Raw genomic sequence first — 122,606 nt, forward strand, 5'->3', positions numbered from 1 at the left:
GCCTGGGCAAGTCGCGCGCGCGTGTGTGTGTTCACGTGTGTGTGCGCATCCTGGGCGTGCATGTGATGTTGTGGGACAGCCTGGAAGTTTTCCTGTCCTGTGACTTTCAGGCCCAGAGGGGACCGCACAGGGTCCCTTGGCTAAGGGGCCGTGGGGGAGAAGACCCTCTGGAGGGCCGGGCTCAGGCTCAAGGACAGCCGCTGCATGGCTGGGCGTGACCTTTCCTAGCCTGGCTCCACGCCACCAGGACCCAAGGACAGCATCTGCTGGCCGGCTCTGTCCCTCCGCCCGTGGGGTCGGACCGCAGCTAGGGCCGCCCGCCCTTCCGGCTGTGGCCTAGGGATGCTCCACTAGGGGGCGCCCACACCCAGGGCAGTGCAGCGATGCCAGGCGGGAGCGGCCCACCTTCGGGCCCCTCTCCTCCTGCGTCGTCCTGGTTAAGCCGGGGAGGGGGTCGTTTAGTTGTTTAATCAACATGGATTGAAAACCTGCAGTGAGCAGAACAAGCACAGTCTGTCCCTGGAGGAGTCTGGGAGGGAGACGCCACACAACAAACAAGAAAAGACCAGTCTGGGGTGATGGAGCTTGGATGGGGAAGGGGTGGAGAGGGAGGGAGGGAGGGAGAAGGTCTGAGAAGGTGACAACTGTCCTGCAGCCTGTGTGGAAGAGAGGGCAGCCAGGAGCTTCACAGGCAAAGGGAGCAAGAGGAAGAGGTGAAGTCAGAGAAGTGGACAGAAGCCCCAGGGTTCTGTAGGCCAGGTAGGAGTTGGCTTATGAAGGCAAGAATGAGGAGGAGCTATGCAGGGTTTGAAGCTGTCTTCTGCCTAGACCTCAGGGCCCTGCCGCAAACCTCCTTTCCCGGCCTCGCTGCACCTGGAATGCGGGGACCCCACTCCTGAATCCCCCTCTAATATTTGGAGGCGGGGGGTACTGAGGTGTCAGGATCAGGCCAGGAGCCCAGACAAAACTTGTCTCCCAGGGGCGCCTGGGTGGCTCAGTGGATTAAGACTCTGCCCTTGGCTCAGGTCATGGTCTCGGGCTCCTGGGATCAGTCCCACATCTGGCTCTCTGCTCAATGGGGAGCCTGCTTCCTCCTCTCTCTCTGCCTGCCTCTCTGCCTCCTTGTGACCTGTCTGTCAAATAAATAAATAAAATCTTAAAAAAAAAAAAAAACCCTTGTCTCTCCCTGCCTCCATGCTGCTCATTGGCAAGCTCTCTACCTAGTCCCAGAGGGACTTTGTTTGCCTTAAAATTTATTGTGAAAATTTATAGGTGGCAGTTTCCTGGTGTTCCCAACCAAGAACTCAGTGGCCAACCAACCCTGTCATATTTGTTTCACACCATGGTGTGGCTAAGTTGTGTCTCCCTAGACTCACCTAGACTCATCCACTGACGTCCTAACCCACATACATCAAAATGTATCTATTCAGAAATAAGGTCTTTATTATTTTAAAAAATATTTTATTTGGGGGCGCCTGGGTGGCTCAGTGGGTTAAAGCCTCTGCCTTCGGATCAGGTCATGATCTCAGGGTCCTGGGATCGAGCCCTGCATCGGGCTCTCTGCTCATCGGAGAGCCTGCTTCCTCCTCTCTCTCTGCCTGCCTCTCTGCCTACTTATGATCTGTGTGTCAAATAAATAAATAAAATCTTAAAAAAATAAAGATTTTATTTATTTGATAGAGATCACATGTAGGCAGAGAAGCAGGCAGAGAGCAAGAGGGGGAAGCAGGCTCTCCGATGAGCAGAGAGTCCTTCCTGTGGCTCAGTCAGGTGGACACATAAATGCAGAGCTCGATCCCAGGACCCTGAGATCATGACCTGAGCTGAAGGCAGAGGCTTAACCCACTGAGCCACCCAGGCGCCCCTAGAAATAAGATCTTTAAAGGGGTAGTTAAGCTAAACTCAATCATATGTCTATGTCCAATCCAATATGCCTGGTGTCCTCATAAGAAGAGGAAATTTGGAAAATGGACAGGTACAGGGAAGACCATGTGAAGACACAGGGAGAAGACAAGCTGTGGAGGCAGGCCTCAGAAGAAACCAATCCTCCAACACCTTGCTCTTGGATTTCTAGTCTCAAATATAAGAAAATAAATTTCTGTTGGTTGAGCCACCCAGCCTGTGGGACCTCGTTAGGGCAGCCCCAGCAAACGAACACAAGAAGTATATTAGTTATCTATGTTGTGTCACAAAGAACCACAATTACCATGGCTTGAAATCATGTACTCTGATTTTCTCATAGTTCCCATGGGTCAGGGAGTCCAGGCGTCACAGCTTATCAGGTCCTCTGGTCAGGGCTTCATGATGCTGTGTTCAAGGTGTAGGCTGGGGCTGCAGTCCCGTCCAAGGTTGGGATCCTCTTCCGGGCTCACGTGGAAGAACTCATTTCCTTTTATCTGTAGAACCCATGGAAGCAGGTGGCTTCAAGGGCAGAATCAACTGACATTTCACATCTCTCACCTCTAGCCCCAGTTTCAAAGACCTCGCCTGATAATATCAGGCCCACCCAGGACAACCTTTCTATATTAGCATTCTTCAGGGAAACAGAACCAATAGGATCTATATCGGTGTCTATTCTATCTCTATATCAAGAGACAGACAGAGATGTTATGTATCTTACACTTATTTTAAAGAGATCTACTATATGGTGTTGGCTCATGCAATTATGGGGGAGGTCCCATGATCTGCTATCTGCATGTTGGAGGCCAGGAAAGCCAGTGTGTATTTCCAAGGCCCAAGAACCAGAGAGCCGATGGTGTGGATTCCGGGTTGGGTCTGAAGGCCTGAGAACAGGAGCACTGAGGGCAGGCAAAGATCAGCTTTCCTGCTCAGTCAGGTAGAGAGAGAATCGAGCCTTCCTGCACCTTTTTGTTCTAGCCAGCCCGGGGATTGGGTGATGGCCACCCACGGTGGGGAGGGCCATTGGCTTTACTCATTCTACTGATGCAAATGCTTCTCTCTTCCAGAAACGCCTTCACAGAAACACACAGAAATCAAGTTTAACCAGATACCTGGGCTTCCTGTGGCTCAGTCAGGTGGACACATAAAATTAACTGTTATATTTCCTTTTGATTAACATCAAATGACAGGGAGCCTTGACTGCACCTTCCCAGATCCCTTCACCTTCACCATATCACATAACCTATCATGGGAGTGATGTCTGTCATGTCCACTGGCCACCTGAAGAAAGGGCACTTGGTGTACTAGGGCGTGGGTCACTGGGGATTGCCATGGAAAGTGGTGGTCACTCCTGGGAGGCCATTTGGTGCATATCTGTCCCTGTCCACGTTTTTTTACTGAAAACAGAGGGATGTGTTTTCCCTGTACAGAAGGGACTGTGTGACCCAGGGTGACTGCCAGGGAGTCTTCTCTGGCCCCCACACTGGGATGTGACCATGCACATGGGGACCTGCTAGATGGGCCTTGGATGGGGGTGGACTCCGGGGCTGGAGACACTCCTGGTTACATCACTTCCGGGTTACAGGAATCACTTCCTGGTTCAGGATGTCACATCACTTCCTGGTTCTGTGCCTGGCCAAGAGACTTCAGAGGACCTCTACTTACCCCCCAGTCAAGTGGGGATCACACTCCTTCCCTAAGACAGGCCCATTCAGGCAGGGCTGGCTGGGCACCCATGGGAGCCCTAAGAGATGTCAGAAAGGAGCATCTTAAGTCTGTGGGAGGCATAGGCCACCCCCTGGGCTCCTGCCCACCACCCACCTTGCTTAATGTGCATCTCTGCTCTCTTTCCTGCACTCAGATGAAAAAAGTTATTTTATTTTTAGCCTCTGGCCCTGGGAGTCCTTCTTTGGTCCCTATGCCTCCTGCTATGTGTGTAGGGGGAGCAGGTGCTCCAGGGACATCTGTCACCCCAGCCCCTAATCCTCTCCTCTCTAGGGAGCACAGGTGGTCATCACGAAGATGGAGTGATGGGCAGAGTGGCCCAAACCAGAATCTAATTCCACATAGCCCGACATCACAAGCCCCCTCCTTCCAGAGGGAAGGGATGTGGATTGGAGGGCTTGAGCATGTGGAGGCACCACCCTGTGACCAAAGAGGGTAGGCCCAGGCTCTAATCCTGCCTGGGCCACCTTGGAGCTGGACTGTTTCAGAAACCCAGGACACATTTCCCAGGACCCACAGTGTGGCTGTCAGGGAAGGGAGGGGGGAGTGTGAGGAAGAGGGAAAGGTCCAGGCTCCCCAGTTCCTCTCAGGGTCTCTCTTCTCCTTTGACCACCTGTGAGGGTGGGGCTGCCTTTCTCTGGAATCGGGGGTGGGTGGAGTGCAGATCCTTGCCAACCCTTTCTTGGCTGGCAGCTTTGGGATGCTGGTGGACAGAGAGGGACACAGGGGCCTTTGGGGCAAGAGTAACAGCCGAGGTCCCTGGGAAGGGTCAGGTAGGTCTCAGGTACCTTCAAAGCCTGCAGTCCCCATTCCCAGCTCTGTCCTCCAGGATGAATGGTTCATCTGGCTGGTAAGGCGGGGGGCAGGGGCTCAGAGGGCCTGGGCTGGATTAGATGCCTAATCTAGTCAAGGGGGTTAGTCTCCCCCAAAAGCACCGGGGGCAGGGTGTGGCTGGCCAGAAACAAGAACGCCAGGGGTCTACAGTGGTGTTTGCTAAGTTCCCCGTTTAAACTCCTAGAGGTCTTCACTCATCCATACCCACCTCTCCTGCTTTATTTTTCTGAGCAGCATGTAGAATGGGACATACATTATCACTTGTTTAGATTTTATATAAACTCACCAGGACAAGTCTTTTGTGGCCCTCACACCCTATTGCTTTGTCCCCAGCTCTAAAGACAAGACCCAGGAGGGGCCTGGATCAGGACAGAGGGTCTGGACACCACAAGGCCTAACCTGGGCCCCTCTGATGATTTCCTGTGATCTTATCTGTGTCTCAGACGCCTGGACTCCCAGTTTGCTTGTCCGTATGAGGTCCCATGAGGCCCCTCACAGAGGGTTCTACATGTTGTCTAGCTACTACTGTTTGAAAAAAGAAGTTAAATCTGCACAGCCAGTTGCTTGAGGCCATTGGGTTCAAAACCTTTGCTTACTTTCTGGCTCCAGAGTAGGGGATGGCAGAGGAGGGCAGGTGCTGGGACTCTGCCCTCTCACCTCTCTTATTGTACCTGCTGACTGGCAGGTAGAGGGAGGCTGGCTGGGGCTCTGTTGGCACGGAGAACTCCTTTCACTATTACGGACCCCAATGGCCTGAGATGAAGCAGGTGGGCTTGGGTTCTCCCCACAGCCAGCTGGGCCATACATTCCACATCCACACCTTGACCCCGTGTGGAGTCCTCCATCTGGAAGCAACCTTAGGGAGTTGGGGAGCTCCATAAGCAGGTGGTGACCACCCCCCACCTTCGCCCCCCAGCCTGGGCCTCCTAACTCTATGCTGGTGCCTGCAACTCTCGCCTTCCCCTCTGTATTCTTCTGTAGCTCAGAGCTCTGCTCCTGTGTCCCTGCCAGTCCCTGGGCAGCTTCCTTTCTGGCAGAGGAGGTAAAAGCTGAAGTGCAAGGAATGTTCAGGCTAAGCTGGAGTCCTAGGATTTCCATGTACGAGTTCACTGGAGACTGCAAAAACCATCCTGTAGGGCCGGGAGAGGTCCACATCCGCTCTGGTCACAGCGGAGTTTGGGCCTGCCTGGGGGCCTTGGGAAACCGCCTGGGAGGCTCATTCAGTGAAGAGTAGCACTTGCTTCCCATCAGAACCTTGCTGGTTGCTGCAGATGTTCGGGTGAATCATGGCTGAGTGCGGCTGGGCCTGTAAGGGGACCCCACCTAGCATGGCAGGTTTTTCTCTAAGGGGACCCCACCTAGCATGGCGGGTTTTCCTGCAGGAGTTGAGGAGGTGTGGGGTAGGAGTAGAGGGGCCTTTTGGTCCAACAAACAGTTGAGGCTGAGGGGGATTGTCCTGGAGCAGTGGTTCTCAACCAGGGGCCATGTGGGGGAGAGAAGGTGGAGGCCCGGCACAGGGAGGCTACTGACCCCCTACGAGGCTCAGGATGGCCCTCACAACAAGGAACGGTCTGGCACAGATGTTACGAGTCCCATGGTTGAGAAGCTGAGCTGGATGACCTGCAAGAGCCGGTATGGCTCAAAAGGCTGAGGCCGTCCTGGGCTGTCATGGAAAGGAGGGATGGGGATCCGGGACAGCTCAGTGGTTCCCTAAGGTCCCAGGCCACGAAGGAGAGAAAGCATAGCTGGTTCGTGCGCAACCACACACACGAGCACGCAGCAGACGCCCAGGAACCGCGAGCGCTGGGACCTCTTCGGGGCAGGAAGCTTCGTGGGCCTCAGTTTTCCCCAACAGGGCAATTAGAGACCAGGGCTTGGGGGCCGGGCCAGGAAACATCACAGCCCTGGCCGGCGAGGCCGTTCGCAAACCAAGGTACCGCAGAGGGATTCTAGACAGAGAGGGCGAATCAATAGTCAAAAAAGGGAACAGGCTACCCCACCTCCAGGCCCGGCCTCCCTGGGCCTTGTGCGGACTTCCAAAACGACCGGGCAGTTGGGGGCCGGGCAAGAACTACAACTCCCACAATGCCGCGCGCCGCTTACGCCACGGAAGGAGCGACCGCCGCCGGCCAACGGGAGGGGCGAGGCGGGGCCTCGGCGCACGTGGCGTCGTGACGCGCCAACGGCGACGTAGGGGTTTGTGTGCGCGAGAGGCCGCCGATAAAGGTTGGGTGCCTCGCGCCGGGGGCTGTTGGGAGGGAGCGCGCCCCCGCCCCCCTCTCAGGCCCCGACTCCCGTCCCGCCGCTGCCGGGGCCCCGTCTTCCCGTCGGCCCCCGCGGGAAGGCCCTAGGTCTCCCCCGCTCATTCCCCCGGTCGGGGCCGCAGGTGAGAGACCGGAGGGGTGGGGGTGGGGGGAGGGACCGGAGGGCGGAGACGTTGGGGAAACGGAGAGCGTGAAACCGGAAGGGACGCCTTAAAGGGAAGGGCGCTACTTCACCTCCGACTTCCGTCCGCTAGGCGGGCTCCGCCCTCTTAAAGGGCAAGGGCTGCTTTTAGAGGGGCGGGTCAGGTTGTGCGGTTCCCCGCCGTCCCCGGTTTTTCTCCGCTAAGGACGGGCCCTCTTGTGGAAAGGTTGCGGACAGTGTCCCATACATCGACGGGGTAGCTTATGAGCCCTGGTGGCTTCGACGCCCCCTCTAGCTTAGCTGAGCAAAAGGAGTTAGGTGGGCAGCGGGAGCAGCCTCTTAAAGGGAAAGTCGGGCCTGATGGAAGGGTGTGGTCCGGCTTTGGGCAGGATGGGTCCGGCTCGGGCCCAGGGCGGACCGCTCTCGTTTAAGGCCTACTCAGCCTTCCGAGAGGCACGTGTAGCTTCTCGTAAAAGGACTTGCTTCCATTTTAAAGAGCACGCTCATCGTATTAAAGGGAATCTTGATAGCCCGTCTAAAGGGGAAGCCCGGCCTTTTTCATTCAGGACACGTCTTCGCAGGGCTCGCTCTGCCAGACGTTGTTTCAGGCGCTGGAGTGCGACAGTGACTAAGATGCTACTCGATTTAGCGGGCAGAGAGCTAGGGATGCTGCCGAGCGCCCCACAGCCCTCGGGACAGGTCCCCGGCACTGGCCAGCCCCACATCTCAACAGGGCTGAGGGTTGGAAACCCTGATGAGAAGCAGGTTGGGAGGTGATAAGTGCTGTAGAGAACGGGGAGTGTTGGAAGGGGTTGCAAGTCTACGTCTGGGGCAGAGAATGCCTCCACGCGGTGACATGTCAGCAAGCACCCTGGCAGGAAGGGGGTGGTCCCTGGTGGGGGTCCTGGGTGGTGTGAGAGGCTAGCGGGAGGTCAGGGAGGGAGGTGGCCGAGGGCATGGGAAGTCTGCAGGCTCCTGCAAGACATCTGTCTTCTCTGAAGTGGGAGATGTAGAGGCCTTTGGCAAGTTCCCCACAGCCTCTGTGTTGGGCGTACACTGGGGTAGGGCTGGAAGCATGGAGATCTGTTTTAGGAGGCTGTTGCTGCTGCCCAGGAGGAAGGCCCTGGACAAAGGTGGCAATGGGGGACTCAGAGAAGTGGCCACATTCCAGATATGTTCGTGCTGGGACAGGAGAGCCCGCCAATGGGTTGGGCATAGGTGGTGAGAGAAAGAGGCGATGCCTGGGGAAGGGCTGAGTGGTTTTCAGGGAGGGAGATGGTGGGTGAAGAATGAAGCAAGCAGGAGTAAACCCCCGCCCCCCCCCAAGTTAGATTTGGGGCATGTTAAGTTTGAGTTGTCTGTGGGGCGTCCGTATGGCACACTGTAGCAGAGGGATTAGAGTTCAGAGGAGACCGGGTCAAATAGAGATACAGACTGAGATCTGAGAATGAGTGGGGGCTCCTTGGGAGACAGTGTGGATGAGGAAGAGGACAAGGATGTGCAGAGTCCGGGACTGAGTTCACAAGTCAGGGAGGTGAAAAGGCACCAGTGCCCCAAGGTGAGGAGAGTAGGTAAGGAGCAGAGACCATGCAGTTCAGCACCAAGGAAGCCAGGAGTAGAGTCAGGGGAGGAGCATCTGAGTGATGGGGTTTGAGAGGGGAAAACCGCATGCTTTTTGTTTTCATTTGAGAGAAAGAGACAACACAGAGGGAGAATGAAAGGGAGAAGCTGACTCCCTGCTAAGCCGAGAGCCCAGTGTGGGGTTTGATCCCAAGACCCTGAGATCAGGACCACAGCTGAAGGCAGACGCCTGACTGAGCCACCTGGGCGCACTTTGACAGCACTTGGAGTTGCTTTGTTGCAAAAGGGGTGGGGAGAAATAAGGCCATAGCTGGAGGGCGTGGTAAGGTGAAGGGTTTGTTGTTTAAAGAGGAGAGATGCAGCTCGTGGATACACTGAAACAGTCTAGGAGATAAGGAAAAGTTGTAGGTGGGAAGTCAAGAGTCCACGGGCCAGCAGCAGGCAGGGGACGGGATAGTTCCGGAATTCTCAGCTCAGTGCTAGTGGTGTTTGGTGCTGTGGAGGCCTGTTCTGTGCACTGGAAGGTGTCCAGCAGCATCCCTGGTTTCCCCTCACCGGATGCTGGGAGCACCAGCCCCTACAGGTGACAGCTCGAGTCTCCAGGCATCGTCCCCTGGGATGGGAGAGTCATCATTTGTTCTCGTTGAGAATCACTGCTTTTGCAGTTGGAACATGGGAACGTTCTCTTCTGCTTGCTTTTATGTTCTCAGTGGCAAGGTCACCTGCTAAGAGGAGGGGGCGGAAGGAGAGAGGTTTGAGGGGAGCAGAGGCATGTCCAGTACCACCTGTTGGGTGGGAGTGTGTGTGGTGAATGGACAGAGGAGGGCAGTGTGAGCGGTGCTGGGAACTTTGAGATGCTCGGGCGAGAGTGCAAAGGAAGACTGAAGCCAAGGCCGCCCGCGGGCTTGGTCGGGTAGAGTGCTCGACTCTTGATCATGGAGCTGTGAGTTTAAGCCGCACATTGGGCATGGGGATTACCTTAAAAATAAAATTTTGGGGCACCTGGGTGGCACAGCCGGTTGAGCAGCTGATTCCTGGTTTCGGCTAAGGAAATGATCTCAGCGTCATGAGATCAAGGCCCACATCAGGCTCCATGCTCAGCGGGGAATCTGCTTGAGATTCTCTCTCTCTCCCTCTGCCCCTCCTGCTTGTGCAGGCTGTCTCTCTCTCTCTCTCTCAAATAAATATATATTTAAGAAAAATAAAATCTTAAAATAAAGAATTTTTTAAAAAGGGAGACTGCAGCCAGACAGGAAGTGAAGATGTGGATGGGGTGCTGGGCACAGAGGCATTATGGGTCTGGGGGAGGTTAGGGATCTTTGATTAATACCCAAAGGGAGAAGGTGAGCAGGATGGGGCGTGGTGGAGGGTGGAATGCTCGCAGGGCTTTAGTTACAGTGGCATTCGGAACTGGTGGGAACTGGTATTGAGGCGGGGTGGAAGATGAGGTTTTAGAGGGAGAAGGGTCAAGTGTCAGATGCCAGTGTGCTAGAGAGACCCCAGGCTTCTTCAAGGACAGTGTCTATCTGTAGAGGGAAGGAGCTTAGTCCTAGGGAAAGTGCTGGGCCTCCTAAAGACCACGCACAGCTTTCTCAGACTTGTCTGGCGTGGAGGGGATGGCCAGCACCCTATGGCTGGTGAGCACTCCTCCCAATTTTCCAGAACTTTCTGTTTCAGCACCTAAAGCCTTGCACTGGGGCAGACCTGGACCACCAGGGGCCCTCATCTTAAGGGAGTCTCCCTATCCCTGGCTGGGGGGCTGGGGTGGTCCTCTCTGCCTCTTCCGGGGGCAAAGGTGTATGTCCAGGTTGAGAAGATGGGGTGTTTGGGTGGAGGTGGGGTGAGCTCCCGCCTTCCCTTGACCCAGAATCCCCCGCCAGGTGTGATGGTCGGCTCCCACGCAGACATGGCACCCGCCTCTACCGCTGAGGGGCCTGGGGAGAAGCCCGGCCCCACAGCCCCCACCCCGGCGGCCCAGTATGAGTGTGGGGAGTGTGGCAAGTCGTTCCGGTGGTCATCTCGGCTCCTCCACCACCAGCGTACGCACACGGGCGAGCGGCCCTACAAGTGCCCCGACTGCCCCAAGGCCTTCAAGGGCTCGTCTGCCCTGCTCTACCACCAGCGGGGCCACACGGGCGAGCGGCCCTACCAGTGCCCCGACTGCCCCAAGGCCTTCAAGCGCTCCTCGCTACTGCAGATACACCGCAGTGTGCACACCGGCCTGCGGGCCTTCACATGCGGCCAGTGCGGCCTGGCCTTCAAGTGGTCTTCCCACTATCAGTACCACCTGCGGCAGCACACGGGCGAGCGGCCCTACCCGTGTCCCGACTGCCCCAAGGCGTTCAAGAACTCGTCCAGCCTGCGGCGCCACCGGCACGTGCACACGGGCGAGCGGCCCTACACCTGCGGCGTGTGCGGCAAGAGCTTTACCCAGAGCACCAACCTGCGGCAGCACCAGCGCGTGCACACGGGCGAGCGGCCCTTCCGCTGCCCGCTCTGCCCCAAGACCTTCACGCACTCGTCCAACCTGCTGCTGCACCAGCGCACGCACGGCTCCGCGGCTGCCGCCGCCCCCGCCCCCTCTGCCGCCGCTGCTCCTGCCCCGCCACAGCACGAGCCTGGCGCCAAGGTCTTGGTGTCGGACGCCTACCTGCACGCGCCCGCGCCGCCGCCGCCGCCCGCGCCTCCGCCCGTGGTGCCGGAGCTCTTTCTGGCTGCTGCGGAGACCACGGTGGAGCTGGTGTACCGCTGCGAGGGCTGCGAGCTGGGCTTCGGCAGCGAGGAGCTGCTCCTGGAGCACCAGCCCTGTCCCGGGCCCGAAGCCGCCACCCCGCCCCAGGACGGGCACGGCACCACAGCGCCCAAGGCAGACCCCGCCCCACCGCCCTCCCAGTCCCCGCCGGCCCCCGCGCCGCAGCCCCCTCCTGCCTCCGCAGCCCCCGGCTTCGCCTGCCTCCCATGTGGGAAGTCCTTCCGGACGGTGGCCGGCCTCTCCCGCCACCAGCACAGCCATGGCGCGGCCGGTGGCCAGGCGTTCCGCTGTGGCAGCTGCGACGGCGCCTTCCCACAGCTGGCCAGCCTCCTGGCGCACCAGCAGTGCCACGTGGAAGAGGCGGCTGCCGGGCGCCCGCCCCCCCAGGCGGAGGCCGCCGAGGTCACCTGTCCCCAGGAGCCCCTGGCCCCAGCCGTCCCCACCCCGCCCACCGCCGTCCCCGCGCCGGCGCCCGCCCCCGCGGGCACCGAGCGGCCCTACAAATGCGCAGAGTGTGGCAAGGCTTTCAAGGGCTCCTCGGGGCTGCGCTACCACCTGCGGGACCACACGGGCGAGCGGCCCTATCAGTGCGGCGAGTGCGGCAAGGCCTTCAAGCGCTCCTCGTTGCTGGCCATCCACCAGCGCGTGCACACGGGCCTGCGGGCCTTCACGTGTGGCCAGTGCGGCCTCACGTTCAAGTGGTCCTCGCACTACCAGTACCACCTGCGGCTGCACTCGGGTGAGCGGCCCTACGCCTGCGGGGAGTGTGGCAAGGCCTTCCGGAACACGTCGTGCCTGCGGCGCCACCGGCACGTGCACACGGGAGAGCGGCCCCACGCCTGCGGCGTGTGCGGCAAGAGCTTCGCGCAGACCTCCAACCTGCGGCAGCACCAGCGCGTGCACACGGGCGAGCGGCCCTTCCGCTGCCCGCTCTGCCCCAAGACCTTCACGCACTCGTCCAACCTGCTGCTGCACCAGCGCACGCACTCCGCCGAGCGCCCCTTTGCCTGCCCTGTGTGCGGCCGCAGCTTTGTCATGGCGGCCTACCTGCAGCGGCACCTGAGGACGCACGCCCCCGCGCCCACGGCGGCCGCCGGCCCCGCAGCCCCCGCCGCCAGCTCCCAGCCCCCCGCCCCGCTGGCTGCCGCCCCAGCCGCGTCTGCCACCCAAGACGTCCACGTTCTCCCACACCTCCAGGCCACGCTCTCCCTCGAGGTGGCAGGGGGCCAGGCTCCGGCCCCGCTCCCAGGCCAGGCAGCCCCCAACTCCCAGACTTTTCTCCTGGTGCAGACCGCCCAGGGCCTGCAACTCATCCCCAGCAGCGTCCAGCCCCCCACGCCACCGCCCCCACCGGCTCCCCCCAAGCTCATCCTGCTGCCCTCGTCCAGTCCTGGTGCCGGGAGCAGCCGCGGTAGGCACGGCCCACGGGCAGCAGGAAAATCCGGTCAGGCGCCTGGAGTAGTATGGCTGCCAGGTCCCGGGGGACTGGGGGTTCAGGGCGGGGGCAACGCAGGGGCCAGCGGGGGAGGGCAGAGCCTCATCGTTCTACAGAATGTAGGGGGTGGGGAGGCAGGGGCCCAGGAAGTGAGTGGGGTCCAGCTCCAGCCCCTTCGGCCAGGCCCGGAAGTGACCACGGTCCAGCTCCAGCCAGCCCAGGAGGTGACCACGGTCCAGCTCCAGCCGGCTCAGGAGGTGACCACGGTCCAGCTCCAGCCTGTGGCAGGCCAGCTCTCCAATCCCAGTGGGGGAGCAGTGACCACTGAGGCCCCCAACCTGCTGGTGGTTCAGAGTGGTACAGCGGAGGAGCTGCTGGCGGACCCTGGCCCCGGGGAGCCCGGTGATGGTGACACCAGTACTGGCGTCGTCCAGGATGTGCTCTTCGAGACGCTGCAGACAGACGAGGGGTTGCAGAGCGTCCTGGTGCTGAGCGGGGCAGATGGCGAGCAGACCCAGCTATGTGTGCAGGAGGTAGAGACCCTCCCCACTGGGCTGGCAGAGCCTCCTGCCCCAGGCCCACCGGGACAGAAACTGCTCATCATCCGCAGCACACCGGCCACGGAGCTGCTGGAGAACAGCCCTGGTGGGGGAGGCGCTCCCACACTGCAGCTGCTGACCCCTCCACCTCCCGGCCAAGCCTCTGGTCCAGTGGGCATCTCCACGGCACCCACCTCCCAGATGGTCCAAGTGGTACCCACTGGCGCTGCCCCCGGAGGCATGCCCCCACAGGGCCTGCCTTCTATCCAGATTGTCCAGACTCTGCCCGCAGTCCAGTTGGTGCACACATTTTGAAAAGAACCACTGGGTTCTTGAGGGCCCCACACAGAGACCTGGACTACCTGCTTGGGCTGGACTGGGCTGGGCTGCGCAGCGGGGCAGGGAAGCTGCGGGCTGCGCTTGCTAATAAAGACCGGAATCTCCTCTCCGCGGTTTTGTTCTCTTGGGGGCGGCTGCGGTGGGGGCAATGTCACTGCGGTAGCCACTGCTTGGGAGCTCGGAGTCTTGTTCTCTATTGCTTCCTGTCTCCCAGGGGACTGACTTTGCGATTGGGAGCCAGACACTTCTAAGTGAGGTTCTGTTTGTTCTCCAAGAAAAGGAGGCGCGGTGGTCATTAGAGTGGGGAAGAGTGGGGATCTAAAATCCGGGTTGTGCCACTTGTTCGCTGTCAGTCACCCGACTGGTCTCCTCATCTGGAAAATGGGTGGGTGGGAATCCCTGTCCCGAAGTTCCCTGAGATAGAGCCCAGGTGGCTTGGGTGGAGGTTCCTGGGGTCGGATCTGAGTTTGGGAGCGCGGGACGCGGCCCCTCCCGCGAAGGCCGCAGAGCCAATGAGAACTGGGGCGCTCGCGTCGCCGGCCCCCACCCGCCTCGCAGCTTGCTTAGCAACCGCCCTCGTGCGCGTCTCCTCTGCGGGCCGCGTAAGTACCGTCCTGCCCGGCCCCCTCGCCCTCGTCCCCTCCGGCCCGGCTCCGCGACTGCTCCTCCCTCTGTTCCATCCCCGCCGGGGTCGCTGCTCCTCGCTCCCGTCCCTCCTCGGCCACCCGGCCGCCCTCCCGCCCCGGCCAGGATGCTTGGCAACCGTTGCTAAGGCAGGGTGCGGGCCCCGCCCCCTTCGAGCGCGGTCGTGACGTCATTTCCGCAGTCGACCCCTTCCCGACCCTGCTGTCCCCTCACCTAGTGGAAGGATTGAGGCGACCTGCAGAGGTTCTTGCGGTGCCTGCTCCCGCGACGCGGGTCGGGGACGCCTGTGGGGCAGGGAGCGTGGTCCGGACCCTGGCTGTTTGGGGGCGGGGGGAGTTCTGCGGACTCCCCAGGGCAGCCCCAGAGCCTGGGAGGGAGCGCGGGCTGCGGGGTGTTGGCGTTTGGGGGGAATTTGCTGAGCACCGCGGCAGGCGGAGCGGGGCGGTGGTCCGGGGGACTTGAGAAAGGTCGCGGGGTGGAGGGTGAATCCCGTCCTGCCTGGAACCTCGCTCGAGGGCCCCGAGCGTCCCCAGTGTCCCCATCTGGACCCTGCTGCTGCTGGTCCCCATGCCTGGGGCGCTGTGGGGACGAGGGGGGCCCTTCACTGACGCTGGCCTGCTTGTTTCACCAGGTGCACGCCTGCTCCCCTCGGGGGTGCGGGAGCCTGGGGGCTGCCATGGCCCCCGGCCACTTGTCAGTGCGGGAGATGAGGGAAGATGAGAGACCCCTGGTGCTGGAGATGCTGAAGGTGAGAGCCGGCGGGGACGCCTCTTGAGCGGCTCCGGACACCTGCCTGAGCCAGCCCGCACTCCCGGAGCAGGATGCATTCCTCCTGAGAGGCTTCCTGGCTCGGTCCCTTCCTTTCCTAGTGCCTTCTTCCTACCCCTGGGGTCAAAAAGGTTTTAGGGGCACCTGGCTGGTTCATTGGGGACCGCGGGGTCGTGAGTTCAAGCCCTACTTTGGATGTAGAGATTACTTAAAAGTTTTCATAGCTGGAGAGCTGTGAGATGCGTGTGGCATCAGCTCTGTACTCCCTTTGCAGACTTCAGCCTGCCCTGCGCCCACCCACCGCCTGAACATCCCCCCACTCACCAGCCCACAGGAGCCAGCCTCCCCAGCACTCTCCAAGCATAGCCCTTGGGTCTCAGCCTGGCGCTGAGTAACACCCCCCACCCGCCACCCCCCAGTGCCACCTCCTGCTGCCCAGAGAATGGTCCTCCTCGGAACTGGGCCAGTCCTCTGTACTGTTCTGGGCTCAGCCTCACACCTGCAGCTCCCCTGCATCGTATGTCCCCCCACAGCTCCCACATCACTCACTCGCTCAGGACCCAGTGTGCCGGACTCTGTTTACCGGAGCCACAGCAGATGTGGGCTGTTCCCTGCCTGTTCCCTGGCTGCAGGCCCCAACACAGCGCCTTCCCTTCTCCTCCACCCCTTTGCCCCTGCCTGGGCACAGCTCACCCCCTCTCCTCTCCCTGGAGGTCCCCTACCATGGGGGCCCTGGTGGGAGGGAAGGCCCAGGACCCCGGCTCTGACGGTGCCTTTCGCCTGCAGGCAGGTGTGAAGGACACGGAGAACCGAGTGGCCCTCCACGCCCTGACGCGGCCACCAGCCCTGCTCCTCCTGGCAGCGGCCAGCAGTGGCCTGCGCTTCGTCCTGGCCTCCTTTGCCCTGGCCCTTCTCCTGCCCGTGTTCCTGGCTGTGGCAGCCATGAAGCTGGGCCTGCGGGCCCAATGGGGCTCGCTGCCTCCGCCAGGTGGCCTGGGGGGCCCCTGGGTGGCCGTGCGTAGCTCAGGCGATGTGTGTGGGGTTCTGGCCTTGGCCCCAGGCTCCAGCGCTGGGGACGGGGCCCGGGTCACCCGCCTCTCTGTCTCTCGCTGGCACCGCCGCCGAGGTGTGGGCCGGCGGTTGCTGGCCTTTGCCGAATCCCGGGCACGGGCCTGGGCAGGCGGCATGGGGGAGCCCCGGGCCCGGCTCGTGGTCCCTGTGGCGGTGGCAGCGTGGGGTGTGGCGGGGATGCTGGAGGGGTGTGGCTACCAGGCTGAGGGGAGCTGGGGCTGCATGGGGTACACGCTGGTGAGGGAGTTCAGCAAGGACCTGTGACTCCGGACCGCGTGCGAGGGAGAGCACTGTGTGAGTGCTGATGGTGTACAGGTTCTCCCTCGGTGGATGCCCAGCCTGCTCAGGGCCCAGAAGCAGGTCTGCAGAGGGCGAGACACCCCACTGCAGGCCAATATCTGCCTGTAGTGTCTGAACTTTTCATAGAGGTCAACTGTCCAGCCCCCAACCCAGATTTTGTCTGCACTAAGACCTCCTCAGTCTGGTGCCAGGGTTGCACCATTTGTGTTCCAGGCCTGAGCCCGGGAGAGAGAAATGGGGAGGAGGAGAGCGGACCCGCCATATGGGTAGGACTTGTGGCAGGGGCATCCCAAGTAGGGACGAGGCCCTCCTGGGAGTGGGGAGGGGTTTACTGACTGCTCGGAGCGGGTCAGCAGAGCCTTTGCAAAGGAGGGTAGCCTACCCAGAAGAAGGCCCTGGCCAGGACAGGGTGGGCACCAGGCTGCCCATGCCAGGCCCCTCCCCGGAAGGTGAGCTGAGAGGGGCCGCCAGACCCATCTGGTTTTTTGCACCCGATTGTTAATAAAGCCTGAAACTGCTTTGTGCAGAGCTCTCTCTCTGATGCCTTTTCCAGTCCGCATCTGGGCGCCCCCCCCTTCTGTCTGGCTTCTCCTTTCCCCGACTTGACATTAATTGTTGCTGGGGGTGCTGGACCGGGAGAGGGGGAGGCAGTGAGCTCACAGCAGCCCTGCTCCCTGCCAGCCCTCTGACTCACGCTCCCCATTACCGAATTTTTTCCGACTCACAGCTGCCTGGTGCAGAGTGGGGGGTGGGGGGAGTGAGTGAGTGTGGGTTTGTGTGTGTGTGAGTGTATGTGAGTGTGCGTGTGGAGTCCCCCTCCTTCACCTTACACTCAGCACTTAGTCCGCCTGCCCCCCTGTCTCTGGCTTCCCTGGGGTTCACCCAGTGCCCCCTCGGATGGGGGCCCAAAGGGTTTGCATCCAGCCCCGCGAGGGCCAGCCGGGAGGGCTTCCTCAGTCCCCTTTCCCAATCCAGGAAGTCCTTCCTGGTGTCTAGCTGTAAGCCCTCTTGCTGCCGGTCAGGATCCATGGTCCCCCGCTCCACCCTGGTCTCACTGCGTCCCCTGGCTGTACAGAGGAGGCAGACGGTAGCGGCCTGTGCGTGCCTCTGCCGGGTCCCTTTCCCGGGGCCCGCCCTCCCCGCAGCATCTCTAAGCACAGCAGGGCGCCGGGCCTGGCGGCTCCGGCTCCCTGTGGGGGTTTGCAGCTGGACACCCTCCCTCCCCACCCCCCAGCCACCCCCTCCTCCTCAGGCCTCCGCTGCGGCCAGCCCCCTCCCTGCCCCCGCTCCTGTCCCCTGCTGCCTCCTCGGCAGGCAGTCTCTCTTCCTTCTGGCAGAGCGTCCAGCCACTGCCTGCTCCTCCCCGGTCCAGGGCGCCTCTGGCAGGCGCTTCCCTCCCTCTCTCCCTCTTTCCTTCCCTCCCTCCGGTGGCCGCAGCCTCCTCCCCTCTCCTGCTCAAGTCCCCTTTCACCCCGTCCCTGCCCTGGAGTCTGCAAACATGAGGGTCTTGGCCTGCCTTATCGGTGAGTGACCCCTTCTCCATGGGGACTCAGGGACCTCTGACCCCTGAGCTCATACACTTAAGCGACTCAGACTTCCGGGGCCCTGTCTCGAGTGCTTGGGATGAATGACATCTGGTCGTCCTTGCCTGATCCCCCCAAGGGACCCAGCCTCTGGACACGCATCCCACCCTCTGAAGACCCCAGGGACTACTCTCCTTGCAACTGGCCCTGACTTTGGGGGGGGTCACTCCCATTTGACATTAACCAGGCCCCTGGGGGAGCACAAAGGGCCTGGCTCCTAGTCCTGACCCAAGGCAATGTGGGGCCCCGCCCGTCTCAGGGACCTGAGTCTTGCCCAGCCTTCTGTCCAGAGTCCTGCCTCCCAGCAGGGGTTTCTGGTTCAGAGGAGTGCGGATTTTGTGTGTGTGTGTGTGTGTGTGTGTGTGTGCACGCGCGCGCGTGCTCGAGCACTTGCTTGGGTATTTAAAACCAGGAGAAAGCACCCCCATGGGGCCTGTCCTCACTCTACCTCACCCCTCCAACCTCCCTTCCAGCGGCTCTGATGGGGATCCAGGCTGTTGGTAAGTGGCCCTGAGCACCTCTGTCTGGCCTTGCCCAACTCCAACCCACCCGGTCCAGTCTCCCCCTCCAGGGGAACCCCAGCAGCCCTGCGGGCAACTATGACCTTGGACATTGCTTCCTCCAGAACCGCTGGTGACCAACCCCCCATTTGTCATGGGGGCCACCTCTCTCCTGAGAACCCAGGAGTTGGGACCCCCACCAGTGGCCAGGGTGGCTGGCCTCACCCACACCCTGCAGGCAAGCCCCTGGCCCTGCCATTCCCGGGGACCAGGCCTCCCAGGTGTCCCAGCCTTTCCTCTGTCCCCTCAGAGCGGCTGCGTCTGGCTGACGGCCCCCACGGGTGTGCCGGCCGCCTGGAGGTGTGGCACGGCGGCCGCTGGGGGACCGTGTGCGACGATGGATGGGACCTGCGGGACGCCGCTGTGGCCTGCCGGGAGCTGGGCTGCGGGGGTGCACTGGCCGCCCCTGGAGGTGCCTTTTTCGGGGAGGGCTCGGGGCCTGTGTGGCTGAGTGAGCTGGCCTGCCGGGGCAGCGAGGGACAGCTGGGGCTCTGTCCCCACCGCGGCTGGAAGGCCCACATTTGCTCCCATGAGGAGGACGCGGGCGTCGTCTGTGCAGGTGAGAGGTCTTGGAGCCTCCGTCGGGGGGCACTCCTACAGACATGACCCCAGGGACTCAGAGGGTCTGGACTTCCAGGTGTCCCCACCCCTCCGAAAACTGGGTGTCTCCCTGCGGTACTCCCAGCTGACCATTGCCTGAGGTGTCCCCATGCCGGCCTTGGTCAGGGCCGCCCAGCCAAGCTCCTGTGCTCTCCCTCCCTCAGGTCAGCGAGTGGCCAACTCCAGGGACGGGGAGGATCCGCCTTCCATCCTGGAGGGGGACCTCTGGCCAGGGCTGTCTGGGGAGCTGAGCCCTGGCTCTCAGGAGCCTCCCGTGACCCACGGTGAGCCCACTCTGGCCGCGCATCCAGCTGGGAGGGAGAGGGTGGGGCCTTCCGCACTGATATGTCCCCGGGACAGACAAGGCAGGGGCTTCACCCCCTCAAGGGGCCCCCTGCCGCACCCTCAGGGACTCCCAGGCAGCACGGTATGGCCTGGCGGGAGGATCCGCAGCGACCAACCACAGTCTCTCGCAGCCCCCCGCCAAGCTGGGGCCCCACAGAACAACTCCAGGAAGAAGAGCCTGAAGCCAGTCAAGCAGCCCAAATCCACCAGGGCCCCCATGCTAACAGCTGGAGCCCCCCGACAGGGTATGTTCTCTGCATACCTCCCTGTCACAGTTCTGGCCTGGCCTGGACTGACCTGGGGACCCCTGGGTGGCCTCCTCCTAGCCGGTACCTGGGAGGGCTCCAGCATGCACCATATCCCTCAGGGACTCAGTCGGGCCAGACTCCCATGCCCCGCCCCTCCGGGCAGGGGCCCCAGGCAGCTCCTGCCCCAGACACCTTGCTCCTTCTGGGACCCCAGCACTCTTAAAGGCCCAGCAGGCAGGTGGATCTCGGACCACTGCTCCCTCTGGGGCTCAGTTTTCCCAGTTGGAAAATGAAGGGTGTTTGAATCTGCTTTTCCCAAACTGCCTGGCATGAGACTCACCACCCCCTCCCTCCCTGCCCATCCCCCCACAGAGCGGCTGCGCCTCGTCTCAGGCCCCCACGGGTGCTCCGGGCGCCTGGAGGTGTGGCACGGCGGCCGCTGGGGGACTGTGTGCGACGACGGATGGGACCTGCGGGACGCTGCTGTCGCCTGCCGGGAGCTGGGCTGCGGGAGCGCACTGGCCGCCCCCGGAGGCGCCAGATTTGGCCCAGGCTCGGGGCCTGTGTGGATGGATGACGTGGGGTGTGGAGGCGGGGAGCAGGCTCTGCGGGACTGTCCCCGGAGCCCCTGGGGTCGGAGCAACTGTGACCACAGCGAGGACGCAGGGCTGGTCTGCACTGGTATGCTCCCGCCCGCACCACCCACCCCCTGCACCCCATCTGCTGCACTTGCTCTCTCTAGGGCTCTCCTCTGTCCTCCCTCTATCCTCATTCTCCCTCTTCCCTCCCTCCCCCTGCATCCTCTCCCCATTCCTTTCCTCCCTTCCTCATCCCTCCCTCCTCAGTTCTCCCCCCTTCCTTCCCTTCCTTCCTCCTCCCTCCTTCCTTTCCTCCCTCCTCTTCCCCCCCAGCCTCTCCCATCCCTCCCTCCTACCTCTCTACTTCCCTCTCTCCCACTCTCCCTTCTTCCTCAGTCTCCCCTTCTCCATTCCCTCCCTCCTGCTTTCCTCCTTTCCTCCCCCCTCCCTTTCCTCTCTCCTCCCAGTTCTCTCCCCTCTTCCTTCCTTCTCTCCTTCCCCCCTTCTCTCCCCCTCCCCCAATACCATTTGAACCCCATCCACTCCAGGCAGGGACAGCTTGAGACCCAGTCCTCACTCTCATGGACTCACAGCGGGTCTGCTGCAGGACCCGACAGGCACAGGGTGACGGCCGCCCAGAGTGGTGGGGTGGGAAAGCACAGGGGCTGCAGGTGGACAGTGGGTGCCCACCAGAGCAGGGGGGCAGGGGGTGGGCAGTGCTTCCGTGGGCTGATGTGAACGGGAAGAGGAAGAGGACATTATCCTGAGTCCTGCTCTGTGCTAAGCAGTGTGCTGGGTACCTCCCGGCTGTGTCTGAGCCTCACCACCACGTGGACACCCTCTGGGGTGGGTGCTCTCATCCCTGTCTTCCCAGATGTGGAAATGAGGTTTGGAGAAGGAACCCAAATGACCCAGGTTATGAACTCAGCCCCAGACTCAGAACTTGACCAGCCATGTCTATCCCGCTGCAGACAGAGCTGCTGTGCGGGCGGGCGTCTAAAGCCTGGAGTGGTGGGGACGGAGGCCACCCATGGGGGTTGGGGACCTGAGCAGTGGGCTGGGACTGTGCTGTGCAGGATGGACAGCCCGGAGAGGCAGAAGCAGGTTCTCCAGAGACCAGACTGGGAGGTAAGTGGAGGCCCCAGGGAAGGCTAAGTGGCTGGGGAAAAGAAGTGAAGGCTACTGAGGTGTCTGGGGAAGCTTGGAGCCTTACTGACACCTTAATCCCCAGAGCAGTTCTGTAAGGCAGCTCCTCATGTCTGACCCCTCCCCGCTCAGTTCTTTTCTCCAGAGCACTGACGGGGGCGGGGGTGATGTACCCCCCAAACTAGGGGGTAGAAAGATGGACTCTGTGCTATCCAGTGGTGACCCCAGTCTTACCCAGAGAGACCCAACAGAAATGTACCCTAAAGCCAGCAAGAGGTTAGTTCGCAGACTAGGGGTTCTTTGCAGAGGGTGGGGTGTGATCTCCCCCCACCCCCAACTCCTCCCAGGGGACACTGGGCAAAGTCAGTCACACTGTGGATGTCCCTCACATGTGGGGATGGAGCCCAGGGGCACTGTGGACATCCGACAGTCACAGCTTGGCCCCACACAATCCCCCGATGGTGATGCTGAGGTCGAGAAGCCTGCCGTACAGGACTGGGGTAGGCAGCCGGCATGTGGGGTGAGGGCCAGTGTCCCCAGGGCTTGCTTCTGCACAAACGGGGCACTGGGAGGTGGACAGACAATTGCTGGACTCCCGGTGAGTGACTTCCCATCCTGGAGCCTTTTCCCCATCGGCAAACGGAAGGTGGGGCGTCTCCTGTCCCCCTGAGTACTGCTGCATGGGCAGGAAGCCTAGCCCTGGAGAGCTCAGCTTCTGCGCACGCACGTGGCTGCCTGCCTCCGAGCTCACACCACTCACCCACTGCAGTCTCCCGTCTGTCTGTTCCCCTCCCTTTCCCCACGTCCAGGCCCAGCTCCCCGGCTGCGTCTAGCTGATGGACCCCATGGGTGTGCGGGCCGCCTGGAGGTGTGGCACAGCGGCCGCTGGGGGACGGTGTGCGATGACGCCTGGGACTTGCGGGACGCCACTGTGGCCTGCCGGGAGCTGGGCTGCGGGGGCGCGCTGGCCGCCCCTGGGGGTGCCTTCTTCGGGGAAGGGGCTGGACCCATCCTCCTGGATGACCTTCGGTGCCGGGGTAACGAGACAGCCCTGCGATTCTGCCCCACACGGCCCTGGGGCCAGCATGACTGTCACCACCGGGAGGACGCTGGGGCTGTGTGTGATGGTGAGGAGGACACAGGGAGAGGCTGGGGGTGTGGGAGCCTCAAGTGGAGGCACAGGAAGTGGGGGGCTCGTGGGGCATTGGCACGCTCACCCGACACACCCCGCTCTCCTGTCCTGATGCATGGATCCTCACTCCGAATCTGTGGTCCTGGGATCAGCCATGGTGGTGATTGGCTCTTCCCTGCCCCAGGTATGCCTCTGGGGTATGTCCCCACCACGGCCCCAGCAGCAGACAGCAACCGCTCTTCGTCCCAGGAGGCAGTGTCCAGGCCCCCGGCCCCCACAAGGAGCCTGTCCCTAGGCACAGCAGACATCCCACCTCCTCCTGCCTCCCCCACTGTCCCTTGGGAGACTGGACCGGAAGCTGGTGAGTCCGTTCTGCTCCCTGAGAAAACAGGGTCTTACTGACTGCCTTTTCCCCCAGAGTCAGTGCTCCCCCCCGCCCCAACCCCTGCCCTTTCTCCCTGCTCATAAGTTCTCATCGGGGGAAAGACAAGGATGGTGAATGGAACAGAGCCCTGTGCCCTCAAGTTTCTGTGCTTGGTTGAATGCCCTGCCGTATTACTCAGGTGTGGTGAAGCCAGCAGATCAGGACGGGACTGCCCTTGGAAAGATATTGGGTTTCTAGAAACAGGGGCCAGGCATGGAAGGAGCAGCATGGGCCAGGAGGCAGGGGCAGTGAGGGGAACACACAGCTAGAGCCTTCACCGTGGCTGCCGCTGCTGCTGCTGCTTCTTCTTCTTCTTTTTTTAAAAAATATTTGACAGAGAGAGGGTGCACAAACAGGGGGAGTGGGACAGGGAGAAGCGGGCTCCCTATTGAGCAGGGAGCCTGATGTGGGGTTTGATTCCAGGACCCAGGGATCATGACCTAAGCCAAAGGCAGATGCTTAACCAACTGAGCCACCCAGGCGCCCCTTGACCATGGCTTCTGTGGGAAGGAGTGGGCAAGGCCGAGTAAGCAAGCTCAGGGTCAGCTTGCTTGGATGGTTTCCAAGAGCTGTGGGGCACCAGGGCTTCCCCTGGTTGTGGGGCACCAGGCCACATGGACAGTGGCCCAGAGTGTGAAAGCCCCCTACCCCGGAGCGGGGGTGGGGGTGGGCTCTGGATTGGCTGGTGTGCAGACAGGAGGCTGCTCTGCTGGCTTCCTGTCTCTCGATTTAGGTAGCCCTCCAGGGGTGGTCCCTCCAGGGTCAGCAAGGCCCTGAGAGGCCAAAGCGTCAGAACAGACTGTAGGGCACCCGGGTGGCTTAGTTGGTTGGGTGACTGCCTTTGGCTTGGGTTGTGATCCTGGGATCCCAGAATTGAGTCCTGCATCAGACTGCCTGCTCAGCGGGGGGTCTGCTTCTCCCTCTGACCCTCTCCCTTTTATGCTCCCCCCACCATAAATAAATCAAATGAAAGAAAGAGAGAAAGAAAGACAGACAGACAGACACACAGACAATAAAAAGGCCTGGTTAGCACAACTGACTCCTCCAGGATGGGAAACGCATTCTTGGTGGAGGCCACTTCCCCCTTTTCCTGAATCACTCAGCGCTCACAGGCTTGTGTGTGATCAGCGCTGTTGCAGGCATGCTCCTTGTCTCCATCAGGGGACACTCCTGGCCACGGGTCCCTGGGTGCTACATGCTGTCCATCTTACAGAGGAGGCCACATGGCTAAGACATGGGTGAAGGCAGAGCGTCCCAGAGCCCATGTCCTCTGTTTGGTTCGTTGTGGTCAACTATACGCAATATAACATTGACCACTTCGTCTGTTTTTAAGCATGAGTTCAGTGGCATGAAACCCATTCATGATGTCGGGCAGCCACCACCATCCAGCTGTGGGACTTTGTCACCATCCCAGACACCCCAGACGGATTACACGTGGGCTCCCCATCCCCCTGGCCCAGTCCAGGCGCCCACCCTTCTACTGTCTCTATAAACTGGACTCCTCCAGGGGCCGGGTGCAGATGGAACCCTGCAGTACTTGTGCTGATGTCCTCTGGCTTCACCCACGGGGCAGGTCACGGAATTCCCTCCCTAAGAAAGGCTGAATCCTATTCCATTTCGTGCGCAGGCCTCACTCCGCTATCCCTCCATGCAGGGATGCACAGTCAGGCTGTGTCCATCCTTGGACTGCTGTGAACAGCGCCAGGACCCTGTGCGCAAGCACGTGTCTGAGTAGCCATCCTCCGTTTACCGGCAGTAAAGCCCAAGCAGTGGGATTTCTGGATCATACGGGAATTCCGTGTCCCGTTTATCGAGGAACCCAGACCATGCCAGACTCTATCCCTGTGCCTGCCACCAGGATGGACGGATATGGGGAAGCCCAGATGAACAGAAGGCTGGATGAATGCAAGGCAGGCAGAGGGACGGATAGCTGGACAGTTTCCTGTCTAAGTCTTTGGGTCTCTTCCACCCTAGGGTCCCCCCAGCTGCGCCTGGTGGCAGGACCCAGCAGGTGTTCGGGCCGGCTGGAGGTGTGGCACAATGGACTCTGGGGGACGGTGTGTGATGACAGTTGGGACCTGCAGGACTCAGCCGTGGTCTGCCGGGAGCTGGGCTGTGGCAGAGCTCGGCAGCAGGACCCTGCGGCTGGCCGCTTTGGCTGGGGGGCTGGCCCCATCTGGCTGGATGATGTGGGGTGCTTGGGGACCGAGGCCTCACTCTCAGAATGCCCTGCTTCGCCCTGGGGGAAGCACAACTGTGCTCACAATGAAGATGTTGGAATCTCCTGCACTGGTAAGGAGGTCCTGACCACCTGCTGGCTCCTGGAGGGCTTCCTGGAAGAAGGAATGGGAACTAACATCTGCACTAACATCTTCTGAGTGCATGTCTTCCTAAGCCCCCTGCCCAGGCTGGCTGTTCCCACACATGTGACCGCACTCATGCCTCACAATAAGTACAAGCTGGTGGGTGTTATGCTCATTTTACTGAGGAAGCTGAGGCACAGAGAGGTTCAGTAACTTGTCCAAGGTCACACAGCAACTAAGTGGCACAGTTGGGATTCTTTCTCCTCCTCCTGTTTATGCTCCCCAAGATAAAGGAAGTGAGGACAGGGATGTCGGGAGCTGGAGAGAGGCCAAGGTGAGGGCCAGCTGCAGTATACACAAGCCTTGTTGTGTCTGTCGTTTGCTAACGTTTACGAGTGCCAGACACTGAGCTGGGTGCTGGGGTGTCAGATAGATGGAGCCCAGTCCTGGCCTTTGGGATGCTCACAGCTCACTGACACAAAGGTGCACCCACACATCTCTGCAAACCTGTGTGACACGGTATCATTCAGAAGGCCCTAAGACAACCCTCAGGTTCTATAATCTTCTAGAAGGACTCCCAAAAATTCAGAAAAGCCGTCATAAAAACCAGTTGAGGGCAGAGGCGCAGGGGCTGATGCAGGAGAGGTCTGCAGGGAGCCCCCAGCCTTCCTCCCTGGGGAGCCATGCAGAGAGCACTTAGCTCTCCCAGCAGGGGCAAGTGACCACACACGTGCAGTACTGCCCAGCAGAGACGTCCCCCCAGCCTCGGGTGCAGAGTTTTTACAGGAGCTTGGCTACGACCTCTGGCTGCCTGCCCATTGGCTGCCCGTGAGTCACAGTATTGGTACTGACTCTCTGGGTAGCCCCATGAGCCAGGGGCCAGACATTTCCTTGGGCACAGGTGACACTTTACTGCACACACGTGCTAATCTAATCAGAGAAATGTGACGAGGGCTGTGGCCCACACAATGGCGTCATAGAAGCTAAGGCCCTTTCCCTCTCCTCCCGAGGTCACAAGAGTCACAGAAGGGTTTTCAGCTGGGGAATGACCCGCCAGACCTGGTACCACTCTGGTAACTGGTGAGAGCTGGACAGGGAGAAAGGGAGACTGTCAGAAGTTATGGGAAGTGACACCGTGGGTGGCCAGTGGACAGGTTGATGTGGGAAGGGCAGAGAGGGCCAGGCATGTCCCAACTGGAAAAGCCAAGGAGCAGGGGATGGTGTGTCTGACCAGCAGGTTTGTATCCCCAGAGTCTGGCACAGTGCCTGGGGGATAGAATATGCTGGATAAATGTTGGAGACATGCAGGAGTGAATGAATAAAGAACAAAGAGATGAGGGAGAAGGGGGGATCCAAAAGACTACCTTGTCATTATGGTGTCTGCCACCTTCCATGTCCTCTCCTCCCAACTTCCAGACACTCTTGGCCTGGATTCCATCTCAGACCCCTTCAGCTGGAGCTGGATCCCTGGCCTGGGTAGAGATCCGGATGCCTGGCTCCCTGGGGAGCTGACCACCAAGCCCCCAGCAAAGCTGACCCCCAGTGTTCCCGAGAAAACCACCACCAAAGCCCCAGGGAGAAACCCCAAGGGTACTAAGAAGTGGGTGACCAAAAATGCAAGGAGACTGACCACTCAGCCCCCCGTGATTCCAACCACTAAACACTCCAGGGTCTTGGGCACCCAGAGGCCCCCTGAACTGACCTCACAGACCACCACGACCCTGACCACTGAGGCCTCCCGAAGAACAGTTTCTGAGTCTACTGCCAGGTTGAGCACTGAAGCCCCCCACAGGATGACCTCACATACTACAGCAACACGGACTCCCCGGGCCCCCCGAGAACGGACTGCCAAGACCGTGGCAACACCGACCACTCAAAGCCCCCGAGAAATGACCTCTGAGGCCACAGTGGAGCAAATCCCTCTGGCCTCCACGGAGCCATCCGCTGAGACCCCAACACAAGGTTCTCCAGACTCTTCCAAAGACCCAGCCCCCTCCCCCACTGGGAGCACCGCTGGGGGATCAGGTGAGTGGGGGGAACATGAAGAGGTGAGGCTGACCCCTGTTGACCCCTCCTGACTTGGGGTCTTCTACCAGCAGGCCCGTTCCGGGTGCGTCTGGCCGATGGGCCCAACCGGTGTGCTGGCCGGCTGGAAGTGTGGCATGCTGGGCGCTGGGGGACAGTGTGCGATGACAGCTGGGACCTGCGGGACAGTACCGTGGCCTGCTGGGAGCTGGGCTGTGGAAGGGTCCGGTCCCGAGTGGGCAAAACCCACTACGGCCCCGGGACCGGTCCCATCTGGCTGGATGACGTGGGCTGCAAGGGAATCGAGGCCTCCCTGAGTGACTGCCCTGCTGGGGCGTGGGGCCAGCACAACTGTGACCACGAGGAAGACGTGGGGCTCACCTGCACTGGTACTGGGAATGGGGTGGGGCACCCAGAGTCACTCCAGAAGGTTCTGGAAAGGTATCTGGTGCAGCAGCAAGGACCTGAGGCAGGGAGGGACTCAACCCATGTCCCACTTTCTCCCAAGGCCACGCCGATGAGGATGATTATCCCCCCTGGACGTGGGATCCCACCTTTGGAGAGGACCTGGCCAAGCTGACCACCACCGCTGGGGTACCTGGACACATGCTCTCCTGGGGCACCACCAAGAGCCCAGGCGCCCCCTCTCCGGCGACAAGGCGTCTTCCGGACACAGGTGAGGTGCAAGGCCAGGGTGCAGATGGGGCCACATCGACCTGTGTGCTCCTCCCAGCCGAGCTTCCGAGAGACCCTGGAGCTGGCCTGGGTGTCGGAGATCCCGGACAGGTTCTCCACGGCTCCAGAGGCCCAAAACGTTCCTTCCCTGGGCTCCTCTCGAGAGCCTTTAAGAGGAGACCCCCGTGTGTCTCTGAGAATCAGACCAGGCTCAGCAGGGCCCAAGCCCACGGTCCTCCAGCAAACCAGCCACGACACCTGAGGCTGGGCCCCTCCATCCAGAGCCCGGAGACCTCCCAGAGGGCCGAAGTCACCACGTCATCCCCCAGCCCCCTAGAGCTTGGTCCCTGCGGCTCGAGGGTCCTTCCACCCCTGCGACCACACCCGGAGCTTGTGCACCCCAGCCCCCGTGCTTTCCCAGCGCAGGCTGCTCAGGTGGTTTCCCCGCAGCATCTCCCAGGCCCTGTGGCCCTGCGCATGTGCATTGCTTCCCCGTGGGGGTCCCCGTGTCCACGCACGTGCGCAGTGTCCTTCCAAGCTTCCCTGTGGCGTCCGTCTAGCCCCGCATCCCTGCGCGTGAGCGCATGCTCTACGGGCTTCGCAGGCTCTACGGGCCTTGTGTCCCTGCGCATGTGCGTGTGCATTTGTGCACACGTCCGCGGCCCTCGGTCCTCTCCCGCGCAGCCCGCTGGCTCTCTTCCACTGGCCCACTCCGCGTCTCTGTCGCACTGCTGTTCTCGTGGTCCACTTGTCTGTCACCGTCACTCTCATATGCTCGCATCCAGTGCACACGTTCCTGTTCTCCCCCTGCCGACGCCTCTACCCTCCGTGTTCTTGCTCTCTCTGCCACCGACCATCCACCGCCTGCCCTGCTGCTGTCTGCCTGCCCCCCGCCCGGCCACTCGCGCCTCCGGCCGCCCCTCTGTGCCCACGCGCGGACTCCACCTTCTGCTCACCAATGGCTCCTCCTGCCCCGGCCCTGCCTGTTTCACTCCACCCAGCCTTGTGCCCCCGCTTCACCCTCCCGCTGCCCTCTCCCTTCTCCGGGTGGTCTCCCACCCTCCGAAGGTTCCCCCTTCTGCCTGTCGCCCTGCGTCCCTCTGCTAGTCTTTCACTGAGCGACTCGTCGCCTCAGGAACCGGGCGCCCCGCCCCGCGGGCATTTTCCCGCCTTTTTCTGGCGCTCCGCACGCACGCGCGGCCCTCGGGGAATGGGCCCAATCCGCCTCACGGCTTGTGACGTCACAGGGGCGCTGCGCCTCCTGATTGGCCGGCTGACCCACGCCCGCGGCAATAAAAGCCGGGGGGGGGCGGCGCTTACTGCGCTTTCAGAGCGGTGACTTGTCTGCGAGTTTGGGCTGGTGGTGAGGGGGAAACGGAGAGGAAGGGCGGGTCGAGGGGCAGCCGCGCGTTAGGGCGAGGGATCGGAGTTGTGAGGTCGGGCTTGTCCTGCCCGGCGGTCCGAGGTGCTGCTCCTGGGTGCCGGGCGGCCGGGGTCCTAGAGCCTTTGTTCTAGAACTGCAGCGGGGCGCAGACCCCTGGCTATCCTCTGGCGCCCCCTCGTGGCAGAGACGGTCAGATGCGGGGCCCGGAGGGCCTACTGGGGTGCGGGGCGAGGGGAGTAGTCGGTGACATGAGCTCGGAGCGGCGTCGCGAGCCGCGCCTGGGAAAAGTCGGGGTAGTCCCAGGTCCAGTGATAAGGAGGCCAGATGGCGAGTGGGAGGAAGGACAGAAGCGCCTTCCTCCCCCCTCACTGCGAGGTGACCCTGGGAAAGAGGGACGCGCCTCTCTGAGCCTGCTTCTTCCTGTGGGAAACAGTCCCGCACAGCTCCCTCGGTGCGGGGTGCGCGCGATTCCGGCGCCCGGGAGACCTGGGCCCTGCGGCGAACGCCCGGGCTGCGGCGGGGGCAAATCTGCCTCAGCGGAAACTCAAAAGCTGCTGCTAAGGCCCGTCTTCGTGATTCCACACACATTTCGCTCTTCAGACTGGGAGAGATGACGGAGTTACTGAGCTAACGATCAGCGACTTGCTTAGTCCAGCTCTCGGGGGTGTTCCGGGGTTAGAACTAGCGGGCGACCTCGGGTCCTGATCCCAAGAACAAAATGTGTGTGAAACCGTTTAAAACCTCGGAACGCTGGTGGCGAGGCTGGTTTAGCGTGAATGTGGCCGCTGCAGGATCCCAGGGAAGCCATTGTTTCTTGTAGGGCGATGCCGAAGGGCCTCGCCGAGGACATGGCATTACCCAACAGAAGACACCAGGAGGAAGGGAGTTCTCCGGGGGGCAGAGGCCGGGGTTAAAGGGCATTGCCCGCCGGACACTGCCTTCTCCCTGGACCCTTGGCTCCATCCCGCCTTTACCGTGACATAACCGCCCAGTACTGCCTTGCAGCAGTGCAGGCTCACTTTGCAGTCCCCTGGGTCAGAAGTCCAGCAGGGATGTGTTCCTTCCCAAGGCTCTAGAACAAAATCTGTTCTCTACCTCTTCCGGCTTCTCGAGGTCCCCACATTCCTTGCTCGTGGCCCCTTCCTCCCTGTTCAGAGCTGGCAATGCTGCACCTCTCTGACCTTCCTTCTGTCTTCACGTCTTCCTCTGTCCTAATTTTAAGGATTTGTGTGATTGGATTGGGCCTACCTGGATTGATGCAGGATAATCTCTTCCTCTCAAGGTCTGCACCTTTAATCACAACTGCAATATCCCTTTGCCACATAAGGTAACCTATTCAGAGGTCCTCGGGACTAGGGTACAGGCGTCTTTGGGGGGGCATGGTTCCCCCACTGGTCTACCACCGAATCGTGCTGTAGAGACTCCGTGGAGACTTACACACTTGTTGAATGAATGTAACAGCCGAAGCTAGAAGCTTAAAAGGTTGAGTTTCACTTTCCAGTTCATTGAAGCAGTATTTCTCGAGGCTTCTCAGAATTTGGAGACATAGACATTTACATGCCTGTCGCCTGCTGTGCGGCAGGCCTGAATACTAACCCCTGAGAACATAGCGGTGAGCAAGGGAAAGGGAGGCTGAGATTTGCAATTTAGAATTGGATGGCCAAGAGATGCCTTACGGAGAAAGTGCTCTTTAAGTGATGACCTTTAGGAGGAGAGGGAGAAAGCCATGCAGATATCTGGTTGGAGAATGTTTTATACAGAGGGAACAGTGCATGCAAAGGCTTTGAGGTAGAATCGTGCTTAGCTGGTTGAAGAAACGGCCTCAAGGTCAGCGGGGCTGAAATGGAGTGGTCGATGGGAATGATGGCAGGAGATGAGATCTGCAATGGGGACCCTGGAGGGAGCTAAGGGTGCATTCCAGACGGAGGGAGCAGTGCATGCAAAGGCCCTCTGGTGAGACCTTGAGAGAATGGCAAGGATGCTAGCATGACCGAAACACAGTAAGCCAGGTAGTGTGAGAGTGATAGGAGAGGGCTAGACTCTGAGTTTTATTCTCTATGCAGTGAGAAGCCCTTGGTGGGGCATTTTGAGCTAGGAAGGACACGGTCATGAGTGCATTTTCAAAGCATTCACTCAGGATGCCGCATGGGAAATGGATGGAGGAGCCAGAGTGCATACAGGGAGATGGAGAGGTCTCTGGAAAGGTGACACTGGTCTCTGCCAGGGTAGCAGTGGAGACTAAGAAGTGGATTGTGTAAGCTATATTCTGGGAGTTGAGCTGATGGATTCGAGTGAGGGGTTGGGTGGGGTGTGAGAAGAGGGAAGTGGGAGATGGGGACCCACCTTTTACTGGATCAGGGAACACTGCAGCTGGATCCACAGGATCCACAGTGGGAATATTAGATCTATTGGTGATGTGTTTGACACACCCAAGTGCAGACATTAGATACACCATCCTGGAGCTCTGTGGAGTGCCTGGGCTGAAGATATACATTGACAGAATGGAATGTGAGGCTGTGGGAATGGATGAGGCTGTGCAGACAGCTAGCCGTGTCTCATGGGCCTCCCATACCCAGCTTGGAAGGTGGGATGACTCATGGATTTGGGCTGTTGCTGTATGTTACGGCTGCATGAGGTCATGCAGAGGGGAGAGAATCCAAGAGTAAATGCAAGATTAAATTCAGAGGTTGGGTGATAATATTAACAATCATAGCTAGTTTTCACTGAATGTACCCCATGTGTCAGGAACCATCTACCAGCATCACATGGCTTAACTCACTTCCTCCCCCAAGGAACCTTATGAGATCAGTACAACACCTAACACCATCCTACAGATAAGGAAACAGGTACAAAGAGGGCTAGTACAGCAAACAGCAGAGCTTGGATTCTAACTCCAGGATTTACACTCTTAACTACGCTAGTCATGGACACAGGGAAGGAGTATATGACAGAATAAGCTCTGAAGAACACAGGAAGCATTATGCAGGCATGACTTTATTGAGGGGGGAAGGGGTGTGGCCTTTGAATAAAATCTTGAAGGACCAATAAAAGCTCACCAGGGGAGGAGTGGGGTAAAACTCAGTAGATTTGCACCTCGAGGGAAAGAGGTCTCCATTAAGGACCAGGTAGACCTGTGTGGGTCTGAAGCCTAACACTGCTCTTTGGCTGTGTGACTTTGGGAAAGTTCCTTGCCTTCTCTGGGCTTTAGTTCGGTCATCTGTAGCAAAACAGCAGCTTCTGCAGCCACCCTCTCCCCATGAGATTGCCAAAAATTAAAATGTCTGACAGCACAAAACTTGTGGGGTAAAGGTGGGCATGCGAATCTGCACCTCATTAGGAGGGCAGTTTAACAATGTCTAGGGAGACGCCTCTGCCTTCCACACCGCAGTTATACAATTAGGTGTTGAGGAGTTCTCACTCCTGAGCCCAAGGTCACAGATCTAAGGAGTTCACTGCAGCTGTATTTGTAACAGCAAAACATTGGCCACAGCCACAGCCTACCTGCCTGTCAACAGGGCACGGACGAATGTTGGTACAACAGAATATTAAATGAAGGTTAAAAAGAAGGAGCTAGAGAGAGATGAATTGAATTCAAAGAATAAGCTTATCACATGCCAGGCTTTGCGACCCTATGAAGTAGATCACCATGGTACCCATTTTACAGGTGAGGAAACTGAGTCATGGAGTAGTTCAGTGACTTGCTCACCCAGCTAGGAAGGGCCATGCCCACATCCAAGCTATAAAACTACACAGTGTTATGTAGATGGGCAAATCTTCAACTTAGGAAGCTAAAACATGGAGAAACAATATGGCCTCAGAGAGTCCTTTGGGGGAAAGGAGGTGATTGGGCCTCACAAGGGCTGTAACTCTGCAATGCTGCTGCTTAAATTTTAAATGCACATTTTAATGAAAAAAATCAAATTGACCCCACACTAATGGACGGGTGGCCATATATATATATATTTTTTAAGATTTTATTTATTTGACATGGAGATCACAAGTAGGCAGAGAGGCAGGTGGAGAGAGAGGGGGAAGCAGGCTCCCCACCGAGCAGAGAGTCCGATGTGGGGCTGGATCCCAGGACCCTGAGATCATGACCTGAGCCGAAGGCAGAGGCTTAACCCACTGAGCCACCCAGGTGCCCCACAGGTGGCCATATCTTAGAGCACAGTTCAAGAACACAGAGACCCAAGGAGTATGCCTGCAGTTGGTGGACTGACATTGTAACGGGGTTCAATTTGTGTTCTCAGTGGAGTTCTCCTAAAACCCAGCATCTTGAAAAGACATCTTCACCGCTAATGGGTTTTTTTCCCCTAAGCTTGTTTCCATTTTTGATTTTTTAACAATAAGGCTAATGGTTCTTAAAATTCCTAGTGCGTATGACCATCAGGTAGGATTTCATAGTTTCCCTCTTAAAGTATGGGGACAGGCATGGGGAAGGTATTAAGAACGGTTAATAATAGGGAGATGGGACTGAGGTATTGGCAATGCCAGGCATCAAGGTGAAAATTGACCCATGTAATATATTAGCAGGTGACAGAGCCAGGGATTTCTGCAACTGGGACACCTAGCCGCAGAGCTCAAAGTGACCAGGACAAACGTGCCTAGTGTGTCAGACACCATCCTTCTGCTGGTTTCATGTGCAGAGCGGGAAAATGTCTATGGTGGAGAAGGGAATTCCAGGTGGGGGCAATAGCACGGGCAAAAGCTCAGAGGTGCACCGAGGCTAGATGGGAACACCTCAAGGTTTGGGGTCCGGTGTGAGCAGCAAGCCTGTGGGGAAGACGGCACGGTGAGGGGGTGTCAGAGAGGTGGGCAAGGGGCAGTGAGTGAAGGGAGGGGAGGAACATGGAGTTTCTGGTTTCCCAACATTGTGAATACACTCAAACCTACCAAACTGTACACATTAAGGCATGGGAATTATATCTCAACAAAGCTATTGTGTTTTTTAAATGATTTATTTACTTACCTGAGAGAGAGAGAAAGCGTGCACATTTGCATGCAAGTGCAGGGGAGGGGCAGAGGGGGAAGGGGAGAACCTCTAGCAGACTCACTGGGCGCGGAGCCCCACGTGGGACTGGCTCGTCCAACCCTGAGATCGCAACGTGAGTTGAAATGAAGATTCAGACACTTAACTGACTGAGCCACCCAGGCGCCCGAAAAAGCTATTGTTAAAATAAGTTTTTTGATCCACCAAGCTAGAAGACTGAATTCAATCTTTCAATTCTCTCTATATAAAATGGTGTATTTTACATTATATTTTACATTATACTTATAAAATAGTTAATTTTTATATTACACAGTTGACCATTGAATAACACGGGGGTTAGGGGCACTGACCCCCATGCAGTCAAAAATCTACATATAGATGAGAGAGTTTGACTCCCTCAGAACTTTACTAATAGCCTACTGTTGACAGGAAACCTTACTGATAACATAACAATTAACACATAGCTGACCATTGAATAACACGGGGGTTAGGGGCACTGACCCCCATACAGTCAAAAATCTACATATAGATGAGAGAGTTTGACTCCCTCAGAACTTTACTAATAGCCTACTGTTGACAGGAAACCTTACTGATAACATAAACAATTAACACATATTTTGTATGTTATATATATTATACAGTGTATTTTTTATTTATTTGACAAATACAGATCACAAGTAGGCAGAGAGGCAGACAGAGATAGAGAGAGAGGAGGAAGCAGACTTCTTGCTGAGCAGAGAGCCTGATGCGGGGCTCCATCCCAGGACCCTGGGATCATGACCTGAGCCGAAGGCAGAGGCTTAACCCACTAAGTCACCCAGGCGCCCCAATATACACTGTATTTTTATAATAAAGTAAGCTAGAGAAAAAAGTTACTAAAATTTTAAGTACAGTATAGTATTGTACTGTATTTGTGGGGAAAATCCACATACAGGTGGTTCTGCATAATCTGTAGAGTTCGAGGGTCACTGGATATTATACATTTATATGTTACATAAAATTGTCATGTAGAGATTATCCAAGTGTATTCATCCAAAATACATAGTGAAAATGCTACAGAAATGTTCCTGGTTGTTCATTAATAAAGATATTATAGGTGTCCCCCGCCCCCCGAGGGAAAAATAAAGATTGAGTAGGGGCAGGGACATCAGGACATTGAAATAAGAACTGTTCTTATTTTATAAGCTGGTTTAGTCCCAGTTTCTGCTCTTAGTAGTTCAGAGCATCTCGGCTGAGTCACCGGGGTGGCTGTGAGGTCAGGAAGGAGATTGTGGGGGGTGCAGGTGAGACAGGATAAGAACTGAGTTGGGGTCCAGGAGGAGCAGAGGGTCACAATAAAGGGAAACGAGATTCAGTTCTCCCTATGATGAAGTTCTTGAACCTAGGTGGGGTTCGGTGGGGTGAGGTTCGGAGCCGACGGCTAAAGAAAGAATTCTTAAGACGTCTCTGGTGCAAAAAGGTGGTTTATTAGAGCACGGGGACAGGACCCGTGGGCAGGCAGAGATGCAGCCGCCCCGGGTTGTGAGGGTAGGCATGTTATATACCCTACTGTTGGGGGAAGGTGAGGGGAAGGGAGGTTTCAGTGGAGTTTTCATATGCTAAAGAGGGCCTACAAGGTGCCAGGATGTTCCAGGCCTTCCGGAGGCCTTGCCCTTGCTGCTGGATCAATGTTGTCTTTAGACCAGCCATTAACATTAAGATAGTTGGGAGACTTTTTGGTGGGGTGTCACAATCCTGCTATCAATCATCTTTGTTAGTGAGATTTAGGACATTTGTAAGCCAAGGGAGACTCCTGTTTAGCAGGATTGTGAGCTCTGCAAGTTAACTATTTGCTTATTGTTCATGGCAGTCAGGGCTGCCTGAGGGATGCTACACTTATGGAGGGGAAAGGGTGAAGAGGGGGTGCAAGGCGCCAGCTTTTGCTTTGTCCTCAGCCAGCCTCCTGCTCCCTCATCACCTATATCTCTCAAGGTAATGAGGACAGTTACAAGCCTTCCTGGACATGGGATACACCTTCCGGAGGGGCTCCGCCCGAGGGGACACCCACCGCAGGCAGACCTGGATCCACTCTTACCACTGCTACCACCCAGCGTCCAGGCCGTCCCTCTTCAGCTCCAAGGATCCGTGGAGACACAGGTGAGGCATGTAGCTGTGGCAATCGGGTTGTTTGTGTTGTGGGTAGAGAGATGGACTCCGAATTCCCCAGTGCTGACCCCACTCTCACCCCAGAGATCCAGCAGAAATATATCCTGGTACAAGGGGTTATTTTCTACGTCTGTGGCCCTCAACTGGGAGTAACTAGCAATATCTGAAGATGTTTGGGATTGTCATGACTAAGAGTGGGGAGGTTACTAGAACCTAATGGGTCAAGGCCACGGGTGTTGTTACATATCCTACTCTGTACAGAGCAGTCCCCCACAACAAAGAATCATCCAGCTCCAAATATCAACAATGCCCAGGTAGGGGAACTATAACCTATACTATGCAATTCACTCTGACAGATCAATGAAGAAATGACAGGAAGCCCTACAAGAGAATGGGTAACAGTTATGACCAGGCAATTCACAGAAGGGAAAGCCCAAATGGCCAACAAGTATATGTAGAAACATTCACACTCATGAAGAATTAGGGAAACTAAAGTTAAAGTGATGACAAGCATGGAGAAAATTTGGAAGATAGGTAATATCAAGTGTGGGTGAAGATGTGGGAAAACGGACATCCCCACTGGATACAGGTATCTAATAAAGACAGTAAAATTAGGTATGATTGTACATTGTGACCCAGCAATCCTCTTCCTGTATTCCAGAGAAATTCTTTTTTTTTTTAAAGACTTTATATATTTATTTGAGAGAGAGAGAGAGCATGAGAGAGGTCAGCTGGAGAAGCAGACTCCATGCTGAGCAGGGAGCCCGATATGGGACTTGATCTGGGACTCCAGGATCATGACCTGAGCCTAAGGCAGTCGCTTAACCAACTGAGCCACCCAGGTGCCCCATGTATTCCAGAGAAATTCTTGAATAGGCTTCTGTGGTCAAGCTGTATGAGGGTTTTCTTTGGAACACTGTGATATCAAGGAGTTGGAGGCAGGTTATGTGTCCAGCAGTGGGTAACGAGAAATGCAGTGGGTGCGTGCGGTGAAATCCCACGGGGAGCTAAAGCGAGTCGAGCTGCACACACCAGAGCACGGGGCAGTGTGAGCAACTAAAGATGGAGAAAGAGCAGAGTGAGATTTCCAGCGATTTGCAAAAGCTAAAAAGCACAAACAAAAATACACATACGCTTAATACATTAACATATATACATATATGCCTTTTCTATTTTATAAGGTATTGTGTAAGGACCTATCTTTAAGGACATGTGTCAAATACACTAATGGAGGTAGCTGTGGGGGGAAAGTGAGAGGGATGGAGAGCGGGAAAGAAAAAGGAGAAAAAAGAAGAGACATTGCCGGGCTGTTGATGACAATGTACAGAAGAGTATTATTAGTTTGGCTTTCTGAACCTTGGGTCCGAAAAATTAAAAATACCACCCTAGACATCTGAACCCCTACAATATTTAAGCAAGCTGTGATTCTTGAAATAATAACTAAATCAGTTAATAGTTACTGAACAGTACACCCAGGTGTTGGGGACTGTTCTAAGAACTTTATATATATTACCCCTTTAGCTCTCAGGCATCTGTAGGAGCCCTATGATGTAGGTGCTATCATTACGCCCATTTCATAGATGTGAGAAACTGAGGTATGGACATCAATGAGTGTGACAGTATTAGTCACAAGAGTGCCTGTTACATGCGAGGCGCTGTCCTAAGTCTCTGCACACACAGGAGCTCCCTGCACCAGCACAGTTCTACAAGGGAGGTCCGTTGATCATCCACAAACTGAGGTTCAAGGCAGTTAAATAACTTGTCCATGGTCACCCAGTTAGGAAGCGACAGATCTGGGGTTTAAGCACAGGCAGCATCACTGGAGGCCAACCCCCTTACTGAGCCACTTCTCTGATGCTGCAAACCAGTGGCAACAACAGGAGGCATGTCCAAAATCCTGCAGGAAACCTGGAATTCTCTAGAGCTGTATTGTTCAATATGCTAGCTATCAACACTGGTGGCTTTTTACTTTAAATGAATTAAAAATGTGAAAAAGGAGAGCAGTCCCCTTGGGTCCCCTCCCTCCTTGGGAGCTTTGTGTATTCACTTCGCTATCATTCAATAAACCTTGCTTTGCTGCCCACCAAAAATATTTTTTTTAAAGATTTTAGTTATTTATTTTACAGAGATCACAAGCAGGCAGAGAGGCAGGCAGAGAGAGAGAAGGGGAAAGCAGGCTCCCTGCTGAGCAGAGGGCTTGATCCCAGGACCCTGAGATCATGACCTGAGCTGAAGACCGAGGCTTTAACCCACTGAGCTACCCAGGTGCCCCCCAAAATAATTTTTGTTGAAAAAAAAAAAATTCCAACCCTTAGTTGGAATAGCCACACTTCAGATTAGGGTTGGCCACATGTTATCACACCCATCACTGGGAAAGTGATATTTAACGACCCAGACTCTGAATGCAAAGGACTTTGCTTCAAATCTTGTCCCCACAATTTGCAAACTGTATCTGTGCGACCCATGGCAAGTTACCTACCCTTTTGGCCTGACTCCCCTCATCTGCAAAAAGGGATAAAATTCTCATTTACCCGGAAGCTGAGCCAAGAAAGGGATAAGGCTTCTCATTCTACTCAGGCCCTAAATGTAAGGTGCCGCCAAAACACGCAGTTACCAAAGTAAATATCTTTATAGTTTTAAAAATCGAAATTAATGTAAAACATTTGCAATGAACTGAACATCAAAAATTTAACGAAAGGCAGGATCCCATCTACCTCACTTGACTTTCCCTAATCCTGGCCCAGTCAGATCCTGCTGGGCTAAAATTTGGACTCTTTTGTTCATAGTGGATCTTTTGCAATAATTTTGTTTAAAAAGTGACATAAAAATCTTGACCACTGAGATTACGCTCAGAAGCCTCTTGCATCCCCCCTCACGCTTCTGCACCTTCCGGCATCTCCCCCATTCCTTCCCATTTGCTCCCTCATCCCTCCGCCCTTCAGCCCCTCCCGCATCCCCAGGTAAGCCGCCACAATCCCCACACTCCCGCGTTTTCCTTCCTGCTTCCGCAAGACCCTCCAGCGCCCGCCCCCACCACGTTTCCGCTCCCTCCCACCTTCCACGGTACCCCTCCCCTCCCTCGAGCGCCCTTGCCCGCATAGGAGGACGCCAGGTGGCGTCTGGAGACATCACAGGTGGCGGGGAGGTGGGGCGTTGGGGCGGGGCAAAGTTTGCTGGGGAACCGTGACGTTGCAAGGCTCCGCGCCCTCCCGTTGGTCGGCTCCTCCCTGGAGGGGCGGGGCAGGCCAAGGGGGTGGGCGGGGCAAGCTGACCTCGACCATCTGTCTTTCCTCCTCCTCCAGGTTCCCTGAGGAAACTGTGGCCAGACCGTCGGCCGCAGCGTCCCACAGCGGCCAGGACAGCGCCCCCTGCCGCTTCCCCAGCTCCGTCAGCTTCACCAGAGCCCCCTGGCCCACCGGTGACCCCTGACTCTGCGCCTCGGCTCATTCCCGAGGCAGCTTCAAGGCGAGGGGTGACCTCTGACCCTCCTGACACTTCAACACCCAACCCAGACCTGGCCTCGCAGATGAACTCGGACCTCACTCTGACAACCCCTGGCCTCACTCTGTCCACCCCCGAGGGCGCTGTGACTCCAGCGCTTATACCTGATCTTTCACCCACCCCACCACCCACCTTGCCCAAAGAACTGACCTCTGACCCCTCTGCACCGTCAGTGGTGACCCACCTTTCTTCTACCTCAGAGTTGACTCCAGAATCTGACACAACCCCAAACTTGGGCACAGCTCCATATGCCAACACATTTCCAGATCATTCCAAATCCCCAGACTCCTCCATAAACCCCCACCCTACTGGCACCCCTCATTCCACCTTGACCTCTCAACCCATGACCACCCCTCATTCCGCCACAACCCCACCACTCACTAGGACCCCACAACCCACCACACCTCCTCAACCCACCATATCCCTTCAACCCACCACATCTATTCAACCCACCACAACCCCTCAACCCACCATATCCCTTCAACCCACCACATCTATTCAACCCACCACAACCCCTCATCCCACCATGACCCCTCAGTCCACTGCCTCTCCACTCACCACAACCCCTCACCCTATCACAAATCCTCATCCTGCCACAACCCCTCACCCCACCATGACCCTTCATTCTACCACCTCCACTCACCCCAGCATGACAGCTAACCCTACCTCAACCCCTATGATCACTACCAAATCCATTCTAACTTCCTCGGGAACAGAACTGTTCTCTCCCACTCCAGCACCAACAGTCAAGTCTAGCCTACACCCCTGGTTGACTTCCACGGGGTCTTCTCATCTCTCTACATCCAAGATGTCAAGCCTAGCTCCTTTTCCAAACTCGGAGTCCAGCCACTCCAGGCCTTCTCCAGCTCCAAGCGTGGACACTCTGTCCACTGACGACTTTGAACCACCAAGAAGCCAGAGCCCCAAACCAAGCCCACCACCCCCACAGACCCCACACTCAGCCTCTGACCCCACAGTGACCTCTGACCTCCACCTGTCTTCCATGGCCCTCCCCTTGGGTCAACCTTTCCCTGACCATCTCACCCCAAGGCCAACCCCTGGTCAGAGCCCAGACCCCCTTGGCCCATGTGTGGCTCCAACACCACCTGTAAGGGTCATGGCTTGTGAGCCGCCTGCCCTGGTAGAGCTGGTGGCTGCTGTGAGGGAGGTGGGTGGCCAGCTGCAGAGGCTGACCCAGGTCCTGGAGAAGGAGCAGCAGCAGCGCCAAGCCCTGGGACTGGGGCTGACCCAGCTGGTGGAGGCCACCCGGAACCTAGGGCAACTGGGTGAGGTTGTAAAAAGACTGGCTGAGGGGGCCTGGCCCCCTAGTACCTCTGCACCAGCCACCACCACCCCAGAGGAGGAAGAAAGGCCTCTGAGGGGAGATGTGTGACCCCTATATGGGATTTGAGGGGGTAAAGGCACACCCAACCAAAAAATGAAAACCATAGTATCTAATTAAAAACAAGATATCAGTGACATTTGTGGGGATTTAGGAGAACTCCAGAGAGAGGGAATCCCAAGATTGGTCTTGAATTGTGTATCCCATAGGCACCTTGCAAGGCAATGATGTTTATGGTGATGGTGTTAGTGATAATGGGTGATGACCATGGTGGTCATGGTGATTACGGTAGTGAGAAGGAGGACGGTGAGCCTAATAGTGGCCATGATGACCATGGTGACGATGGCGATAGAAGTGATGTTGGCCATGACCACGGTGGTGGTGATGATGAAGGTAATCATGGGCGTGATTGCGATGATCGTAGTGATGACGATCGTGATGGAGATGGGGGTGGTGACGATGGTGCCACCATTGGTACTGGCGAAGCCCCATGATGGCAGAGATCTTTGTCTTATTCACAGATGTATGCCCAGCTCTTAGAACAGAGCCTGACGCAGAGTGCACACGCCTTAAAAATCTTGAATGCATGAGTACATGATAATAATAATAATGACTAATATTTGTTGAGTGCCTCTTCTGGATCAGGCTCTGTTTTGAGGGCTTTCTGTGCATAACGTCACTTTATCTTCACAAACACCTGCTGAGGAGGGTACTGTTACCACAGCTCAGCAGAGAATGGGTGGGCTTTGGAGCCCGAAGGCCTGAGTTTGCCTGTGGGCATGAACCTGAGCCAGTTACCTAACTTTTTGGTCTGAGTTCTTTCAGCCATGTAAGTGGGGTAGTAAGTGCACACCTCATGGGTGGTTGTGCTAATTCTCTAAGTCCATGCGTGTGTTAGAGCACTTAGAATGGGGGCCGGCTCTGAATAAGCACTCGTGCTGTGCCAGCTGTTGTCTTTGTCCCCTTTTTACAGATCAGGGCACTGAGGTCCCAGGTCTCTTAGGGAAGATGTGGTGGAGCCGTGATTGGTAGACAGGCCTGTCGACAAGGCCCTTGCTCCTAAGTCAGACTAGCCTGGACTCGAAACCATGTCCAGGCAGTGGGACTCTGGGAGCTTGTTTCCTTTCTCTGAACCTCAGTCTCATCAGTGGTGCATGAGGATAGTAACAGCACCTGCCTCTGGGGAGGTGGTGGTGGGGAGGATTAGACGAGGTAGCCGAGGCAAGGACGGAGCTCACGTGTCATGTGCTCAGTTAACAAGAATGATCTTGTCCCTTCCTGACTGCACTTCTCTGCGTCTGACCCAGTGTGGCCTCTTAACACACTATATCCCATCCTCACCCCAGCCCTTTGAGGGAGGACCTTGATCCCCATTTCAGAAAGGACACCGAAGCTCAGAGAGGGCAAGTGTCTTGCCTAAGGCCACACAGCAGAGTGGGAACTCAAACTCAGAAAAATGCGATGCAAATTCCCCTGGTTTGACCTTGGCCTGGGGTTCCAGGTTAGGACTCCTATGATGGCCCCTCTTTGAGTGACCTTGGGTGGGCTCCTTCCCTTCTTTGGGTCTCCACTTGTAAACTGGGGGCCACCTTGAAACACTGAAGGAAGCTCCAATTCTGGTTTCTGTAGCCTCGGACAGGAGAGACCGTTCCCTCCTCCTCCTCTCCCCAATCTGGAGCCTGGCTCAGAGGTCCTGGAAGGTCATGGAGCTGGCGCCCCCGCAGTCCGGCAAAGGCCAGCAGGGTCCAGTTACGTGTTGGGGGCAGGGAGGGATAATGTCTGGGGGTCCTGATAGATGGACTGTCTGCCCCCGCCAACAAGCAAAGAAGCACGCAGAGAATTCTGTTCCCCGGGTCTCATTAAGCCCCAGACTTAAATAACTGCTGACTAGTAAACAGGGAGGGCTGAGGGGGCCCCTGCCTGCCTGCCCCTTGCCCTCCTGGGCAGTCAGGGGCTCAGAGGACAGCACACCGACCTGGGGGCAAAGGGTCTGCTTCCCTATTTGAAGTTGGGAGCAGGCATACCCCAACTCTGGGTCCCCCCTGAGGGCCCCACTAGGAGTTTAGGCTCCAGGCTCCCATCTGTGAGCCGGATTTGGGGGGGGGTAGGGTGGCTGTTGGGCACTCTGGCCCCAGGTCCCTCCACCCTCTACAACCTTCTGCCAGCCCTGAAGAAGCGGGTGCTTAATTATCCGGTCACTCTATCCCTGCTTGGCCAGGCAGCTAAGCCCAAACATCTGGCCCTAGGGCCCAGGGCCAGGGTGGGTGACCAGCCCCCACCAACTGTTGGCCCTGACCTGGACACCTCCCATGGGACAGCTGAGCCCTATCCTGTACCTGCCAGCTTGCAACAAGCCCAGAACAGTAGCTGCAGAAGCCTAGCGATCTTGACCTTTGCAGAAAAACACATTTGACAAAATTCAACAGCCATTCATGGTGAACACACAGACACACACGCATACACACACTCTTAGCAGAATAGGAGCAGAGAGGGCTACCTTAATCCCAGGAAGCGTGGAGACACAGATCTGTCCTTTCCCGTGGGCAATCTGACTGTCCATGTAGAAAACCCCGGAGCATCCAGCGCACAAATGGTTAGTGTTAATAAGAGATCAGTGAGGACGCAAGATCAGTATTCTAACGTTGTGTCCCTTGCACCAGCAAGTGTGGCCCATGCCCTGGGAACATGGGCCTCACCAGCACCACCTCAGACTCTCTGGATCAGATCGGAATCCGCGGTTTAGCAAGCCGGCAGGTCATTGTGGCTGGGCTGGCGGCTGGAGGTCTGAGAAGCGCTGCTCAAGCTATTTGCATTATCTGTGCCCCAGCACCCACCTGCAGGGACTCTGCCCCAAAGCTTGTTCACAGAGGTTTGCTGGGTTGGCCCCTTCTGGCCCTGGGGTTGGCCCCCTCCCCGCTGCAAGCAGCTTGCAGGTGGGGTGCCAGTGGGTTGGTTTAACACTCTGCTGATGCTCTTCATGATTTTTGATCCTGAGTTTTCTAAGTGAAATTGATGGGGAAGGAGCGCGGGCTCATGCAAAGACACTTCCCTGATGGGTTCTGGTCACAGGACCCCATCCCCAGCGAGTAGCTCCATGCCCCAGGCCCAGGGGAGGGCATGGCATCACTAGCAAATGGCAGAGAGGGAGAAGGGAAGGAAAAACTTTTTTTTGAACCAAGAAGCCCCACATTTTCACTTTATACTGGACATCTACATGGTCCTGCTTGCAAGCTTGAGGTCCCAGCTTAGGGGGCGGGGCAGAGTGTCCTTGGCAACCACCAGTTGGGTACACTTTAGAGGTGTTGGGCTGGGGTGAAGATCTGGGTTTGAATTCAGACTCTTCCATCTTTAGACTTGCTGGTCATTAGAAAGTAGGTTTCTTCCCGTTGGGGCCTCAGTGGTCTTTTCTGTAAGACAGAGCGGGGAGTAGGTTCTGTGTTTAAGGCCCTGGTTTGTGATTGACTCAGAGCTATGAGGAGAGCAGCGTTTTCTCTTTTCTCTTTGATGGGAATTCAGAGGGCTGGAGAAGGAAAGGAACTGATTAAGGCATGAGAACCTTGGAAATGCTTCTTTTGTGGTATTTTAGCCTCATTGAGATGAAATCTGCATGCCATGAAATTTACCCTTTCCCCATGTACAATTCGGTGGTTTTTAATATATCCAGAGTTGTGCAGCACTCACCATAATCTAACGAGTCCACCACCACGCCCCCCGAAGAAGAAAAGCTGTGCCCCTTACCCGTCATTCCCTGTCTCCCCCCGACAGACCCACCCCCGCATCTGCCTGTTCTGGGCATTTTCAGAATGGAGTCCTGCAGTGGCATATCTTGCACTGCTGACCTCTCTCTTCTCACAGCGTTGGTGACGTCCACCCGTGGTGTGGCACGGGTTGGGGCTTCGTTCTTTCCCATGGTGGGGTACTAGTCCAGAGTCTGGATGGACCACCTTGTGTTTGCTCAGCTGTGGACAGACACTTGGGTTGTCTCCATGGTTTGGCTTTTGAGTAACGTACTAGAATATCTGTGTGGATGCATGCTTTCCGTTGCTTGTGGGCACGAACCTCAGAGTGGAATTGCCGGGCCACGTGGTGGTTCTGTGTCTGATGAGCTGACAAAGGCCGGCCTGTCTCCCACGATGGCTGCACCATTTTTTACACTCTCTCCGCACTGCACTGGGATTCTAGCCTCTCCACGTCCTCACTAACACATGGCAGTGGGTCTGGAAGCCTCTTGAGCCCACCTCTTCTATCCCGACGGTTTACCTGCCCCAACGCACGTGTCCTCCCAGGGAGGGACGGCCACCTCACAACCCCCCATGCACGCTCGCATTGCACATTCAGACGTACACAATACCATCACGCAGCCTGCCACATGCACCCCAGCCTTCTGTGTGGGACCCCTTTGGCCACTGATGGCAGCCGAACACCCTGAAGTTGAAAACCATGGTCCCTGGGCAGGACCCAGTCTGGGTTTGGCTCCAGGCTCTGCTCCTGCTCCTGACCCAGGTGGGAGCTCAGGTGTTACCTTGGCCACCCATGCACCCCGACCCGTGAACTGAAGAGGGTCCTAGCAGGTGAGCCGATGTTTCTGCCAGGGGGGCAGCTGGAGGAGCGAGGAGCATGCTGCTTTGTCAGTGTTAAGTATTATGATTAGGATTAAGCCTTACTTAATTAAGTAACTAATACTTAATTAGCACTGCCCTGGGTCCCTTCGGGCCTTCTGGGAATTTTCGTCCTCCCACCCTGCCCTGGGGCCCCCCACTGGGTCATTATCACCTCCCAGTTAATCCTCAGCTGCTGCCACCAATTAACACCCTCTGCAGCCTCCCCTGCCCCTGCCTGCCCCTGCCCATCTGCACTCCCCCCTTTCCCAGCTCCACCCTGCCCCAGCCGCCTCCAGCTTTTTTGGGACACATTCTTGGCCTGATGGTTCGTGCTACTTCACATTCATGGATAAGATGGCAGAAGGTCCTGATCCTGCTCCCCCCTCCCCCCCACTATGTACCTCCCTGTCTTGTTCTTTCCAGTATCCCCTACTCCAGGAAGCCCACCTGGATTGCCCAGGACAGGGGCCAGTGTCCCTAGTTCTCTCTATTGAAACTAGATTCAAGGGTCTTTGGGGTCACTCCGCAGGCGCTGTTAACACCCCCCTCCCAAGTCCAGGCAACACCTAGGAGGCCACAGCAGGGGCCCTGGGGGGGGTGTGGTATGGGCCTGGGAGAGAGTGACACTTGATCCAGCTCTGAGTTGTAACCTTGCTCTGGGCGGGAGGCCAAAGAAGGCGAGGAGAGGAAGACAGAGTGTTTGCAAACAGGGCAGTGGCCAAGAAGGGGCCGGGGTGAGGGTGGGGGGAAGGTGTGAAGGAGAGAGGGGCCCAGCTGGTGACTGGCAGCCGTGTCTGGATGACTTTTCTCCTCCGGCTACACACACGCTTGCTCAAGGTCTTGTGGACACACAAACCCAGGTCTGATGTCCATACATGCAGGGCCAAGCACACGCAGACTTCCGTGCTGTCCCCTCACACACAGGCTCAAACACTCGGACCCATCAAACACACAGTCACATCACCCACACAGGCCAGGACAGTCACACCCCACCGTGTTCCCCCCACACACCACGACTTGTGCACAGCCCTGGGCCCAGAGGCTTATGGACACACACCTCTGCAGAAATCCCCACCGCAGTCCAGCCGCAGTGCCCGTCCGTGGCGGCTCTGATGCTCAAGGCCTCTGCTCACACGTGGGCCCGCGCAGAGACGGGCTTTCCCTGTCTTGACATGCATCCATGCCAGCCTCTGGCATGAGGCACGGCCACACCGTGCGGCCATGTTTGGCTTCTGTGGGTCTCTCCCTGACAACATGCTGTCAGGTCTTCCCCACAGGGACAGACCAGCCGCATCGTGGAGACCAAAGTGCCGGGTAAAGCTAGGTTTGAGAAGAGGGCGACGGGCCAGCCCAGACTGTGGGCGGAAGATGCAGGGCTGGGGGAGTGGGGGAGACCCGGCCCAGCAGGAGAGACGGGACTGGAAGACAGGGACACAGAGGCGGTGACACAGAACCAGACAGGTGCGTTTATTGAGCAGACATCTCTGAGGCCCTTCTGTTGGGCCAGGACTGCGCCGGCTCCATGGGGCACCTCACAGGACAGGTGGGACCCCTGTCCCCGCAGGACACACAGAAGAACCACATGGACCTAAGCTGACAGCTGGAAGGGGATGAGTGTCCCGGAGGGCAGGGAGCAGAGGAGAAGGAGGCGGTGGGAACACAGGGGCGGTGACCTCGCCTGCCAAGGGCAGGCCTCACTGAGCAGGGCAGCTGAAGCACCCAGGGTGTGCGGGAGGCGAGGGAAGGAGCCACAGGATTTCGGGCAGGGGGGAAAGCAGGTGCCAAAGCCCTGGGGAACGGCGATGGTGGGACAGGCATGCAGCTGTCTCAGGGGCCCCCTAGGCCACAGGAGGGATGGCCATGTGGGAGGTAAGGAAGAAAGGAAGAGGGAAACGGGTAAAAGAGAAGCCAAAAGGCAGCACAAGAAGGTGGAGGCAGCCTTAGGACATGGGCACGCGGTTCCGTTCCCGTATCTCCGCAGGCAAGGTGGGCTCGGGCAGCCCCCCTCACTCTCCATCCTCCTCGCCATCCCCCTCCTCCACCTCTTCAGCCTCCCCCTCCTGCTGCCTCCAGGGACGCCCCAGGTAGTCCCGGATGGAGCTCACGGGGCTCCTCTTCCGGGGGTGAGGGTCCAGCAGTCCCCACAGGAGACTGTCGGCCACAGGTGTCAGGCCGAACCAGGGCTGAGGACGGTCCTCGGGCTGGCTAGACGCCTGCCAGATGAGGAAGTCCTCGTAGAAGGGGTCGGCCTCAACCAGGGGTTGGTCCCAGGGGAAGTAGCCAGTGAGCAGGCAGAACAGCAGGACCCCCAGCGCCCAGGCGTCCAGGGCAGGCTGGATGGGCAGGCCCTCGGGCAGGGGCGGAGGGCAGCAGAGCTCAGGGGCCGTGTAAGGGATGGGCGGCCCAGTCAGGCGCAGCAGAGTCCCACGCGGCCTCGTGTGGCCAAAGTCGGTGAGCTTGACCCGCTGGCAGGCCGGGTCACACACCAGCACGTTCTCGGGCTTGATGTCCCGGTACACCAGGCCCCGGGAGTGGATGTGCTCCAGGGCAGAGGCCAGCTGGGCCGCACAGCGCTGGACTGCCGGCTGCGGGAGGCCCACCTGCAGGGGACGGGTGTGAGGGCCTCCTGCCCCTGCGGACAGCTGGCTGGGGACTGAGACCATGCAGGCGCTCCTCAGCCCCGGGGGCCCAGGACAATGAAGGACCTCCAACAGACTTGCCATGGGGAGGCCCAGCGTGCCCCGTGAGGGACTGTGAGCTCTGGGGAGGTCTAACATGACCCCCTCAAGGCCTGGGCTGAGCCCATGGGGGCGAGTGAGTCTCGCTAGGGTACAGTGTTGGTTCTGTGGCGATCTATGAACTCCAGAGGGGACCAGGGAGGGGCCCACCTACCCACCTTGGGCTGGATGAAGGTGATGAGGTCCCCATACAGGACGGGCTCTGTCAGGAAGCTGTAGGAGTCGGCCGACTCAATGCCAATGCCGTAGGCCGTGACTATGGCTGGGTGCATGCCCAGTGAGAGGCCCACGCAGAACTCATACAGGAAGCCACGGAGGGAAGTGGATGCCTTCGGGAGCTGTTTCAACGCCAGGGTCGTGCCTGGGACAGCAGGGACAGGAGTGGAGGGAGTGAAGGAGCCAAGGGTCACCCTGGCCACCCCCTTGCCCCTCCAGCCCAGACTCTCTCCCCAACGCCACTGCCACCTCCTCCCTGTCATGCAACCCTACATGCCGCGTGGCCACAAAAACACTATCCGTGGTAATTAATAAGAACAGTAACGCGGCATTTGGTGATTTTCTGTTCTGCTGTGTTGGAACAGATGGGGGGCCCCTGGGAAACTGCACTCGGAACTCCAGATGACTTCGTTTGGCTCCTGGTTCCAGCAAACCCGAGCCCCAAAGCCGCAGGGAATGCGGAAGGGAAGCTCTGCCCTGGGGACGCCATCCCGGGAAGGAACCTTCATGCAAACAGTTCCCAAGAGTGTAGGTCCCCTGAGGGCAGGAACTCTGGCTTCTTCACCTGCAGAGTCACCTGCTGCCCTCACCAGGAGCCCAGGAGTGATGGACAGAGGTCACCTCCTTGCCTCACATGCGGACCACTGTCCTTCTGTCCCCCGGCTGGATGCAGCAACGCCCTGGACCTCAGCCATGGTGGCATGTGCCACTGTCAATTCTGATGGCGTCCATCCCTTGGGGCTGTGAGTGTTGGGCCCCAGACCCCTCCGGCTCAGGGGCCCGCATCCAGGAGGTACAACGAAGCATGGTCCCCTGGGCCCCCCGTTAGGCCTCGTGCCTCCATAGTCCAGGAGGGCCCATGTCTGGACCTCTTGCTCCTTGCATCAGTCTCTGATATGGGCTGAACCATGCACCCCCGTCCCTGAATCCAGAGGTGGAAGAAGTCCTCACGGCCTTTTGCAGAACAGAGCCCTGTCTGGAGATAGTCTTGAAAGAGGTAAAACGCGGTCCCTGGGGTGGGCCCCAATCCACTGTGACCAGTGTTCTTAAACAACGAGGAACCGGACGCAGACACACAGGTGTGGATACACAGGGACACACCTGCTTGGGGACTTCCGCCTCCAGGAGCTCAAGAAGGGGGACTCCTGCTGTTTGAGGCCAACCAGCACCCCTGCCCCAGCCCCAGCATGCAGAGCTCGGCGCCAGCTGGCAGGGCGCACTTGCAAAACCCTCCCCCTGTGCAGGCTGGAGCTCCGCCATGGAGGCAGGCCTCGCGGACTCAGCTCTGGGTTCCAAGCACTGACCACTGAGGGCCGAGTCCCTGGGCAGCCTTGCTAGGCGTGCCCTGCGTCGATGCTGACTCTGAATTCCATCCACACTGTGCCTGGCTCAGGGGACAAACAGAGGATGTGTGCATGCCTGGCCAGAAAGTTCCAGATGAAGCCAGCCCCCGGAGGATGACCACAGGGAGGGCTCTGTCTGCTCCCCTTTCTCTCGGGTACTACAGCCATTGACACATGCTCAGTCACCCACATTCTCGAAGGAGGAGCTGAGGCTCAGAGAGGGCAGGGGAGAGCCCCAAGAACACACAGCCTTGTGGGGGGAGCAGAGGCAAAACTCGATTCCTGCTGACACTCCCGGCCTCAGCTGGCACCTGTCGTGACCCATTCAACCACCCTCTGACCCTCCTGCATCTGTCTCCAGGCCCTGGTACCTTTCTGACGATGGGTGACCAGCAGGACCCGGCCAAAGCGGCCCTGGCCCAGGGAACGCACTTGCTGGTAAAGCTCGTCCACCTCGGCCCGGACCAGGGTTTGCGCACTTAGTGCCATCATGTCCTCTAGCTCCAGGGCTGCCTCCTGGCCCTGCCGGAGCTCCTCTGCCGTGAGGCCCCCTAGGTCCTCCTCAGCTACATTTTCGGCAGCCCCTGCCTCCACCTGTTTCTCATCTGACTGTTTGCCGGGCATCTCTGTGGGGCAGAGTAGAGACAGTGACCCAGGGCCCAGGTCCTGCTAGACATGGGTCTGAGGAAAGAGGGGGCCGGAGGTCTGGACTCCTGGATCTGAGGGAGGAGGGTCTGGGGGCCTGGACTCCTGGATCTGAGGGAGGAGGGAGCGGGGGCTCTGGATTCCTGGGTCTGAGGGAAGAAGGGGCTAAGGGCTCAATGACACTTTTCATTGTGACTCAGTCTCCCTCTTCACTGGAGCATCTGAGGAGTGGGGAGACCAGTTGCTGGTCAGGGTAAGGTCAAGCCTCAGGTCGCAGATGGCTCTCACCCCTGCCCCCACATCCTGGCGCCACCCAATGGCCCAAGGGTGAAAGATGAACCAGATAACTTGAGACACCCCCAACCTTGTTTCCAAAGCAAACAGACTTGGGCCCTGGGGGTGGATGAGTAGCCTCTTTCTCCTAAGAGCAAACAGGTGCTATCTCCCTCCAGAGGCTGGAGAGGGCAGCCACGCACACCAGGGCCTTGGAGGACGGCTGGAACCTGGGTGGGAGCAAGCACTTGGGAGCACCAAGTCCTTGAGACACCTGGGGTCCAACTCTTACACCCCCAACCCCTCCTCCTCCCTTAGACCCAGGAGTCCAGGCCCCCAGCCCCTCCTCCCTCAGACCCAGGAGTCCAGGCCCCCAGCCCCTCCTCCCGCAGACCCAGGACTCCAGGCCCCCAACACCTCCTCCCTCAGACCCAGGAGTCCAGACCCCCCAGCCCCTCCTCCCTCTGACCCAGGAGTCCAGGCCCCCAGCCCCTCCTCCCTCAGACTCAGGAGTCCAGGCACCCTGCCCCTTCTCCATCAGACGTGGAGTCTGGACCGCCAGCCCACCCCTCTCCTGGAACGTTATACAACTCACACATCTTATGACTCCCAGACTCTGCTTCCCTAACACTTAACCATTCTAGAGCCTCGAAGTTCAGCCCCTGACCCCCTGAGGCACCCGGGACTTGGGTCAGCTGTGTGCTTCACTCTCAGGTGCTCTCTACCTCAGGCTGTTTAACCCTTGCCTCCTCCTGACCTGCGCTCCGGCCTCCAAACCTCACCTTCTCCAAGCTTGCCTGACCCTTCGCTGCCCGCTGTGGTCAGTGCCCAGCTCTAGATCCCATGCCAGCAGAGGCCTGCCCAGGAGCAGACCCCGCCCCCACCTAGGGGGTCGTAAGCCCCGCCCCTAGACCCGCCTCTTCTACCCCACTAGGGCCAGAGCGACATCGTGTGTTGACTCCTAGAACTGGCTGCCACCAGAAATCTGTCCCAGACCCAGGCCCAGAGCCTCTTCCACCCTCACACCAGGGAGTCCAGGCCCCCAGTCCCTTCCTCCCTCAGACCAGGAGTCCAGACCCCAGGCCCTCCTCCCTCAGACCAGGAGTCCAGACCCCCAGTCCCCTCCTCCCTCAGACCAGGAGTCCAGACCCCAGGCCCCTCCTCCCTCAGACCAGGAGTCCAGACCCCAGGCCCTCCTCCCTCAGACCAGGAGTCCAAGCCCCTGTGGAGGATGAACTCATTTCTCTAGTTTGGCCCTGACATAACCCCACCCAGCTGCCCCATCAATACCCCAGTGACAGGTCAGACACAAATGTTTCGTTCGGGGTGTTCAGGGGGTCGGACACTGGGGTCCTGTTTGGGGAAAGAATGAGACAACCAGATTCCAGAACGATGCAGTGAGAGATGATGTCAGACTTGGGGCTGAGGGGAAGCAGGTGGTGGAGCAACTGGGAGGGGAGGGTGGGGGGAGGTCCTCATTCTGCATCTACAGATTTCAGAGTTGGTGGGGGAGGCAAGGTAGGCACTCCTGGGCCTGATGGAGGAGGGGCTGGGGGCCCAGGATTCACATCCTTTCCTTGGTTTGCTGCAAGATGACCACTGTGAAACTCCCTTCATTTTTTTTAAACAAACCTTTAATTCAGAATAGTTTTCAGTTTCCAGAACAGCTGGAAGGATTGTGCGGAGAACGGCCAGGCCGTCCCCAGCTCCCCGCCAGGTTGGTGTCTCACGCAGGCAAGGGCACATTTGTCCAAACAAAGGAGTCATCAGTCAGGCTAGACCCTGCATAGACTCTGGATCAGGTCTCAGCAGCGCTTCCGCCAACCGCCTTCTGTCCCGGGTCCGAACCAGGACACCACACGGCACTTGGTGAACCCACTCTTTTGAGTCTAGAAAGCACACAGGGCAGATTCCCTGGGAGGGGGAGCCTGAGCTGGGCCTTGGGAAGGGCCTGGGATGCCCCTTGGGTGGGAAGCCCCAGGCATCAGGCTCATGCTGCAGGCGGGAGGGGCAAACGTCCCAGCTGGGCCCGGGGCTCTCAGTGCAGACTCCAAGGCCCACAAAGCTGGGACAGCCCCACACCTCGCTGCTCCGTGCCGGTAGGGAGCTGGCACAATGGGGAGCAGAACCCCTCCTCCAGCAGGAGCAGAACTGAAAAGATGTCAAAAGGAGGAAAACCAAGTCCACCCCGGACAGCCCAACAGGTGAGGCCGAAAACCATGGGAGACAGAGGTCACCTGGGTATAGGTTCCAACGAGGCTGGAGAGGGCTTGGAGGCACTGAGCTGTGAGTAAAGTTCTCGGGAGAGGATGCACTATGCGCAGAGGGCCCATGGCAGGACAGTTCATGCGTGTGTGCAAGGATTTAGGTCCAGACAGGATGAGTGACTGTCCCAGTGTCACCCGGAGTCGAGGGAAATGGAAGAGGTGGAGGGTGAGGTTTCCATGGAGCTGGATCTTGAGAACTCAGACATAGTGCCACAGATTGCGAGAGTCAACCAGGTGTCAGTGGGGACGAGTGGCCCTGTCAGAGCTCCATGAGAGGCACTCGGCAGGTCCCCGCAATGTGGAAACGTGTCTACGGGGAGCAGAGCCTTCCTTCAAGAAGGCACAGTCAGGACAGAAGGAAGAGGAAGGGTCCTTGAGAGAGGAGGCAGCTGGGGGCCTGGACTCCAGTGTGAGGGAGGAGGGGCTGACTCTTGGACTCCCAGGTCCTCTGCTGAGAGGGGAATTGTGCTTCCCAGTCCAGCCCTCAGCAGGGAGAGACGCACTGTGTTCCATCTCTGTCCTCCAGGGAGCAGCTGTCATCCAGGTGGCCAGGGAGGGGAGGTTGCTGGGGGAGGGGCCATTGGCCCAGACTCTGACCACCTGTCTCCGTCACCTGGTCAGGGAGCTCCCCGATCTGTCCCCATCCTCCTGCCATCTTTGTCCTCCTCCTCCTCCTCATCTGTCCACTCCTCCAGGCTTGCTCCCCCCTCTTCCTCCTCCTCCCCATCTTCACTAGACATGCCCCCCAAGCCCCCAGGTCCCTCTCTGTTCCTCTCTAGCCCCCAGTCATCCCCCAAGAAGTCCAGGACAACCAGTGGGGGGCTCCTAGTTTCAGGATCCAGGTCTAGGAGCCCCTGGAGCAATGCCAGAGCCGGGGGAGCAAACTGGTCCCAAGGGGGGGGTGGCCGAGGGGGTTGGGGCCTGGTGGTCATCCAGCCAGCAAAAGTCTCAAACTCGGGGTCCGGGGCCAGTGCCACATCCCAAGGGAAGCAGGCGGTGGCAGTACAGAAGAGAAGCACCCCCAGGCCCCAGGAATCCAAAGCTGGTCGCAGGGGAAGGGTCTCAGGTGGCAGCAGGAGGCAGAGCTCAGGTGGGGCAGAGGGTAGTGGCCCTGGTGGGGCAGGGGTTGGACTGCCCTCGGGCCGGGTCCGACCCAAGTCACCTAGGGCCACACGGCTGCAGACAGGGTCAAAGACCAGCACGTTGTCTGGTTTGACATCCGCATGGACGAGCCCCCGGCCATGGAGGAAGTCCAGGGCTCCAGCCAGCTGGGCCATCACCCGCTTCACCAGCAGCTCTGGGAGGCCCTGGGGTCAAGGAGAGATGAAGGTCAGGGTGTCTTGGCTCCTTCTTTATTTGAAGTTCAAGAATTCAGAACTTCAGACCAGTGGCTACCTCTAGTGTCCCCCAACATCGTCTCCAGATTATCCTCAGCCACACCTTGTTACAACCTCTGTATTCCAACCCCCAGTATGTCATCACCGGAACCTCAGACTGAACCAGAAGCTGTTTTAGCTTCCATCAAGCTTTCTTCTAACCCTAACTCAAACCCCCTCCTCACATATCCTGTCTCCTCTAGCCTGATCTCCCAGATCTGCAATGGGAACCAAAATCTCATACTTAATCCCAATCTTAGTTCCTACTAATTTAGATTCTACTGCTTGTAGAATTCCTACTAATTTAATTCTCTAACTCAGACACCACTCTGAAGTCAGTTTACTTCATTGGATTGATAAACCAATCCATCCGTCAAACCACTCATCCATTCAAGTTTACACAGCAGTGTTTCTGCTTAGCTTCCATTCTACCAGCCAGTCAGCAATCCAATAAAGTATTGAATTATTTGTTATCCAAAATCCATCCATTTGTTCTTCCTTGCTTCCTTCCACTTATCTGCCACCCATCCATCCATCCATCCATCCACCCATCAATCCAACCATCCATCCATCCATCCATCCTCCATCCATCCATCCACTCATCTATCTATCCACCCACTCACCCATCCATCCATCCATCCATCTATCCATCCATCCATCCATCCATCCATTTCTCTTCCCATTCATCTGTCTCCCTCCCTTCTTTCTTTCCCTCTGCTTATCTCTAACCCTGTCTGAAATCCAAAATTTATTCCTAAAATTGGCTCCATCCTAATCTTCAAACTCATGTACCCTCAGAATCTCATGAATTCAGTCCTGACCTGGTCTCCTCAGCAGAAAGAACTTCATTACTCCTCTCCGATCTCCAACTCATTCTGTATACATATCCTCAACCATTCCATCCATGCTTTCTACACCCATTACCAATCTATAACCAACCCACACAACTCCACGCATGCCCGCACTCCCAATCCCTGTGCGAACTAAAATCTCACCCCTAATCTCATTCCCACCCCAACCCCAAGTCCCTGCCCATGCAAACTTGTGTTGGGATGGTTGGGTGGATTAGGTTAGGGTTAGGCATGGGATTGCACTGAGAGTTAGAAATAAGGAGGGTGTCTAGGGCTTAGGGAAGGTCTAGGCTGAGCACTGATTTGGGTGTCAGGATTGGAGCTAGAAATGGGTTAGGGACAGTTGTACATGGGATAAGCCATTCTGGCCTTTGGTCCCCACCCGCCTCACCCGTTCCTTCAGCATCCCGCTGAGGTCCCCATATGGCGCGTACTCCTGGGCAAAGGCGAAGTGTCGGGGGCTTTGCAGGGGTCCTGCCAGAGTCTGCAGTAAGCCTGGGTGTGAAGAGACACAGCGGCCCACACAGAACTCTCTCAGGAAGGTGGTCCTCAAGACCGAATCCCGACGAAGGACCTTCAGGGCCACAGCAGGTCCTGCCAGGTAGAGGGGAGCAGAAGGGAACTCAGAGAGCTCTGATCTTGCTGTGGGACCTTAGGCAACGTGCTTAACCTCTCTGAACCTCAGATGTTTCATGTGTAAACAAGAATGGGAGGGAATAGTGTCTGACATCTCTCAGCTTCCAGTCTGTCCTTGTGTGAAGTAGGGGTTAAAGGTGACCATCCCTGAGGACTCCCTATTCGGCTGTGTGGCCTCACGCAACTGCTTTACCCTCTCTGAGCCTCAGTTTTCTCTTGAGTCAAGTAGGGAACATGGTGACCTGAGCTCCAATAACTGCACTCCTGCCTTGCTGTGTGGCCCCAGGCAAGTCAGCCTTCCTTGGGCTAGCTCTGTTTATTGGAAGATCAAAGAGCTCTTAACTTTCTGAGTGCCCCCATCCAGGGTTCCTGTCATCTCCTGGGGATGCCCCTTGTCTCTGTGGCTTCTGAGAATCCTATTCTAGGGACATGCTGGAGTCTGCCCTTTGGTGGCCAAACTCACCTCCTTGGCGAGGCCGGGCAAGGAGTACGCGGCCATAGGAGCCAGAGCCGAGCTCTCGGATGAGGCGGTACGGGACACGTAGATTCCTCACTGGGGTCACCCTGGTGGCTGTCAGCTCCACAAGCCGTTGGAGGGCTGTAGCTGTGTCCTCCTGTCGGAGAGGAGCAAAGGTGGGGAGGGGGTGAGTCTGGGGCCCCCTCAGAGTGGTGGGGGAAACTGGAGGTCCAGCCCAGGGCTGCGGTGGGGTGCCAGGGTAATGGGGTCATTGTCCCCAGGGAGAAGGATGAGTCACAGTGACTCACCGGCCTTGGGCCACCTGTTTTTGTGTCCTGGCAGGGTCAGGGTGATTGTCTCAGAGACCCTGCCCATCTGTGGGAACCACCAGAAGCCCCCAGCCCCGGCTGGGACTTCACGCTCAGCTCACACAACTTCCACTGCACCCGTCTCTCTCTCCATCCTCTCCCTGTGCTTCCTGTTCTTTATTTCCGAGTCCATTGCCCTGAGTCTAGCTTTGTGTCCTCGGGTTGGTGTTATTCTGGGTCTCTCTGTTTCTCTGTTTCCCTGTCTCTCCCATCCCTCTGTGTTTGTCCATGTCCCTCTTTGTGTCTATCTCTGACTCTGTTTTTCTGCCTCTCTCTCTTTCTCTTTCCCTGTTTTCCATCTCTCACCTCTGGGTCCCCATCCTCATGGTTCTCGGGCTCCCTGAGCTCCATTTCAGAGACCCCTGGCGTCCGCTGGACCTTGCCGGAGCCAGTACCCCTTGTCTGGGTTGCCTGCGTCCCGCTGTGCCCCCACAGAGCTGAGGTCTAGAGCCCGTTGGAAAGGGTCAGCCTCTGTCTCTCTCTGCCTGTCCGAGTCAGAGGATTTCTTTGCCGACCTCTGCCGGACTCCTGCCTCCGGACAGCCCCGTCTCTGTTTGTCCGTCTGCACTATCCTGCTGATTTCTCTGGTCCGTCTCACACCTCCGTCCCCTCTCCAACCTCGCGGTATCTTTGCTTCTGTGTGACTGTCTATCTCCCAGTCTCTCTCCACCAGCCTTCCTGCCGCTGTCTTGCCCCTATCCCAGCTCTTGATTCTCTGGGTGGGTCTCCCTATCCTGTGTCTCGTCTCCCACACTCTCCCCACTGTTGTCACCACTGTTTGTCATTCAGGATATCCCACACTTTCACTCTTTCTCTGTTCTCTCACTCGGCTGCACTCTGGCCTGCTTTCCCCAGTGTCTCTGTCTCCCTCCTCCCGTCTTTGTTCCTGACTCTCCCTCAGAGCCTTTGTCCCTCCCTTTCTCTGGGCCTGAGACAGGGGTGTGTGTGACAGCTCAGAGACATCCTGTCCCCCCCACACCCCTCCCTCACCCCCTCTGACCCGCTGCCCCCCTCCCTCCCCCTTCCAAACTTAGACTAGCTTGGACTCTGGGCTCTGGTCCCAGGACAGAGGGGACAAAATGTATTGTGAACCCCCAAGGGCCAGGCCTGATGGCAGTGAGAAAAGGGGAGCCAGGGCCCCTTCACATACCTTACTTGGGATGGGAGACCCAGAGCACCATGCTTTGTGCCTTCCTCCATGGGATGGGAGTCTGGCCTCCAGGAATAAAGGAGACTGTTCCCAAAGCCCTGTTCTTTAATACCAGGTTCCCACCCCAGCTGCCTTCTCCCTCAGAAGCAGGAGTCCAGGCCCCCAGACCCCTTTTCCCTCAGACCAAGGAGTCCAGGCCCCCAGCCCCTCCTCCCTTAGACCCAAGATACCAGACCGTCAGCTTCTCCTCCCTCAGATCAGGAATCCAGACCCCATCTCCTCCTCCCTCAGACCCAGGAGTCCAGCCCCCCAGTCCCTCCTCTCTCAGACCCAGGAGCTCTAATAACCAGGTGATGCACTGGGGAAAAGAATTTTTTATGTTCTCAGCACCTGCCCTGAGCCTGGTTCTGGGTGGGGCTGGGGTGGGTCTTTACCCTGGATCCTCCCAGCCATCCAACAAGGGTGAGGATTTATCCCCAGTTTACAGAGTAAGAGACTGAGGTTGGGAGCTGAGACCGCCTTGCACAAGGTCAGAGTGGGAGGAGGCATCTGGTGGGCCCTGAGCCAGGTCTGAGTGACTCACAGCCCTGAGTTTTGCCCGACTTGGTTTCACTACTACTACAATCCTGCTATTAATAAAGACACAGCAACGACGCTACCCAGACTCTGGAAGGATCCCGGGAGAAGCTGGCGAGCACGTTGCCCCTGGGAACCCAGGCAGGGGGTGGGGCGGGTAGCAGAGAGAGAACTTCCTTTGCTCTTTGATTTTTGGGGGGTTTGCTGGTGACAACCTCTGCAAATGTGCAGAGAAGCCCGAAGAGCCCACAGTGCCCACCCTCCAGCGTCCTGACCAGACTTCTCCTGTTGGCATTTTCCAGTGCTTGCTGTATCTGTTTCCTGGCAGGCAGAATGAAGTATTGCAAAGTCGGTTGCAGCCTACCAAAATCTTCTTGGGTGAAATGGTGTCCCAGCTGGTGCCTGCTTTCAAATACTCCAGCAAGAGAACATCCACCAATGGCCGGGGAGTGGGGTTGCGGGGAGGAAGGCAGCGACGGGAGCCATGCTCACCTGGCAAAGTGCGGACACCAGGTTCCTTTTACTCTTTATTTTTGGTTATGCTGGACGTTTTTCCTCATGAAAAGCTGACTGTTGTCAGACACACGACAGGCAGCTCGAGAGTGCATTGCCACACTGCGGTCTCCCGCTCTGTGACGGAAGGGATCTTTCCCAGCTCAGTTGCAAAGCTTTTATTGATTGCATTTTGTGGCATCGAACAGTCATTCCAGAAGTCCAGCTGGCACCCAGTCCTATTCTGTGCGCCCCAGCTTGCCCAAGTAAATCCTCTGTTGATGCCACAGTTGGGTCAGTGATGGGTGAAGACGCCCAGCTTCTGGGGAGCTTTCCATTGCTGTGCCTTTTGTACTATTTGAAATTTTTTTTTTTTAATTTAAGACTTTGTGGAATCCTCCCTATAAGCCGTGGACTGGTAGAACGATGGTTTCCAATTCACTGATGGGGAAACAGAGGCAGTGGTCCGCAGTCACTGAGAGGAAGAGATAGGCCTCCACGAGGGTCTGCGGCCTCCAGGCTGCTCCCTGTCCCCTGGCTGGGCAGCTGGAGGAAGGCAGACCCCCCGGTGTCCGACCGGAGCCGAATTCTTCCACTGGGGACTTTGGGCCGGATGTGTGTACCCAGGGGGCCCGCGGGGACCGCAGAGCAGCTGTTCAGCTAAAGCCAGAAGGTCAGGCTGTGGAGCCACCTGGGTCTGCTGGGAGGAGGGTGAGGGGGGACGCTGCAGGCCTCACTGCCCCACTCCAGGCCCCCTGGGAGGCTCACTGATGATCCAGGGAGCTTTGCACCTCCCCATTTAGCAGCGATGCCCCAGAGGGTCACCCGGAGTGACCTGGAGAAGGCGGGTGCAGGCCGGGGACGCTCCAGTCCGGGCCCCCAAGGTGCACACACCCTCATTAAAGTTGGCCTCTAGGCCTCCAGCCCGTCCCCTCCGCCTGTCCCCAAGGGCTCTTCCAGGGACTGTCCTAGTTCAGTCCCTCCTGGCCCAGCAAGTGCTCTCCCACAAGTGTCCAACTGCCCCCATGCCTCAGTGTCCTCCTTATGAGATGCGAGCAATTGCAGGTTCTACCCAGAGCGTTCTCTGAGTGAGAGACATTTCACATTACAGTATGTGTTACATTTATAATATGTTACATATTGTATATAATAGAATAATAAATGTAACCTGCATTACCTTGTATAATAATTATATTATGTATAGTATATACCATCGTATGCATAGTAGTGTATATATCTTATATATTTTTAAATTGTTATTTTTTAAAGATTTTTAATTTTATTTATTTATGAGAGAGAGCAAGAGAGCACAAGCAGGGGGAGCAGCAGGGATAGGGAGAAGCAGTGTCCCCGCTGAGCAGGAATCCTGATGGGGGCTCGATCCCAGGACCCCAGGATCATGACCTGAGCCAAAGGCAGACGCTTAACCCACTGAGCTGCCCAGGTGTCTTGGTTATATACGTATTTTAAAGATTAGATGTTTAAAGTAATCTCTACACCCAATGTGGGGCTCAAACTCATGACCCAAAATCAGGAGCCACACACTCCACCAACTGAGCCAGCTGAGCACCCTATTATTTATATATTTTATTTTTTTTTCCAAATAAGTTTACTAAATAAAATATATATGGAAAGATCACATAAAAAATTGAGTTACACTTCAAAGACTGTGAACTTGACAACTTAACCCACTTGCCTTCCCACCCCAGTGCCAGGCCAAAAAAAAAAAGATAATTGAAGAAGAAAAAAAAGTGATAAGATTAAATTGATTTGTTTTGTCTAGAAAGAATAAGATGACAAACTGATAAATCAAAATCTTGGCTTTTAATCGTTATTGTGGTACAGTTGACAGTCTGGTGATGAAGGCTGGGCTGTCTTCACTCCTGGTTCTGAGAACATAATTCTGTTTTCTCTCTGGTACCCCGTGGTACCCCTTGGCTCATACGTTCGTTGAATAAATATTACCAAATAAAATAATAGATGAGTGGCGCCTGGGTGGGTCAGTCATTAAGCGTCTGCCTTCGGCTCAGCTCATGATCTCAAGGTCCTGGGATCGAGACCCACATCGGGCTCCCCCCTCAGCAGGGAGCCTGCTTCTTCATAGGCACAGAAAACCTTGCTGTGGAATATTTTAGCCAATGCACCCAAAGTATCCCAAATAACCTAATGAGTACCTGTCTGTCCACCACTGTCCAGCTGAAGAAAGAGAACGTTTCTACTATAATTGGAACCTGTGTTGTCCTTACCCCAGTCCAAATCTTCCCCCTCCCTCCCTGAAGTAACCACTATCACTAAAGAGGTATTTGTTATTCATGAGAAAAGTGCATTTGCTACGTATGGATAAACACATAGCTGCAATAGGGGGTTCACCATGCCTGTAGTTAAATGTTGTATAAATAGTATCACATCGGTGACCTTCCCCAGCCGGCTTTTGTCCCCACCAGCTCAACCCCGAGTTTGCAAACTTCATCTGTGTGGTTACACAGAGCTCGGGCTCTTTGCTTGGCAGGGATGTTGAGTATTCTAGCCTGTGAAGCTGCCCTCTTCCAGGGATCCGGTTCTGTGGATGACGGATCCTTTATGCCTCTCCCATCCTGCGCTCTTACAAGCCGGGATGCAAAGAATATTCTCCCTCCCGTGTGCTCCCCCATGCTAAGGGGCTCACTTTGGTACTGTCGCGCGCTCTCTGAGGAGGTTCTATCTGGCATCGCCCTATTATCGTCATTCTTTTAAGTTCATAGGCCCCTCTGAGAATCTGAAGAAAGCCATAGGGACTGGCACCGTGTGATACAGAAGCCACCAGCTCTTAAGCCCTTGAAATGTTGCTGGTCCAAATTGAGAACTCCTGGGAGTGCAAAACAGATCGTGGCTTTCAAAGACTTAGCTCCAGAGAGAAGAAAGCTCTCTCCCTGACAACTTTTCTATTAATTCCATGACACCGTGGCAATGTTTGGCATATATGGTCCCCTGCATTATTTGTGGATTTCGTATCTGCAAACTCGTCTACCCACTAAGTTTCCTGCGGTCCTCAGATCCGAGTGGGCAGGTGTAGGGCAGTGAGAATTTGAGCCTGCTGTGTTGCGTGCGGGGACCCTCGGCCTCCTTGCTCCCCCGTCACCCTGCAAACACCTGTCACCCTCCCTCTGGTATTCTGGCTAATGCCACATTTTTCTCAGTATTGTGCCTTTTTGTTGTTGACTTCATGGTTGTAAGAGGCCCCCAAGCACAGCGGTCCCAGAATGCTGGGATGTGTCTTACACAGAAAGATCTATGTTCCGTGAGCTTCCTTCCAGCCCGAGTTAATGGTGCTGTTGGCCTTGAGCTCAGCATGAGCGAGTCAACAGTGTCTATCAGGCGAGGTGTTCTCAAACAGAACACACGCGAAACAAGGTTATGTACTGACCCATTAATGAGGATAGTGTGACAAATGCTTATAGGAACCCAACCCCGTCCTTACCCAGGGTCAATGTTTCCATTTTCACTGATTCCACGGTCACTACGACTTCAGAGACCACAACCACCACAAAGAAGGAGACTCAAGTGTACTGAGAGACAGGAATAAGGAGGTTCCCTATGCTGAACCCAAGAAAGCATCAAAATTATTTTCACCTTTTTTCTTTTTTACTTTTGGAAAAATGGAAACGTGATTTGGCAGACAGTGTCCAGGGTGACACTACTGGATCTCTCTAGAAGTCTAGAGACCACAGGTTAAGAACCACTGCCTCACCCATGTTCACTGGGCTGTTGGCCACGGTCCCTCACATAAGTGGCCCATAATCCCACCTTCCTCCTGGCCTTTGGTGTCTCCCTGTAGAGTGTCCCACCCACCACCCCGAGAGCATCTAACACTCAGAGCCAACATGTGTCCCTCTCCTCAAGAGCCTCCCATGGCTCCCTATTACCCTTGGGAGAGAGTCCAAGCTCCCCAGCCTGGCCCCTGAGCCCTTCTGGACGGGGCGCTTGCCTCATCTTATCTGCTGCCCCGCCCTATCTCACCCGACACCCCAGTCACAGGGAAGGACTCACAGTTCCCTGGAGCACACTGGATTCTCTCTCCCTCTCCTCAGGAAATGTGTGTGGGACGCGACTGACGGATGGCCGGAGAGCGTTTGTAATGGCTCCGTAAATCCCGCGTGATTAACGATAATTATAGCTAGCATTCACTGAACTGTGTATTACCAGCCCCTGTGCTAATCCTCACAGCAGCCGGGAAAGGTAGGTCCTATTATTAGCTCCGTTTTATAGTTGAGGGAAGGGAGAGGCGCAGAGATTAAATCCCTTGCTCTGTGTCCCACTAGGGGTCAAGGCGCAGCTGGACTCCGCATTTCACATGCCCGCCCCCAACCCCCTGCCCCAGCCTCTCTGGTGTGGGCGGACGTGTGCAGGCCAGGAGCTAGGGACAGACGTGTGTCAAGGTTGCCGACTTCTCTTGTTTCCATTCCAATTTAGCACACAATTCCTGGGGCCTGGACGAGAGCAAAGACAAGCAGAGGCCTGTCCTGTCTGGGATTCAAGTTAAGACAGATTGGGGGCGCCCAGGTGGCTCAGTGGATTAAAGCCTCTTCCTTCGTCTCAGGTCATGATCCCGGGGTCCTGGGATCGAGTTCTGCATCGGGCCCTCTGCTCAGCAGGGAACCTGCTTCTCCCTCTCTCTCTGCCTGCTGCTCCCTCTGCTTGTGATCTCTCTCTCTCTCTCTCTTTCTCTCTCTCAAATAAATAAATGAAATCCTTAAAAAAAAAAAAAAGGTTAAAACAGATCGGTTGAATAATCCTGGAGTTTTGGAGCAGAATCGCTGGTTCTGGGGGCAGAGAGCAGGCGACGAGAGCTCCAGTCCCTGTCCTGCAAGGCCAACCTGCAGAACCTGGGATGGGACGGGTCCTTGCCCAAGGCCTGGAGGGTGTGGGACGCTATGGGGTGAAGCATCAGGGGGCTCTTTCTGGGGTGATAGAAACGGTCTGAGGTTGATCATGTGACAGTCCCACGGCTCTGTGCCCACACCAAAGGTCATCGACTGTGCGTTTTAGTAGACGAATGGTGTGCTAGAAGAAGCCCATCTCAATAAAGCTACAAAAAGAAAGTCCTGCCATCAAGTGAGGGTGCAGAGAGCGGGTCCACCCATGGATAACTGAGCGACTTTCAGCAACAATCCTGGAGTAACCTTTGGCATCACTCTCATGGTTTGGGGGAGGTGGTGGTTCTTTCTTTCTTTCTTTCTTTCTTAATACACTTCAGTTTTTAGAGAAGTTTTAGGTTCACAGCAAAACTGAGAGGCAGACACAGAGATTTCCCGTAGACCTCTGCCTCCACCTGTGCACATCCTCCCTCCCCCAGCATCTGCGTCCCCCACCAGAGGGTACGTTTGTCCCAGTCGACGACCCACATTGAAGCCATCATGACGGAAAGTCTACAGCTTCCATTACGGGTCACTCCTGGCGTTGCCCGTCGCGTGGGCTTGGACGGACATATAATGGCGCGTGTCTGCATTGTGGTATCACACAAAGCAGATTCACTGTCCTGAAAGTCCTCCGGGCTCCCCCATTCGTCCGCCCTCCCCTGACCCCTGCAACCACTCCCCGGTTACTGTCTCCATAGCTCTACCTTCTCCAGAATGTCCTAAAGTTGGAGACTTTTCCAATGGCTGCTTTCACTTAGTGATGTGCGTTGAAGGCTTCTCCTTGCCTTCTCAGGACCTGATGGACAGCTCATTTCTCTTTAGCACCAAATAGCATCCCACCGTCTGGATGGACCCTACTGGTCCATCCGCCTCCTGAAGCCTGAAGCACTTCTCAGTTGCTTCCCAGTATCAACACCGAATGCTGTAGACATCCATGTGCGCATGAGATTTTTGCTTATTTGCATGAACACTAAGGGGCTCAATTGCTGGATGTCTCTCAGAGAACAAAACGATTTTTAAGAGCCATCACTTGTCATTTTTTTTCTTGATTTTTTTTTTCTTTTTTAGTTTGCAAACAATCAGAAATTGGAGAGAACACCTTCTAATGTCAGAGACACCAGCTCTGATCTGGCAAAGATTTCAAGTGGGAGCTCAAACTTGTGTTTCAGTAAAAACCGTTTTCATCGCATGGCGGGCGCTCTGTATCTCCGTTTCGGACTTGATCCACGAACACAAACTCCAAGGGCGACAGAAGGTCAGCACCCCAGTCTCTCAGGTTCTGTCTTTAGAATCGCTGTGCCACCTATGTGTCCATCGAAACTACCGTTTTAAACGCAGCGGGGACGTGGAGGCCCACAGAGGCTGAAGGCGTGGGTTGCATCCGAGTGAGCTTGGACAGTCTGGTGCTTGGGACCTCAGTGGATGGCAGGGTCTGCGCAGCGAGGCAAGGCGTAAACGGGTTCTCTGCATTGCCCTCGAGCGCCGGAGAGTGCTTCAGGAGCGGAGTGATAACACGTGCTAATTACATACGCGAATCTACACACACTGTTACATGTATGAGTCCGTATATATTCTGTATGTATATACACATACATACATGTTTAATATTCATGTATATATATATATGTATATATATAACATATTTAAAACTCCGCGGTAATATCTGCAGCAAATGTTCGGAAGTTAGACCAATAAGCTGTTTCGTAGGGAGGGATTTCTTTTTTTAATTCTTATTTTTTATTTAAATTCAATTAATTAATGTATAGTGCATTACTGGTTTCAGAGGTAGGGGTCAGTGACTCAGCAGCCGCATGTAACACCCAGTGCTTGTTCCCTCACGTGCCCCCCTTTATGCCCGTCCTGGTTACCCCATCCCCCCGCTCCACCCCCCAGCAACTCTGTTTGTTTCCCAGAGTTAAGAGCCTCTCATGGTTTGTCTCCGTCTCCGATTTCGTCTTGTTTCATTTTCCAGGGAGGGGTGTGTATCACTGACACTGGCTCTGATCGCTGGGGCATGACATCAGTGAAAAGTGGACCAAGCGGTTTTGTTTGTTTTTCTTGTTTTTGTTTCCCCTGCTGCTGTCCAGTCCGCCCCTCCTTGCCTGCCTCCAGGGTGAGCTGGTCCCACCGTTGCCCCTGCTGAGGGCAGTTGCCCTGGACGGAAGTTAGGAAGGGGTCGGGCGTGGGAAAGAGGGCCCTGGGGGTCCGCTGGGAGGTGTGCAGGCTGGCGCGGCCTCCTGGGTGTGAAAGTGGGAACCTCCACACACACCCCCACCCTTGCCATCTGAAGATCCCTTTCCTGGGTGAATTTGGCCCTGGAGATTGTCCACAGAAGCAAATTGTCCAAATGTGCTGGCTGCCTTCCGTTTGTCCATCTGTCTCCTCTCTGTCCAGGTGACCCCATCCGATAGCATCAGCTGGGCTGCATCTGGCTGCTGTTTGGGTTCAGCCGATGGGAGGCATCAGCAGGTGATCAGAAGGTGGGGGGCAGTGACAGTGACCCTGAGCAACTCATCTCACCCTTCTAAGTAAGCCTCAGTTTCCCCCTCTGCCCAGTAGGGGTGGGGCACATTACGACTTCATTTATTTGTTGGACAGTTATTTGCTGTGAATGCACTGTGTGTCGATCACTGCGCCGGGCACCGGGGACACAGCAACGAGGCAACCAGGCACCTTTCTGTTCTAGTGAGGGGTGGTCGGCGGCCAACGTGTAAACCAAACAAATTAGCAAATGAGAAGAAAACAGTGAGGACAGTGGCCTTATCCTCACCCGAAAGATACAGAAAGAGGCTCTCAGAAGTAATTCACCAGGTGATTTAGCAAAAACAAAGTCTGTTTAAGTGCCTATGTTGTGTCAAGCAGTACTCGAAGCTCTAGGGACCCAGTGACACCCCGCCCAGATTTGCACCCCAGCGGACTGCTCGTGTGGATAGGGATGGCACTATGGGTTACATCGTGCCCCATACCATCCTCTGGAGGTGACCTTATTCGGAAAGAGTGTCACTACAGATGGAATTAGTTAAGAGGAGGTCCTACTGGAGGAAAGTGAGTTCCCACGTGATTCTCCCACAGGAAAGAGTGGAAAGACAGCCCACTGAGACCACCGCTGCGTGAAGATGAAGGGGAGAAGGAAATGATGCCTGTACAAGCCAACGATGGAGAGCAAACCCCCAGAAGCTAGGCAGAGGCCAGGAAGGCTTCCCCTGGGGGCTTCAGGAGGTGTGTGGCCCAGAGATCTTCCACTTCTAAGCTCTAGAACTGCGAGACGACACATTTCTGTTGCTTGAAGACCCCTGGCTCGTGATCCTTTGTTACAGAAGCCTCAGCCACTAATACAGGTGGATGAGCACATTGGAAATAGTCAAAGAAACCAACTGACTTTTGACAGCGAGCACCATGAAGGAAACAAAACAGATTACAGATTGCCTATTTTTCTGGGTGACGTAACAGACAAAATGTAAGCAGCTTAGAAGAGCACCCCTGATTAGCTCACAGTTTCTGTGAGTCAGAAGCCTGGGCATGAACGACAGAATGATGGGCTTCTCTGCTTCGGGGAAGACTCAGGGATTCCCATTTCCTTGCCGTTGTTGGGCAGAACACACTCAGTTTTCAGAGGCTGCCTGCATCCACTGGGGAGGGGTCCCCTCCTCCTTCAAAGCTGGGAACAGAGAATCTCCCTCTTGTTGAATCCCCCTCAAGCTCCAGAAAGCACCCTGTCCCTTTTAGGGAGTCACCTGATTAGACCAGGCCCACCAAAGATAACTTCCCTAGCTTAAAATCAACCGATTTGGAATCTTTTGGAAAAAAATTGTATTGAAGTATAATTGATGTGAAGTATTATATTTGTCTCAGGTGCACAGCATAATGACCTGACAGTTCTATACATTTCACATTTCATAATGCTCATCATGAGAAATGTCACCACTTGCTGCTGCACAACACTATTACGATGTTATTGAATATAATTCCCCATGCTGTACTTTCTCCTCTCTGTGACTTTCTCTTCTAAAGATGTATTTATTTGAGAGACAGGAGGGAGTGCCTGTGCACATAAGCAGGGGGAGGAGCAAGAGGGGGAAGGAGAGAGAACCTGAAGCTGACTCTGTGTTGCGCGCTCCATCCCCCGACCCTGAGATCATGACCTGAGCTGAAAACAGAAGTCAGCCACTTAACGGACTGAGCCACACAGGTGCTCCTCATCTCTGGGACTTTTTTCTCATAACTAGGAGTTTGTACCTCTTAATCCCTTTTATCTATTTTCCCCATCCATGTAGCACCCCCTCCTCTCCGGTAACCACCAGTTTGTTCTCCGTATTTATGAGTCTGTTTCTGTTTTGTTTGTTTTGTCTTCTACATTCTCCATATGAGTGAAATTGTATGGTCTTTATCCTTCTCTGTCTGACTTACTTCACTCAGCGGGATGTCCTCTCTCTCCATCCGAGTCATCTGACTTGGAATCCTAGTGCCGTGTGCAAAGTCCTTTCCCAGGGGCTCCTAGATAGGCTGGGGGAGGAGGTGCACGGGCACCAGCAGAGCAGGAATCTTCAGATGAGAATTCAGCCTACCACAGGGGACTGAGAGAGGTGGGGGGAAGTAGGAGGGCCTCGCAGAGGAGGTTTGAAGGGGCAGACAGGAGAGTCACTCCAGCAGAGGAACTGCCATCCCAGGCTGTGAGAGGAGGAAGCCTGACGGGTGCTGGGGCCCTGCAGCTGGCGGTGTGGCCTGTGGGCCCCAGAGCGTGGGTGCGACGGCAAAGAGCAGCTCCAGGCATTATCCTGATATTAAAAGCTTGGAGGTGGCCAGTCTGCAAAGACTCTTTCTCTCTCTGGCCCCCTCTCCCAGTGACCTTGGGTGGGTCACTTCCCTCTTCTGGGCGCCACACCTGGTGCCAGCAATGCCCCCTCCATCCCGGAGAGGAAAGAGCTGATGCTGGGGGAGGGGGTTGCAGAACGTGGGCAAAGCCCCCTCGATGGGAGAGGAGGGTGGCTGGGGCTCAAGCAGCTGGATGAGAGGCAGCAAATATTTACGCAGCCCGGGTCTGTGCCAGGCACAGTGCTGGGCGTGGCGAGATAAGGGGCCCAGGAGGCGCTGGGGCTTGGCCTCTGAGGCTGGATTCCAAGCCGCCCCCCAAGAGGCCAGGTGCAGGCAGTGGAAACCTCCCACTGTGGGCCTGGTGCCCAGAGGGAGGCATAGCTCCAGGTCGCTGGATGCCTGGGGGCGGGTGGCTATCCCCTGGGAGCCTCAGAGCCCCCTGGAAAGGGAGGGGGTCCAGCTCCCGATTCCCACTCTCAGCTCCCTGGCCCATCTGGATCAAGTCTCAGATTACCCCTTCCCAGAAACCCTCCAGGACCACCTGACTGAAGCCGCAGCACCCACCAGCAGCCCCAGCTTCTCCATGAGCAGTGTCCTCTGGCCGACACACAACTTTAGAACTGGTGGACTTCCGTGAAAGAAATAATGTCCTAGGGGACTGTCCCCCAAAGGACAAAGGAAACATCTTGAGTCCAAATCGATACAAATATACGATTGCATGAGTGACTAAACAAGGGGAAGGAGAGGGGACCCGGAATCTTCAAACTTGGGTCTGGATGCTTCCCCCTCCCCTCCAAGTGGGCCTTGCTCAGTGACGTGGGCACCGATTGGAAAAGGGGAGGGGTTGTCGTGGACTGGGTGATGGAGGGTGGCATCAGCGGTCAGTCACATGGATACTTGAGCACCCCACCCCTGCCCCCACCGATGATTCTCCAAACTGAAGCCAGAAGGAGTCTGTTAAAGCAGGTCTCCCGTACTCAGGAGTGTGTATTTCTAAAACCATCTCAATTGATACGATGTGGGGTGTATGCCTTTCACTGTAGTAAAATTTTACCAGGGACAAGAAGCCTAAATAAATATTTGGTATCCTGTAACGATATGCGTGCTGAAGTGTTTGGGGGTGATGTGACCTAATATTTGCAAATTGCATTGAAATGAATTTTTTTCAAAGATAGATACATGGGAACCATCTGCAATTTCCACCCGATCGTTCTGTGAAAGTAAAACTGCTCAAAAAAGGAAAGTTTATTAAATTTTTGAAAGATGAGGATAGGATGGATAGGCCGATGGGCGGGTAAATTTCAGGATAGACGGTAGCCAGGTCCATCCGGAACAGAGTAAAACGCTCGCTGCAGACTCGGGGCTGAGGACATGCGTTTATTCTCCAATTCTTTCCTTTCGCACGTGTTGTGAGATTCCCAAACCTGGCTGGCTCAGTCGTGGAGCGTGGCACTCTTGATCTCGGGTCCTCAGTTTGAGCCTCATGTACAGTTTATTTAAAAAAAATTTTTTTCGGGGACGCCTCGGTGGCTCAGTTGGTTAAGCGGCTGCCTTCGGCTCAGGTCATGATCCCAGCGTCCTGGGATCGAGTCCCACATCGGGCTCCTTGCTCGGCAGGGAGCCTGCTTCTCCCTCTGCCTCTAGCCTGCCACTCTGTCTGCCTGTGCTTGCGCTCTGTATCTCTCTCTCTCTCTCTCTCTCTCTAACAAATAAATAAAAAAAAAAAAAAAAAAAAAAAAAATTTTTTTCGGGGCAGTGGTGCTGGGAGCCTCGCGGGCACAGCGCCGTTACTCACAGTGGGGCGGCGGCAGCGGCACAGCGCTGAGCGCACATCAAGCCTTAGCAGCAGCAGCTACAGCAGCGGAGGCACCCCCCGCCGTCACAGCCCCTGCGCTGGTGCAGCCACCCTCGCTCCCTCTGCTCTTCTTCCCTTCGCTCGCACCATGGCTGATCAGCTCACCGAAGAACAGATCGCTGAGTTCAAGGAAGCTTTCTCCCTATTTGACAAAGATGGCGACGGCACCATCACAACAAAGGAACTTGGAACTGTCATGAGGTCACTGGGTTAGAACCCAACAGAAGCCGAATTGCAGGATATGATCAACGAGGTGGATGCTGACGGTAATGGCACCATTGACTTCCCGGAATTCTTGACTATGATGGCTAGAAAAATGAAAGATACAGACAGCGAAGAAGAAATTCGCGAGGCATTCCGAGTCTTTGACAAGGATGGCCATGGTTACATCAGTGCGGCAGAGCTTTGTCATGTCATGACCAACTTAGGGGAGAAACTAACAGATGAAGAAGTATATGAAATGATCAGAGAAGCAGATATTGATGGAGATGGGCAAGTCAACTATGAAGAATTCGTACAGATGATGACTGCAAAATGAAGGCCTACTTTCAACTCCTTTCACCCCCTTCTAGAAGAATCAAATTGAATCTTTTACTTACCTCTTGCAAAAAAAAAAAAAAAAAAAGTTCATTTACTCATTCTGTTTCTATATAGCAAAACTGAATGTCAAAAGTACCTTCTGTCCACACACACAAAATCTGCATGTATTGGTTGGTGGTCCTGTCCCCTAAAGATCAAGCTACACATCAGTTTTACGACATAAATACTTGTCCTACCTTAATGATAAGGAAGCACCTAGTGGACTCCTCGCAGTTCCATTTGCTCATGATTAATACACTGGGCTGGCCAGTTTTTCATGCATGCAGCTTGACAATTGAGCACAGTCAGGCATTTATATTAAAAACGAAAAATGAAAAATATTTAAAACTTCTTCAAATGGGTTCTAGTTCAATTTGTTAGTATAAAATTGTCATAGCTGGTTTACTGAAAACAGTTTAAGTTGGTTTACCTCAGGATGCTGTTCAGAGAAATGGGTGAAGGATAAGCTGTCTAGACGTAGCCCCACTTAGCAGGACGGCCCTCTCGTACTTCTGGGTGCCCCCATCCTTGGTGACCATGACGCTCATCTGGGTGGCATGCCTCACATGTTGGTTTAGCGTTGTCCACATTGTCCTGGAGTGACATGGGTGTCAGGCTGTCACCATTCACACAAATTTAAAACAACAACAACAACAACAAAAAACCTTTACCAAGGGAGCATCTTTGGACTCTCTGTTTTTAAAACCTCCTGAACCATGACTTGGAGCTAGCAGACTAGGCTGGAGCTGTGGACTTCAGCACAGGCATCAACATTGCTGATCAAGGAATTACAATTTACATCCATTCCAAGTTGTAAATGCTAGTCTTTTTTTTTTTTTCCCAATAAAAAAAGACCATTAACTTAAAAAAAAAAATTTTTTTTCGGAGTGCCTGGGTGTCTCAGTGGGTTAAGCCTCTGCCTTCGGCTCAGGTCATGATCCCAGGGTCCTGGGATTGAGCCCCGCATCGGGCTCTCTGCTCAGTGGGGAGCCTCTTCCTCCTCTCTCTTTGCCTGCCTCTCCGCCTGCTTGTGATCTCTCTCTCTCTCTCTGTGTCAAATAAATAAATAAAATTTAAAAAAATTTTTTGTGGAGTGTGGGCAGGGATTTGTGTTTGTTTCTTTGGCCAGCGGGAGATCGGCACCTGCGGCACTGCCCAGCACGTCGTGAGGCTCAATAAATAGCTGTGGAATCAGTGTCCTCAGTCTGTTTGTCTCTGTGTCTCCAGCCAAAATGAAACCTTGTCTCTTTGTCCTCTGACGTTCTCCCATCTAGCGTAGCGCCTTGCACAAAGCCAAGGGCTCAACAGTTTTAGGACGAATGAATGAATGAGTAACATGGGAAGAAAGAATCTCTGTTTAGGGTTAAGAGCACAGGCGCTGGAGTCACAATGCCTGGACACACAGCCACATGTGCTCCTTACCAGCCAGGAGACCTTGGGCATGTCAGCTCACGGCATCATCTTCCTCCTCCTGAAAACAGAGCCCCCACGGGGAACCTGCAGCCTCACCTGTTCCTGATGGGGCTGGAGATGGTGCAGCCACGTTGGGAAAGAGTCTGGCAGTTTCTTAAAAAGTGTATCATGAGCTTCTCACACAGCCTACCCGAGCGTTGGCCCAAGAGGGTCAAATCCATGTCCCCATGCGTGTTCACAGCAGCACCGCCGACAGCAGCCAAGAGTGGACTCCGCCCAGATGTGCACCCACAGATGAGTGGGTAAACACAGTGCAGTCTCTCCGTACAATGGAACGTTACTCGGGCCATAAAAAGGGACAAAGTGCTCCTAAAACTCACAACACGGATGAGCCTTAACAGCATGTGGAGCGAAAGAAGCCAGATGCGGAGGGCAACGTATTGGATGATGCATTTTTAGGAACTGTCCAGAAGAGGCAAATCTGTCAAGACAGAAAGTACCTCGGTGGTTGCCGGGAGAGCCTGGGGAGCGCAGATAGGAAGCGATGATTAACAGGCACAGGAGATCTTGGGAGCGGACATGTCCTAACATTTCCTTTGGGGGGGTAGTTGCACAGTCCTATAAAGTCACTGAAAAGCACTAAGTGCCCTTGAAATGAGTGGGTTCCATGGTATACAAATGATATCTGATGCTGTTTGCAACGGACAAACGGAGCCGGTGACAGTGTCTCTGTATTGACCTTGTCATGAAGAGGGGGGAAGCGAATCCACGCGATCCCTGTGCAAGGCACGGCAGGCTCAGGACTCCTGAAATGTGTGTGATGTGATTATGAGCACGTGGTTGAGGTCATATAGACGAAATGCTCGGTGCAGGGCAAGCCAAGTCACAGGGTTTGATTCGTAGACACCAGCTTTTTGCTTCACAATAATAGCAACCGTTGGGGTGTTTTATCACGTCCTGGGTCTGTCCTCGCATCTAGGGCTCAGTCTTCTCGTCTGCAAGATGGGAGAACTCGGCTCCGTCCATAGGGACCTTTCCTCACTCTAAGTCCTGTGTTTTGTCCTAGGAACGTTTCTTTCTGGATGCAGGAGATCCTCGAGGCGGAGTAAGCTGGCGGGGAGGGGGCAGGTTGGGGGAAAGCCAAGGGGGGTGGGCCGTGGTGCCTTGGGGCTTGGCGATGGGGATGCAGGTAAGGAGGGGCCTCACCCTAAGCCTTAGATGGGCCTGGCTAAGGGTATGCAGGCTATGCTGTTGGTCCAGCCTGGGTTCAAATCCCACGTCGCCAGTTCCCAGCTGGTCAAGGGACTCCCTCTCCGAGTGTTGTGTTGCCCTTAGGAAGTGGTGAGGATATTTCCTAATCCCCAGTGGGGTGGCAAGGATTCCCTGAGATCAGGTCTAAACCAGCCTGGGAAAGTGATCGTAACAAAGCAGCAACAGCAATGGCTCCCTCACAGGGGCAGTCGCTGTTTTCAGCCCTCTCCACAAAGGACCCTGTTGGAGACAAAGAGCTCTCAGTTCATGGTAGTGATTTCCAAAGTAGGACAAATGACTTAACTTTAGCCCTGTTGTCCCTTCTGTAAATCGGGCCGTGTAATCACCTCCCTCAATGAGTTTAATCAGTGAGGTTGTGCTGAAAAGGTGTCTGGCCACGGTAGGTGCTCACTAAGTGGGGGCCCATGTTTGGATATGGTAATAGGGAGCCACGAAAGGTTCCTGGGGAGGGAGGTAGCTCTGACGTCAAGGAAGCACACCCCAGCTCCCCAGCTCCCCATGCCTAGGGCTGTTACAGGCTCTAGTTTGTGGGGGAACTGGTCTCTTTTGGAAACTTCATTTGTGCCAATATTTGATCATTGTCCACGTCCTGTGCTGGTCTGTAAGCTCCATGAGGGCTCGTCCCCAGGTGGTCTCCCTCGTCACTCTGTCCCTCACTTCAAGCCCTGATGCGGGGATAACGAAACAGACTAATGTGGATTGAGTGCTTACTACATGCCAGGCACCGGGTCAAGGCCTTGGCCAAGGTGTTGAATCCCTGACAGGGAACTCTGCAAACTTTAGACAGTCCGCCATCTCCCTTCCTACACCTTCAACCTCCACGTCTCTGGCTTCCTTCCCCGGGGCCCAGCCCCTGCCTGGTGTTTTCATCACATCGGGGAACCACCTTCCCTCCCAAAGCCTCTGTGTGCTGCCCTGGAAAACTGGGATGGCCTCACGCCTCTACAGGCCTGACAGGCATGAAGACACCCAAGTGGTTGGCATCAACCTTTGCACAGGAAAAAGGGAGCCACTGAAGGCTCTGGGGGAAGGACAGATAACAACAGGAGAGGGGGGCGGTTCAAGGAAGATGGCTTGAACACATCTCTCCCTCTCCACTCCCTAAGACCTAAATAGATGAGCGAGGGAAAAAAAACCATTAGAAGGTTTGCAGAAAATGAACCTTTCCACCTACCCCTGATTTCTTGTGGTTTCTCCAACATGCAGCACCAACCCACCTCATGGCCTTTGACCCTGCTCTGCCCCTCTTGGTTCAGGTCAAAGGTCACCCAAAGGCCCTCCCTCCCAGCCAGGCAGTGTTCTCAGTAGCCCTAATTAATACCTGGTGGTCTGTTGCAGATGGTTCATTATCTAGGGCAACCCTGTCCAAGAGAACTTCTTGCAGTGATGGGATGTTCTCGATCTGTGCTGTCTGGGGTAGCCACCAGCCTCATGGGGCTGTTGGCCCCTGGAAACTGTGTGACTGAGAAACTGAACGTTTTTCATTATTTTATTTTAAATGGATTTACTCATTCTAAGTTTAAATGGAAGCAGCCACACATGGCTAAACTCGTGTGGATCTAGAATTCTGGCTTCTGGGGGGGGCTGTGGCGGTCTCCTCTCCAGCATCCCCAGGACCCTGCGTGGTGCCTGGTAAATGTCTGCTGAAAGCATGCACGTGGGGATCCCACAGGGGGCCACAGAGCTCCCCAAAGATGCCAGAACAGGTGGTAACCAGCGCTGTCACACTCCATATTCTTCTCTTGAGTTTCTTGGAGGCTGAGCACCTGCCTCCCGTTCCCTGATGTGGAAATCTGGACCCTTCCTGCCTGGAACACAAGCTCAGAGCCTGTTGGGACAGATCCCGGCTCACCCTAGACCCCCCTCTGGCAGCCCCCACAGACAGCCTCACTCTCTCCTGTTTCACGAACTCACATTTATTCACAGACAGACAAAAGGACAGGGATGGACCTTTGCTCACTGGGGACCCCCAGGGTCTGGCAGTTCCAAAGAGGTGACGGTGTCCAGTGTGTGTAATGGGAGACAGCCAGGCAAGGGGTCCCCCCAAGTCTGCATCTCTCTGGCCAATATTCTCTGCCTCCTTTTCCAACTTGTCCTGCCTTCTGAGGCCTGTTGGGACAAGCAGTTCCTAGCCAGCGTCGGGGGTCCCCGGGGGAGGGGGTGGGCAATGGGAGGGAGGGGCGGTCCAGCCCCACCCTTAGTGTTGAGAGCTAGAAGGGGAAGGGTGGGTAGACAGGAGGCGCCTCTACTTCGACTTCCTTCCTCCATATTGCAAACCGGGAGCCAAATGGAGGGGCCAAGAGTGGTGGTGAAGGTCAGGAGGCCAGGCCTCCCAACCCCCGAAGGTGGGCCTTGCTGTCAATTTCTTCTTCCTCCATCTCGAAGGCTGAGTGGTCTTGGCTGTCGAAACAGGAGGCGCTGAGGAAGACAGGGGGAGCCGGCGGCGGCGGCGGCGGCGGCGACTGGGGTGGGGTTCCCGGGGAGGGTGGCTCTTCCTTGATGTGTGCAATGGGCATCGGGAGCCCTTCCTCCTCCTGCCCAGCTGGTGGGGGCGGCGGGGGCGGCGGGGGCGACGGCGGGGCCTGGGCCTGGAGCGCCTGCAACGCGGCCGCCCTCTCCAGCTCGGCCCGGTGGCAGCGCTGGTGGCGCAGGAGGCTGTAGGCGCGCGAGAAGCGGCGCGGGCAGCGCGGGCACGGGTGCGGCGCCGGGCCTCCCGCGTGCACCTGCGCGTGGCGGGCCAGGTCGGCCAGCCGCTTGAACTCCCTCTGGCAGCGCACGCACTGAAAGGGGCGCGCCCCTGAGTGGGTCACCCCGTGCTGCCGCAGGTGCGCGCGGCGCCGGAAGCCTTTGCCGCATTCGGGACACCAGAAGCGGGGCTCCCCTGCAGGGGGCCGGGCCGGGGCGGCGTCCCCTCCGTTCTGCCCGCCTTCTCCCCCCTCCGAGGCACTCCCGCACTCTGCCCCTTCGCCCCCCTCGGGCCCCTTCCCTGAGTTCCGTCCACCCGGTGCCTTGTCGTCCTTCTTGCCCGCCGGGGGCAGCGGGGCCAGGAGGCTGAGCGCGCCGTGCACACGACGGTGCTGGCGGAGGTAGGAGGCGAGGCGGAAGGCCAGGCCGCAGTCTGGGCACACGAAAGGGCGGTCGGTGGAGTGGACCAGCCGGTGGCGGGACAGCGACCAGGGCCTGGCGAAGGCCTTGAGGCAGATGGAGCACTGGTGGCGCTTGGGCCGGGGAGGGGGGCCCCCTTCACCCTCCTGTTCACCCTCGGGGCGCAGACACGGGTGTGCTTTGAGCTCGCCCTTGGTGGCAAAGGCTTCGCGACAGCGGAGGCACAGCAGCGTCCAGTCGGCCTGGAGCAGGACCTGCTTTTCCTCCTGCCGCCCGGCTGCCAGTGCCAATTCGGCCCTCAGCTCCGCCGCCCCGGCCTCGGCCTCCTCCTCCTCTGACTCCCGGGGTTCGGCGCTTGTGGGGGCAGCCAGCGTGGCCGGCTCCCCTGCCGGCCAGGTCTCGGGCCACGCCGCCTCCTCCTCCGCGGCCCCCGCTGCAGCGGTGGTAGGCTGCTCCGCCCCGGCGTCCTGGGAGCCCCAGCTCGACTCCGCGGCCTCCTTGGCCGCCCTCTCGATGGCCAGCTCGACCTCGCCGCCTGCGTGCTCCTGGGCCAGGTGGCGCCGGAGCTGGGCTGGCTCCGGGAAGGTGCGGGGGCAGGCGGCGCAGCGCAGCGGCGGTTGGGGCCCGTGGCCACGCAGGTGGCGGGAGAGGTGGGCGGGCCGGCGGAAGGCCTTGGGGCACAGGGGGCAGGCGTGGGGTCGGAGGCCTGAGTGGCTCAGCCGGTGCCGGGAGAGGTAGTAGGGGAAGCGGAAAAGGCGGCCACATGTCGGGCAGGGCAGGGGCGCCCGAGGGGCTCCAGCGCCCCCCCTGCCACGGCCCCGGCCTCTACCACGGCCTCGGCCACGGCCCCGGCCCCGGCCACGGTGAGGTGGGCTGCCCTGGGCGGGTGGAGGGGGCTGCGGATCCATGCCTGTAAGGAGAAAGAGGAGACAAGGAGACATTGGGGTGGGTGGGGGCGTGGAGTGGGTTAGATAAAGGGAGATGTGTGGAGTGAGGCCGAGAGACAGAGACAGAGAGATGGAGAGTCCGTGATGGTCAGATGATTAACCAGGCAATGGAGAGAGCCAGCAAGACAGAGCAAAGGCAGAGACCCCAGGGGCAGACAGACAGACAGCAGGAGAAGCCGTAAAGGCAGGATGGAGAGAGATGGGGACTCCCAGCAGAGACAGAGATGGAGAGAAAACAAAGAGATTTCGGGAGAGATGGTGCAAACACCAGAGATCAGAAGAACCACAGCAGGACAGAGGTAGGGACAGACAGACAGAGAGAGGGGACAAGCCAGAGATACAGACAGAAGAGGAGACAGGGAGACAGTCAGCCAACTGCTTTTTCTCCAGGGGCCCCGCTGGAGAATTTTGGGAGGGGCTGGGAACCGGCCAGTGGTGCCCGAGTGGAGGGGGTGGAATTCGACATTGGGAAGCCCCAGAAATGTGTGTGAGTGCCCAGACCAGGGTCTGGGAGAGGCTGGGGGTAGGAGGGCTAAGACTCCTGGGCAGTGGGGAGGCTGGGGTCCTGGACTCCAGGGACTGAGAGAGGTGGGAGCTGGGGTTTGGGACCCCAGGTTTGGGAGGGGACTGAGATCCACTCCTGTAGGTGTGGGGTAAGGATTCCTGGGTCCCAGGGGCAGAGAGGGTTGGGGGAGGGGGCTGGGCTCCTAAGACAAGGGGGAGGAGGGAGCTGGGGGCTCAGCTGCCCGAAGTCTCCACAGAGGAGGGGGCTGAGGGCCTGGCCGCTGGACACCTGCCCCCCACCCAGGCTGCTGGAGTATGGAGCCCTAGGTCCCCACGGGGGGCCGAACTCCCCACTGGGCCCAGCTTGCGGTTCCCCGCAGGCGTGATCAGCAGAATTAGGGCCACGGGTGGAGGCCTCGCGGATTTCCGAGCCCAGAGCCTGGGGCTCGGCCCTGATCGGATCGCTGGGCGCCTGTGTCTTACCTCCGCCTCCTTCGCTTCTTTCTTCCTTCCCCGCGGCCGGCCGAACGCGGACGGTGGTAGCGGGGAGGGAGGGAGGGCCGAGCGTGGTGGGGGGTGGAGGAGGCTGGGCTCGGTGTCACTGCCTAAGCCTTCCCCCCGGAAACCCGGCCTCTCGACCGAGCCCAAAAGAGGAAAGACCGGCTGGAAGGCCGGAAGCGGGAGGACGAGGGGACCCAGGGGGCGGGGAGGGCAGTCGGCTTGGATTCCTGGGTTCTGCATGGGGAGGGGGCTGCGGGCCTGGGAGGCTGGACGCAGCTCTCCTCCCCACCCCAGCAGACACACATATTCATTCATTCCTTCAACAAATACACATTTATCAGGTCCTGTCTGTGCCAGGCACTGTGTTGGGCGAGGGGGGTGCCAGGGGAAGGAGTCGTGAATGAGGCAGTGGCAGAGGCCTCAGGCAAAGTAGGGGCGCTCTGGACTGGAACCCCTATCCAGCCTTCACTCGGCTGCCGGAGCAAGCGACTGTCGCTTCTCCTAGCCTCAGTGGCCCCCTCTACAACAAGCCCGGCAGATACGCATTCGCTCCTAAGAGACCCACATCTACTGAGCACCCACTGTGCTCCCGAGTCCTTCTGCATGTGTTTCCCGGCATAGTTCCCTGGATCCCAAGCCGCCGGTATTTCCTGAGCACCTACTGTGGGCTAGCTCTGTCCTTGGTGCTGGAGCCTCGGCGGCAGGCTGACGGGCTGTCCGACCCTGTCTGCAGGAAGCTCACCGTCAGAGGGAGGAGGCAGTCACAGATCCGACCGCCTTCCAGGAAAACGTGCTCTAAGGCAGGAAAGACGATTGGGGTGGGGGGTGGAGGTGGGGGGGGAGACAGAGAACAGAGAAGGCACTGAGCTGACCTCCCCCTGGGGTGAGAGCAGTCCTCAAGGTCTTCCAGGAGGCAATAGTGTTTCAGCTGAAACCTGCAGGATGGAAAGCCAAGGGTTGGGGATGAGAAGGATGAGCCAAGGGAAAGGAGAGAGACGTGCTCCACACATCTCAAATGCCCGAAACCGAGCAGTCGAGGGCTTGTTGCAGAGATAGGCCTGCAGACTTAAGGTGAAGTACATGCTGAGCACTGTCAGCCAGAGCGTGGGAAACAGGACCTCTCTGAACAGGGCTGGGCTAGTGAAATTTGGAACAGCCTTAACAGCTGAACAATTCCAGGAATGGGACTGCCAGATAGATCTGCTCAGAAACATGCAAAATGACATCGGTACCAGGTGAATCAGCACCAGATGATTGCACACCACTGCAAAAGACTGGAGATGAGCTAAATTCGCATCCGGAGGGAATTCGAGTGGCATCATGATTGATCTGCCCAGTGGAATGCTATGTGTGCAAAAAAAAAAAAAGATGAAGAAACTTGCTGTGTTAAAAAATATGGAAGCGCTCCAAGTGATAACATGAAGGGAAGGGGGGATGGAAAGGAAGGCAGAAAACAGACTGGAACCTGTTCTAACTGTCTGTGCTTATCAGTGGGTTGTGTCTGGAAGAAGAGAGAGGGAACTAGCAACATTGTCTAGCTCCCAGAACTGAAACTTAGGGCACTCTATCCTTTTGTACTTCTTAAATTTGAAGCCATGTGAATGCGTTCCATACTCCAGAAAGTAAAAGGACAAGAAATCAAATGGGGGGAAAGGGTAATAAAAATAAATAAAATGAAAATAAGCAGTAACTTAGTCTTGTAAGCGCTTTACAAATACTAATGCGTTTGTCTCTCCTTACCTTATGGAGTGGGTCACGCTATTCTCAGTTTAAACAGCAGCAAAGTGGGGAACTAAAACATGTCGAAGCTAGTGCATCTCAGCAAGTCTTTGCATTTCACAAAGAGATGGGAGAAACGACAGGCAAAGAGCATGACTTTTTTTTTTTTAATTCATTTGACAGAGAGCGATCACAAGTAGGCAGAGAGGCAGGCAGAGAGAGAGAAGGGGGAAAGCAGGCTCCCACTGAACAGAAAGCCCGATGTGGGGCTCCATCCCAGGACCCTGAGACCATGACCCGGGCGGAAGGCAGAGGCTCAACCCACTGAGCCACACAGGCGCCCCCAAGAGCATGACTTTTTTTTTTTTTTTTAAGATTTTATTTATTTATTTGACAGAGAGAAATCACAAGTAGACAGAGAGGCAGGCAGAGAGAGAGGAAGGGAAGCAGGCTCCCTGCTGAGCAGAGAGCCCGATGTGGGACTCGATCCCAGGACCCTGAGATCATGACCTGAGCCGAAGGCAGCGGCTTAACCCACTGAGCCACCCAGGCGCCCAGAGCATGACTTTTTAAAGTGCCTGGGCAATAGTACTAATTTTAAAAGGATATTTATATAGGAGTGAAAGTCTAAAAATATCCATGGAAACAATAAGCACCAAATTCATGGTAGGAGTTAACTTGTAGCAGGGAGAAGCGATCAGATCCTAAAGGGGCCTACGGCGAGTGAGGTAACTAAACCTCTAATTTTTTTTTTAAGATTTTATTTATTTATTTGACAGACAGAGATCACAGGTAGGCAGAGAGGCAGGCAGAGAGAGAGGAGGAAGCAGGCTCCCTGCTGAGCAGAGAGCCCGATGCGGGGCTCAATCCCAGGACCCTGAGATCATGACCTGAGTGGAAGGCAGAGGCTTAACCCTCTGAGCCACCCAGGCACCCCTAAACCTCTAATGTTTTAAAGCTGATAGGCAGGGGCACCTGGGTGGCTCAGTGGGTTAAGCCTCTGCCTTCGGCTCGGGTCATAATCTCGGGGTGCTGGGATCGAGCCCCACGTCGGGCTCCCTGCTCAGCGGGGAGCCTGCTTCCCTTCCTCTCTCTCTCTGTCTGACTCTCTGCCTACTTGTGATCTCTGTCAAAAAAAAAAAATCTTTAAAGCTGATAGGCAGTATATGGACACGAGGGGTGGGCAATAATAGTGCCATTAAGTACATTCTCAATGTCATGTGACCATCCCACTGTCTAGTTTCAGAACTTTGTCATCTTCCCCAACAGAAATCTAGGTCTGTTAAGCTGTCACTCCCCATGTCCTTCTTCTTCCAGCTCCTGACAACCAATAATCAGCTTTGCCTATGACAAACATTTCATGTCAGTTGAATCATATAATAGGTAACCTCTTATGACCAGTTTCTTTCACTTAGTGTGTTTTCCAGAATCATCTGTGTTGTGGCATGGATCCTGACGTCATTCCTTTTGCTAGTTGAGTAATATTCCACCGTGTGGGTACACTACATTGTGCCCATTCATTTGTTCGTGGATATGTGGCTTCTTGCTACCTCTCAGCTATTGTGAATAGCGCTGTTAGGAACGTTTGTGTGTAAGTGTTTGTTTGGACGATTATTTTCAGTTCTTCTGAGTGTATACCTGGTGGGGTTGGGGGGTTGTTATTTCATTATCTGTATTTTAAAAGCTTAACATTTTTTTTTTTCCAAAAAAAGGAAGGAAAGGAGGAAGGAAGGAAGGCAGGAAGGAAATAAGGAAAATTCAGGAATGGAATGGTGGGAAATAAAATTTCAAGCAGAGGGAAGAGCATATTGGGGAATGGGGAGGGAGATCTTGTCTTGGGGGAGACTCGAGGCCTTGGATTGGGCCATCAAAGGCGGGAGTGTCATGGAGAGAGGCCGGGAGCTGCACAAGCCGCTGCGGCGGCCTCTTAGTCCCGGCGAAATGCTGGACGCGTTCCTGGTGCACTGAGAAGCCATTGAAAAGGTTTTAAGCTGGAGAGTCACATGATCTGATTAGTGTTTTAGAGAAATTCCTGTGGGACCCGCGTGGAGGCTGGGCCGGATGCAGGGGAGACCTAGGCTGAGGGCAGGGAGGAGGCGGGGAGCGGGCCCAGGTGAGACAGGGTGCCTGGGCAGTGCGGGACTCCGCGGGGCCGTGGGCCCGAGCAGGGGGCGGGACCTAGCGCTGATTGGCTCCGGACTGCACTCCTGGGTGCCAGTCCCCCTGCTACTGCCTCCTCATTGGCTCTCCTGCCCCCAGCGCCCCTACCGCGGCCAGCCTCTCGCACGCAGAGATCGCAGCCTGTGAACCTCCGGTGGCTTCCCAGCCCTTCCTCCCGTATTCCTCTCCCCCTGCCTGTAAGGCTCGATGGGTCTGGCCCCTGAAGCGTCCCTCCACTGGTGACTACCTCTCTCCTGCTTCACTCCGCTCCAGCCGCACCACCCCACCTCTGCTATTGGTGGACTCAGGGCCTTTGAACGTGCCTTTCCCCCCTGCCTGGAGTGCCCTTCCCCCTAGATTTCCATCAAGTGTCCCTTCTACTCTACTCCCCTCACTTTCTTCCAGACGTCCTCAGAGACAGCTCTCCGGCCCCCCACCCCCAGCTAAAACAGCCCTCCCTTCTTCCTATAGTCCTCACTCTGCCTTAATTTTCCAACTGTACTTATCGCGAACAAGCCGGAGGCTCCTCGTGGATTACCCATTGATTGCCTACCTTCCCTCCCCTGGAATATAAGTTCCTGAGCGTGCTTAAAGGCTCACCTGTCCGCACCCAGCCGCGCCCAGAAAAGTGGATGAGGAGTGAGTGAGGAGGGGTGAGGCTGGGGCTTCAGGAGAAGGTGACTGTCCTGAAGGGAGAAGGCTGAGGAGGTAGGGCAATGCGGAGCTCAGCTGAGCGTGCGGGTGGCTGGCTGGACAGGTCAGCGGCGAGAGTCAGCTCCAGCAGACACGGGAGAGTCGTCAGTTTCAGCCCAGTAATTGGCGCCCTGGAGAGGCTGAGATCTCCCCCAGAGTGAAATCCTTCCCACCCCTTCGGAGCCTCCATGAGCACATCTATAAAATGGGGCCACAGTGAGATGAGTCAGGTCTGAAGACCAGCCCTGCGCCGGGCCCTTGGGAGGCCAGCGGGAGATGGGTGAGTTCCTGTCGTTTTTGTCCCAGAAGAGAAAAGATTGGGTTGGAGGTGAGGTGGGCGGATCCTCAGCCTCGCGATTTCCCTATTCATTAATCCCTAGCCTGCGGCCATCTCCATGACAACCCTGGCTCGCTTCCAGACCGTCTGTGCTCGGGCAGAGCAGGTCTCAAAGTGACGGTTCATGCCCCTGGGGCGGTGCCTGAATCGAAGTGGGGTGGGTCTTGTTGCTCCAAGTTTTTTTTTGTTTTGGTTTTTGCCCCAGGGGATGAGTCTGTTTCCTGGTTCCAGGGTGGGAGAGCGGAGAGGAAGTTATCTCTAAGGTTGCGCGTCCCCAGGAGCTGACCTGGAGCCTTCAGATCGGCAACAGTGCATCTCCAGGCAAACATGTCTTCTTGTTTTCTCTCCCCCCAAATATACTTCTCCCTCCTCTAAATTCTTTTATTGTGAAATAGAAGGCACATAGGCTAGAAGGGCACGACACAGATACACGGCTAATAAATAATTATCAAGAGATCACCGGATTAAGAAACGGGGATGTTAGGGACTCCTGGGTGGCTCAGTGGGTTAAGCCTCTGCTTTCAGCTCAGGTCATGATCTCAGGGTCGTGGGATCGAGTCCCGCATCGGGCTCTCTGCTCCGCCGGGAGCCTGCTTCCCTTCTCTCTGCCTGCTTGTGATCTCTCTTTCTCTATGTCAAATACATAAATAAAATCTTTAAAAAAAAAAAAAAAAAGAAAGAAAGAAAGAAAGGAAAGAAAGAAACGGGATGTTAGCTGCCCCAGAATCACAGAAGGCTTGGCAAACCCCATTCCAAGCTTAACCTATCCAACCTCGAGAAGGTTTTCTTGCTTTTCTAGGTAGCACACTAGCCACAATACATCCTAAACACTATTATAGTTTAGTTTTGCTTATAAGCGGAATCAATGTGTTGGGCTTCAGGCGTTGGGCTTCTTTGTAACTTTCATTCACGGGACTGTGTGTATCTACACCCCTTTATTTCACGCTGTATAGTAACCCATAGCATCATATGCCACCGTTTATATATCTGCTTTTTGTTGACAGATGTCTTAGTCTGTTCCGGCTGCTTTAACAAAACACCACAGACTGGCGGCTTATGAACAACAGAAATTTATCGCTCACGGTTCTCTGGAGGCCGGAAGTCCAAGATCAAGGCACCTGCATGCTTGTCTTCTGGGGGAGGCCCTCTTCTGGGTTTATGGCCAGTGCTTCTTGTGGTGTCCTCTCAGGGTGAGAAGGGCCAGGGGTCTCCCTGGAGCCTTTCAGTGGAAGCGCTGGTCCCAGGCACTAAGACTTAAGCACCTCCCCAAAGCTCCATCTCCAAACACTGTCACACTGGGGGTTAGGATTTCAACATAGAAATTTCGATGGGAACACAAACATTCGGACCACAGCAATGACATATCAATTGTTCAGAGTTTGAGGCCATACAGATTGCTGCTGGGAGATGTTTAAGTGTGTCTCCTAGTGCAGGTGAAGGAGTTTCTCTAGGGTTCGTGCCCAGCAGTGGGATCACGGTATCACAGGACACGCATACACCTTCAGCCGTATTAGTACGTGCCAATCTCCCAGGCATCTTAAATTTAAGAAGCTCAAAATGGAATTCCTTATCCCCCTAAGCTCCTACCGAAACTTGTTCTTCCCCTTTTCATGTCTTAACACAAACTGCTACCACCTAACAGTCCCTCCTGAGCTCTTTCAATTACACACACACACAAACACTCACATTCCACCTTCGGAATTCATCTCGAATCCACCTGTATCTCCCCACCACTCCGGTCCAGGCTCCTAAGCGTCTCTTCTGCTGCCTCCAGTTCCTTCTCGACTCAGCAGCCAGAGGAAACTCTGTAAAGTGCGGGAGTGGTCAAATCCTCCAACATTAAAATCTTGGTGTTCAATTGCCTGGAGAGCACAGTCAAATGCCTCTCTTGCCCCACCAGGCTCTGGGACCTGACCCCTCCCCCTCCCTTCACCCCTCCCTCCTTGGGGCCCATCCGCTCTCTGGTCTCTCAGCACCCTTTGGGTTTCAGATCAGATGCCACCTGTGGAGAGATGTCCACCGGACACCTGAACTGAAATGGCATGCTCACGGGGTCACTCACTTTCTTAACACCTTTCCTCCCCTCCTTCAGCATGCTCAGAAACACCTGAACTTACTTCCGTTTCTTTACTTTTCTCCACCCCACCACCCAAACACTAAAACATAAGCCTAGGAGTCCTTTTCTCCACTGCTGGATCCTCAGAGAGGATTACAATGCCTGACACAGAATGGCACTCGGGACAGAAATGTAATCTAGTGCCTAGAAGAGGAATGGTTGACTCCGCCCAGACAGGTGACTCCTACCCTCCGGGGTGCATACAGTGTTTAACATAGACATTTGGTCACCTAGAGGTAGGGTCTAAGATTTAGGGTCTCTCCTTAGGGGTAGAACTTTTCTTTAAGGAGACAGTTTGGCTTTTAGGGGGCCTGATGGGATTGACGGTGTCTAAAGGGCACATTCAGTCCACTGGAGGTGGATCTCGTGTTTAAGGGACAGAATTCCACTGAGATGAAACTTAAGCCATTTCTGATTTTAATGGTTGTGCAGTATCTAAGGGACTCAACATTTGTCAGGAGGGAGAAAAGATCTTTTATTTAGGGAGCTCATCCTAAATCAGGAAGAAAAGCCCCCACCTCTCTGGAGCCAAGGATCAGAAAACAAAACGGCAGTGACTGACAGGACGAGGTTTATTGGGGCCCTGTGGAGACATTAGGGAGTGGGATGAGGGGCAAGGTCGAGGCTCACAGGGGGTTATCCCCTAGCCAAGCCCCCCTTCCCCTTGGGGTTGAGAGGAACACAGAGACAGACAAACCAACAGAGATGGAAAGACAGGTGCTACAGCAGAGCAGGAGGAAAGCCCCAGAGTCCACCACTTCCCACTCAGATGAGTTCACAGGATGTGGAATGATCGGGACTGGCCGGCACTCTAGAGGGAGGGAGGAGTGTCTGCCATATTGGCCTAAGGAGGGTGGGGTACAGGCCAGTTTAAACCAGCCCATTCCAGTGGACAGGGGTGTGTATCTGATTCAGTTCATTCTACTGGGCAGGAGGGATTTCAAACCAGCCTATTCTAGTGTTTGGGATGGGGAAGATCATTAGGGTGGATCCATTCTGCCCTGGGGGAGGGAGACCTAGTTGGGGGGAGGGGTTTTCAGGGCAGGGGCATCTACCCTGGTCCTCTTTCAGCATGAGGAATGAAATGGATGGGTGGGGGGAAGGCAGGTTTCGGCTCTATCCATTTTTGGAGGGCACCAGTGACTGGTGGGTAGCATTTGGGGGATCCAGGGAAATTCAGGGACATGGTCCCCCCACATTCTCCAGATCAAGGTCGTTGGGAATGATGGCTCTTGGGGAGAGGGGCAGTCTTCCTTGGGGGAAGGATGCCCATCTCTTATCACTAGGGTCCTCAAGATGAGAAGTACTTGCTGACACCCACATCTCATTGCTACGTCCCCACCACTCGGGGAGGTCTTTTGATTTGCGGTTGCTCAGGAGTCTCTTCCTAGGTCCCGGACCTCGCAGCTAAGAAGTCTCCCTGGTTTGTTTGTTGCCCCCAGCTCATGGGGCCGTGCGAGTGTCTGGTGGCCCCCTATCTCCAGCCGGGGTCCCCTGACGGCAGGGCCCAGGGATCTGGCCCCAGGCCCTGAGTGCGGCCCCCGACGTGGGGCGGCAGGGTGGCTGCGGCATCAGTCCATGCCGCGGTGCAGCTTCAGGTGCCGCGAGAGGTTGCTGAGCGTGATGAAGCCCTTGCCGCAGATGTGGCAGGGGAAGGGCCTCTCGGTGCCATGCAGCAGCCGGTGGCGCTTGAGGTAGCACTCGTGGCGGAAGAACTTGCCGCACTCGAGGCACGGGAATGGCTTCTCGCCCGTGTGCACCAGCACGTGGCGCTCCAGGTCGCGCGGCGAGCGGAACAGCTTCTCGCACTCGGAGCAGCCGAAGATCTTCTTGCCCCGGCCGGAGGCGGACGCGGCCTCGCCGGACGCTGGCTCCCCCTCTGGGGCCGCGGATGCCGCCTCCGCTCCGCCGCCCTCGCCGTGGCTTGCCCGCCGGTGCTCCTCCAGGGCCGCCAGAGCCGCGTACAGGGCCCCGCAGTGGCCGCAGCCGTACGTGGCGGGGCCCGAGTGGGCCTCCAGGTGGCTGGCCAGCGCCGCAGCCGACGCGAAGAAGGTCCCGCAGTCGCACTGGTACAGGGTGTCTTCGGACGCCTCGGCCGCGGCCGCTGGGGCAGGAGCCTCACCGCCGCCTTCCGGGAGCAGCCCCGCGAGCTCGGGCACGCCGCCCTCAGCGCGGCCCAGGAGCAGCCCGCCATCCCAGGCCGCCTGGGCATCACCCGCCTCCACCGCGCCACCGACGTCGCCGGCCGGGTCGGGCCCCGCGCTGGCGCCCGGGGCCCAGGCCTGCACCGGGGGCGCGCCCGGGCCCTGCAGGTCGTGCGTCAGCTTGTGCCGCTCCAGCAGCGCGGGGGCGTTGAAGTCGCGCTCACAGCGCGGGCACTTGAAGGGCTTCACGTCGGTGTGCGCCGCCCAGTGGGCCGCCAGCTCACGGCCATGGTCAAAGCGCCTCGCACAGGCTCCACACGCAAAGGGGGGCAGCGAGGCGGCGGCGGCCGCGGCGGCGGCCTCTGCCAGCCCCCAGCTGCCCGGGCCTGCACCTGCCCCCTCTGGGCCCTCGCCACCACCGGCCCCCGCGCCCCCGCACACTGAGCAGGGCCCCACATTGCAGCAGACAGAGCAGGGTGCGCTCAGGGCCGGCAGGCCTGGACCGGGTTGCAGCGGGGACGGGAGCACCCCGCGGTGCTGGCGCTTGAGGTGGCGGCCCAGGCTGGAGCGCGAGGAGAAGCGGAGCTCACAGACCAGGCAGCAGTAGGGCTTCTCACCAGTGTGGACGACCTGGGAGGGCGGGAGGGAGAGCACAGCATCAGGGCTGAGGGTCTAGCCTGCCATCCCTGCATTCCCAGAAGGACGCGGCCCAAGCTCCCTGCTGTGTCTACAAAGCCCCATCTGCTCCAACTCTCTCACTTGTCTTCTCTAATTTGGGTCATGTTGGCATTCTTTCGGTCCTTTCATTCTTCAGGACCTTTGCACATGCTGTTCCTTAAGGTGGAAGACTCTTCCTCCTGGTGTTCCGGACTAACACTTACTCATTTTCAAAAAGCCCACCTAGGAGATTGGGACTCCCTGGGAGAGTGGCCAAATACTAGGGCTCTTAGCACTAACAAACCTGGGTTCGAATCCCAGCTCTGCCTTTCACTCTCAGTGACAAGTGGACAAGTAAACATCATCTCTGGGACTCTGCTTTGCTCCTCTGTAACATGGGCACAATAAGACTACCACCTCACAGGGTTCTTGTGACGATAGGGTAAAATCATCACTAAAGAACAACCCAATTCCTAGAAATTAGAATTATGATTGACAAACTTTCTGATGTCCTCTCTGGCAGTGGATGTTGTGAAAAGGTGGAGAGGAGCTTTTATCATCCCCTAGGGTGAGAGGTGGCTTTTCAAGGTTTGCTCTCCAAACCTCTAGAGCAAACACTGTCCAAAAGAACTTTCTGCAATGATGGGAATGTTTTATATCTGCCACTGACCAATGTTGCAGCCATCAGCGACTTATGGCTCTTGGGCACTTGAAATCTGGCCCGTGTACGGTGCAAGACTGTGCCTTTATGGACATACGGACATTGGCCTTTGGGAGTCAGTCGTAGAGACAGTTTGAGCAATGAGTCCTTTCGACTGGCAGTGCCTTCCTGGAGAACTGTGAGGCTAAATCAGAGATCACAGTGCTCTTTGCTGCCCAGCCCTGTGGCTCCAAGGGTGTGTCCAGCCTGGGGAGGCCAGCCCAGGTCCAGCCTGCAGGACTCACCTGGTGGTGCAGCAGGCCGGTGGAGTCTCGGAACCCTTTAGGGCAGGCAGAGCAGCGGTAGGGCCGCTCGCCGGTGTGCGAACGCAGGTGGTTGGCCAGGTTGAAGCTGTGTTTGAAGCCCTTGCCACAGCGTGGACACGCGTGGGGTTTGAGGGCAGTGTGCCGGGCGAAGTGACGCCGAAGGTCCGAGCGGTAGCGGAAGCTCTTGCCACACTCACTGCAGTGAAACGGAACCCGGGGAGCAGCAGCGGGAGGCGCTGGGGCTGGGGCCGGGGCAGGGACCGGGGGCACTGGCCGGGTATCAGCCATGATGGCGTGGTGGGAAGGCAGTGGCGAATGGAGGCTCTCTCTGGAGCAGGGAGGAGACATGGAGGGCAGGTGGAGTCAGCGTCGCAGGAGCCCTCTCCATCAGGCTCCCTGGCCTCACACCCGCCCTCTGTCCTCTGGAAACCCTTCCCACTTCCCTCCAAGCCACACCCACCATCCTGTAAGCCCCTCCCACTCTCGTACAAACCCTTCTCCCGATCCTCTGGCAATCTTCCTAATCAGCGCCAGGTGGCTTCTACCCTACTGGGCCCTTTTTAAGCCTCTCCCCTTCTTTTCCGATGGACTCCCCACTCCTCTCTAAACCCCGCCCACTGTTCGCCCCACCTACTCCTCCCAAAGTCCCCACACTGTTCCCGAAGCCTCTAGTATTCCTTGATAAGACCCTTCCCCTTTGAAAGGCCCTCCCACTCTTCTTCAAGAGCGAAGATCATCTTCAGATAAAGATTCACATTCCTAGGGTAGGAGAGGACAGAGATTTGGGGCCAAGTGCACTTGAGTCAACCTTTCAGGGCGACCATAACCGGTCCTGAAACCTCCTGCATTTGTCCATGTGCAAGTGCGGGAGAACGGGAGTACCCACCTCAGGGAGCGGAGGTGAGGACTACGCAAAACTGGGGCAGTGCACACCGCGCGCTCACTTAGGCTGGGCACACAGCAAGGACTCTACAGGCAAGCTGCTCTGATTGCTAGTAACCACTATCTGAGCTTCCTACGTCCCACCGTCTTTCTTCTCAGCTAAGGTCTGCCTCCAAAACGCCACTCACTCGTTTTTCCTTGAAACCTAGCCTGGAAGGAAGCCCCGTCCTTTGCAAGATCCTCCCCTCAACCCCTTGTTCTCAGCCTTCCCCTGGGAGCCCCTCCCCCCCAAGTCACCGCACTTACATTATGAAGACTTATTATTTCCACTAAGACTCGCCAAACTGCACACCTCAATCCCATCACCTCACCATGCCTACTCCTTGACCAGCTACTCCCCTTCTACCCTAAGCTGCGCCAACCTTCGCCTAGAGCCCCATTTCCCCACTCAGCCCCAAGTAGGTCCCTTCCATCCTTCAAGCCCAGCCTATTTCCATTCTAAGCCACGCCCACGAGGAAGCTCCTCCCTGCTATTGCTCCGCCCCCGCCACCACGAAGCCCGCCTCCTTCCCACCAAGTCGCCTGCAGGGCTTCCCGCCCCCCCCCCCCCCCAAGTCGGCTCTGGGACTGAGGCCCCGAGTACCGGCCTTTTGTGCCCCTCCCCCCTGTCCCTAAAAGGTGCGGCCTGGGGCACCCGGGGCGGGAGCAGGTCAGGCGGGACCCACAGCCGGGCAAGTCCACCTCGCTCGTTCGCAGCCGGGGTCCTAGAGCCCTGGGGCGGCCCCAGGAGGCCAGGAAAGTCAGTCGGCTTTTCTCTTTAATTACTTACACCTCCCTCTGGGCGCCGACATTTTGGGCAGCGGGGGCAGCGTCACTTCCACCCGGGGGCCCCTCGACTTCCGCCTCGGCTCGCTTCTCCCCCACACTCCTCCTTTCTCCCGCCCCCTTGGCTTCCCCCCACCCCCACCGCCCGCCCTGCCCCGTTTCCCGTCCCATCCCCTAGCACTGGAGGCCGGAGAAGCTAGGATGGCGCCATGTTGGGTGAGGGCAGGGTGGGGGCGGGGCCTAGGGTGACGCGGGCGCCATACAGACTAAGGGCAACAAGCTCCCGCTCGGCCTCTTTCCCCTCTGTGCCTGCCCTGACAGGTGTTAACGTAAATCACGGCAGACTTGATTCCCTTTTCGCAGCCTCCGAATCTTCCTGGTAGAGTTGCGTCAGGATAAAAGGAAAATCGAAGTTCGGCCACTGTGGTAGAGCTCGGAGGAAAGGGCAGATTCCATCTTGTCCTCCCTCTAGGGGGCTTTGAAGCCTATCGGGCGCCATGTTAACTACGGGAACTAGCTGCCATTTTCCCGCTCCTCATCCTTGCGGTTCCTGTCTTTGATTGGGTCACCCTGTTGGGTGCTGTGTGGGAGAAAAGACATTTCTGCGTGGTTGGGAATGTGTTAGTGGGGTTATTTCCAGCTCGGGGCCATTGAGGGCGACGGGCGCGCAGGCGCGCGTTCTCTGCGATACGTGACCGGTCCTTAGGACCCAGCGCGTCCTCTTTGTCTCCCGCGGGCGCGGGCCCGACGGAGAGGGGTGGGGGAGGGAGGGGGCGGGGCCGTCCCCGCGCGCGCCGCCGAGGGGCAGGGCCCCCTGGCCCCCGCCCCTTCCCACGCGCCGGCCCTGTCGCCCCCGCGCGCGCACACTCGCGAGCCCAGGCGACATGCAAATGAGGTACCCGAGAGGCGGGGGTCCGGGCGGGGAGAGGGGAGCGGAGGGAGGGGAGGCCCGGGGCCGCGCGCTCCTGGAGCGCGCCCCCACACCTGCTTCCGCGCCCGCCGCAGCGCGCGCGCCGACCTCGCGCCCCGCGGAGTCGGCCCGGGCGCGCGCGCGCAGACCCCCTTCCTGGCGGCCCTCGCGGTCCTGCGGCCCGCGCGCCGCTCATTGGCCGCCGCCCCCGCAGGGCCCGCCCCGCGCGCTCGGGCCGGCGGGCGCGCGCCTGCACAGGGGTAGCGGAGGGGCAAGGGGCGAGGGCACTGTTGCAGAGACCCGGGTTCTAGTCCAGGCCCTCCCTGCGGAGAGAACCTTGTGATCGTAGAAAAGTGATGGCCCCTCTCTGGCCTTCAGTCTGTGTGCCCGGTCCAAGGGGGTGCACTGGCACCTGCAGCCCCAGCTGTTAGCGGCGCGTCTGCCTTCCTCCCGCTCCCCTTCATGACACCCTAGCTGGGTCTTGTGGTCCCAGGCTCCGATGACATGACGGAGGTGGTGGGTCTGATGGTGGTGGTGGTGGTGGCGATGACGGTAGTTTATTGAGTGCTTACTATTACTAACCAACAACACTGCTGTATCTGTTTGACCCAGGTGGAAACTGGCCCAGAGAAGCAAAGTCACTTGTTCATTAGCGGCAGAGCTGGAGTCTGCCCCAGGTGTAAGGGACTCCATGAGGTCCCCTTGTCTCCTTGGGTCCATGTCATTTCACTCCCTGGACCGTTGGGGTTCTTGAGATCTGGTTTGGGTCTTGGTCCTACTGCTTACTGGCAGAGAGGGCTTGGACAACTGACTTGGCTTTCCTGTGCCTCCGTTTCCCCCGTTGCAAAGTGGGGGTGATGTGCCATTATTCAGAGGGTTGGTGTGAAGCTTAGCCACTCACCAGGATATCTCAAGGCACTGGTGTGCACTGAGCACTCTGTGTGTTATCCTCTTGACATGTCTGTGTGAATAGGTGCAAGCATTCGTCCTGTTTTGCAAAAGGCTTAACTGAGGCTCAGAGAGATGAGCACTTTGCCCCAGAGCACACAGAGACTGAGCGGCAGACCTCGGCACTGAACTCAGAACTCTGACTTGGGAGCCCACACTTAACAGTGCTGGCACATTTCTTCATCCATGACTCGGAGCCAAACATCAGCTGCGACCAGTCCCTTTCTTCTTCTAGTCCTGAACTCCCACTCCTCTCACTCTGCCAATCAGAAGCGGCACAAAACATCTCTGGGCCTCCATGGCTCACGTTTAGTGGGCTCTTTGCTTTGAGGATTGAAATACTGGCCCCTACCCTTAGTTGGACTCTATTCTATTCTCCCATGAAGATTTTTTTTTTTCTTTTGGCTCAAGCTGACCCTGAACTTCTAGGACAAGAGTTAGGGAGGCTTAGGACACACCTGTATGACCTCTGTACCAACCGGTACAGAACTGCCTTGCTGTTTTACCCACCAGTGTGGCTCTGATTGTCCAGGTGAATGTCCACCATGCCCAGGTGAAGAGACACAGACCAAGGGATGGGCGAGGTGTTGGGGGACAAGGGATGCTCCAGACCCTCCCTGCATTGACGGCTGCCCCCTCTCTCCTCTTAGCCCGGCTCCAGTGCCCAGACCCAAGCCCCCCACTGCTCAATGGACACCCCCAGCCCAGACCCGTTGCCTTCGCCTTTGCCGGGGGAGGAAGAGAAACCTCTGGCTTTACCTCCTCCTGTTCCCCGGGGACGCCGAGGCCGGCGTCCTGGGGGGGCCACCTCCTCGAACCGGACACTCAAGGCCACCCTCCCTCGCAAGCGGGGCCGCCCCACCAAGTCAGGGCAGGAGCCCCCGCTGGCACAGGGGGTGACAGCCCCTGTGGGCGGCGGCAGTGGCAGCGACCTCCTGTTGATTGATGATCAGGGTGTGCCCTATACGGTCTCTGAGGGGTCAGCGGCAGGTTTGCCTGGGGGCTCTGGCCCTAAGAAGGCCCCGCACTTCTGCCCTGTGTGCCTGCGGGCCTTCCCTTACCTCTCTGACCTGGAGCGCCACAGCATCTCGCACTCAGAGCTGAAGCCGCATGAGTGCAAGGATTGCGGCAAGACCTTCAAGCGGTCCAGCCACCTGCGGCGGCACTGCAACATCCATGCCGGCCTCCGGCCCTTCCGCTGCCCACTCTGCCCTCGCCGCTTCCGTGAGGCAGGCGAGCTGGCCCACCACCACCGTGTCCACTCTGGGGAGCGCCCTTACCAGTGCCCTGTCTGCCGGCTGCGCTTCACGGAGGCCAACACTCTCCGGCGCCATGCCAAACGCAAGCACCCTGAAGCCATGGGGGTGCCCCTGTGTTCCCCGGACGCAGGGCCTGAACCGCCGTGGGACGACGAGGGCATTCCAGCAACGGCGGGGGCCGAGGAGGAGGTGGAGGAGCCGGAGGGGAAAGAGCTGGCTTGACCCACAGCCTGGGCCACCGCTGCCCGGGTCAGACGTAGAGCTGGGGTTTCAGCTGGTGCTGAGCCTGGGCAGGAAAGCTGGGGCACCCTCATACCTGGTGGTCTTCCCGTTGTGGGAGGGGGTCGAGGGTGAGGACCTAAACTCCTGGGTCCTACTGCCTTCTGCCACCCTCCCCGGGACTGACGGGCCCCTGGGGGCAGGGACCTCGGAAATAAATCTCTGCCTACTGGCTTCTGTGTGTAATCAGTGTCGGTACCAAGGCTGGCCCTTCCTTCAGATGCCTTCCCTTCCCTATGCCACCCTGATGGGAGTGCATGGAATTTGGGAGAACCCATGTCATGTGCATTGTTATAATGCTTGGCGCTGAGAGCGGTCTTGGAGCTCTCGTCTCCAGCTGACCTCAAAGGGCTCCCTGTAAATATCGGCTCTGAGTAAAACACTGCCCCTCTGCTCAAACGTGACTTTAGGTCCTCATCCCCCATTCCAGCCAGATTCTTGGAAAGCCTGCACCCACTACCTTGCCCTATGTCTTTGTCCTGACACTGGAAGGAAATAAGGAGTTGAGGGCTGTGAGCCGACCCTACGACTTTGGTAAGGCTAGAGGCGGGGCCAGGAGGGGGCGGGGCTGGGACCAAGGGGAAGGCAGTATGTGAGGGTTGTAGGCGGAGCCTAGGGGAAGGTGCGGAGAACTAGGTTGGGGCTCAGATTGCTTTAGGGGTTGGCAGGCAGAAGGTGGGAGCGATTTAGAAGTAATGAGTCAGATTTATTGGGAGAGGAGAGGTTTCAAGGGGAAACTTCAGGAGAGCAAGGTGTTACGAGAGGCGGGAGCTGAGAGATGGACATGACTTACTCAGGCCTAGGGGAGCGAAACGGCGTACCGAAGAAGGGAGTAAGGAAGGGAAACCCCGGAGTCTGAGGGGCTTAGGGGTGAGGGGCGGGGCTGACGCGGGGGCTTGGTGCAGCCTAAAGACCTCTGAAAGGGTGGTTTAGAAGAAAGAGCTGAGGCTGAGGAGGGAGAAGGGCAGCCCTTGGGGACCCGGAGGTCTGGAAGAGCAGGCGAAGCAATGGGCGCCTGGGCGAGGAAATTGGATTTTTGAGGCAGTGGGTGGGGCTTAAGTAATTAAGCCAGAAAATGGGCGTGGCTAGGCGCATGCCGAGAGGCGTGTCTTCACCGGACGTCCGGAGCGTGTGGGCGGTGCCCTAGGAGGCGGACACTCTGGGCGCACGCGCACGTTGCTAAGCTCGGCTACCGGAAGCGGCCTAGGCTATCCCCGTCCGCGTCCCCGAGCCAGTGCGCAGGCGCAGTTCCCCTTCCCGGTCGCCGCCACCGCCCCCTCTTTCCGCTCCTCCACGCCGGCGCCTCGGAGACGGGCGCGACTTCCGCTTCCGGGCGGGCGGGCAGGCGGGCGGCGCGGGGCTGCCGGGGAGGGGGAGGGGGCGGCACTTCCGGTCGGGCCCTCGGGTCTCCCCGGAGCGGCGGCGCCTCCTCCGCCTCCTCGGCCTCCTCCCGGCGGAGACCCCTGCGCCGGTGAGTGACGGGGCGCGTGGCCCGGGGGCCGGGGGGCAACGGGGGCGGGGGGTCCCGCCCTGGCCCGCTCTGGTCCGCAGAACGTCCCCGTCCGTGCCTCTCCCGCCGGGCCCTCGCCAGGGGTCCCTAGTCACTGGTCGCCCGTGAGACCTCTCCAGACATCTGCCCCATTAACGCCCCCACGCAGGACAGCTGCCACAGCGCCCTCGTTTGCGGCGAGCCCCGAAACTGCTGCCAGGGCCCCCACTAATGCTTTCTCAGTACCTCGCCTGTGCATAACCCCCCGTCGTTGCCTCCTGCAGGACAGCCCCCCGAACGCCCCAGCACTGCCCTCCCACCCTCCGTTAGTAGCCCCCACCGGTTGCCTCCAGAGGGTTGCGCTAGTGCTGTGCTGCGGAACTGCCCGATCTCTGTGCACACACCACAGCCCCCGCGTCCTGCACCCCCCGCCCGCCCCCTCCTCGTGTAAAAATACTTTCTGTTCTGGTCTGCAGCCCAGAATGCCTTTTTGTCCTTGTGCAGCACCCCCACCACCCGCTGTAGGTCTTGAGAATACCCCTTGCCATCGCCCCGCGCCCCCCGCCCCCCCTCCCCGCCCCCCAGAGAACAGCTCCCTCTAGAGTTTTGCTCTCACACCCACATCCTCTCCCCCTTCAGGTAGAAATCGCTGCCGGTTGGGCCCCAGGCTCCGATGAAATGCTTGTGCCCCGCCTCCCTCCCCTCCCCCACCTGGGGCAGCCCCTGTCTTCAGCCCTTGATCCCACAGAACAGTGCCCCACACTGAGGCTGTCCCTCAGGCTGCACCTCTTTCGCTGGCCCTAAGGACTCTCCGCCTGCCACTTCTTGCCCAGCTCCATTTCATCTTCCTGGACACCTAGAGGAGACCCCCAGCCTCCCTATGGCCTGACCTGTTCTACCTAGGCATTGATTGACTGATTAATTCATACATGAATTCAGAGTTGTAGGTACAGGGCATACACAGGTGAAGGAGAGAGATACACACAGTCATTCATTTTGTGGGTTTACAGTTTGAGGAGAGGGTTAAAAACGAGTGAATCAGAGAAATGCTGTTTTCTGGGTTCTCCCAGAGCCCAATGGGCTGCTTCAGAGGTGAAACCTGAATTAGCAGAGGTGACTTAGCCATGTAAAGATCTGGGTGGACTGTTTCAGGTAGCCAGAATAGCAAGTGCAAAGGCCCTGAGGTGGCTGGGATCATGGTGAGTGGAAGAGCACCAGGTGAGGCCGGTGAGGTTGGAGCAGAGAAACTGAAGAGAAGGACGAGGAGGGAGAGGGTTTGATCCTACAGGGCCTTGGGGGTAAGGGCGTTGTGATCAGTTATCTGGCCTTTGTCATCTCTACCAAGCCCAATGGTCTTCATTTGTTCATTCATTCATTTGTTCCACAAGTGTTTGATGAGGAACTCTTACACTCTGGTGCAACAGAATGGCTAGGGATGCAGTAGAGAACAAAATAGACAAAAATTCCTGCCCTCGTGGAGTGCCTATGCTAGTTCATGGGACAATTAAAAAACAAAATACCTGTGTGAAGAAAATGTAGCAGACAGGATATAGTCGCAGGGGAGAGGGCAAGAAGGCCTCCTTCAAAAGATTCCCGTGGTCATCCTATTGCTTCAAAATGCCACACATCAAAAAGTTACAGCTGTGTGTGAACCCCGTTCCTCCTGGACAACTGCGGCCAAGTGGCCAAGCAGCCAAGGGGCTGCTCTTTCCAGCTCCCCGCTAAGAGTGAAGTGGTTGGGGGGGTGAGTCCTGCATTCTTCCAGTGCTCACATATCTGGACAAACCACGTTCTCTTTTCCGAGCCCTATTCATTCACTTAGTTCACATATATTTTCAGAGACTGACATTGTTCTCGGTCTTGGGAGCCCACCTTCTCCAGGGGGAGGCCGACAACAAGTCAAGCAGAATATCTGGTTTATTAGGTGATGCTGACAGGGAAAGACAGAAATGCAGCAGGCTGGGAAGAGCAGGAATGTTGGTCTGAATGATAGGATACAGGGGTCATGGAGAGCCTCACCAAGGAGACAGCATTTGAACAGAGATGTGGAGGAGGTGAGGGGGAGAGAGAGAGGTGTATAAATAACAATCAGAGTATTCCAGGCAGAAGCAACAGCCTGTACAAGGGCCCTGGGGCAGGAATGTTGGCACATTGGAGGAGCAGCCAGGTGGCTGTGGAGTCTATGCAGGTCATCATAAAGACTTTGACTTTGAGTGAGATGGGTATCACTGCATGGTCTGAGCAGGAGAGGGACAAGTTTGGCTTTAGTCCTCCTGTTTATTAAATGAGTAATAGCAGTGCTTATCTTATGAACCTGTTATGAAGTCTCAGACAAGAGCCATAAGGCACCTAGTAACAGTGCCTGTTGGTGTTCAGTAAATGCTGGTGGCTAGTTCTGGGGCCAGGTGGCATGGCAGTGGGGTGGAGTCTATTTCTAGTATAAGATGGAGTGGGGGCCTTCCCTTGTTTCGAAGAGCGAATAGTGAAGGACGGCATGCTGTCGTGGGTAACACTCTCAAACCCCATTCCTTCAGTTTCTGGCTCTGCTACAGCCTGTTACTGGGGTGACCTTAGGGGATTTGTTGACCTCTGTAGCCCTCAGTCTCTTCTGTGAAACAGAGTTAATAACGGTAATCATGCTCTTGAGTTATCAGAAAGACTCACTGAGTCAACATATGTAAAGGGTTTAGAACAGCTTGGCCCATGGAAAGCACTTCACGTTCCATGTCATTTTGTGTCACTGTTACTGTTATTAACAGGCTAGACTTTTCACAAGTTAACTCTGGTGCAACAGAATGGCCCACAGGTCCTGGTATCAGAGAGACCTGGAATCCAATACGTGCTCTCCCCTTTACTGATTGCATGACCTTGGGGAAATCACCCCCCTGCCAGTTTCCCCACTTAGAAAGTGGCCCCAGCAGTAGTGCAGGACCACTGTGAGGCCTCGGGGTGATGCTACAGCTCAGACCAGTTGAACAGTAAACATAGCCGTTCTGATTAGGACTGCGGGGGCTCCCCCCCGACCCCCAGTCATGACGCTCTCCACACAAAACCCTCCCATGACTCGCCGCTCCTTAGACACTAATTGAGGGCTTGGAGAGGAAATGCCTCCTGTTGACCAGTGGAAATACGGTGAGCCTGAGTGGTTCTGCCCCCCAGTACTACTACCTGCTCCTCACAGCCGCCGCTCTTGGGCATTTTTCCACTGGCCCTTGGGTCGGATGCTCCTTAGAACATCCCTGCCCTTCAAATTCCCTCTTCTGGGGACCACCCCACCATGTCACCTCCATCTCTGCTAACTGACCCCCTCCCTTCCTCAGCGAGTTCTAGGCAGCTCAGTCTCCTCCCTTCGCTTATTCAACAGGCGTTTATGAATAGAGGCTAGCAGTTTACCTCTGGGCCCTGCTTTAGCTGCATCTTCACGAAGTTTTGGTAGGTTGTGTTTTCATTTTTACTCCCCTGGGGTTCCCTGAGATTTCTCTGTGGAACCACTGGTGACTTCAGAGGGTGTGTTTAGTTCCCACATATCAGCAAATACTTACCAAGCAACCGCGCCGTGCTGGGTGATGTTTTTCGTGCTGGGGGGCCACAGCGGTGAACAAGACAGGCCAAATCCGCATCCTCTTTGGTAAACACGAGGTGAAGGAAATATACTCAGCAGGTCACGGCAGGGACAGTGCTGGAAAGTGCTGCGAGACGCAATGTTAGGGAGGACAGGGTGGGCGTGACATCTGAGCAGAGGCCCAAAGCAGACAGGCACAGGTCGGAACCTTGAGATCTGGGGAACAGTCTCATCACATCGCTGCTCCATCTGTTCGAGACGGTGACCCCCTTTCCCTCCCTCCCAGCCCCTGGCATAACCTCTCATAACCTAGAGAACACCCCCAAATACGGCTCCTGCCCCCGCAGCTGCACCCCACCTTTGTCCACCTTAGCAACCTGGAAAAACAACCCTGTGAGGGGAGGGGGTATGTCGAGCCACAGGCTTGCTCTGTGACCTTGGGCAAGTCTCTTGACTTGTCTGTGCTTTTGTGTAATATCCCCATTATCGAATGGGGATAACAGTAGTTCCTATGTCATAGTCTCACAGGTTTGTGGAGATTGAGTTAGCATGTGTAGTGGGCTTGGAACACATTGGACCTATAGGAAATGCCCAGGCAACATTGCCTCTTAATAATATGTACTCTGGGGGGAGGTGAGCTGAGGCGGTGGCTTCTTTCCTAAGACACTTGGCTCCCCACCCCTTCCATTCTACCGCGTGCTGCTCTGTGCCCACCGGGACTGCCTAGCCTGGTCTCCTGGATTTAGGTGTCACCCACAGGCCTCCACGACCACTCCAGCCTTGCCTTTGTTCCTTCTGGAGATCAGATGAACTAGAGGGGGTGTGAAGGGCATGGGCAGTTGAGTCTCGTCCAAGGACACCCAGAGCTAGATGCTAAAAATATCGACCTCTTGGCGAGGGGAGTGGAGGAGACACTCACCTTTCACCTGTTGGGGGAGAGAGCCAGCTGGATGGATGGGGGCTGATGGGCCCGGGCCGTGGTAGTCGCCACGGACCCCTTCTGTGGGCTGGGCACAGAGCCAGGCCCCTGGGGGCCAGGAATTATGGCCACGAAGCATACCACATTGGGGGCCCTTCTCTCCACTGGGTCTGCACTGACTTGGTGGAGGTGTTCCCCAGCCCCTGCGTGGCTCAGGTTTAAAATTAATCGTAGGAGCTGAGGTTCAGGTGTGAGTAGGGGATGCAGACATGGACAGCTGCCATCTGGAATGAAAAGTACGGTAGAGGAGGTGCCCAGAGAGTGACTGCCATGGCAGGAGAGGCAGGGACCCTCCCTGCCCCCGCGGGGGGTGAGGACAGGAACTGCGCTCCTCGGGTGCCTGCTGTCCGGCTCTTCCCAGGTGTGTGATGGCCTGAAGGTACAGATAGTTCTGGGGACTGAAAGCTAAGTGTTTCCTTACATCCTAGGTGAGCTCCCTTGAGTCCCTGGCAGCCTCAGGGATTGCTGCCCCTTTTGAAAATGGAGAAAATGTGGATGGGGAAGGAGTGGGCCTTGAATGCGGGTCTGCCCAGGTGCAGGGTGCATGTATTTTCCGCTGTGTCAGGCTGCCTTCCCTCTCACCGCCTGTCCTCCTGCTGTAACTTTTTTCCTCCAGGTAAACATATTCTACGTCCCAACTTGTAGTAAAAGAACAGGCCCCCGATACTGATTTCATTCCCGTTGTCTTGGTTTGTTGGGACTTCCTGTCACCACTAGTGGCAGCGAGAGTGGTCTCTGTAGAATGCCCTCCACTTTCCCAGGGCCCGTGTGGTGCCTGGAGCTTCCGCCCAAAGGCCATGCCTGGGTGTGCTGGTTGGATGCCCCCATTAGCCTTGGGACGGAGGGATGTGCTTTGTCACCTCTCATTTGTAGATGAGGAAAGCCAGGCACAGAGGGGTTCAGACACTTGCCTGTGGTCACCCAGCTGCGGTGTGGTGGGGCTCAGAGTCGGCCTCGCATTCTGGCTCCAGAGGCCACCTTCTTTTATTATCATTTTATAGAATTAAAACTTGAGGGGATTGAAGGCAGGGCTCATGTGTGTGTTTTGGAGAAGAGGATAGGGCACAGTGTTGAGGCCAGAGAGTTTGCCCGCGGTCTGTGACCAAAGGCCAGGGATGCCAGGAGAACGAGATTGGGGGTGGGGAGCTTGAGGGTCTGCAGGGAGCCCTGGGGATGGGGCTAGGGAGAGGTAGAAAGAATGTGTGAAGACCTCAGAAACAAGGGGAAAATGGAAGGGATGGGGGAGGAGGAGCAAAGAGGAAACAGAAAGGAGGCGGCTGCCGCAGCTGCAGAGGAGCCCACCCTTTGGGGTGTAGGGACAGGGCAGGAGAAAGACAAGGCTGGAAGATGGAGTGTGCCCCGGCGCTTGGCCACGTTCCTCCAGCGCCCACAGCTGGTGCGCTCGGACCTGTTTGCTCAACCCCATCCTCTTCTCTGCAGGGTCTCCCGTTGCCCACCCCGCCCAAGATGGAGGCAAACGCAGCAGGCAGTGCCGCTGGGGGTGGTGGGGGCAGCGGCATAGGGGGCGAGGACGGGGTTCACTTCCAGAGCTACCCCTTCGACTTTCTGGAGTTCCTCAACCACCAGCGCTTTGAGCCCATGGAGCTCTACGGGGAGCACGCCAAGGCGGTGGCTGCGCTGCCCTGCGCCCCCGGGCCGCCGCCCCAGCCCCCGCCACAGCCCCCTCCGCCCCAGTACGACTACCCGCCCCAGTCCACCTTCAAACCCAAGGCGGAGGCGCCGTCTTCGTCGTCATCCTCGTCGTCGTCGTCGTCGTCGTCCTCTTCCTCCTCTTCCTCCCAGGCCAAGAAGCCCGACCCGCCCCTGCCACCCACCTTCGGGCCTCCCCCGCCCCCCCTATTTGATGCTGCCTTCCCCGCCCCGCAGTGGGGCATCGTCGACCTCTCTGGACACCAGCACCTTTTTGGGAACCTGAAACGAGGAGGGCCCGCCTCCGGGCCGGGGGTGACACCGGGGCTGGCGTCCCCCACCGGCACACCAGGGCCTCTTCCAGCCCCCTCCCAGACCCCACCGGGACCTGCCACGGGGGCAGCCTGCGACCCGAGCAAGGACGACAAGGGCTACTTCCGCAGGCTCAAGTATCTGATGGAGCGACGCTTCCCGTGTGGTGTGTGCCAGAAGTCCTTCAAGCAGTCCTCGCACCTGGTCCAGCACATGCTGGTGCACTCGGGGGAGCGGCCGTACGAGTGTGGCGTGTGCGGCCGCACCTACAACCACGTCTCCAGCCTCATCCGCCACCGCCGCTGCCACAAGGACATGCCGCCCGCCACCGGGGGCCCGCCGCAGCCGGGGGCACCACTCCCGCCGCTGGGCCTGCCCGCGCCAGTAGCCGGCGCGCCCCCCACCGCCGCCCCCACCCCGGTGTCCTCCGGCCCGCCCGCGCCGCCCCCAGCCACTGCCACCTCCGCCGCTGGAGCTGCAACCGGGGCAGCCACTGCTGCGGAAGGAACCGGTGCCCCTGCTGGGGTGGGCGTGCCCCCTCCCGCGGCTGGGGGCGGCGAGGGCCCGTTTGCCTGCCCGCTCTGCTGGAAGGTCTTCAAGAAGCCCAGCCACCTCCACCAGCACCAGATCATCCACACCGGCGAGAAGCCCTTCTCCTGCTCCGTGTGCAGTAAGAGCTTCAACCGCAGGGAGAGCCTCAAGCGGCACGTGAAGACGCACTCGGCGGACCTCCTGCGCCTGCCCTGCGGCGTCTGCGGGAAGGCCTTCCGCGACGCCGCCTACCTGCTCAAGCACCAGGCGGCGCACGCGGGTGCCGGCGCAGCGGGGCCTCGGCCCATGTACCCCTGCGACCTGTGCGGCAAATCCTACTCTGCGCCCCAGAGCCTGCTCCGGCACAAGGCGGCGCACGCCCCGCCCGCCGCCCCTGACGCGCCCAAGGACGCCGCGGCCTCGGTCCCGCAGCCCCCGCCGGCCTTCCCTGCGGGCCCCTACCTCCTGCCCCCCGACCCTCAGGCCACGGACAGCGAGAAGGCCGCTGCGGCCGCGGCGGCAGTGGTCTACGGCGCCGTGCCCGTCCCGCTGCTGGGGGCGCACCCGCTGCTGCTCGGCGGGGCCGGGACCAGCGGGGCCGGGGGCTCCGGCGCCAGCGTGCCTGGAAAGACCTTCTGCTGCGGCATCTGCGGGCGGGGCTTTGGGCGGCGCGAGACTCTGAAGCGCCACGAGCGCATCCACACGGGCGAGAAGCCCCACCAGTGCCCCGTGTGCGGGAAGCGCTTCCGGGAGTCCTTCCACCTGAGCAAGCACCACGTGGTGCACACCCGTGAGCGGCCCTACAAGTGTGAGCTCTGCGGCAAAGTCTTTGGCTACCCACAGAGCCTCACCCGCCACCGCCAGGTGCACCGGCTCCAGCTGCCCTGCGCCCTAGCCGGGGCTGCTGGCCTCCCGGCCACCCAGGGCACGCCAGGGGCCTGTGGGCCAGGTGCCTCGGCCACCTCTGCAGGGGCCGCCGATGCACTGAGCTACGCCTGCTCGGACTGCGGCGAGCACTTCCCCGACCTCTTCCACGTGATGAGCCACAAGGAGGCTCATATGGCAGAGAAGCCCTATGGCTGTGACGCGTGCGGCAAGACCTTCGGCTTCATTGAGAATCTCATGTGGCACAAGCTGGTCCACCAGGCAGCCCCCGAGCGTCTTCTCCCGCCAGCACCCGGTGGCCCCCAGCCCCAGGATGGCTCCGGCAGCGCCGATGCGGCCAGTGTGCTGGACAACGGCCTGGCGGGAGAGGTCGGGGCGGCTGTGGCTGCACTGGCCGGGGTGTCCGGGGCTGACGACGCCAGCGGGACAGCGGTGGCTGGGGGCAGTGGGGGGGCCAGTTCAGGCCCTGAGCGCTTCAGCTGTGCCACGTGTGGCCAGAGCTTCAAGCATTTCCTGGGCCTGGTGACTCACAAGTACGTGCACCTGGTGCGGCGGACCCTAGGCTGTGGCCTCTGCGGCCAGAGCTTTGCGGGGGCCTACGACCTGCTCCTGCACCGCCGCAGCCACCGGCAGAAGAGGGGCTTCCGCTGCCCGGTGTGTGGCAAGCGCTTCTGGGAGGCGGCCCTGCTGATGCGCCACCAGCGCTGCCACACGGAGCAGCGGCCCTACCGGTGCGGGGTGTGTGGCCGAGGCTTCCTGCGCTCCTGGTACCTGCGGCAGCATCGTGTGGTGCACACCGGCGAGCGCGCCTTCAAGTGCGGCGTCTGCGCCAAGCGCTTCGCGCAGTCCTCCAGCCTGGCGGAGCATCGGCGGCTGCACGCCGTGGCCCGGCCCCAGCGCTGCGGCGCCTGCGGCAAGACCTTCCGCTACCGCTCCAACCTGCTGGAGCACCAGCGGCTGCACCTGGGGGAGCGCGCCTACCGCTGCGAGCACTGCGGGAAGGGCTTCTTCTACCTGAGCTCGGTGCTGCGCCACCAGCGCGCCCACGAGCCGCCGCGGCCCGAGCTCCGCTGCCCGGCCTGCCTCAAGGCCTTCAAAGACCCTGGCTACTTCCGTAAGCACCTGGCGGCCCACCAGGGCGGCCGGCCCTTCCGCTGCTCCTCCTGTGGCGAGGGCTTCGCCAACACCTACGGCCTCAAGAAACACCGGCTGGCCCACAAAGCTGAGGGCCTGGGGGGTCCTGGGGCAGGGGCGGGCACCTTGGCGGGAAAGGACGCCTGACCAGGAGGGAGGGGTTCCCTTCGCGGCTCCAATCAGATGTCCCCTCCCACACTCACCCCTCCCCAGCTGCTGATCAGATTCTTACCCCTCCTCGCTGTTGCCCCGGCCATCCTTCAGGACTTCAGACAGACTAGCCTCCCTTACCGCCCATGCCCTACAGACTCAAGACTGGATCGCTCCCATCCTGGACCTGTCTGGCCCTCCTCTCACCCTGCCAGCCACTGAACTTGATCCTCCGCCCAACCCCTGTTTTGTAACCTTCCTCATTCTGTCCCCAATAAGCTTTGGTGGAGGATGTGGGTCTGAGCTGCCCCTCCTCATTCCTTTGGGATATGGCTGGAAGGTGGAGTTATGAGCGGAGCCGGGAGGGCACAAGGGGACTGGGTGCTCTTTTGGATTGTGGGGGTGGGGGCGGGGGGCAGACGCGGCTTGTACAGAGCGGAGAAAAATAAATCTTACCAACAGGGCTGCTGCAGTCCTTTCTTGCATCCCAGGGAGAGGATTAAGCACTGACAAACGGAAGGTTGAGAAATTTTGTCTCCCAGGGTTTTTGATTCCCCAAACACCCTCCTCCTTGTGCTCACGCTTTCTGCTTTGCCTCGTTCAGCTGGGAATTGCTGAGGATTTATCATACCCAAGCTGTAGTCTGCACCTTGAGCAGAGGGAGATGAACAAGACAGGTAAGTTTTGTTCTCAGAAACCGACAGCGTACCCAGACTCCTCCCCTTCGAGATGTTTTCGGCAGTTGTTTGCTTGGCCAGCGTTTCCCGAGGCCCCTGTTGGCTGGGTCTTTCACTGGACACTGGGGACACACAAACCGGACATGCTCCTTGCCCTCGAGTAAGGTGGAAGAGAACCCCCGCCGCACCTGTCCCTCCAGGATAATTTGGAGGCGCTTCAAAAGCCCTTCCACAGCCCTCATTGCCATTGTTGGAGCAGCCAGCCATGTGCCCTTCAATGTGCGTTTAGTTCTCCCATCTGTCAGAAGAGGGGGCTGAGGTCCTAGAAAAGAAAGCGGCTCTGAGGACACCTGGCAGATCCGTGGGAGAACTGGGAACGTGTGGGCTCACGGTGCTCTCGGTAATGAAACTTGAAGACAGAGCTGGTTCAGGGGCACTGCCTGGGCGGGTCCGGCTTGGCCCCCACAAGGGCAGCAGCCTAGTGTGACCAATGCAGGCTAGTGCTGAAGACCCAGCATGAGACACACCTGGTGCCAGCGTCCCCAGGGGCAGTACCATAAAAAGCACATGGAATGATCACTGGGCACTGAGAGCATGGAGGAGTCACCTTCTTAGAGCTGGGGGCTTCCTGGAGGAGGAAGTGATACTTGAACAATAACAAAAGCCACAGAAGCCTGCCAGGTGACATGGGCAAAGAACTCTAGGTGGAGGATTTAGTGTGTCTAACTAAACCCGACCGAGAACCTCAAAGCTGAGTGTGGCCCGAGAGGCTGAGGCATGGGATGCTGGATCCTGAAGGGCTTTGGATTCCAAATAGTGAAGCTTGGATGATGCTGAGGGCCGGAGGCCGGCAGCTGCTGGATACAGACCACTGACAGCCTTCGTTTAGCCCATGCATTTAAAAAATAATAATAAAGTTTGACTTAGTTGCCAACATTGGGAAATCAAAAGATTTTGCATAATTAACGAATGGAACGTCTGAAAAATTTGCAAGATCTAGCAACCCAGCCTGCACTCTCCCAAAGCTGGGTAACCATTGTCGTCTTCAGATTGAGCACATACTCTCCAATCTCCCACCAACTCCTGCCCCACCTCGAAGCTCCGCTCTGAGCCAAAGTGCCTGTTGGCCCGTGTCCCCTCACCGGCACTGGGCTTTCCCCCTTGCATCCAGCCACCCAGCTCCTGTAGGCATTTATGCCTGAATCCTTTCTCAAAGCCACAAGGAGCCGTGGGTCTATGAGGCTGTCATATGGAGACTGGAGATGGTGCTGCTGGGTAGTCACCCAAATGGGAGGCCGGTGTTGGCTTGGCCTACAAGAGTACTGATGATGGAAAACGTTCAGATTCCAAAGATACTGAATTGGCCCAACAGTGGGAAAGGGCTGAGGATAGGGATTAGATGAGTGCACGAGGAAGGCTTCAGGAACTTGCTCAGGTCTCTAGCTTGGGTGGTGATGCCAATGATAGGAAATGCAGGTGTTTCTTTGGAGGAAACTGACTTCTGCTGGTGTTCTGACCTGCCTAAGGGATATCCTTTGGGAGGTGCTGGGTGAGCAGGAAGGTGTGCCGATCTGGAGCTCTCCCTTCCTGATAGGTGTACTGGTCACACGAGTCCCTTCATTTTGCAAAGCTTCCCTAAACCTGCTGCCACAGCTGAACCACATAACATCTCTGAGTAGAGAGCTAAAGATGAGAAAGCAGTTTTGGAGAGAGAGAGGCTGCAGTTCCCTCTTCGTGGCAAGACCACAGTGTAGACCCTCTACCTCCACCCTCCAACACAAGACTGACAGAGAGAGACCCTTCAGAAAGTCCTTTAATAGTAGAACTGGAGGCTCCCCACCTCCAGCTCCCAGGTCCTCCTCTCGCGCCCACCACAATGACTCAGTTCATCCCACACCCGCCATACACAGGCCAGCCCACCATGCTGCCATCTCTCAGCCCGCCCTTGGGGGTAGCCTTGGGTCAGGCATTAAGCTGTTTGCTTCCAATCGGGAGTGGAGGAAATCAGAGAAATCTGAGGCTACTTTGTAGCTCTGGGAGCCATGGGCTCCGAACCTAAAGCCTTATGAGGGGGAGATTAGGTGGTTGTTTGCTGTCCGGAATTTTTTTGTGGCTTCAGAGTCGGTGGGTTAAGGAGGGACCACCATGGGAGCCAGGAGCAGCTTTTGGAGTCAAGATCCTTACGGTCAGGCTTACATCCTTGAGGCTTGAGTGCTCTCGGCTAGGACATGGGGACCCTCTAGCTTCGAGGTGATGGGATCCCAGAGTCTCTTTACGGAGGACCTGGTGGGCGTCTTCTGCCTGAGGGTGGGTAGGCATCCCAGGTTCAGTGCAATCCAGTGAGGTAGGCAAAAGATTCCATCCGGCCCACCCTAGGCCCCAAGATAGTCCAGGGTTCTGTAGATGACGGGCTAGCCCAGAGACACCAGGGCAGACCCTGGTTCTGCCCCTTCCATTTAACCCTGGCTCCCTCCATAGTGCCCAGGCTCTGTGGGGACAAGCTGTGTCTTGCACGAGTACACCCAACGAGCAGGCCGATTGGGTAGTGACATCCAGCCCACGGTCCTCATACTTAGCTGGGCATCCACCCGGTGGTGTTTCTGCCTTTCTGAGTCTCATGGAGGTGCTGTCTGGGTTTGTGGGGGTCCCCAAACTGGGTCTCCCTGTGTTCTCCCGCACTAGCTGCTCATGGCCATCTCCGTTAGCTCTTGTCACTTCTCCCCCAATCTCCCCTCTTCTGCCTCCTTGTCCACCCTCCCCCTCCCCTGCAATCTGCCTCCTACTCCCCGTGTCATTGCCCCCGCAGCCCTGGTCTCCCAGCCTACTGATCGACCTCCACCTTCACCTTGGCCCCTTCCCCTTGCCCTTCTTCCAGAGTGTTTCCTGGCCCACACCCACTCCCTGGCCCCTCGGCCCCTGTGGCCTGCTGGCTGCCAGAGTCCCCCACCCCCACCCCTGGGCCCGGCCCGTGGAAGTGGGTGCGCTGGTGCTTGCGGAAGTTAGAGGAGTTGTTGAAAGTGCGATCGCACTGGGCGCAGCGGAAGGGGCGCTCCCCTGTGTGGATGCGCGCGTGGCCGCTCAGCACCGAGGACTGCGTGAAGCCCTTGCCGCAGATGCCGCAGTGGTAGGGCCGCTCGCCCGTGTGCACCCGCTCGTGGTCGCGCATGTCAGAGGAGCGGCGGAAAGGCTTGGCGCAGAACCTGCAAGCGAAAGGCTTCCCCACCGCAGCGCCCGCAGCCGCCGCCGCCATCACCACCTCCGACCTCTCCTGGGGCACCCCGGGCCTCTGTTCTCGAGACGCAGCCACCTCCAGAGGCCTCTGAGAGGTCCTTGGCTCCACCCCGTGTCGGTGCTGGTGCCGCAGCAGAGGCGCCAGGGCCTTGAAGGCCCGGGGGCAGAGGGGGCAGCGGTAGGGCCGCTCCCCTGTGTGCAGGCTGTAGTGGGCACGGAGGCTGGCGGGGCCCGGACAGCTGTGGCCACACACATGACACCGGCTGGGGTCCCCACCCTGTCCACCGCCCTCCGCCCCTGCCAGATGGCCATGTTCGTGGAATAGAAGCTCAGAGACCAGCCGGAAGGCAGCTGGGCACAAGGCACAGTGGAGGGAACCTGGCTCCGGGGGCTCAGGCACCAGCGTGGTGTCTGTCACCTTCACCACCTGGATCTCGATGAGGTCACTCGGGGGTGTGGTGGGGCGGCCATCATCAGGCACCAGGACCTGGGGGGGTGGGGTGGAGAAAAAACCAGGAGCCTGTGGACTCTCCCACAGGGCCTCCCCAACATGCCCCACTTATTAAACACCCATCTCCTTTGTAGCATACTGGGCCCCTCAACTTCCAGATCCTGCCCTCCATCCTCTGGGATTCTGCAGTATCTCTCTCAAGACTTCAACGCCTATCCCAAGCACATCACAAATGCAGCCATTTCCCTCTTCTACCCCAGTTAGAAGCCAGTTATTTCTTGGCTTGACAACTGAAAAAGCCTACTGAGCAGAACCCCTGTTTCTATGCCTGCTCTCTCCCCAAAGCAGCCTGAATGACCTTTTGAAAATGGAAATTGGATCATTTTCCCACTCAAAACCCTCCCATTGGCTTCAACTGCACTTAAGATCCAAAACTGTCATCATAATACCCATCATGATCTGGCTGCCGCTTTTCTCTGACCCCTGTGTAAATATAAGCCAGCACACAGCTGACTTCTCTCATCTAAATTTAGCCCCCCTTACCCCCCTGACTCCATCAGCTCACTATTTCCTTTATAGCATGTAACACAATAAATATCTTATTGACTCTCCTCTAGACTGTGAACTCCAAGAGAATACAGTCCTTATCTGCTTGGTTCACCTCCCTACCTACTGAGTTGAAGTAGGAGCTCTGGAAATGTTTGTTGTTACTCTCCAGTCCTGAGTGGGGAAAGTTCCAAAGTCACCTGGAGCAGTCATCCCTCCCCACTAAAATCTTCCCTTAGGCATTTGGGACACGTCACTCAGACTCTTACAGAATCACTCCAACGTGGGTCTTCCGACCGTAACTACCCACCCTTGCCGTTCAGGGTCACCTTCCCAATCTTCCACCCAAGTCCACTAGCCCCAGAATTTCTGAGACCCCGCCCCTCGGGAGGTCCCGCCCCCTCATTACACAAACGCAATTTCAGATCTCTCCCTGGACTCATCTCCCGCCCAGAAGTTCCACCCAACCCCCTCCTCGGGCCCCGCCCCCAACAGGCCCCGCCCTCCATTCTCATAGGCTCCTCCTTATGCCACGCCCCTCGCCCACCCCGAGAAGCACCGCCCCCAGACCCTGAGCCCTAAATACCTCTCCCGCCCAGCCCTTGTAGGCCCCGCCCCTGCCCCGCCCCCTGCCCTGAGACTTCCTCCCGCCTCGAGTTCCCGGCCGAGGCCCCTTCCCCGCCCGCACCACGTCCGGCGTCTCCGGGGATCGCGGCTCCGGGGCCGCTGAGCTCGGACTCGGGGGCTCCGGGCGCGCGGCAGCCATCTTGTGCTCAGGCCCCGCCCCCATGCCCGTGGTAGCTGCGGGAGGGGGCGGGTCTCGGGCCGCCGTCAGCGGCGCTGCGCAGGCGCACACGGGCGGGCAGGGGCGTGGCCCTGCGGCGGCCGCGCCCCGCCAGCCGGAGGGGAGGGCCGAGTTTCTTCCCACTTGTCCGCTGACGATCGCGGAGCTCGTGTGGGGCGTGGAGGTGGCCCCGGCCAGGCCGGATTCGTGTCGTACCCCTCCCCCCCCGCTCACCAGCATCCACAGGCCGTTGCCGTCTGCCGACTCCCGCCGGAGCCTCGCTCGCGTTACCCCCACACGGTCTTGTCACCGCCCCCGGGGGGCCGTGCGAAGGTGGCCGGCGTGGGGGCTTCCACGGCAGGTACTAGGCCATCCGCGGCCCCGCGGCTGAGCGCGCACAGCTCAGGGCGGTGCGCCATGGAGAGCCCATCTACGCTCGGGCCACGTGCCCGCGGTGTCGGGTGTTAAAACCGGGCGGCCGTGAGAAGAGGGGTACGGGGCGCCCCTGCGGCCGCGTCGGGGTCGCTGGAGACGGCCGGGCAGCGCGCTGGAACCTGCCGCTGCTCCTTCCCCGGGGCGCGGTAGCGCGGCCGTCCCTGGCAGCTGGCCCGGCCTGTGCTTCCACCTTGGCCCCGGGACCGTCCGGGGCAGCAAGCCGCGTCCCCTTCAGCTCGCGGGGGAGCCTGCGGGCCCTTCGCCAGCTCCCCGCACCCGTCCCCGCGTGGGATCCGCTGGCCGCGGCGAGCCGGCCTGGTGCCGGCCTCCGGGGACGCGTAGCGGTTGTGTAGCGTCAGGGAAGGCTTGATTCTCCCGAGCCGCGAGCCACCGTGCCGGTACTACTGGGGGCGTCAGCTATTTTTTTTTATTATTAATTTATTTGACAGAAGGGCAGGCGGAGGGAGAGCGAGAAGTAGGGGCTTCGCTGAGCAGGAGGTGTGACTCGATACCGGCACCCCGAGCTGAAGGCCGCCGCTTCGTGGGCTGAGCCACCGGCGCCCCTGGTGCACCGGGTTTCGTCTCGACTACGCAGATGGGGCCTGTCCTCACCTGCCCCTACTGACACTCCTCAGAAACGGTTTTTGTATGAAAAGGGTCCAGTAATACAAACAGCTGCTGCTAATAAGCTTAAAAGACACGACACTGCAGATACGATCCAGCCTGCGCCCCGGCACCCCTTTCCCCGCCCTCCCCCGAGGTTAGACTTTGTATCTTCTGTTCATCGTTCCTAGGCATGTCTTCCTTATTCCCTGCGTAAACCAAGTGTGATGTTGTTGTGTATGCTGTAAACTTTGTAATAAGGGCGCCTGAGGGCTCACGTCATGATCCCGGGTCCTGGGACCCAGCCCTGTGCTCAACGGGGAGTCAGCTTCTCCCTCTCCCTCTGCCCTTCCCCTCTGCTCGTGCTCTCTCTCTCTAGTAAATAAACAAAACCTTGAAGGAAATAATTGTTTTTCTAATCAATTAGGAGTGCCTGGCTGACTCAGTCAGAAGAGCGTGTAACTCCTGATCTTGGGCCCCTAAGTTCAAGTCCCACATTGGTTGTAGAGGTAAAAAAACAAAAAAACAAAAAAAACACTGAACCTTAAAAATTTTCTAGTGGCACCTGGGTGGCTCAGTGGGTTAAGCCTCTGCCTTTGGCTCAGGTCATGATCTCAGGGTCCTGGGATTGAGCCCCACATAGGGCTCTCTACTCAGCAGGGAGCCTGCTTCCCCCCACCTTGCCTACTTGTGATCTCTTTGCCAAATAAATAAAATCTTTAAAAAAAAAAACTTTAAAATTTTTCTAATGATATAATTTCAGTCTAACATTCTCTGTTTTCTCCTCCTTTTTATTTTTGTGTACATCCATACTTCTAGTCTAGCAACTGCTGATGTCAATGCCGGCATAATACCCCACTGATGATTATGTCCCATTACATGTTTTCATTCTCCTCTTGGTGGGCATTGGGTTGGCTCCAGTTTTTTATTATTGCAAACAGTACTGCCAGGAGTATTCTTGCTCATGTCTCCTCGAACCTTAAAGAGAGCTTTCTCTGTATTGTATCACTGGAAGTTGAATTGCTTGGTCGAAAACTATTTGACATCTTCAACTCCCACCTGTATTATTTAATTGCTTTTTATTTTTTTTTTGAAGATTTTATTTATTTATTTGACAGAGAGACAAAGCAAGAGAAGGAACACACATAGAGGGAGAGGGAGAAGCAGACTTCCCACCGAGCAAGGAGCCCAATGCGGGGCTCAATTCCAGGACCCTGGGATCATGACCTGAGCTGAAATTCAGAGTTGGACGCTCAACAGCCTGAGCCCCCCCCCCCACGCCCCTCTTGAGTAAATTATTTCACCACTCACCATCTCTAGTGCTTTCACCGGCCCCGGGATTTCTGCCCTTTGTGGCTCTTTCATTTCAAAAAGTGCATTTAAAATCAAATTTTATGACTGTGTTGGTGTAAAGAGGAACATAAACTAGGCTGGGTTGCATTCTTTTTTCTTGATTTCAAAATTAAAATATTTCTCATGGGCCCCCAAAAGTGTCATGAGATCTAGGCACTGTAGATACCTGCCGTGGCTAATGAGAAAGGTAGCCCTTTCTGTTTTCTCATTTGTAGAGCAAAGATAATAGTACTTAACACCGTTAAGTGCTAGGTGCTAGGGTGATTAAGGAGCCGCTCTATGCGAAGTGTGACGTAGGCACTAGGATCAGCTATAATGATTACTAACTTCCACTTCCACCAGCCGTGAGTGGGAGCTCCTGTTGCTTGAAGTCGTTATTAATCTTCGATAGTCCAATTTCATTTTTTGCCGATCTGGCGGGTGTGACATGGTTTTTTCATTGAAGTTCCTTCTATTAAGTGAGATAATTCAGGATCCCGTATCTAGCATAGAGCTCATCCTCTGTTCTCTTGTCTTGTGGGCCGGGTCCATGTCAGCTCTGCATCCTCAGAAGGCTTCAGCGAACGTCAGGTCAATGAACAAAGGAGTGAATGAATGAGTAGCTTAGATAACACAGGTAGAAGAATTTGGGTATGAGAGGTAGAGACAACTATTTGCAGAGGAGACCTAGTTCAGCGGAGTGACCACAAACTTTCAAGTCAGACAACCGTGGATTCGGATTCATTGATTCACTTGCTATGCAACTTTGGGCAAGATGTGTCTTCTCAGTCCCCAGCTGCTATCCACAAAGTGGCCAGCATGATTCTACTTGGTGGGACTGTACTGAGAACAGCACATGGAGAATGCTGTGGGTCCAGCATAATTCCTGGAACCAGCTGGCGCTTAACAGATGTGGACTCCTTGCCTTTTCCCCTGTCTGCCTGGGTCCCTCGTGGGCTGGCACTACATTAGCAGCCGATATTTCAGAATCTGATGCTAGAGTTTGGCTACATGGACCCGCTATAAAATGGCAGAAAGAGCCCTGGATTTGGAGTTGGAAGACGTGGGATCTAGTCTTCCTTCTTTCTGTCCCTGCTGTGAGCACATCACTTAACCTTGGTGGGCTGGATCTCCTGCTTCTTAAATGAATTGGCTGTTAGGGTTACCATAGGACCCAGCAATTCCACTCCCAGGGAGGTTTCCAAGGGAAAGGAGAACATTTGTCCACACAAAAATTTGTAAACAAATGCTTACCATTTGTTTACACCATTATTCATAGTAGCCAAAGCTGGAAACAATGCAAATGTCCATCAACTAATGAACGGGTAAAAAACATGTAATATACTTATGTGGAAATTAATATATGGATATATATTATCCATAAGATAGATTTTTAATCTTTATTCCACAAAAAGGAATGAAATACTGATACATACTAAAACATGAATGAACCTTGAAAACATGCTGGGTGAGAAAAACCAAACACAAAACCCTACACATTTTATTATTCCATTCAGGCAAGCTATCCAGAACAGGGAAATTTACAGAGACAGAAAGTAGAGGGATGCCTGGGGTGGTTCGGTTGGTTGGGCTTCATCCTTTGGCTCAGGGCATAAGCCCAGGGTCCTGGGATGGACTCCTGCAAAGGAGCCCTTGCTCAATGAGGAGTGCTTCTCCCTCTGCCTGCCGCTCCCCCTGCTTGTGCGCACTGACAGATAAATGAATACAATCTTTAAAAAAATGCAGATTCGTGGTCCCTTAAGGGCCAGCGGATGGGTGGAGTGCGGTTGAGGGAAGAGAGGAGTGACAGCTAGAGGGTACAATGTTACTTTTGATGTGATGAAATGTTCTAAAATTGTGCTGATGGCCGCACATATCTGTAAATATACTGAAAACCATCGAGTCATCAGTGAAATGGGTACATTATATGGTATGTGAGTTATAGCTCAATGAAGCTGTTACAAAAAAGAATGTGCCGAACATGATCTTTCAGGATCAAACTGTAGCTGACATTTCAAACTGACACGCCTGTAAGATAGGCACATGATGTTCACTGTGCAGTTCTTACACCATTTCTCTTTGGTTGTAAATTACCATAATAAAGCGCGGGGTTGGGGGAGCCTGCAGATGATGTCCATTTGTTTGTTTCTTATTGAAGTAATCTCCGCGGCAGTGTGGACCTGGAACTCCTGACCCCGAGATCGGGAGCCGCACGCTCTTCCCACCAAGCCAGCCAGGGGACCCTTGAGCCTGTGGATGATTTTTAAAATCTGATTTTTAAGAATCTCACATCAATTCCATGGAAAATTCCCATCCGACTTTAAGCTCTCTAAAGGCAGAGACGAGGGGCGCCTGGGTGGCTCCGTGGGTTAAGCCTCTGCCCTCGGCTCCGGTCATGATATCAGGGTCCTAGGATCAAGCCTCGCATTGCTTCCTCCTCCGCCTCTGCCCCTCCCCCTGCACGTGTCCCTCTCAAATAAGTAAATAAATAAAATCTTAAAAAAAAAAAAAAAAAAAAAGAGGGACGCCTGGGTGGCTCAGTTGGTTAAGCAGCTGCCTTCGGCTCAGGTCATGATCCTGGCGTGCTGGGATCGAGTCCCACATCCGGCTCCTTGCTCGGCAGGGAGCCTGCTTCTCCCTCTGCCTGCCATTCTGTCTGCCTGTGCTCGCTCTCTCCCCCTCTCTCTCTCTCTGATAAATAAATAAAATCTTAAAAAAAAAAAGAAAAAAGAAAAAAGTAAAGGTGGCGACCAGGACCGCCTCACTTCCCTGCGGCACCCACACCGGCGTCTGGGGCGCTGCCGGTTCCCAGGAACACTCGATAAATGAAGCCTGCGAACGAGCGAGCCGCGGGTGACCCTGGCTGCGGGGGTCCGGCCGGGCGGCCGCGCTCCGGGAGCCGACCGCTGCCGGCAGTGACCAGCGGACTGCAGCGCCGATCCCGGGTTGCGGGCCGCGCCTCACACAGCGGCGAGTGCGGCGTTTCACTGATGGAACGAGGTGCGCACGTGCGACGAGATCGAGTCCCACCAGCCGCAAGACCTGAAAGGTGACTGCGGCCGCGCCACCCCACGCTTGCAAGTGGACGTAATATTTTCAGGAGTTTCGGGCCTGACCCGGCTCCATCCTCTTCCCCCTCTTAAGTGACTGGCAGGAGCCGACTGGGAGGGCCCCGCAGGCCTCCCCGAGGATCTGCCTCCTCCTCCCCCTGTGACCTGCCATCTTTCTGGGATCCCAGCTCCTCGCGGCGCGGGGAGGCCCGAGCGGGAAGCGGACCCTTCTTCTCGGGGCCGCGTGTTTCCGGCCGGAGCGTTTTCCCCGAGGGCCCGGACGGCGTACCTCTTCCCCAGGGTCTCTCCCTGGAGGTCGCGGTCCCTCCTTGCCCGGGACTTCCTTACGGGCGCTCTGCCAGCGGCCGCCGCTTCCGCCCGGCCGGACCAAAGAGGCCGCCCCAGCTCGGCTCGGACCGGCGCGAGAGGCCGACGGCCGGGACAGAGAAAGAGCCGGCACGGTGTGAGCGGCCGAGAGGGGAGAACCATAGAGACGGTGGCGGCGGATAGAGCAGCCGGGCCGGGAGGGAAACGAGGAACAGAGAGGAGATGTTTGTGTGTAGAAGGGTGGGAGGAGAATAAAAACAAAAAACAAACCAACAAAAACACACACACACAAAAACACCAATCATAGAGAGGCCGGCGGAGGCCGGAAGGGCCGCGGTGGGCGGGGCGGAAGAAAGGGGGTGTGGGAAAGGGACCTGGCCTCCGAAGGCCGCACGGAAGCTGCAGCGGGATTGACTCCTGGCTGGAGGGATGCGGCGTTTTTTTTCGGTTTGAGCTCCCTCTCGGAGCCTCAGTTTTACCCCTGCAAACGAGCATGGTTGCGATGCCCACCTTCCCGGGCTCGGACCTCATTCTCAGGCCCGCGTTGCAGCGCCGGTCCCCTCCCTCGGCCCCCGGCCCCCACTAGCCCGCCTGCACATCGGATCTTTCTGAAACGCAGGCCTGACCTTGTCCTTCCATGGCTCCCTCTTGACCCAGGACTGAAGCCCTTCGTGGAGCGGTGCCCACCAAGCCCCCGGCCCCCTCTGTGACTACTTTGTACCCTGGCCCATGAGCATTTCATACCTCGGGCTGCTAGGACGGGCTTAGAGTAACCTTTTGCAGGGAATGCGGCTGGTTTTTTCCCCACTAAATTCCTCCAGAAAGCATCCTCTGACTCCTGCCTGCCTTCAGCTCCTCTTGCTGACCCCAAGCCACTAGTTTCAGAGGAATCCCAAAGCCCTCACACGGTGGTGTCCCTGCCAAGCTCAGAACCCTCCCGCGAGGTGCAGCGTAGTCCGCAAGTCCCTCCAGCTAGGACCTGTTGATGTCCCCCGCCAGCACTGTCCCCGGCTGCGTGAAGGATGGTGGTTCTCTAGGCTGGGTGCGTCTTGGCTCCGTGTGTCCCATGCAATGGATCCACCACCTAGGATTCATCCACTTCTCAAGCCCTGGTGGGCATTTGGTTTCTTTCCATGTTTTCGCTCTTAGGAATAATGCTGCTCTGAACACTCAGGCTTAAAGGTTTTGTATAAACCCGTGTTTTCAGTTTTGTTGAGTATCCCTCGGGAAATGGAACTGCTGGGCCACCTGGTAAATTGTCATCTTTAACTTAGGGAGGAAATGCACCATTCTTTGTTCCCACCAGTGATGTCTAACGGTTCCTGTTTCCCTACGTCCTCGTGGAGCTCCGGTGTCTTCAGGTTCACCCGACGGCCTTTCCCTTCAGGTCCCGCAGTACCTCCCACTGGGACTTGAACTCCGCTCGGCCCCTGGAAGCACCCGCTTCATCCATCAGCTTTGTTTTCTTGCCCTTTGTACCACAGCTGCTTTCCAGATTCTTGGTACGAGCGTTAAGTTGGTGGATGTAGACCGAGCAGTGTCTGACCATATTCACTGTCAGAGCCCCAGGTGCTGGGGTGAAGACTGTGCGTGTGCCTGCTTCCCTGCTTCCACAGACGGAATGTGTCTCCCCCCCCCCATTCATATGTTGAAACCTAATCCCCAATGTGACAGTATTAGGAGATGGGGCCTTTGGGAATGGATTAGACCATGAGGGGGGAGGCTCCATGAATGGGTTTAGTGCTCTTATAAAACGGACCCCAGAGACCTCCCTTGCCCCTTCCGTGTGGGGACAACAGAGAGAAGGTGCAGTCTGTGAATCTGGACACTGAATCCGCTGGCATCTTGACCATAGCATTCCCAGCCTCCACAACTGTGAGAAACACATTTCTCCCACCCGGGGTCTGGTGTTCTATGATGGGAGTGCAGTGGACTGGGGATGTTGTGCCAAGAGAACGCATTGTTGAGCTTTTCCTGACCTAGGTTTCTTCAGCCCGCCAAGCCTCCTCCCTGCCATCGAGAGAGATCCTTCCACTTAAAAATGGGCCAGATGTTTCAGGAGAGAAGCGCGCTCTCTCTCTGACAAATAAAATCTTTTAATATATATATATATATATATATATATACACACACACATACATACACATATTAATTATAACTGTGTGTGTGTGTGTGTATAATTTATGTGAGGTTTGTTTATTTATTTATTTATTTTTATGTGAGGTTTAAAAACAAGCCAACGTCATGTTTGGGAGTTGAAGTCAATGTGGTTAGGCTTGCCCTGGGTTAATGATCAGCAGGAAGCACTTGGGGGAGCTCTTCAGGATGCTGGTTATATTACTGTGTATATAAGTAAAAATTCACTGATCTGTTACTTTGGGTAATTTACATCTGATATTAAAAAAAAAAAACCCAGAATGATGGTGTCTATATGACAAGTGGGGCAACAGAGTCACCAAATGAGCACGGTGTCCCAGTGATGAAGTCCCAGAACCTAAGTCAGGTTCGGTGGGGTGAGGTTCGGAGCTGACGACTAAAGAAAGAATTCTTAAGACATCTTTGGTGCAAAATGGTGGTTTATTAAAGCACGTGGGCAGGAAGAGCTGCTGCCCCGGGTTGTGAGTGTAGGCATGTTATATACCTTGCGGTTGGCGGGAGGTGGTGAAGGGATGGGAGATTTCAACAGAGTTTTCACATGTTAGGGAGGGCCTACAAGGTGCTGGGGGGAGGCCTTGCCCTTATGGCCTGATCAATGTCATCTTTAGGTCAGGCATTAACATCAAGATAATTGGGAGATTCTTGGTGGGGTTTTATGATCCTGCTGTCATTTACATTCCCTTCTACCTCAGCCTCCTCCAGTTTATGGTGGGGAGGGAGACATTAGGGCTTCAGGAACTGAGAGTTATTTGCCTCTGGAAATTTGTTCTATTGATAAGGTAACCTCCCTGTTTAGGTCTCTAGGACATCTGTAGAGCAAGGGAGATTCCTGTTCTGCAGGATTGCGATCCCTGCAAGTTAACTATTTATCGTTTTATGGCAGTCAGGGGTGCCTGAGGAATGCTACACATATGGAGGGGAGCGGGTGAAGAGGGGGTGTAAGGTGCCAGCTTTTGCTTTGTCCTCAGCCAGCCTCCTGCTCCCTCATCACCAGGACACTTCTCAGATTCACCTGGACAGACTTGGGGTCTGACTCTTGGGAGATTAGACTGCGACCCTGTCCTTTCTAAACGGCTTCATTAAAATCTGCAGTTTGCCGTAAGCTCCTGATGGAGGCCCAGCCCATCCGGACGGTTAGCTGCGAGTGTGGCTCCCGCCGCCTGGTTTCTCCCGGCAGCAGGATCATCAGCCCGGAGCCGCCGGCCCCAGACCCACCACTCCCGCCGTAGGAGCCGCCCGGCTGCGGGGCGCTCCCACGCTCTTTCCCCGAGGTCGCGCCCTCGTTTTAAGCATGAACTTTCCAGTTCTACGCCTTGTAACTCTCAGGGGCCCCAGCACGGTTTCCCTAAAGAGGACATAACGGGAGAAACAGCCAAGACCCAGCTCTGCGTCGCCGTCCTGGCTCTGGGATCCTGGAGACCTTGTCCTTTGAAGTTCCCGCGTCCCCTGCATAGGAGACTTTGGTGATGCTTCTGTTCTGGTTGTCATCCCTCGCGAGGGCTCCCTGGGGCGAGAATTCAATATTTTGGTCTTTGTCGCCCCCACGAGGCCCAGGAGAGCTCCTTGCTGCAGCAGGTGTCCCTTAAAAATACAATTTGTCACCTGTGAAGGGAAGGCAGGCACAGCTGCTTCGCTCTGGTTTGCTCACCCTTTTTTCCCTGGCGGATGCCCTGAAGGAGACCCTCACGTCCGCCCAGTGGAACACAGGTTCCTGGAACCGTTCTTATGAGGGTGTGTGTTTCCCCCACGGAATGCCTTCACGTGAACGCCCCCCCTTCCTTTCCGGTCGGGGTCTTGGCCCCTTTAGGGTTCCCAGAAGACCGGGTCCCGCCGCCTCCTGAGGCCCTGGCGGCAGCGACCGGGCGGCCGCACGGACAGATAGAGCCGTGTCCGGAGTCACGGGCCGGAAGCTGAAGGACCCCGCGCCGAGGGGGAGTGCTCTGCGGAGAGTCTGAGGCGAGGCTCCCGCGGGCTGAGCGCCCGGGGACTGGACGCGGGCCGGACGACCGTCGGGGGCATGGGCGGGGAGGACAGCGGCGCGGCTGTGCGGAGGGGGTACGCGGGGCGGGAGGGGTGCAGACGCCCGGTGTTGCTGGACAGGCTTGCGGTCTGCGGGCCGGCGGCTGCTCTGCGGCGGGGCGCGCGGAGGGGTCAGGGGGCCGGGGGTAGCCGCATCCTCCGCGCCCCGCGGCGTCGTGAAGAAAAGCACGGGGTCGTGCGGGGTCCGGGGAACGGCGGAGGGTCTCAGTGCGCACCGCTGAGTGAGTGGTGGACGCCGGAGGCCGTGCGAGCGGGGGAGCGCGGGGTGGCGGCGAAGTCGGCCAGTCCAGCTTCCGGCTCGTGGGGCGCCGCGTCGGCCGGCTGGTTAAGGGGTAGCGGGTGGAGGGGGACGTGGGGACGCAGGGGAGTCCTTCGGTCACCACCCACGCAGGTCTTCCTCCTGTAGCTGCCCGCCTGGATTCAGGGATGCCCCTGGCTTACCTTTCATCAACGGAGGCTGCTCCCGCCCTCCGCGAATACCCTCCCCCGGGTTTGCTCTCCTCCTGTCCTTGGGCCTCAGGCTCCTTTCCTGCGCTGGATCCGGGCATCATTGACTTCAGGACCCTGGCCCACAGAGGGCCTGGCAGCAGGGTACCTGGCCCTGGGACACCACCGACCGCCGGGGGATGTATTAACTGTTAAGACAGGGTTTGCTTTGCTGTCGCAGGGCGGTGGTCGTTCCGGCCTGTCTTTCCTGTGTGGGCACCGAGAAACGGCCAGCCCCTTCTGATTTTGCTGTCGGTCCCCCTGTGGTGCCGGAACCGCTGTTTGGCAGTGGCGGCCAGGCTGCAAGGGGCGGTCCCTGGAGCTCACCGCGGGGACTGGGGCTGGGCGCCCGGAGGTAGGCCTGCCCGGGCTCTTCCCGCCTGGGTCCGGGGCCCCTTGGCGGCCCCGCCTGCCCCAGCGCCCCACTGGCGGTCTCGGACCCCTCCTAGTGGCCGGGGTGCTCATGTGCAGGGAGGAGGTCCACGGGTCAGAGCGCCCACCCTCACTGCCCCCAATGATCCCTGCATGCACCGGGAGCCACGGCATCACCCGCTCGGAGCTCCAGCGCGTGGCCCAAGCTTGCAAGCGCTGCAGCAAGGCCTCGCTTTTTGGGGGGCCCTGGCGCAGCACCTGCAGGCTGGAAGGAACTTGCTGGACGGCGGAGAGGCCGCGGAAACTCTGTAGACTCTCCTGTTTTTGGTACAGATTGCAGAGGCCCTGGTCTTAAATGCTCTGTGACCTGAGCCCCTGTTT

At 57.0% G+C, this 122,606-nt stretch overlaps 10 protein-coding genes and 1 pseudogene across 27 annotated transcripts; 6 read left to right on the top strand and 5 right to left on the bottom strand.

Moving 5' to 3' along the window:
• The first annotated feature begins 6,745 nt into the window (after positions 1-6,745).
• Positions 6,746-16,830, top strand: NAT14 (N-acetyltransferase 14 (putative)). Of its 5 annotated transcripts, none has more exons than XM_032323941.1 (3): positions 6,746-6,844; positions 14,787-14,903; positions 15,710-16,830. In XM_032323941.1, exons 2-3 carry the CDS (start codon positions 14,832-14,834, stop codon positions 16,256-16,258), a joined length of 621 nt encoding a protein of 206 aa, XP_032179832.1. In that variant the 5' UTR covers positions 6,746-6,844; positions 14,787-14,831; the 3' UTR covers positions 16,259-16,830. The 5 variants fall into 5 exon arrangements, with proteins under 5 accessions (XP_032179832.1, XP_032179828.1, XP_032179830.1 ...); XM_032323937.1 differs by lacking the exon at positions 6,746-6,844 and adding an exon at positions 13,719-14,112; XM_032323939.1 differs by lacking the exon at positions 6,746-6,844 and adding an exon at positions 14,119-14,428.
• Positions 6,763-13,617, top strand: ZNF628 (zinc finger protein 628). Its single transcript, XM_032323933.1, has 2 exons — positions 6,763-6,844; positions 10,326-13,617. The coding sequence occupies exon 2, from the start codon at positions 10,331-10,333 to the stop codon at positions 13,484-13,486; it is 3,156 nt and encodes a 1,051-aa protein (XP_032179824.1). The 5' UTR covers positions 6,763-6,844; positions 10,326-10,330; the 3' UTR covers positions 13,487-13,617.
• An 87-nt stretch (positions 16,831-16,917) lies between the features above and the next one.
• Positions 16,918-41,412, top strand: SSC5D (scavenger receptor cysteine rich family member with 5 domains). 4 transcript variants are annotated; one of them, XM_032323931.1, is made up of 15 exons: positions 16,918-17,817; positions 18,351-18,377; positions 18,688-18,996; positions 19,202-19,321; positions 19,514-19,627; positions 20,003-20,311; positions 22,164-22,481; positions 22,671-22,847; positions 24,885-25,202; positions 26,630-27,238; positions 27,310-27,627; positions 27,747-27,914; positions 36,259-36,423; positions 39,735-40,337; positions 40,392-41,412. In XM_032323931.1, exons 1-15 carry the CDS (start codon positions 17,322-17,324, stop codon positions 41,324-41,326), a joined length of 4,986 nt encoding a protein of 1,661 aa, XP_032179822.1. In that variant the 5' UTR covers positions 16,918-17,321; the 3' UTR covers positions 41,327-41,412. The 4 variants fall into 4 exon arrangements, with proteins under 4 accessions (XP_032179822.1, XP_032179820.1, XP_032179821.1 ...); XM_032323929.1 differs by having other exon boundaries at positions 39,735-41,412; XM_032323930.1 differs by having other exon boundaries at positions 27,313-27,627; positions 39,735-41,412.
• A 5,907-nt stretch (positions 41,413-47,319) lies between these two features.
• SBK2 (SH3 domain binding kinase family member 2) lies at positions 47,320-51,972 on the bottom strand. Of its 2 annotated transcripts, none has more exons than XM_032323936.1 (4): positions 51,874-51,972; positions 50,545-50,799; positions 48,773-48,975; positions 47,320-48,476 (listed from the first exon to the last, which is right to left on the bottom strand). In XM_032323936.1, exons 2-4 carry the CDS (start codon positions 50,795-50,797, stop codon positions 47,883-47,885), a joined length of 1,050 nt encoding a protein of 349 aa, XP_032179827.1. In that variant the 5' UTR covers positions 50,798-50,799; positions 51,874-51,972; the 3' UTR covers positions 47,320-47,882. The 2 variants fall into 2 exon arrangements, with proteins under 2 accessions (XP_032179827.1, XP_032179826.1); XM_032323935.1 differs by having other exon boundaries at positions 51,817-51,944.
• A 703-nt stretch (positions 51,973-52,675) lies between these two features.
• Positions 52,676-63,395, bottom strand: SBK3 (SH3 domain binding kinase family member 3; the record flags this gene model as incomplete). Its single annotated transcript, XM_032326134.1, has 4 exons — positions 52,676-54,665; positions 55,977-56,179; positions 56,685-56,835; positions 63,291-63,395. Coding segments are annotated over 4 exons (1,149 nt in total), but the record flags the coding sequence as incomplete, so codon positions are not given.
• A 7,365-nt stretch (positions 63,396-70,760) lies between these two features.
• Positions 70,761-71,558, top strand: LOC116579891 (annotated as a pseudogene).
• Positions 71,559-75,990: 4,432 nt separating this feature from the next.
• On the bottom strand, positions 75,991-86,504 carry ZNF579 (zinc finger protein 579). 4 transcript variants are annotated; one of them, XM_032323324.1, is made up of 5 exons: positions 86,119-86,504; positions 85,743-85,861; positions 80,020-80,082; positions 79,810-79,874; positions 75,991-78,105 (listed from the first exon to the last, which is right to left on the bottom strand). In XM_032323324.1, the coding sequence occupies exons 2-5, from the start codon at positions 85,760-85,762 to the stop codon at positions 76,406-76,408; spliced, it is 1,848 nt and encodes a 615-aa protein (XP_032179215.1). In that variant the 5' UTR covers positions 85,763-85,861; positions 86,119-86,504; the 3' UTR covers positions 75,991-76,405. The 4 variants fall into 4 exon arrangements, with proteins under 4 accessions (XP_032179215.1, XP_032179216.1, XP_032179218.1 ...); XM_032323325.1 differs by lacking the exon at positions 86,119-86,504 and adding an exon at positions 85,990-86,100; XM_032323327.1 differs by lacking the exons at positions 85,743-85,861; positions 86,119-86,504 and having other exon boundaries at positions 79,810-79,942; positions 80,020-80,034.
• Positions 86,505-86,721: 217 nt separating this feature from the next.
• On the bottom strand, positions 86,722-91,939 carry FIZ1 (FLT3 interacting zinc finger 1). 2 transcript variants are annotated; one of them, XM_032323328.1, is made up of 3 exons: positions 91,651-91,939; positions 89,919-90,267; positions 86,722-88,946 (listed from the first exon to the last, which is right to left on the bottom strand). In XM_032323328.1, the coding sequence occupies exons 1-3, from the start codon at positions 91,815-91,817 to the stop codon at positions 87,744-87,746; spliced, it is 1,719 nt and encodes a 572-aa protein (XP_032179219.1). In that variant the 5' UTR covers positions 91,818-91,939; the 3' UTR covers positions 86,722-87,743. The 2 variants fall into 2 exon arrangements, with proteins under 2 accessions (XP_032179219.1, XP_032179220.1); XM_032323329.1 differs by lacking the exon at positions 91,651-91,939 and adding an exon at positions 91,128-91,644.
• A 265-nt stretch (positions 91,940-92,204) lies between these two features.
• ZNF524 (zinc finger protein 524) lies at positions 92,205-95,216 on the top strand. Of its 4 annotated transcripts, XM_032323336.1 has the most exons (3): positions 92,205-92,541; positions 93,169-94,057; positions 94,155-95,216. In XM_032323336.1, the coding sequence occupies exon 3, from the start codon at positions 94,194-94,196 to the stop codon at positions 94,983-94,985; it is 792 nt and encodes a 263-aa protein (XP_032179227.1). In that variant the 5' UTR covers positions 92,205-92,541; positions 93,169-94,057; positions 94,155-94,193; the 3' UTR covers positions 94,986-95,216. The 4 variants fall into 4 exon arrangements, with proteins under 4 accessions (XP_032179227.1, XP_032179225.1, XP_032179226.1 ...); XM_032323334.1 differs by having other exon boundaries at positions 92,206-92,541; positions 93,169-95,216; XM_032323335.1 differs by having other exon boundaries at positions 92,206-92,541; positions 93,530-95,216.
• Positions 95,217-95,634: 418 nt separating this feature from the next.
• On the top strand, positions 95,635-106,310 carry ZNF865 (zinc finger protein 865). Of its 2 annotated transcripts, XM_032323322.1 has the most exons (3): positions 95,635-96,513; positions 99,896-99,963; positions 102,513-106,310. In XM_032323322.1, exon 3 carries the CDS (start codon positions 102,540-102,542, stop codon positions 105,729-105,731), a length of 3,192 nt encoding a protein of 1,063 aa, XP_032179213.1. In that variant the 5' UTR covers positions 95,635-96,513; positions 99,896-99,963; positions 102,513-102,539; the 3' UTR covers positions 105,732-106,310. The 2 variants fall into 2 exon arrangements, with proteins under 2 accessions (XP_032179213.1, XP_032179212.1); XM_032323321.1 differs by lacking the exon at positions 99,896-99,963 and having other exon boundaries at positions 95,636-96,513.
• Positions 106,311-108,206: 1,896 nt separating this feature from the next.
• On the bottom strand, positions 108,207-111,747 carry ZNF784 (zinc finger protein 784). Of its 2 annotated transcripts, none has more exons than XM_032323331.1 (2): positions 111,658-111,747; positions 108,207-110,129 (listed from the first exon to the last, which is right to left on the bottom strand). In XM_032323331.1, exons 1-2 carry the CDS (start codon positions 111,661-111,663, stop codon positions 109,233-109,235), a joined length of 903 nt encoding a protein of 300 aa, XP_032179222.1. In that variant the 5' UTR covers positions 111,664-111,747; the 3' UTR covers positions 108,207-109,232. The 2 variants fall into 2 exon arrangements, with proteins under 2 accessions (XP_032179222.1, XP_032179221.1); XM_032323330.1 differs by lacking the exon at positions 111,658-111,747 and adding an exon at positions 111,328-111,446.
• Between the last annotated feature and the right edge of the window lie 10,859 nt (positions 111,748-122,606).

This window comes from Mustela erminea, chromosome 19, assembly GCF_009829155.1.
Source record: "Mustela erminea isolate mMusErm1 chromosome 19, mMusErm1.Pri, whole genome shotgun sequence".
NCBI lineage: Eukaryota > Metazoa > Chordata > Mammalia > Carnivora > Mustelidae > Mustela > Mustela erminea.

Bases quoted from the DNA above. Each gene is read 5' to 3' on its own strand.
- ZNF628 (XM_032323933.1), top strand. From the start codon at position 10,331: ATGGTCGGCTCCCACGCAGACATGGCACCCGCCTCTACCGCTGAGGGG.
- NAT14 (XM_032323937.1), top strand. From the start codon at position 14,023: ATGAGAACTGGGGCGCTCGCGTCGCCGGCCCCCACCCGCCTCGCAGCT. The intron at 14,113-14,786 runs GTAAGTACCGTC...TTGTTTCACCAG, and splicing joins GCGTCTCCTCTGCGGGCCGC to GTGCACGCCTGCTCCCCTCG. The intron at 14,904-15,709 runs GTGAGAGCCGGC...TTTCGCCTGCAG, and splicing joins TGGTGCTGGAGATGCTGAAG to GCAGGTGTGAAGGACACGGA.
- SSC5D (XM_032323929.1), top strand. From the start codon at position 17,322: ATGGTCCCCCGCTCCACCCTGGTCTCACTGCGTCCCCTGGCTGTACAG. The intron at 17,818-18,350 runs GTGAGTGACCCC...CCTCCCTTCCAG, and splicing joins GGTCTTGGCCTGCCTTATCG to CGGCTCTGATGGGGATCCAG. The intron at 25,203-26,629 runs GTAAGGAGGTCC...CCCAACTTCCAG, and splicing joins TGTTGGAATCTCCTGCACTG to ACACTCTTGGCCTGGATTCC.
- SBK2 (XM_032323936.1), bottom strand. From the start codon at position 50,797: ATGCCCGGCAAACAGTCAGATGAGAAACAGGTGGAGGCAGGGGCTGCC. The intron at 48,976-50,544 runs GTACCAGGGCCT...CTGCTGTCCCAG, and splicing joins GGTCACCCATCGTCAGAAAG to GCACGACCCTGGCGTTGAAA. The intron at 48,477-48,772 runs GTGGGTAGGTGG...CGTCCCCTGCAG, and splicing joins TCACCTTCATCCAGCCCAAG to GTGGGCCTCCCGCAGCCGGC.
- ZNF579 (XM_032323324.1), bottom strand. From the start codon at position 85,762: ATGAATTCCGAAGGTGGAAT. The intron at 80,083-85,742 runs GTGAGTGTTTGT...TCCATCCTGCAG, and splicing joins ATGAATTCCGAAGGTGGAAT to GTTTCAGCTGAAACACTATT. The intron at 78,106-79,809 runs GTAGGTGCTCAG...TTCTCCTTACAG, and splicing joins AAGGACAGAGCTAGCCCACA to GCATGGATCCGCAGCCCCCT.
- FIZ1 (XM_032323328.1), bottom strand. From the start codon at position 91,817: ATGGGACGGGAAACGGGGCAGGGCGGGCGGTGGGGGTGGGGGGAAGCC. The intron at 90,268-91,650 runs GTAAGTAATTAA...TCCCTGCTCCAG, and splicing joins GTCGGCGCCCAGAGGGAGGT to AGAGAGCCTCCATTCGCCAC. The intron at 88,947-89,918 runs GTGAGTCCTGCA...CCGCCCTCCCAG, and splicing joins CCGGCCTGCTGCACCACCAG to GTCGTCCACACTGGTGAGAA.
- ZNF524 (XM_032323336.1), top strand. From the start codon at position 94,194: ATGGACACCCCCAGCCCAGACCCGTTGCCTTCGCCTTTGCCGGGGGAG.
- ZNF865 (XM_032323322.1), top strand. From the start codon at position 102,540: ATGGAGGCAAACGCAGCAGGCAGTGCCGCTGGGGGTGGTGGGGGCAGC.
- ZNF784 (XM_032323330.1), bottom strand. From the start codon at position 111,429: ATGGGGGCGGGGCCTGAGCACAAGATGGCTGCCGCGCGCCCGGAGCCC. The intron at 110,130-111,327 runs GTGCGGGCGGGG...CCACCCCCCCAG, and splicing joins CCCCGGAGACGCCGGACGTG to GTCCTGGTGCCTGATGATGG.